The sequence below is a fragment of the Eublepharis macularius genome, chromosome 1, assembly GCF_028583425.1.
Source record: "Eublepharis macularius isolate TG4126 chromosome 1, MPM_Emac_v1.0, whole genome shotgun sequence".
Taxonomy (NCBI): Eukaryota; Metazoa; Chordata; class Lepidosauria; order Squamata; family Eublepharidae; genus Eublepharis; species Eublepharis macularius.
The window spans coordinates 118,943,906-119,088,084 of record NC_072790.1 but is presented as its reverse complement, the minus strand read 5'-3'; the positions used below and the strand labels follow the sequence as shown (position 1 = coordinate 119,088,084).

General features: G+C 42.4%; 2 protein-coding genes across 3 annotated transcripts; both read left to right on the top strand.

Moving 5' to 3' along the window:
• Nucleotides 1–23,924: 23,924 nt before the first annotated feature.
• IFNGR1 (interferon gamma receptor 1) lies at nt 23,925–47,231 on the top strand. The gene is made up of 7 exons (XM_054970366.1): nt 23,925–24,311; nt 34,060–34,174; nt 34,360–34,529; nt 38,468–38,622; nt 39,882–40,053; nt 41,117–41,235; nt 45,472–47,231. The coding sequence occupies exons 1-7, from the start codon at nt 24,224–24,226 to the stop codon at nt 45,895–45,897; spliced, it is 1,245 nt and encodes a 414-aa protein (XP_054826341.1). The 5' UTR covers nt 23,925–24,223; the 3' UTR covers nt 45,898–47,231.
• A 38,288-nt stretch (nt 47,232–85,519) lies between these two features.
• Nucleotides 85,520–119,395, top strand: LOC129341169 (interleukin-20 receptor subunit alpha-like). Of its 2 annotated transcripts, none has more exons than XM_054996197.1 (7): nt 85,520–85,785; nt 104,506–104,635; nt 107,376–107,554; nt 109,210–109,331; nt 111,065–111,206; nt 113,016–113,152; nt 116,598–119,395. In XM_054996197.1, the coding sequence occupies exons 1-7, from the start codon at nt 85,692–85,694 to the stop codon at nt 117,672–117,674; spliced, it is 1,881 nt and encodes a 626-aa protein (XP_054852172.1). In that variant the 5' UTR covers nt 85,520–85,691; the 3' UTR covers nt 117,675–119,395. The 2 variants fall into 2 exon arrangements, with proteins under 2 accessions (XP_054852172.1, XP_054852162.1); XM_054996187.1 differs by having other exon boundaries at nt 109,156–109,331.
• Nucleotides 119,396–144,179: the final 24,784 nt, after the last annotated feature.

The following is a 144,179-nucleotide window of genomic DNA, read 5'->3' as shown; positions in this document are numbered from 1 at the left end:
TTCTGGAGACATGCAGGAAGGACAGAAGAGAGGAGGAAAGAAGGATCCCAGTCGGCCAACTAGCTAACTGTCAGACCTGCTGCCCCTTGCAGGTATTCTGTGTCTTCTGCCTTCTCTGTACACAAGACATTGTATTTCCAACAATTATAAATGTAAAGTAGATAGGATAAAGGATGATGATGAGTACACTTTTTATTTCTAATTTCATTGACATATGTTAGAGTTCTTCGGGTCATTGTGATGGTTTTTTATGCAATCATTTCAAGAGAGATTAGACATTTAAATAAAAATCTTAAAAGATAACATTGAGTGATCTTTGGCTGGGATACAAAGTTTTCACGACACCTAGAATAAATAAACTTCTGAGTCTGACCTCTCTTCAGTCAGAAGGCTGATTATCTGTTAGAGATTTATTATTAGAGAAAGTAATAATAATACAGCTTGGTGGTTAACATGTTGCTTTGCAACAGTCACTCTTAGTTTTCATGTGCCTGTTTTAAGATTGATGCTTCCCCCTACACTCCATAACACCTTAATGTGAATACTGCACCACAGTGGATTGAGAAGCCCAAATTTTACTGGGAAGAGCATTGGCCTTGCCATCTCAGATGGAGAATGGGTTGGAAGGAAGAAGCATATCTATGGTGATGGCTGGACCTAGTGGGGGCAGTGCCCCAGGCCATTGGCCTGCTAGAACTTTTCCTGGTGGCCTTAATGGCTAATATGCCCCTGGCTGGGATTTCTGCCCCCACTATCAGTCCTGCCAGACCAGACAGGGGATTTATACAAATTGACATCTAGAGAATCCTTCTCCTCCAAGTTCTCACAACACCTATAAGACATCATAGGACTACATCGTCCAAGGTGCACTGAGGCAAGGCACCTTGGATGCATCAGAGACAGGTATAGTGAGGAGCAGAGACATACTCTTTCTCTGCTAACCCATGCTGGCCTTCCACCAGGCCTGGCTACACCAGCATATGTAGCCCCAGCCCAACCCCAACACAGGAAGTGGTGGAATGGAGGAAAACCTTAGTTACATTATTTCCTCTCCCCTCTCCTGCTCTCTCTGACTTCTGACAAACACTGACATAATGAAAAGATCTGAATATTACCAAATATTAACAGCTTCTATTAAATTGTAATCTGTTTTTACTGCAGCAACTTTAGTGTAAATGGCTTTTTTGGTTATTTGATTTGCAAATAAAACAGAATGCACATTCTGGAGCATACATCATCTGAGGTTGGGGTTGTAAAATTTACATGGTACAGCAACGTTGATGAAGCTAAATGGTTCTGGGTCTGGTCAGCTCCCAGATAGGGGACTTCCTTATAAATGACACTTTACATTCCATAAAGGTAAAGGTAGTCCCCTGTGCAAGCACTGAGTAATTACTGACCCATGGGGGGATGTTGCATCACAACATTTTCTTGGCAGACTTTTTACAGGGTGGCTTGCCATTGCCTTCCCCAGTCATCTACACTTTACCCCCAGGAAACTGGTTACTCATTTTACTGACCTCAGAAGGATGGAAGGCTGAGTCAACCTTGGCTACCTGAACCTGGCTTCCGCCAGGATTGAACTCAGGTCGTGAGCAGAGCTTGGACTGCAGTACTGCAGCTTACCACTCTGTGCCATGGGGCTCTTCCATAATGTATTCCATAATGAAATAAATACAAACAAATATTTTTGCTTGTGGAGCTCAGTGTACCTGATAATCAGTTGCAACATTCAGTGTTCTCATTCAGTTGTTACTTGGATTAGAGACTCTTTTGTTCTCACCTGAGTGGTTTAAGTCTTTTCTGCACTAGATGGGCGAGAGGGAAATTACAAGAAAACTGCTTTGCATGGATCACAGTCAACAGCTCCCAGCTATTCAATAACACAACAGGCATAAATAAAACAAGATAAAACAAATACATAAATAAAACAAGATAAAATCATGATCTATGATCTAGCAGCATAAAATATCCCTTTAAAACCACAGAAAAGCCAGCATAGGCAGTCAGGAATAAAAACTAGAGGTGGGCACGGTCCGCATAATGGACCTAATTTCGTCACGAACTTACCCAGCTCGTCCTTTGCGAACACGCGGGCTGTGGGCTTGTGTTTTTCTCACGAAAGCGCCGAACATTGGGGCTTTCTGTCCGTGTGTCCGTTGGCCCGTCATGCCAGGATTCCCGCTCAAACAATTTCCTAGGCAATGGTGGAGCCACCTTCCCCATTTGGAACACACCAATCTTAGCCCAGGAAACCTTGATTGGCAGCTCTGTCAGCCAAACAGAGATCACCAGCCTTTCTGCATAAAAGACAAAACGCGCGAAGCCCCGCTGCATTTTGCTGGCGTGGGGACGAGAGTAAGCTTCTAAGCTTAGCAACTGCTTGCTGTGGGGAAGGGTTTTTTTGTGTGTGAGAGCGCAGCTTGTGCCTTAGGACTTTGGGGCTTCTGGTGCAAGAAAGCTTTCTCTTTTCTCCATTCCTGTTTAATTTTTTTCTTTTCCTTTCTATTCTAGTTTTCTTGAGAGCACTTATAAAAAAATTCTTTTACCGCACTATCGGGTTACTCTGATTTCTTTCTGCGTTTTGAGTCCTTGGGTTCTCCTCGGGCTTAATCCCCCCTCCCCCCCAAAAAAATCTCTTCTTTTTTTCTGGGTTGCCGGTGGGTTCTATTGTGCTCTGACGCCACCCCACTCACAGACCCACAGTGGGTGCAAGGCAGCTTTGGGCGTTGTCTGCTTGAGTTCTTGCCTTCATTCCCCCACGTTCTTTTTTGGCTGCTGATGAGATGCAAGGGGAGGAAGACTGCTATTAGGCTCTGTGAAACATCCACTCTCTGATGACCAGCAACACGTTTTGGGGGGCTCTCTCTGCTTCACTCCTTTCAAAGCCTTTTTAGTGGGTTACTTGGGGGGGACATTTCCAGCCTGGCTTTTGAGGTGCAGGGGGAAGACTGCTACTGGCCTCTGTGAAACACCCACCCTAGGACCACTGGCAGCACGTTTTGGGGGGCTCTCTCTGCTTCATTCCTTTCAAAGCCTTTCACTCCCTAAATAGTGGGTGACTTGGGGGGACATTTACAGCCTGGCTTTTGAGGTGCAGGGGGAAGCCTGCTACTGGCCTCTGTGAAACACCCACCCTAGGACCACTGGCAGCACATTTTGGGGGGCTCTCTCTGCTTCACTCCTTTCAAAGCCTTTCACTCCCTAAATAGTGGGTGACTTGGGGGGACATTTCCAGCCTGGCTTTTGAGGTGCAGCGGGAAGACTGCTACTGGCCTCTGTGAAACACCCACCCTAGGACCACTGGCAGCACGTTTTGGGGCGCTCTCTCTGCTTCACTTCTTTCTAAGCCCTTTTCACTCCCTAAATAGTGGGTGACTTGGGGGGACATTTCTAGCCTGGCTTTTGAGGTGCAGGGGGAAGCCTGCTACTGGCCTCTGTGAAACACCCACCCTAGGACCACTGGCAGCACATTTTGGGGGGCTCTCTCTGCTTCACTCCTTTCAAAGCCTTTCACTCCCTAAATAGTGGGTGACTTGGGGGGACATTTCCAGCCTGGCTTTTGAGGTGCAGGGGGAAGACTGCTACTGGCCTCTGTGAAACACCTACTCTCTGGTGACCGGCAGCTCGCTTTGGGGGGGCTCTCTGCTTCACTCCTTTCAAATCCTTTTTAGTGGGTGACTTGAGGGGACATTTCCAGCCTGGCTTTTGAGGTGCAGGGGGAAGACTGCTACTGGTGTCTGTGAAACACCCACCCTAGGACCATTGGCAGCACGTTTGGGGGGGCTCACTCCGCTTCACTCCTTTCAAAGCCTTTTTCACTCCTTAAATAGTGGGTGACTTGGGGGGGGGCATTTCCAGCCATGTCCTGTCCCTGTTATCCTCCTCCTGATGACACATCCTGCCCCTGGTATCCGCCTCCTGATGACAAGCCCTGTCCCTGGTATCCTCCTCCTGACGACAAGCCCTGTCCCTGGCGTCCTCCTCCTGATGACAAGCCCTGTCCCTGGCATCCTCCTCCTGACAACACGTCCTGTCCTTGGTATCCTCCTCATGATGACAAGCCCTGTCCCTGGTATCCTCCTCCTGACGACAAGCCCTGTCCCTGGCGTCCTCCTCCTGACAACACGTCCTGTCCTTGGTATCCTCCTCATGATGACAAGCCCTGTCCCTGGCATCCTCCTCCTGACGACAAGCCCTGTCCCTCGTCTCCTCCTCCTGACGACAAGCCCTGTCCCTGGCACCTTCTAAGTACCTCCTCTTATTCTTTATAAACTCAACTACTTCCATTATAATTTGTATGTTGACAAAACATGACTGTTGTCCCTCCCATCCTTTCTGGCGAGGCAGGAAGGTGGGTGGGGTCAGCTGCCGCTGTAAGCACGCTAAGATGGCACTTCAGGTGCAGTCAACCAATAGCTGGGGGATCAGACCACCCATGGGGGAATGTGGCCTCCTCCCCCCCCACAAGAATACCAGCACGCTCGAATTTGGCCTGTAGGAAATGGGGGAAATCTCCCCCCCCACTCCTCATGACAACAAGGCCTGTCCCCAGTACCCTCCTCCCGATGACACATCCAGTCTCTGTATCCTCCCAAGGGTGACACGCCCTGCCCCTTTCTGGCGAGGCAGGAAGGTGGGTGAGGTCAGCTGCCACCGTAAGCATGCTAAGTCGGCAGTCAGCACTTCAGGTGCGGTCCCCCAATAGCGGGGGGGAATCAGGCTGCCCACCGGGCAAACGTCAACTCTACCCCAGTGACAGTACCGGCACACTCCCGTGGGGCCAGATCTCTCCGCCCCCTGAGGGGAGGCAGCTCAGCGCCACCTCCCCGAGCCTGCTGGGCCCGGCGGCCGCCAGCCTCACCCACCTCCCTTCCTTGGCGGGGATTCCACCCCACTCCCCTTTGGCCTGGCGGCTGAGCACATGGGGGATGCCGCCGGCGAGCAGCCAGACCCCCTGCCCCCTCAGGGGAGGCGGCTCAGCACCACCTCCCCGAGCCTGCTGGGACCGGCGGCCGCCGTCCTCACCCACCTCCCTTCTTTGGCAGGGATTCCGCCCCGCTCTCCTTTGGCCCGGTGGTCGGGCACATGGGGGTGCCACCGGCAAGCGGCCAGATCCCCGCCCCCTCAGGGGAGGCAGCTCAGTGCCACCTCCCCGGGCCTGCCGGGCCCGGCAGCCACCGTCCTCACCCACCTCCCTTCTTTGGCGGGGATTCCGCCCCGCTCCTCTTTGGACCGGCGGCCAGGCACATGGGGGGGTGCCGCCAGTGAGTGGCCAGACCCCCCGCCCCCTCAGGGGAGGTGGCTCGGTGCCACCTCCCTGGGCCTGCCGGACCCAGCCGCCACCGCCAGCAGACACCTTCCTTCCTGGCAGGGAATACCACCCTGCTCCCCTCTCACCAGCCACTCAAAGCCCAACTGGGCCAGTGAAGGGGTCCCCCGCAGGGAGGGGGTGGCCGCCGTCGAAACCCACCTCTCCTACATGGTGGCCACCCTCTCGCCAGCCACTTGAACCCCAACCAGCATATCCTTCCTTTGCCAACGCCGCCATGTTCGGTGAAGTGGGTTTCGTTGGTGACCAACCGTCCTGCTCCCGCGAGTGCAAGGGCCCCTCTGAGGGTCAATCCCCAAAGTCCGGTGAGAAGTAGGACAGTGGCCCAGGTCAGCTTGCTTGATAGCAAGCAAGCTGACACACCACGTCACTGAGATGGGACTCGTTGTCCACTGCCCAAAGAGGCTCCTTCTGAACAGGGTAGCATGAGTTTCCTTCCCTCCCTCCCGTGCCTTCCATTCCAGCAAGGGACCTTTGAATTGCTCCATGATCTCCTGTTGCGGAGTTGGCTTTCACTCAAGAACATCCATTCATTGCCCATCATAGAGAATTGGTCTCCCCGCCCCCGGGAAGGGCGTCTCTTGTTGATGCAGCCCCATGTAATTGGGTTTTGTGGGCAGCCACCTCTCCTGGACAGGAGCACAAGTCTCTCTCCTTCCCCCAAGGGTGGGTAAGGGTCAGTGAGAATAGGGGAGGGGAAGTTGTAGTTTGTCTCTTTGGAAAAGTGATAATAGAGGAGCATTACATGAGAACCTTTGGTGGGGAAAGTCGCCTGAAGTGAAAATGTGTAGGAAAAACAAGGCCTTTCTGAATCGAACCGGTTCTCGAACCAGTTCTCGAACCGGGCCGATCTGTTGAAAAGTTCATGGTCCGTGGTCCGTGGAAGCCTACAAACCCCGAACCGGCGGTCCGTAGGCGAATGCCGGTCCGTGTCCATCTCTAATAAAAACTAATCATTGGAGCAGCAAAGGAAAATAAAAGTAAGTTTAGTTAAACAAAACGTTTTTCAACTAAAGCAAAATAAGATAGGCACCATGCAAATAGTGTAGGCAAGGCATACCATAATTGAGGCACTAGGGATGTGCAGCAAAAAAAATTCAGTGTTATTTGGATCTAGTTATCTATAATACCATAAATATTTGATATTACAGATATTTGGGTCCAAATAAATTGGTGCCCTGACCTGAATAGCCCAGGGGAGCCCAAACTTGTTGGTTCTCAGAAGCTAAGCAGGGTCAGCCTTGGTTAGTTATTGATGAGAGACCTCCAACAAACAATAGGGTTGCAGATAATGGCAGCCTGCCCCGTTAGTCTCTTGCCATGAAAACCCTGTCAGCTATGACTTGAGGGCACTTTCCACTACTACAAATTGGTATGGTATCCAGATCCGGTTTTATTTGGGAATACTGAATGTAGGTTGTTGTGGGTTTTCCGGGCTGTATTGCCGTGGTCTTGGCATTGTAGTTCCTGACGTTTCGCCAGCAGCTGTGGCTGGTATCTTCAGAGGTGTAGCACCAAAAGACAGAGATCTCTCAGTGAAAGCCTTCGACAATACAGTACTGAATGTACTTGGTTATTATTCCCAATGGAGGAACCTATCTAGGGGGGATTGCGGAGCCTTTTTCAAGCCAACTCCACCAAAACTGCAGGGAACCTAGTCCTAACTATACACCAAAGACCCCCACCCCCAATTTTCAAGATTGGACCAAAGGGTCTAGTTCTAGGGGTCCCTGAAGAAGGTTCCCCAAGCAACTCTCCATTGTTTCCTATGGGAAAGAATTCCAGGCTGGTTTTCAGGCAAAAACACATAGGTACCAACTAGCACTGGCTGAAGACCCAGTCCCAGTGCAAGCTGAAACAAGAAAGCTCAACAGAACCAACATTAAACCAGAGAATCCCAACAGAACCAAAGTGAAACAAAAGACACTGTTGCAAGCCCAACAGAGCCAGTATCACTCACAGAAGCCAGGTAGAACCCAGGGCCAATGATACCAAAGAACAGAATCAAGTACCCAAACATCATTAAATCGCACAGCAGCAAAATCACCATCAACCCTGCACAAGCAGTCATCCCTGCCAATGGAAACCAAACACAGTTGTAACTTTATTATTATTTATGTCATTTATGGTCTGCCTTTCTTACTGAGACTCAAGGTGGATTACACAGTGTGAGATTAGTACAGTCAGTATCAAGGATAATTCCATAAACAATGCTGTAGAGTAAATAAACACATTCCCTCTTGGATACACACCTTAACGTGGTTTGAGTGTGTCAGTGAAGCTGAGAGCAGCATCGTCAGGAGCACAGGCTTGGTCAAGAGTCTAAACTGGAAGAGTCAATCAAGGCGGAAAGGTCAAAGCTGAAACACCAGACTAAGATGCATCCACCCCCTTCAGGAGTCAATGGTCACATCAGCAGAAGTGAACTGAATGTTCCAATGACAATGGGAGTGGAGGAATTCTTGAAGGTTGGCTACTGGGCAGCAGCAGTAATGGAAGGTGACACTGGTGGAGGATCTTTCACAGACAACGGCAGTGTCACTTCAACTAACCCTGGTTAGTACTGCGAAGTGGAAGAAGGCAATGGTAAACCACTTCTGCTTCTGTTTACCTTGAAAACCCTATGATGAGACAATCCAAAATGAAAAAAGATATAGTGCTGGAAGACAGGACCCCCAGGTCGGATGGCACTCAATTGGCTACTGGGGAAGAGCCTAGGACAGTGATGGCGAACCTTTTTGAGCCCGAGTGCCCAAACTGCAACACAAAACCAACTTATTTATTTCAAAGTGCCAGCACTGCAATTAAACCTGAATACTGAGGTTTTAGTTAAGAAAAAACAACTCATACAGTTGTCCCAACTAATTAACATCTCTCTCTCTCTCTCTCTCTCTCTCTCTCTCTCTCTCTCTCACTCACTCACTCACTCACTCACTCACTCACTCACTCACTCACTCAGGAGCCACGAATGAAAGTAAAGCAAGTTAAATCAAAGCAGTTTGCCCTTCTTTACACCAGCAGCCCGCTTGCAAGCACTCTCTCGCTCTCTCTCACTCACTCAAGAGCCATGACTGAAAGTAATGCAAATTAAATCAAAGCAGCTTACTCTTCTTTAGAAAGCCAGCCCCGGCAGCCCAGCTGCTGCCTCTGCTTCCTGCTGCAAAAGAGACGGGGCAGCAAGAAGGCAGCCTTGAGGAAAAGGAATCACGTGGGCAGGGCCAAAACCCATGTGATCTCTGCTCAGAGCTACTGGAACGCCGTTGCAGGCGTTCCCCCTCCAAATGAGCCCTGGACCTAGCGATCAGCGACTTGGCTCGCATGCCCACAGAGAGGGCTCTGCGTGCCAGCTGTGGCACGCGTGCCATAGGTTCGCCATCGTTGGCCCAGGACAAGTACAAATAGCGCTATGCTTAATGAAGGGACTGGATTAAAGCCGAAAGGATGTCCAGTTGTGGACATGAATAAATGCAAAAGAAATGTCCAAAACTGTGCGACACACATAATAGGAACATGGAACGTGAGCTACAAATCGTAAAACAAGAAATGGGACATTTAAACATTGCAGTCCGGGATGTGAGTGAACTAATGTGGACCGACTCAGGACATTTTCAGTCAGAAAATCACACAGTGTTTTACTGTGGAAATGAACTCAAAAGAAACGGTGTTGCTCTAATAGTGAGACGAGAAATAGCACAAGCAGTTAAGAGCTACAATGCAAAGTCTCACCAAGTAATATCAATCAGACTTCAGGGAAAACCTGTTGAAGTAACCATCATTCAAGTTTATGCTCCAACTACGGTTGCTGAGGAGGAGGAAGGAGAAAACTTTTACACAAGTGTCCAAGAAGAAATTGATCTTACACCTAAACAAGATATGCTGATGGTTGTTGTGGATTTTCCGGGCTGGATAGCCATGGTCTTGGCATTGTAGTTCCTGACGTTTCACCAGCAGCTGTGACGGGCATCTTCAGAGGTGTAGCACCAAAAGACAGAGATCTCTCAGTGTCACAGTGTGGAAAAGAAGTTGGCAGGTAATTTATATCTACTCAGGAAGGTAGGGATGGGCTGAGTCATCCTGTAAGAGTTTCCCAGGGTGTGGAATGCTAATGGAAGGAGGCTTCACTGTATGGTTCTTTTGCATGTGGATTGGTGCTTGATATGCTAATCTTCTCTGCGGGGCTATTGTCGCGTATAGAGTATTTTGTTAGCCTGGTGTTTTTCAGGACTGGAAACCATGCTCTATTCATTCTTAAGGTCTCTTCTTTCCTGTTGAAATTGTGCTTATGCTTATGAATTTCAATGGCTTCCCTGTGCAATCTGACAAAGTAGTTGGAAGTGTTATCCAGTATTTTAGTGTCCTGGAATAGGATACTGTGTCCTGTTTGAGTTAGGCTATGTTCAGCCACTGCTGATTTTTCCGGATGGCCAAGTCTGCAGTGTCTTTCATGTTCTTTTATTCTTGTCTGGATGCTACACTGTGTGGTCCCGATGTAAACTTTTCCACAGCTGCAGGGTATACAGTATACTCCTGCAGAGGTGAGGGGGTCTCTACTGTCTTTTGCTGATCGTAGCATCTGTTGTATTTTTCTGGTGGGTCTGAATACTGCTTGAAGGTTGTGCTTTTTCATAAGCTTTCCCATCTGATCAGTGATTCCTTTGATATATGGCAAAAACATTTTTCCTGTGGGAGACTGTTTTTCCTTGGTTGTTTGATTTATCCTTGGTTTAATTGCTCTTCTGATTTCATTTCTGGAGTAGCCATTTTCTTGAAGTGCGTGGTTTAGATGATTAGTTTCCTCATTGAGAAAGTGCGGTTCACATATCCGTCTTGCACGGTCTACTAATGTTTTTATTATGCCTCTTTTCTGTCAAGAGTGGTGATTGGAGTTTTGTGTAAGTACCTATCTGTGTGAGTTGGTTTCCTGTAGACCTTGTGACCTAACTGAAAGTTTGCTTTGCGGATGACCAAGGTATCTAGAAATGGAAGTTTCCCCGATTTCTTTCTCCATGGTGAATTGTATGTTCAGGTGGATATTGTTGAGGTGGTTTAAAAACTCCATCAATTCTTCCTCACCATGGTTCCAAATGATAAAGGTATCATCTACGAACCGGAACCAGACTGTAGGTTTGTGGGGTGCTGATTCTAGAGCTGTTTTTTTCAAAATGTTCCATGTAGAAGTTTGCTATAACTGGGCTTAGAGGGCTTCCCATGGCCACCCTGCAGTTGCCTTCAGCTCGGCCCACCCACCCACCTTGCAGTAGTACAGGCTTAGCCGGTCGCTGTTTACCAGGGCCAGGTAGGAATTTTTTCTCCTTTCTCCATTTTGGCTTTGGAGAAGGAAGTTTTTTGCCTACCTTGCACTTCCATGGGTTGTGGTAATTAGCTTATGGTGGAGCTGTAATTGGATGTCCCCTGGCAGGATTAGGGGGGGGGAGAAATGAGCGGGCCGGTGAGCACCCTTGGCACATCCCCATTTGGGGAGGAATTGGGGTCTGTCAGGATCACTGGTACTGCTTGACGGCTGCCAGATGAGAGGGCAGACTGCTGTGTGGATCCCCTAGACAAGTACGGCCCTCCTGCTATACGGCGAGGTGCTATAGGCTTCGAGTGGGGAACCATTTGCCTGGCCGGCCAGGTCCCAGCCATGCGTGTGGATGGCTCGCGCCCAGGGCAGCGGGGTTCACTCAGACAGGTCAAGGCAGAGGTCCAAGGTGACCCTAGGGCCTGACCTGTACTGCTAGTTAGGCCCTTGCCTTGTATATATGTTCAATGATACGTTGTCGCCAAATAAATATGACCCATTAGTTCCCAGCACTTGTGTCTGTCTCTTCTTACTGTCTGGGGCAGCAAAAGAGGAAGACCTAAAATGAGATGGCTTGACTCAATAAAAGAAGCAATGTCCTCCAGTTTGCAGGATCTGAGCAAGTCTGTTAAAGATAAGACGTTTTGGAGGTCTTTCATTCATAGGGTTGCCATAGGTCGGAGATGGCTTGACAGCACATAACACACACATACACACACACACACACACACACACACACACACACACACACAAATAAACACAAGTTTACAAAGACATAACATTAGCAAGAATCCAATAAAGAGTTGAAGAAATGCTGAAACAGAACGTAAGCAATTCTAGTAATACAGAGTTGAAGAGACGTTGAAACAGAACATAAGCAATTATGAAATAGGAGCGCATATTTAAAGCAACAGATAGTACATAAGGCTATCTGAGTGAAGTCTATGGCCCCTAACCCATTAGTGGAACATCTGAGACCCTCCCTACAATACAAAACCCTTTTTGAATAATTCAGTTTTGCATAGTTTGTGGAAAGCTAAGAGAGTGGGGGCTTTCCTGACCTCCTCAGGCAGGCTGTTCCACAAGGTAGGGGCCACCATAGAGAAAGCCTGTGTATGGGCTGCTGTTGATTTCACCCATGTGCAGGGTGGCATCTGTAGGAGACCCTGTTCAGATGAGCAAAGTCGCCATGGAGAAACATAGGGAGGGAGGTGGTCCCGTAGGTATGCCAGACCAAGGCTGTGAAGAGCTTTTTATGTGACAACCAATACCTTGAACTGAGCACGGTAACTGATAGGTAGCCAATGGAGTGACTGCAGAATGGGGGTGATGTTCATGCACCTGCTCACTCCTGATAACAGTCAGCCCACAGCATTTTGCACCAATTGGAGTCTTCTAGTTAACTTAGATGGGAGACCTATGTATTACAGTAGTCATGTCTTGATGTTACCATAGCATGGATCCAGGTGGCAAAGTCAGCCACATCAAGGTAAGAAGCCATTTTCCAAGCTAGAATGAGGTTGTAGAAAGTATTTTTTGTGGCTGCCTTAACTAGTCTTTCTAGTAGTAGCACTGGATCCAGTATAACCCCTAGACTCTTAACCCAGTCTACAAGGGTCAAACAAACTCCATCTAAAGTGGGGAATACAATGTCTTTTAAAATCTCTGCCTTCCCAACAAGCATCACTTCCATCTTGTTTAGGTTCAATTTCAATTTGTTCATTTTCAGCCATTTCACCACAGCTGTCAGGCAGCGATCCAAGATTTTTACTGCATCCTGTGGGGGGCTGGATAGTGAGATATAGAGTTGAGTGTCATCTGCATATTGATGACATCCCACTCCAGAGCTGCGAATGAGTTCTCCTAAAGGTTTTACATAGAGGTTGAATAACATGAGAGATCAGATTGGGCCCTCCGGAACCCCACAAGATATCTTCCCTTTCTGGAGATAGCTGATCTCCGACGGCAACCCTTTGAGACTGTTCCATGAAAAACTATTTAAACCAGTCCAGGGCACATCTTTTGATACTCACTTCTGTTTCTAAACACCTCAACAGGATGGCACGGTCTACTGTGTCAAAGGCTGCAGACAGATCCAGGAGGAGCAATAAGGAGGCATGGCCATTGTCTATATTCAGATGGAGATCATCCACTAACACCAGTCTAAGGTACATCATTTGATACCCACTTCTATCTCTAAACACCTCAACAGGATGGTATGGTCTACTGGGTCAGAGGCTGTAGATAGATTCCGGAGGAGCAATAAGGAGGCATGACCAACTAGGGTTGCCAGGGTACACAGGGATCCAAGCAGGGGTGGAGGGGGCTGGGGGTGGAGGGCAGCAGAGTACTTACCTCCTGTGCATGTGCTTTGTGTGCACATGCATGGCTGCGCTCCCCCATCCCGCTGAACTGGCTTCAGTGCACCTGGCATTTCCTCCCTTGTGCTGGAAAATGACACTATTTTCCAGCACAAAGGAAGAGCTGCGGAGCAAAATTGTCCGCAGCTGATGTCATTTTCCAGCACAAGGGAGGAAATGCAAGGCACACTGAAGCAAGTTCAGAGATGGAGCAGTATACACGCTTGTCCCCTGCATAACTCTGCTGGCCAGGTGAGCAAGCCTGGGGGAGTGGCAGGTGGGAGCAGGGGGTGGCAAGCCTAGATTGATCCCTCTTCCAAGGATGGCCTCAAAGTGAGAAAGGGGATAAGTTAAATGGTATGGGAACATAGATTAAATGGTTAACCTATGTCATAATGTGTTAAACTATGTTAATTTGTTTTAGGGGCGGGCTGTGCTAGACCTTTGTTGGGCAAACCCAATCTAGCTCCAGACTTGGCTAGTGATTCTGCCGGCCTTTTTATCCTCAGCTGCACATGCACTCACCCAACAGTTTTAACTGAAAGATGGTGGAATGGCCCAGGATGAGAACTCTGACTGGGTTTCAAGATATGCCTGCACCTGCAAAAACCACAAAGCTTGTTGAATCATCTAATATAATTTTTAGATGTGCTAGTTACTCTATGTATCCTCTTAACTGCTTGCCTGGGGAGGCCTAGCCATGCTGTGGTAGACACCTCTCTAATGCAAAACTGAATGAGTATCATACTCATGTGCTGACAGCCATGCCTCCACCAGGATCCAACAGGCCACTGCCCCCAACTGAAACTGGTTGACAACAAACCATTGTTGCACTGAAGAAAGCAGCCTATGTCATAACCCTGTGTTCCCAAAAACATGTTCAACACTTTGATGGGACGGAATCAGAGATCCAGTTTTGTGTAGTGGTTAAGAGGCGGGTCTCTAATCTGGAGAACCAGGTTTCATTCCCCACTCCTCCACTTGAAGCCAGCTGGGTGACCTTGAGTCAGTCACAGCTTCTAGGAGCTTTCTCAGCCCCACCCACCTTACGGGGTGTTTTGTTCTGGGGATAATAATGACATACTTTGTAAAACACACTGAGTGGGCATTAAGTTGTCCTGAAGGATGGTATATAAACTGAAGGTTGTTGTTGTTGTTAACATCACATGACACCTTCTGCCTTGTCAATCTGTTTGACACTGGCAAATCACTAACACTGCCTCCACGAGTGAAACTGTCAATCTGCCATTGTAGTGCCTCCCAGAACACATCCCAGAGCAACTGAGCTAATAGCTTACTATTATGTAACACAGTATAAAGGGGGATTTCACTGGGGCCAGAACACTGATTGCCATATCACTCCACCAACCCTCAAGATTTCCCTTTCTGTTGTTCCTGGTCCACTGTAAACCAGTAGCCATAATGGTGCCCTTCAGAATCTGCTTATGGAGTGACACGCTCCAAGCTCTGCTCCAAATGCATCTGAAGAAGAGAACTGTGATTCTCGAAAGCTTATGCTACAGTAAAGTTGTTTAGTCTTAAAGGTGCTACTGGACTCTTTTCTATTTTTGCTACTACAGACTAACAAGGCTAACTCCTCTGGATCTATATGATCATGGAAAGCACCGCATTCAGCCAAATGGAGAGGAAATCAATCAACCCCATGAAGAAACTGGCACACATGCATCTGAAGAAGAGAACTGTGATTCTCAAAAGCTTATGCTACAGTAAAGTTGGCTAGTCTTAAAGGTGCTACTGGACTCTTTCCAAATGTACAAGCTCTGATTTAACTGTATCACCAAATCTGCTTGGCTAAATCATTGGCTCAACCTAATAGTTAATACCAGAGATATGCAAAACAAAATAAACAAGCCAGAAATACGTCTGGAAACCACTGTTTCATTTTGTTTAAGCAGTTTCTGGTATGGAAAGCAAACCATAACAGCAAACCAGGAAAGCAAACTGTAACAGCACCTTCCCACCAAAAAGTTTGTGTGTTTCATTTTATTTTGGTTCTTACTTTGTAGCATCCAGCAGTCAGGCACTAGGCCTGCACAGTAACATCTTGTTTTTCTTAACAACATTCACCAATCAGATCCCGAGAGAGCCCTTACGATTAATTAACTCTGTTGGTGGGAAGGGGGAATATGTGTAATGTGTATGAGTGCCTCTTCTTTTTCCTGTCACTACCTGGACAATGGCATTGTCTCCCTGCCAAATGGGTCCTCACAAGGAGATACCCCTCCCTGCCTATCTGCTTTGGAAATGTATGGAAGGGGGAATGTGCAGACTTCAATCATAGGCTGCAGTTCTAAAGACACTTCACTGGGAGTAAGCATTAGTGAATAACATGGGATTTACATCTGAGTAGACTTGATTAGGATCACTCCCTCCCATTCTGTGAGTCATTTGTCCACTCTTCCCTTTCAAAAACAAACCTGCCTGCTCATAGCAAAAGGAAATCTTACAGAAAAAACACAGGTTGGTTTAGTTGGGTAAGGGTTCAGCCTTTTTCTTTCCTTTCGTTTCCTTTCTTTCAAGCTCCTTTGATCCACAGATCTTCAGCAGCAGATAAGGAGTCCTTATTTCTTTAAGGAAAATATGGTGGAGAGATACTTGGTCAAAGTCAACGTGATTCTTGGGTCTTGGATGGGGGTTCAAACAATCATGCTGGAGCACCCTAGGCTGTTGGTCTTGGGTGATTTCAATGTCCATGTCGATGATGCCACCTCTTCCCAGGCTGTGGACCTGGTGTCTTCCATGGCAGCACTGGGACTCTCCCAATTTGTTTCAGCTCCTATGCATCAAGCGGGCCACACGCTGGATCTGATCTTTGGGGCAGAGATTCAGATGGACCTGGGTGCTATTCAAGCAGTGCCGTGGTCGGACACCATGTCCTGAGGGCTCGTCTGGGTATGCCACCCCCTTCCTGCATAGGTGGTGAGCTAATTTATGCTCACCTGTGGAGACTTCTGTATCCAAATGGGACATTTCCAGAATGCTCTGCGGGAGCCAATGCCCCCTGGCGGTTTGTTAGATGAGCTGGTGGGGGATTGGCATGGCCATCTCTAAAAAGCCATCAACAATATCGCTCCCCGTTGCTCTCTCCGTCCCTGTGTCAGACTGGCTCCTTAGTACACAGAGGAGCTACGTCAGATGAAGCGGGAACTGAAACGGCTAGAGTGAGTGTGGTGGCAGAATCGGGGTGGAGAGGTGAGATCATCTTATAGTGTGTTTATGAAGGCCTATGAGGTGCTGTGAAGGCGACGAAGAAGGAGTACTTTGCCGCCTCCATAGCATCTGCAAGCTCACGCCCGGCAAAATTGTTTCATGTAGTTTGCTCCTTGGTCTCCCTTTCGCAGGGGAACTACCAAATTAGAAATTCGGCCATCAGCTGTGAGGCTTTTGGGAGCTTTTCTGCAGACAAAATCTTGTTTCTCCGCCGCAACCTGCCTGCCATGATTGATACAGTAAGGGAACTGGAGACCCCTTGGCCATCTTGCGGTCCAACTTTGGATCACTTCAACCTGGTCACCCAGAAGGAAGTGGACAGGATCCTGCGGCTGGTCAGGCCCACTACATGCTCCCTGGACCCCTGCCTATCATGGCTGGTGAAAGCCAGTGGTGACACATTGGGGGCCCAAATGGAGGATATTATGAATTCATCATTGAGCTCCAGGGGTTTTCCCAGTGCGTTGAAGGAAGCCATAGTGAGGTCTCATAGTGAAAAACCATCCTTGGACCCCACTAATCCATCCAGTTACCACCCAGTATCGAACCTCCCGTTTCTGGGAAAGGTGATTGAGTGGGCAGTGGTGGAACAGCTGCAGGTTTTCCTGGAAGAGACCTCTGTCCTGGACCCATACCAGTCCACTTTCCATCCAGGCCATGGGACGGAGACAGTGTTGGTTGCCCTCATGGACGACCTCGGTAGGCACCTGGATCTTGGCGGGTCAGCACTACTGATTTTGTTAGACCTTTCAATGATGTTTGACATGGTCGACCATGAGTTGTTGGCCCACCACCTTGCCAACGTGGGGATTCAAGGGACAGCCTTGCAGTGGCTTATTTCTTTTCTCCACAGTTGGGGACAGAGGGTGGTGCTGGGAGAGAGATTGTCCACACGCCAGTCTTTGGTGTGTGGTGTCCCTCAGGGGGCGATACTCTCTCCCCAGTTGTTCAATCTTTATATGCGCCCCCTCGCCCAGCCGGTGCTGAGGTTTGGACTGGGCTGTCATCAATATGCAGATGACACCCAGTTGTATCTGCTGATGGACGATCAACCTGACTCTGCCCCTGATGTCCTGTTGAGAGATTTGGAAGCCGTGTCTGGATGGGTGGCACAGAGCAGGCTGAAGTTGAATCCCGCAAAGACGGAGGTCCTGTACTTGGGGCATGGGCTGTTGGAGGAGGGGATCCATCTCCCAGCCTTTGGGGGGGCACCTCTTGTGCCCGTACCATCGGTCAGGAGTTTGGGCATGATCCTGGATTCCTCCTTATCAATGGAGGCCCAGATTGCGACGGTTGCCCGGGCTGCTTTTTTCCATCTTCGGCAGGCCAGGCGTCTAGCACCCTATCTCTCAGCCCAGGACCTAACGACAGTGATCCATGCAACGGTCACCTCCAGGTTGGATCACTGCAACTCGGTCTACGCAGGGTAGTCCTTGGGTTTGATCCAGAGACTACAGCGGGTCCAGAATTCTGCTGCACGTGTTTTGACAAGTGTTCCTTATAGGACACATATTACACCAATTCTGCAGCAGCTCCACTGGTTACCTGTAGAATTCCGGATTCGGTTCAAGGTGCTGGTTTTGACCTATAAAGCCCTAAATAGACTGGGACCAGCATACCTAAGGGACCGCCTCTCCCCGTATGTGCCCCGGAGAATGCGCCAATCAGCTGGAAAACATCTGCTGGTGGTCCCTGGCCCCAGGGAGGCTCGGTTGGCCTCAACCAGGGCCAGGACCTTTTTGGTCCTGGCCCCAACCTGGAGGAACTCTCTGTCTGAGGACACCTGGGCCCATCAGGATCTTCTATCTGTTTGTTGATTTTATGATGAACTTCTGTACCTCGCCCTGAGCCCACTTGTGGGAAGGGCGAGCTAGAAATGTAATAAATGATAATGATAATGATAATGATAATGATAATGATAATGATAATGATAATGATAATGATAATGATAATGATAATGATATCTGCCTGCACTTGGGTGATGGGGGTTGACAACCAAACACCTCCTCACGGTGGGGAAAAAGCAACAAAGCACAAGGATACATGGTACCAACAGGGCAGGATGCAAAGGCAATCATTTATTGGCACTATAGGAAAGTGAACATAAAGTAGGGTTGTTTTTAATGCCACCACTGCTCTGCTTCCCCTTTGCTAGCAAGTTCCCCACCATAGTGTGCACCCACTGATACTTGACTTTTTCAAGGTACGTTGTTGTTGTTGTTGTTGGTGTTGGTGGTGGTGGTGGTGGTGTGTGTGTGTGTAACAGAGGAAAAGCTCAGTAGATCAACAGTTTAGAAAGAGGCAATCTAGTTAACTAATACAATTATAGTAAGACTACCAGTTATAGTAAAGACTAAGGTCTTTCGCCTCAACCTAAATAGCTGTTCCACAAGTGCAATAGCTGGAAAAGCAGTTATAAATTCTAGTGAACTGGACTTCTAAAGGATAATAAACAAAAGAATTTTGCCCACAAAGACCAAATCAACGTGTGAAAGAATGCTGAACAAAATTAAAGGGAATGGGGGGGGGGGAGAAGGAACGCTCTAAAATGGAGACCCCTGTTAATACCCCCAACCTCACACTCACATAAGCACCACCAAAATCTTTTCCAATGAACCACTCCATCTTGAACACACCCATCCCAAATTGCTCACAGCACTCCACAGCCCTATTTATCACTCCACCAGATTCAAAAACTACAGAAGGCAAGGCATTAGCTCTTCTGAACAACACACAGCAAGTACCTGCTTGTGAGGGGGAGCACTTATTTAAGTAGCCACCTTCCCCCCCCCCCCGATCCTGCCTTATTTGGCAGAAGGGGCCAGGGCAAATGGATCCACAGCTGCAAATGCCAGGAAGGCCCCATATTATTGGTCTGTAGGCAACATGTGGTCATGTCACATGTAGAAACATACATCCGCAAATCATTAACTTCAACATAACTTTGGTAACACACCACCAAAAGATAGCTGTGCCTTCTCAATAGTATATTATTGGAATTGTGTTTCATAGAATTTTGAACATGTGCCTATATGTGTGGTGAACCCAGCATTCACCCTGAAATACACAGAGGAGAATGCAGGTTGAGACATGGTGAAGTGAATGCACAAATCACCCTTAGGCTTCAATCTTATGCATGCTTTCTGTCATATATGCCTCCTGCATATCTGCCATGAATGTATATGGGCTCTGCCTCTGGTCCCTGAGAGTATGGGAAGTTCTTTATTGCTGCAATGCCAGTAGGTTATCTCGCAAATGTTTACTTTCTCTTTCTTGCTCCGCTGAGCCAGTATCCTTGACTGCCAGCTGAAACTGGTTCGAAATGTATCCTTCTTGAGAACCAAAGATAAGTTCATCTTTCTCACTGTCTACTCTAAAACAATGTCTCACTCCAAACCGCCCCCCCCCCCGCTAATGGTCCTCTTTCCCAAAGGCAGGAATATCCCCAATAACTTACACTGCTAGTCCCACATACGTCACTTCTGCCAATTCCACTGTCTGAGCATGTTGAACTGAATGGATCTCTAATAAAGTTACTTCAACTGGAACACCTGTGTGTTAACTGTGGAGAACTTGGGGATCTAACTGCCAGGGACCGACATTTTCCTTGGAGCAAGCCTCGCTGAATACAGTAGAAGTCACTTGTAATTTATGCACCAAACTATCCAGGTACCAGCAAAGAGACTGATCCTATAGCAAAAATGTATAAGTATCACATTCATTTTCATAATCATATTATTTTATTATTGAAAAATAAGCCATCAGTGAACATTTGCCACTGAAAGATTACAAGAGGAATCAAGATTGAAGCAAGGGTGTTTTTACAAAGAAAAACATGCTACAGCATATATGCCATTCGTTGCATCCACATAACCCTGTGATACTTACTCAGTGGACTGGGAGCCAGATGTGGTTCTTTGACATGACACTTGTGGCTCTTCTGAGCACTGGTCCCCAATGTGGCACCTGCCCCATGTTTCAGGAAAGTGGCAAGGTCTTTGCCTGGTGGGGCTTGTGGTTGGTGTGGTTCACCATGAAACAGACACCGCAATATGCCTGAGCTGCAAGCCTCATGTCAGGGATGGAGATAAATGTGACTCTTTCAGTTTATGGCAATTACAAATGTTGCCCTCTACAAGCTGAGGCGTGAGTGCCACGTAACTCCTTGAAAAGTTCATGTACTACTAATTGATTTAATTTGACATTAGGATAAGCATTTATTTTAACTGTTAAAACCACTAAGCCAGTGAAAATAAATTAGGTTAACACTTTCATACTATACTTTCGCATTGAGGTAAATACTTCCTGTGTTGTGGTGAGTTCAAATAGAAATAAAGACAGTAGCGTGAAAAGGTCTACTCAGAAGTAACCATCATTGTATTCAATAGGGCTTACTCTCAGGAAAGTGTCTTTAGGATTACAGCCTCAATGAACCAGGGATAACTCCTTAGTTTGTACATTTGCATTTGAAAAGTGTGCATTAAAATTGTTATTTCATTGACCAAACAATACAAAAGTAATAATTGCTTCTGTGCCACACTTGTCCAACAGAGAAGTGTTTTAGTACAAGGAAAACAACTTCTACAAGCATTTTAAAAACACATACTTGGCTCTCTGGTTCAAATCATCTGCCTTTTGCCTAATTACACGGTTATCCATTGGCCTGCGTTGCCTTACGCAAGCTGAGACTTCAGAGGGTCTTCCTTTGAGAGGCAGAGCGCAGTGTAGAAATCCACGATTCAGCAATACTTGTTTCCCTTGATTTAGGGTTTTGCATAACTCTGGTGACCAAACATACATAACAATGGTTTTCACTACAAAATAAGAGCAGCCAGATGTGATGTAATTTTGAGACAGCATGTAGGAGTAAGCTACATTCAGTTTAGTAAGAATGACTTCCAAGTAAACATGCAAAATATGAAGCTGCACAGGATAGACTTGTAAAGTCTGTATTTAAATAAGTCAAGAACTATGATCGAGAAGCTCCTAAAGTACATTATCAGGCTCTTAAATTCAGGAGATCCAAGGTGACCTGTACTCCATTTGGATATGGAATTTACACCATAAAGTGCTTGATAGATCCTCAATATTTATGAGGTTGCCACTAAGGTCAGCTAAAATATAAGAATATAAGGCTAACTTATTTATTATGACTTAAGCTTTTGTGACTCTCCACTTGAACAGATGTACAGGTCAATGAAGTCAGCTGCATGCAGTTATTAGCGGTCAAGTTCCGGAGATCTAAATGGAAAAATCTCACAGATCTAAAATGGTTTTTGTTTTAACATATAAACTCTTCTGCCATTGCAGATCCACATGTTGGGCCCATTGGTGCAGGAAGATGTAAGGAGATTTTGGACATTGCTACACAAGATGTGTTCCATGCTGCTGACCTCTGCAGAATCAGGAAGTGCTACATCAGTATATTTTTAAAAAAATTATGCAGTCACAGCAGGCACAAGCAAGATATGCTTGGCTGGTAATTTTCTCTGTGTTTGTATTAAGAAGACAGCAGACTCCAGTATAATCTGTGCAGGGTTGCCAACTCCATGTTGGGAAATTTGGGGGTGGAAATTTGGGGGTGGAGCCTAGAAGGGCAGGGATTGGAGAAGGGCGAAATTTCAGCAAGTTCTAATGCCATCGAACCTACCCTCTAAAGCAGCCATTTTCTTCAGGGGAATTGATCTCTGTCATCTGGAGACTGGTTGTAATTTTGGGAAAGCTCCAGTCCCCACTTGGAGGTTGGCAACCCTAAATCTGTGCAGATCTAAAGTTTACTCCCTAGAAGCAAAGGTTTGCCAACCAAAAATAATGATTTCAATAAGAGTTGCTTCAGAGAATTTGCAATTCTCTCTGATATACAGAACCAGATGTTCTGTATATTTATGTGTCAGCTCTATAGCTGTATAAAGAGTGGGATGCAAAAACAATTTTCACATTAAAATAGGGCATTTTGGTGAAAGTTGCTGAGCCATTTTATCTTCATTTTTGCTCTGTTGCTGCAGGCATTTTTCTCCAACTCCTGTGCCAGTAGGATAACAGCTGGGTCTGGGGTGACAGAACACAAGCAGTATGGTGGGGAGGGCCCTTCCCTCCCAGCTCCCAGTCTTCATGCTGTACTAAGAGCCACTGCTTTATTGTTGTTGTTGTTGTCAGATTTATTTATAGTGCCACCCTAAGCAGAGTTACACTATTCTAATGTGTCGGGAGGGATTTGGGGGGTTGCTATTTTATTTAGTTTTGAATGTAAATGTTTTTAATCTAATTACAGGTAGGTAGCTGTGTTGGTCTGTGGTAGGACAGCAAGATTTGAGTCTAGCAGCACCTTAAAAGTCAAATCTTTGACTCAGGAAAGCTTATACCTTCTAAGTCTCTAAAGTACCACCGGGCTCAAATCCTGCTGTTTTTAACCTAAGCCCCTTCTGGACTGGGGACATAACTCCTCTTTCCCGGAAGTCAAGTGGAAAGGCATGGAATTGGCTTGTACCTGGCCATTCGCACCTCTCTAAAACTCAGTATCTTTATTTTTGATAACCAGATGTTTAGCCCCCTATACGATAGTCTTACCCAAGCCAAAGCAAAGAGAATAAAAAGAGAACTTCTCCCTGCAGTGACTCATCGATCCTGTGCTGGATTAAAAAAAAAATTAAAAGAGGAAAGAGGGGGAGTGGCTGGCTAGATAATCACAATACAGTGGGCTGGCAACCAACCGGGCGGGGAGTGGGGAGAAGCGGGTGGAACTCCAAAAACGGAAGAAAGAGTATGTATGGGGAAACAGCCTACCCCAAAGCGGATTTTTTTTTCAAAAGTCAGGAAAGCTGGGGAAAGCCACATAGTGGTCCACGACTAACTCATCGGGGCAAATCTGGTGAAGATGATCAGGGGGGAAAAAACGCTGTAGTATGGGAACTGAACCGGTGAAATTGACCACTGCAGACTTGGCTCCAGTAAGGAGTTTGGGCCACAAGGAAAGAGTAAAAATATTTTAATTAATAAATAAAATGAATGACTTCAATGGTGTGACTCTGCTTAGGATATCACTGTTGCAGTGCCGTCTATCAAAGGGGTGGGGGGAATGGCCTATTTAGGGTTTTTTTGTTTCGCTTTGGGGAAAAGGTGCCAGCAAAACCACAGGTAAGGACAGATGGACCTACACACAGATACAGAGATATTTTTGGTGCGATTACTATTTTTTGTTTGCCCCCATAAATCGCTTTTGTGCCGGACTCTACCGTCGAAGTCACCAAAAGCCACCACCTTCCTCCCCAAACCAACCCACCAAAAAGACAAGAAATCACGCTCGGCTTTTGCACATACTAAAACAGCGCGCCAGAGAGGCGTCTTCAGTCTACCCACTTCCCCCGGTACTTTCTCTGTTGCCGTGTTTTTGAGGCGGGGCGGAAAGGCGTGCAAGCCTCCCACCGCCTCTTGGAGCTGAAACAGGGCACAAGAAGAAAACGTGCCTCGCTTGTCATTGGCCTTTTCCTTTCCCCCGCCCCTCTTTGCTTTATTTCGGTTTTGCTGGCTTCATAAGGCTGGCATACGATTTGACTGGCAGGAGCAGCTGGCAAGGGAGGGGGACGAGAAAAAATGTACAAAGTATTAACGTAATACTAATGTATTCAAGGCTGACAAAGGTGCGCGACGCCCGTTCTGACGCTGGGGGCAGCCTGGCTGCTAACGCCGCCGCACAGCGCAGCGAATTGCGAAACCAAGTCGGCCTCCTGCACGCCCAATTCCCACAACCCCGCGCTGAGGGAGCCTCGGCGAGCGAAGTTCCTCTTCAGTCCAGTCCAGCCCTGCCCGCCTCTTGGCTACGCGGGTGGGGCCCTGAGGGAAGGGCTCTTTCTCCGGTCTACGGGAAACGAAGCCATAAGCGAGCGAAGCTGACGCCGGTTTTCTCCGCCCCGCCGCCCTCTCGCCTGCTTTTTGTTTTGCCCCTCCGGGCGCCACGAGGTCTCCCTTCCCCATTGAGACGGACGAGGGGTGGGGGGAGCGATGGGGCTCGCGCGGCCCTTGGTCTTGCTGGCGCTCTTGCCTTTGGCCTTTGGGGGCTGGCCTGGCGCGGAGCAACGGCAGGCCGAAGGTACGGAGCCAGGGGGTCGGCGGGGGGTGAGGAAGAAGAGCGTTTGGGCTAAACTTCATGTGAGGCTTCCAGGGGGGCGGGGATTTGATCTCTACGGAGAGTTCACGGGCAAGGCAAAACGCCGAGAAGAACGCGGCGGGCAGCTTCCTGGAATTATTGGATTTCTGTGGTGTTTGTTCCTAGGATTGTATATATGGTAGCCTTCGTTTGTTGGGTGGGGTTCTCCCCCGTTCTTTATCCGGCCTGTGCTTTTGGGGGAGTTTCCAGTATGGCTTGAAAAGGGTTATAAAATACAACAGAGCGTGAATCAGACAGCGTGTGTAATTCCTCTTGACAGGAGAGGTAGAGGCGAAGATTGTACTAAGGAGGTCTTTGGATCAGTTTTAAATCTCGTAAAATCAGTCATAGCAACAGCAAAAAGAAATATAAGGTAGCCCCTTGCCAGTTTCCTTTCTTTACTTTTCAGGTTCCTCCTCCATCTAAAGATGAGCTAATTTATTTATTTTTTTTGCATAGATCTGCCCATTTCTAATTGAGGCAATGATTTAAAAAAATAGTTAAGCAGTTTATTATTCCACTTTTCTCCCTGATAGCGATTTAAAGCAGTTTACAAACAAACATAATTTAAATAAACAATTTAAAAATACAATATACAATTCGCATAAAAATACTAAAGCAAAATCCTTGCAGGTCTTGAATCTAGTGGGCTGGCTTGCTCTGGGGCCATGGGCTAAAGCAGAAAGGGCCTTTTACCTCTCCTCCTTTGGCTGGTGCCTTTGGCCCTGCCAAGGGTTTATATATGAAGACTGGAAGGGAAAGAAAGCTTGGCCTTGTTATGCATCTGGTAGGCAGCCTTATTCCCAAATTCCCCTCCTGTCAGGAGTTTGATCAGGATCCCTCAATGAAATCATCAAAGTGGAGGATAGGCTTCCAGGACAGTTTAGCTGTTGTATATGACTACATGGAAATGTTGTGTTTTCAGTTGAGTTGTACTTTGTGCAGAACAAGGACTATCTCAATGCTCTGCACCATAGAACATTTGACAGAATAGACTATAATAGTAGGGTTTATGTGTTCAACATACAAGAATTTTGGAAAACAAGTCAATACTGATAGGGTTCCCTGATGATAGAAAATTTTAAAACACATGGGACATGCGTGATTTGGAATCGCCCAAAATCTTGTTTTGCAGAGTTATGCAAGCTTCATGTTTGAGAGAGCCAAATTCAGTTTGCATCTGCTGTTGATGGATGTTCTGTTTTAGAACATGAGATGCAGTGAACAGTAAGCAAGCCTCAAATCTTAATCCCTCCTAGAATTCTTCCAGCTTCTCTCTCATAAATATAATGTCTGCTGATTGTAAATGATGAAGGAGAGGATACGTATGATTTTAGATGCTGGAGACCGAGTCCTTATATTTCATGAGCCTCAGGAAAGATGATCACAATTCATCTCATAGGATCCTATAAGTAGGAGTCAGGCCATACCAAGTATCAGTGTTGTAGGCAGATTTTGTCCTAAGCGTAATGATGTACCCAAATGTGGTGTTAAGCGTATACAGAGAGAAGTGCATGGTAGCTCTTAACCTTTTGTGGGAGAATGTAAGGGGAAGCTCGCAGGAGAGGACTTTCCTCCAACATAAGTGTAATGCATACATTACACTCATTTCACCTGGCACTCCGTTTGCTAGTCTTTCAACTGCTGACCAGAGCCTTTTTATTTACACATGTTTTGAGGGTTTAGTTTGCTGGATGAACTTCTCAGGTTTTTATGCTTTTTTACTGGGTGATGATTTTATGCTTATGATTAGATTTATTAGTATAACATTTTATGATGTGAGTTATTAATTGCTGGTTGTAGGTTTTTTGGAATGGTTAACACTTTAGACACGTTTTTTATTGGAAAAAGCAGATAGAAGTGTCTTTAAATGCTATGACTATGCACACACTCTTGTGCTCTCATATATTTGTGCTTTTGTATGCATGCACACAATATTACACACAAATGCTCTGGATGAAGTGGACAGGATAGAATAGGGACCTCCCCACCCCATTCACTTGTGTTCCCATTACATGAGTCAGGGTGGCATAGTTGCTGAATTATGGAAGAAGTTCCAGGTTCATATTTTTGGTTTTTTGTTTGTTTTAATAAATGAAAAAATAGATAAAAGATCTATTTCTTTAGAATACGGTTTTCGTTGATGGAAGACTGAGGCATAGGGCTGATATTCAGTAGCTCATAGACTGAGATTTTGATTGAGTGCTCCTGGGCCATTTGCCAGAAGATGCTTGTAGAAATTGAAGTTGAAATGTAAGGAACATTGTGTAAGCAGTTGTGATTTCCTTCCTTGATGAAAGCTGAAGACGTCTAAAGTAGAAACCTTTTACTTCCCTTTGTCTAAGGCAGATGGAAGAAAGATGCAGAGACATATATCTTTCACAACTTTAAGGGCTACAAATAAAAACATAACTTGTGCCTGCTGTTGTGAGAGGAAGTCCTGGATTTTGTTTTAAAGCCCCAGAAATTTAGTCTTTGTGGACTGATGTGTTTGCACAGTCACAGTGACCCCCCCCCCCCTTTCACCATATCTTGGATGTTGCACCCATTCTTCCTTGCATATAGGTTCTCTTTCTAAAGTTGGTGGCTCCATCCTCTCTCCCTCCCGTGACTTCTTTTACTGGGTGGTCAGGTGGTTCTTTCTTCTGGAATATGTGTGGCTCATGTACCAATATCATCTGTTACCTTTAAGCTCAGTTGCTAGAGCCACATTCTAAATAATTAATCCAACCATGGCCGTCGTCACACGGGCTTAAAATTAGCGCGAAAATTGCGCAATCTACCGCAAAATTCCCACCTTATTCTGGCACTGTTGCGAGTCTGAGATTTCTCCTCTGGTCTCAATTTTCGCGCTATAATCTGCTTCCGTGTGACCATCCGGCATCGATTTCTATCCCATAATGACGGAATTTTCCCTTTCTTATCTTGACCCGTTATCCCAGATGCCCTTTCGCGCTCTCCTGCAGCGAGCTCCTTTTTTTTTTTAAAAAAAAAACGTCCTTATATCGCTATAACGTCATAATAATATAAAAATACAAAGCAATGAAAGAGTGTTCTTTCTATGCTGCTCGAGCAGCATAGACCGAAAAAGTCTTTCCACTGCCCTTCGCCTCCGATGGAGGGATCGCAGGTGTGCATGGCACAGAGTGAACGTGCTCTGAACCATCAAAACAACCAGTTGGGCCACCAGAACTACAAGTTCACTCGGTGGAGCCATGGTTGAGTCTTCGGCGATGGGGATCACGTCAGACAGGGGTTTTTCTCAGAACAAGAGTATATTTATGGATGTTCAAATTAGGAAGAAAAACAATCTTAGCCAATGTTCAAGCTGCTTCCAGGGCGGGAAAACTTGGCCAACCTATCCTGCTCTTTTGGGGTTGGGCTAACGTTTGGTTATAACGATGTAATATCGTTATAACGCAATAAAGCGGAAAAAAAAATTTTAAAAAGGGGGGAGGAGTTTTTTCTGTGCCCGTTCAAAATGACGGCACAGAGCGCTACGGTGTGAACAAATAAAAGCGGGAGGAGACGGTATTTGACAAAAGATTGCATCATGGCGCCGATAGGAACAATAGCGCCACATAATGGAAATTTGACGGAATAAACGCCCGTGTGACGACGGCCCATGTATTTGAAAACATGTCTGCTCTCTTCAGCATAGGTAGCAGTTAAGAGCGCGGGACTCTAATCTGGAGAACTGGGTTTGATTCCCCACTCCTCCCCTTGAAGCCAGTTGGGTGACCTTTGGTCAGGTACAGCTCTTCCAGAGCTCTCTCAGCCCCACCCACCTCACAGGGTGATTGGTGTGAGGATAATTATAACACACTGTGTAAACCGCTCTAAGTGGACGTTAAGTTGTCCTGAAGGGCAGTATATAAATTGAATGTTGTTGTTGTTGAGTAGGAGCTGCCCTAGAGAAAAAATCCAAGTGGCATACTCCACCCATCCATTATCATGCATTATGAAATTGTAGTGACATTTTGTCATGCAACAATAATGCTACTATACTAATCCAGCACTTGCTTTGTTAACTTGCACTGTGTTATTCTGGCTTTCAAGTCACTGCCATGGGTGCTGCTACTTGCAGGCAGTGCCCAAGTAGTCCCTTGTTCTTTGCTCCCCTGCCAGTCATTTGTGTGGCAGGCAGTGACTTAAAGGGCTCAAACCCATTCCCACCCTGCATGGCTGATCAACCCTATGAAGGGCTGCATGTTCTGGCCATGGGCACTGCCTGCACTGCTGGCCAGTGGACAATGCCTGTGGCCAAAAGCCCATCAGGACTCACTACCTACTCCTCTTCTGCCTGATCTCAGGCTGTGAGGGATCAGGGAGTGGATCCCCACTTGGTTAAGCATCATATTTGGTTATCTGGCAACCCCAGTTCTCCAAGGATGCTGGTTAACACAGATTTCACCATACTACTGCTAATGCCCCCCCCCCAAGGCTGGAGAGTGGGAGAATGTGCATGCCAGACTGCTGAAGTGGCACTGCTGCATTTTGTTAGCTAGGGAAAGACAGCAGAGCACCATGGTGGCTGCGTTCAGGCTTTCTCTATCCTCTGTTCAGTAAAGGCTGGAGGACTACAAGAACAGCTACCATAGTGCTATTTTTTGGCTGAAGAAATGTAGCAGCGCTATAGCAATGGCTGTGTTAACTAACAAAGAGACAGAGATTGGGGGAGCAGAGGGGAGGCTGAGCACACAACAGCTCTGTTCTACTTGCAGGCACTGATTTCTTTAGATCTCATTTCAGCATAACATTGGAGGAACTTAAGCATGCAACTGTGCAGATGCCCAGTACTTTTTCAAACTGGGTCACATATGCGAACTGGGTCACATATGCGAACACATAGTGTCGAACACTATGTGTTCGACACTAGCATGACAATGCAACACTTACTCAGATTGCATATCTCTGGTATACTAACACTGCACATATGACTAGGAGCTTTAATTTTAAATGTAATGTTGAATACATACAATGTTACATAGGTAATCACTTCTGTCACACCAGCATCATGTTTAAATCAGAACAGATTTTCAGCAGAGTAAATCAGCACACATTGATTACATTCGTAATATACCATGGTTTGATCAAACCCTAGTTTAGTTGTAATATCCAAATGCAGATAAGGGTGGGTTCATTGGAACCAGATAGAGATTTCAAACACATAATTGTGACTAGCATATTAACCACAATTTCTACAGATTGTTGTGGCACCGAAATGTGCTGTATTCATTAGAATGTTAGACCAGGAGATCTGGGTTCAAATCCCTAGTTGCCATGAAGTTTATTGGATGACCTTGAGCTACTAAGTTTGTTGTGAGGATATATTTGAGGGGGTGAGCTGTGCAGTCTGCCCTGAACTCCTTTGAGTTAGGGCAAGATAAAAACTCAGTAAAGAAACATAGTAATCGCTCAAATCCAGATTTGTTACTTGCATCTATTTTAGTGCACATATTAAACAAAACATGGTCAATCATCATGATACTTAAACGTTACCAGTGACTGTTGCCTCTGCCAGATTCTTTTGACAATTGGAAGAGCTTCTGAAAGGAAACTAAGAAAACTAAAATCATAAGCAACCAAAGGACTGGGTCCAGAAAACCTTTAAATATGTGCTATGCTCCAGAACCCAGCTGGCTGTTGAGGATATCCTCTCCCCTACTCCCCCACAGCCTAACTTCTCCAAGTGGGAAATCCTTTTCTTAGTAAACCACAATATGGCATTAAAACAGGCTGAGTATTTTCCACTGTACTGATAACAGTGAAAGTGTAGGTGTTGACAGGAGTATTTAGTTCTTGCCTATGCAATCATGCATGTGGTTTAAGAGAAGATTAATTTAAAGGAAGAATAGTATTAAGGGCCTGGGACTGTCTAGAACAGGCATGGGCAACCCCCGCCATGTGACTTGCCAGCCCACTCTATGCTTAGCACACAGGGCTGGTTTTCTGATTAAGCAACCAAGGCAATCCCGTGAGATGCTAGCAGTGTGGTCGAAGATGATGAGCATACCTTATGTCTCACTCAGCCACCAGGTGAGTCTGAGGAGAGCCCTTGAGGCAGTCAGCACCATTGGGTGCTCTCCTTTGTCCCATTTCTCTTGACAGTTACAACTCTAATCTTCTCTGTCCCTTCCTACCCATTTGCCAGCACACCAACATCTTTTTTTCAGCACTCAAGCAAAAAAAGGTTTCCTACACTAATTTAGAACTTTTTAACATTTGTGTGTCTTTCTGGTTCAAAAGCCAGAATAGCTTTAAAAAATTAAAATAGATTTGTTTACATTTATGAAAACATCTTTTAAAAGGGAGAGATGTCACCTTATAGTACAAGTTGTTTAACCCTGCTTTATGTACCATAAAGGTTTGTAGTGAGTGGGAAATGGGGACATGAAAAAAGATTATATGGAGAACATTAATGCAGTAAAGTAGGGAAAAGTTTTATATTTTTATATTATAAAAACATTAATTTGCATTAGGGGAAATGGTATGAAAATTCTCTGATTGGCTGTGCCTTGGAAAGTCCCTAACGGCAGTAAAATGCTTGTTCAGGGCGGGTAGCAATTCTTTCAGGGATGATTCAGGCAAATAGTGTCAAATGTTTGCCTTGCCTGATGTAAGTAGGCTGGTAAGATTTTGTGACCTGTCTGAACATACTTGAGGGCTACACTGTATTCATTTTAACTATTAGCTGATGAGTTGTCCTGGTTCTTAAATCTATTCATATGACCTGAGATCTTTAAACTGATTGGTGGAGGATCCACTTTGATCCTGACCTGCTTCCCTGCACTCGATGTGTATGTGTATCTATAGATTTAGACATCATTGCTGCAGTTTTCCGGTATAAAGACTGGACATTTGGGTGGCATGTGAGTGTAGGAATATTCATGTGTGAATTTCATTTAGATGTGATACAACTCAACCTGTTGAGTAAGTGGGACCACACAGACAGCAACTCTAGTGCCACCACCTCCATTTCTAAATGTTCAGCTTACATCATGATATTATTGGGGGCAATATGATCCCCCCAGAGGATGTTCTACAAATCTTGAGCGTTCAGAACTTTGGGAGACTAAACCAATCAAAACAGTAAAACAAATAGCATGATATAATAGCCAAATCTATAGAATAAATAAATAAAAATAGATAATTAAAACATACCAAGCCAGAGCATAAAAATACATATAACAAACAGAACATTCTGCAATGATATTAATAAAGCAAGCTACAGTCTTGGAGCAGACCATAAAATAGCAAAAAAGAAACCCGTAAGTTAAAAGCCTGGGTACAGAGAAATGTTTTGACCTGCCACATGAAAGAAAGTAAGATAGGCTTCAGATGGAAGTGGAAAGTCATTCCAAAAGCAAGACTGGAGGCTAGACAGTATACAAAGAGGCAATCCTTCAAGTGCCATGCCCCCAAGCTGTTTAGGGCCTTATAGATGAGAACTAGCACTTTAAATTGTTCCTGGAAACGGGTAGCCCGTGGAGGTTTCTTCACCACATCGGAATATGATCCCTGTATCTAGCACTGGACAGTGCTCTGGCTGCCATGTTCTGGACCAATTGAGGTTTCTAAACCATTTTCAAAGGCAACCCAGGTAGAGTATATTACAGTAATCTAACCTGAATGTGATGAGAGCGTGGATCTCTGCAGCCAGATCACACTTTTCGTGAAGAAGAGTTGTAGTTGGCATTATCAGCCGAAGCTGACAAAAAATGCTACGTGTTACAATGGAAAACAGAGTCTCCAACCATAGACCAAGATGTAACCGCACGCTCTGGCAACAAAGCTGTTTCTTCAGGTGGTGGTGGTGCAGTTGTTTCCAGGACAGGCTTACTCCTTGGTCTTCAAATGTCTTTGTCATTGACTAGAAGTACTTCAGTCTTGCCTGAATGGAGCTTCAGCCTGAAGACCATGTATTGCATATACAAAGTATTATTATATAAATAGAGTTGTCTGAAGTCTTTTAAAAAATTTATTTGTTTATTTAACTTGCATGTTAATTGGTACAAGTCACACAGATAAATAGAAGACAGAGGAAGATGGTTGGGGGGAGAGAAAGATGTTACAAATATTCTACCAAGTTTTGAATGATAAATGGTTAATAAAAGACGATCATATCTTTTCAGCCTGATTTATGTTTCTACTACGTTCTAAATTAGTAAGATTTACCATCAAACTTGTTTCTTTTACTTTTATTATCCAATTTTGGATATTAGGACATAACTCAGATTTCAGTAGCTGGCAAAATTAATTCTGGCTACTGAAGCAGCATATAACAAAATATCTTGAAACCTCCTCAGTACAGACTTGAAATTATTGAGTAAACATATATCTGGGAAGGTTGGTATATCAATGCCTAAACTTTGCTTCGAGAGATCAGTGATTCTTGATCATATTCCACAGCACGAGCATCCCACTACACATGTAAATTTTCACCAGCTTGTACAATACCACTGTCTGCTTGAATATGCCTTATATATTTTAGATAATCTTTTAAAGTGACATATAAGGATGAATAATGTTCAACAAATTTTCTTTATATTGGAGAGAAACTGAAAAGGAAAGGTCATATGAGAGAATATGTACTCAGGCCTGATCTGAAATAATATAGGCTACATTGTTGTTCATCTGCTCTGAAAACAACCATTGTCAGATTGTAGTTCAAGGATTATATCATATAGCCAAGCCAAGATATGATTACCTCCATTCATCAATAATAATTTAAAGGCAGTACAGTCCCTCAAGCCTCATCTTCTCAATTTGCTAATCAAGAAAACCTAAAGTTGAAGATTTTCAAATATAATCAGTCCATTGTTAGTAATTTTGCTTTCTTTCCCAAATGGAATTATTTTGTTATATACCACCAAAACGGTACGTGTCTAACCCATGTCTCTCTCATTTACTCAGAGCTCCAAATTGGTATATCTGTATTCTGTTCAAAGCTCTTACAGCAGAAAACAAAGGAAGGGGTCCTGATGAAGTTAATTTTTTTCTTATATATGCCCCAGCAACGTAACAAATTATTAACTGCATTGTTGAAATGCTTTTTCCTTTCTATCTTCTTAATCTGTATATGACTTTAAAGTCATCTGTATACTTTCTTGTTCAATAGTAATATGCTGTGAGTCAATACTAGATGGAAACCAGCTAGTAATCCATGCTACCTTTGCTGCATTGTCATAGCGTTAATTAAGCCTTAATTTTTTCATACATTTTTGTTTCTGTTCTTCTCTATTTTTTAAAAATCTTAGCCAACATACTTAACACAATTCCCCTAAAATGGCCTTTCTGACTTCCCAGACTAGTACAGGTGACATTTCAGGTCTTGAGTTAAACTGAAAGAAACAGGATAAATCCTTATATAACTTGGACCTTATCTCACAGATCTTTTGAAGGATCCTGTGTCAAAGAGCCAGCATCTTCTATGGTTTCCCCCAAACTTAAATTTCAAAGTTACAGGAGCGTGATCAGCATATGGTATAACTTCTGTTTTAGCTTCTGAACAAATCTTAGATTTGTCTTTTTTTAAGTTTGGGTTTGAGCATATTCTGTTGTAATGTTGCATCTTGAATGACAGGAGTGGTTTAAAGGTTCTGCCTAGTGGCATGCATATATGCCTCTTAGTGACTGTTCCAACTTTTGTTGAATTCTGTTAAAGCATTTATAACCTTTACCATTTCAGTGCCTCCACCTACAAATGTTACAATACAAACATATAATTTCAAGACCTCCTTACATTGGGATTATCAAAACATGTCACCAAAGCCTCTCTTTACTGTGAAAATCCTGTGCTATGGGTAAGATTATTTGATATTGACTGCAAATTTGCATTGTATTGCATGTTACATTTTTCCTGGATTTTTGTTTCCTTGAATTTAGTTGTTTCCTTATAAGTAATCAGTAACACTCACAATCTTGAGGAAATTTTGAAGTTTTGCCATATTGTATAATATGTTCTAACGTTTACCTTTTCCTTTTGTAGCAACTCTTATACAGAAGTAAGTTCTTGTGCAAACATATCTCAGCATTATTGTGACCTCACCCACAAGATCAATAAGGAATGTATTTCGTTGTGGGCAAAAGTTAAAGCTCTTGCTGGGTCACGTGAATCTGAATATAAGGAGAGTGAATCATTTGACCCAATAAGGGATGGTGAGTTGCCAAAATTTTCAGTCTTGAATCAGGAGTAGAATATTACAATACTTTTGTCTATGCAGTTTATGATATGTTGTTTGATGTGGTGGTGACTGATTAATAACATCAGATTTAGATTTTATTTTACATTATTTGTGATAGCAATTAAATCAGTCTTCTACAATAGCTTCCCAGTGAGAGAGGTACTAGGCAGGTAGGAACCTACACTTCATGTGCTCATTTAGGCACAGGTAATGTTGCTCTCTTATACCATAGAACTGCATACTAAGTCTTTCCTGTAGTATACTTAAAGTGTGAGGCGGGGGAGCCTGTGGAGAATGTCAGATATTTTGCCTGACCTAGCTGGGGTCTTTTTGGCAGGGCTGTAGAGATGGTAGCAGATTTTTACTTCCCCAGTTTTACATGGAAATACAGTTTATTTTTCTTAGGAAACTGTGGTTTTTGGAGAAAATATGCCAAAACAATTCCTTTCCCCACCATTTAAGATGGAGTCGATTTTAGAACTTCAAAGCATGGGATGTACAACTGGCTCTCAACTGCATTCCCCAGAGATTATAAGCTTTTCTCATTGAGGGTTAACTCATTAAAATTGAGCCTAGTTACCATTCCCAAACATTGAGGGGAGATTTGATTCCTTTTTCTCCAGATAGATTTCCTCAGCATTCAAGGTTCAATCTGTAACTTTTTTATCACAGCTGGCAGGCTTACTCCAGGCTGTTCCTTTAACTCACAGAGATCCTGGTCCTAGAACCTGTACCTAGAAAGGTACAGGCATGCATCTGATGAAGAGAGCTGTGGTTCTCAAAAGCTTATGCTACAATAAAGTTGTTTAGTCTTAAAGGTGCTACTAGACTCCTCATTATTTTGCAACTACAGACTAACATGGCTAACTCCTCTGGATCTATGTACCTAGAAAGTTAGATGTCACAGATTCTTCACAGGGGGCTTCTTTACTTCCTTAAAACAAGTTTTCTTTCCTAAACTGACTTCAGATCCTACCTAAAAGCCTGACTATGCTGATTGCCTCATCCAAGACTGCAATTTCCCTGTCTGAGGGAATAAGCATCTTTTTTCCTACCTTCTTAAACTGAGGCTGGTTCACCCCCTCCCAACCACTTGGATTTACATAAGGCCTAAATCACAAGGATTGGATCAGCCCTGGAAAATAGACTTTGGGGGTGATTGTCACAGGGCTAGTTAGAGAAAATGAAGATTTTTCTACAAACTTGGGGGACTTCCCAGGTTTACAGAAAAATACATGCATTTTTTTTTAAATAAAGAGGGATTCAAATACACTCCACACACAAAAACAGAGGTATATTCTCTGCACTTGTTCAGATAATGTAAATCTACTGTGAGTGGGGAGGGCAGATGGGCTGCTGTAGAGCCTGCCACTGACAACACCCCTGCTGTCAGTGGCAGGCAGGGGAGGAGAAGCAGGAGCCAGCAGGGAGGAGGGAGTGGCAGCAGCACTCGAGTGGCAGGCTGGTTGGTGAGTGGCTGGCCCAGCAAACAAGCAGGGAGAAGGATAGAATCCTCCCCCACTCACAAGACTTTTTACTCCAATGGATTACCATCTTGGAGAGAGAGAGAGAGAGAGAGAGGTCAGGCTGCTTTTACAAGCTGCCCTGTCTTCTTCTACCCAGGCCCATTAGCAGCGTGCAGCCTGTATTTTATTAAGGCTGATACTGTCTGAGGTAGGGATAATGCTAAAGAAGAAGAAAAAACAGTAGGTGGAAGACAAACCCAGAGTGCTTTCAGTCTGAATGCTAGCAGTGTAGCCCCTTCTTCTTTAGGGGCCTGCCTTGTGTCCTCCTGCCTTATGAGCCGGGACTAGGGTAAACTCTGTCCCTTACTAGCATTTCTCAGCTATGCCTTTGTAGAGGAGTTCATTGGCTCTACCTGCTTCCCACTCAATGCTGTTGTCATGGGCACTTCCCTGCCAAGAAAGGGGCATTGGCCAAAGGGGGAGAGACTTTACCCTTTTCTTCCTTAGGAGTTCTGCTGCTACCCCCACAGAGTTTATATGGGATGTAGTATAGTGGCTGCTCCAGGCAGAGTCTGCACATTGGCAAATGTTTCATCTCTTCCCAAATTTGTGTGAATTGTGGTAAGGGGTGCAAATTGCCTGCAAATATGTATATAGACATGTTTTTATCCCATCCTTTCTCCAAAGATCTTGGGGTGGCACACATGTTCCTTTTCCTTTATTCTCACAACAAGTCTGTGAAGTAGGCTGAGATTGATTGGCCAAGATCACTCAGTGAGCTTTATAGTTCGGTGAGGATTTGAACCCATATCTTTTTGCAACTAATCTAACATTTTGCAACTAATCTAACATACTATACCATACTAGCCTTGTGCTTTTCAGTCACTGTAGAGAAATGCTTTTATTTGTAGGTTTGAACTGTATCACCCCCAGTTTAAAAAGTGCCTCTTAGCTGAGGACAAGTAGGAAGGGGAGCAGAAAGCCAGTTGCCTTCCCAGCCACATCTGACTTGGGCTTTAGTTATGCAGATGTGGCCAGAAGGCTTTCTGGTAGAAGCTAACCCTTCCAGGTGTGTGGGGTGGGACAAACCTGAAGGACTAAAATGCCAGAAAAATTTCTTCCTGGAATCTCCAGGAAAAGCCTCTCTGACCTGCACCTCTGACCTGCCCGGGGAGGGGGGGGGAGAGAGAGAATAGAACCTCCTGGCTCAGGAGGAAAGGTGTCTGGCTGTCTTGAGCTGGAAGCTGAAGGAAGTGAGAACTGGCCCTTTCAGGTGGAAGCCATTAACTATGTGCAGGATGCCTGAACCATGAAAGGTATGAGGACATTTCAATGAGCTGGAACTTTCTAAGACAGAGAGCCTGCGTAAACAGAAGATCTTGAGGCATGTATGAAGTAGGGAGAGAGGAACTGTGTTTTTATTCATTTCTTTTTGAATCCCTTTGTCTGCTTTGGAGTTGTGCTTAAATGTGTATAAACATTTTTTTCCTCTTTAATAAATACTTTTTATTAAAGTACTCTTAAATGCTGGTAGATTTCCACTGCTCAACCACACTATCTAAAACAGGTGCCATGAGAAGGGGTGGTCTGTTGGCAATTGGCTGAACCCCAAGAGGTGCACAAATGCAGTAAGTCCCTGTGGTAACCAGGTGCTGGGTAGCAGGAGACTGGGCGCAAGCCAGGAATGTGGGGAATCCCTTGGCCCTCCCTATATGCAATTCGTACAAAGACCAAGTGGTGGCAGTGGGTGCAAGCGAGAAGGAGCAAAAGCTGCTCTGAGGGTTGGGGAGGCACTGCATAGGTGACACGTGCCAGGCAGAGACTTGGACTGCCACTGGTGAACCTGAGAAAGCAAGAAGGGGCAGTGCTCCTGGGTCATTGGGGCTGTTACAGCATAGTCACCGTAGAATACTTTTTCTGGATTCTATTCTGAGCTCTGGACATTCCGTGCTGTGCCGCAGAAATCTACATTTGGTTGCATTTCTGCCAACAAATTGGTTGCAGAAAAACTATCAAGCTGTACCTTTACTTTCCATATTGTTCATTTTTATGATTATCTTTAATTTGAAATTTTTCTGAAATTGCCTTTCTTAGTATAGCCCCGTGCCACAGAGTGGTAAGCTGCAGTAATGCAGCCCAAGCTCTGCTCGTGACATGAGTTTGATCCTGGCGGAAGCTGGGTTCAAGTAGCCAGCTCAAGGTTGACTCAGCCTTTCATCCTTCCAAGGTCGGTAAAATGAGTACCCAGTTTCCTGGGGGTAAAGTGTAGATGAGTGGGGAAGGCAATGGCAAACCACCCCGTAAAAAGTCTGCCAAGAAAACGTCGTGATGTGATGTTCCCCATGGGCCAGTAATGACTCGGTGCTTGCACAGGGACTACCTTTACCTTTTCCTTTAGTATAGTGCCTTCCACCTTCATATATTAATATAAGTTCTGTTGTTTCAGCTCGAATTGGACCAGCAAAGTTTAACCTCTCTGTTGAGGATGGTGAAATTGCAGTGGATATTGAGCATCCTCTCACTCCATATCATAATGTAAAGGAAAACCTCACTGATTTCTCCTATAAAGTATTTCTTTGGGAAAAGGAAAATCCACAAGAGGTATGCCTAAGACTGTTCTCTAATACAAAAAAAAAATCTTTGATGCAGCATTGCAAAAATAACTCCCTTGTAGTTTCATTGAGCATCAGTGAGGCAATCTGCACAATTTTTGTACAAAATTCCTTTTTGTCAGACAAGAAATTAGTAATTGCCAAATAGATTTCATGGATTACTTTGGAAATTTACTGTTATCATTGGTGAAAAGAGGAGATGTTCAGCTTCCTTGTAGCCAAGATGAAGTGTAGTGGCATGCATGAAAGGAAGACAGTTCAAAAATAACTGAAGTTTCCAGACAATAACAGTACAATTTAAAGGAAGGGCAGACAATTACAGTTCAATTTAAATTTAAAGGACGTACCGGTTTTGAGAGATTGTTTCAGGCAGTGAGAAAATAGTGATGATATAGAAGATAAATAGGAAGTTATGTTCTCTAAAGGCGAAAAAAGTCTGATCAATGAGAAAAAATCTAACGGCCATCAGCATATAAATAGCAGTTTGCATTATAAACAGATAATGAGAGCAAGGGGAAAGAGGAAAGGAATGGGGGAAAGGAAAGGAACAAAGACAGAGCCCTGGAATGTCTGCAGAAAGAGAAGAATCAGGAGAAGGGAATTGTTAGAAATTAAAAGATTTTCATCAAAACTATGGAAGAAAGAAGCTCAAAGAAAAAAATACAGTGTAGTTAGTGATATTGAAAAGTTGAAAATAAGCAGGAAAATGGAGTAATACACACAAGATTTATTTGAAAGAAAAAAGACAGACTTTAAGGGCACAGGAAAAGAAGCTGGAAAAAGAGATGAGGTTGAATATATAAAGAACAACAATGAGGCTTGAAGGATTGTTACCTTCCATATTGTTCAACCCACTAGTTTAAATGTGCTTCACAAGGCCTGCTTTCAATACCCCTGCCTTCAGAGGAGGTAGGCAGCAACCAGAGACAGAGCTTTTTCAAAAGTGGCACATCATTTATGGAATGCCTTCTTCGCTGAGGCTTGTTTTCCACCTACCATACTGTTACTTAGAGACTGGGTCAACAGAATTGCCTGAGCAAAATAGGAGATAAAAGAGGGCTAGGAAGCAGTAGGAGGCAGCCTTCACCATTCATAAAAAGGGTTTCTCAGTTAACAAACCTCAAGTGGGAAAACTAGACTGAACTGGTTATAGCAGGATGGAAAGCCACTAGCTTACCTTTCTTCTTTACTTCCAATGGTTGAAAGTAACTTAACCAAAAACAAAGTTCTGAATGTTTTTTCTTTCAGCGTGATGAGTTTGAAGCTGATATATGTAACATGGATATGTGTAGTGTCTCTCTACACGTTCATCTGGGTTTCACATACTGTGTTTCAGTTCAAGGAATTTCAGCAGACAATTCAGTGACTGGTGAAGAATCAAAAGCAGACTGTATTACTGTTCCTTCCAAACGCCCATTAGGTAAAACTATTTGATGACATACAGGGCCTCATAATGTCCACGTCAGTGACTGGCAGTGGAGTGGGGGGTGACATCCTAGTCCTGGTATCCAGCCTGATTTTTTCACCTTTCCATCCCATGGGCTTTCTTGAATGCCCACCATAAAATCTTGATGTGTTTTCAAGATCAGTTGTAGATGGTCATTCTTGTCTTTCCTGTTAGCAAGTATTCACAGTTCATATGACAGTAAACAGAGCTCAATATAGCAAGCAGAGTGAATCCTCCCTACCTCTCAATCTTAAGGAATCCCTAGGAGATCTGGTGACCCCTTGAATTTTTTGTGGCCAAGATCCTTCTAAGTAACAGGGTCACCCTATTTCCCAGTGTTTCAGGAATGATTTATGACAGGATATATTGGTGAAGTGCATTGTATGCTGTTATCATTTATATAGTACCTAATGTTGGCCAAAGAGGTCCCATGATTCCAGTTCCCAGGGCACAGACAACAGTGGGAGAATGTTTACCCATAAAATAAGTCCTATTCAGTTCAATGGAACTTCTTTCCCTGAAAGTGTACTCAGGATTTGCTTCAATCAGTAGTCTTCCACTGCAAAGCATCACTCTTCTTTCTGTATGGTTGCAATTATTTCTTTAATTGTTTCATTATCAGTTAATTTCCCATAAGTATCACTAGTTTGTGGTTTGTGTTTTCATGTAACGTCACTTTATCACAAAAATGGGAATAAACTTTTTATACACATTTCTAAGTTAAAGGGGGGGGGGTCAAACTTTTTTTAAAAAATGGGAGCTGGGCCTTCCCTGGGGAGGCTGAGTTAGCATGGCTGAGCCCAGCATACTTGCTCTGTTCTCCAGCTCCAACACACAGCCAGTATCTGTGATGGACAGTCAAGTCCTTGGCTGGCTCTTCCTCACTCATTTGGGAATTGTGAGTTTGTTAGTTTTGATAAACATAGGGTAGCTGTTTCACTGATTCCCTTCTGAGCCCTGGAATTCATAAGTCTACGAACAGTGCTGTGGTTTGTTGTTGTTGTTATTATGTCTCAAACTATTTTTTCTTTTTCAGATAAAACAGGACTTATCATTGGTGGAGTTGTTTCCTGTGTTGTTGTCGGTGTGGTTCTTGCAATATTTTTGGCATGCAAATGGGCTGAAAAGAGAAACATTCCACTGCCCAAATCTCTGGTAAGTTTAACAACCTCTACATCATCTTTTCCTCTATGTTTTACTATCTAAACAGGTTCAGTTTGCCATTTCTATTGTTGGTCTGCAGTACAACATTAGGATTTGAGTCCAGTGGCACCTTAGAGACCAACAAGCTTTTAAGAGCATAAGCTTTTGAGAGGCAGAGTTCCCTCCTTCAGACATGAACAGGAGTCTGAAGAAGGGAGCTCTGACTCGTAAAACCTTACACTCTGAAAATGTAGTTGGTCTCTAATGCGCCACTGGACTCAAATCTAACGTTCAACAGAACTCACCAAGTAAATGAAGAAGGCTTCTTCCCAAATACTTCTGGTATTGACTCAAACTTCATGTGCATATAAATAACATCAGTGTAACTGAACACAAGCAGTGTCTGATGGTTACAAATATGAACTGATCATAGCTATTAGATTAGAAGAATCACCAATAATACTAAAATACTGTTCATAATGTCATCTTTTTTTGGTCTCTATCAAATAATTCCGTGATGTTTCATTTCATGTTTTATTCACTGAAGACGCTAATAACAGTTTCACTCTGGATGTTTAAAAAAGCACTGGTTTCCTATGCACAGTCCATATATTAGTGGGTCATTATGTCACTGTCATTGTAATCCTAGTCGTGTCCATAGTGTCAATTAGTCAATTAATTGCTGGAAGAATGATCTTAAGTAGAATCTTTGCAGCCACCTTGAGCCAAGAAGAAAGGCAAGGTATAAATATTTGAATTAATTCATAATAAAATGTAAACCTTTTCTGTTAAAATAAACTTCCGTATTGCTCTCCAAATGATTCAGGCGTTCCTTATTTCCCATACATTGACACACACTGAAAGTCATTCATATTGAAATCGAGAAACCAGAGGTCAGATGATACTAGGTCCAAGCTTGTGGCATGTCCTTACGCCCCTATCTAACAAGAGATGAGAAATCTGGCTTCTGTGTACGATTCACTTGAATGTGTGTGTTAATGTGACACACATTTTGATACAAAGCTTCCAGAGGTATCTCAAATAGCATTTCAAGATGTGCATATGGTACCTGTTCTCACCAGTCTTGTAACACAGGCACGCACATGCATTCCCACTCACTGCCTCAGTAGGCATGTGTAACATAGCAATATGATTAAATCAAGGATGTTTATCTTGTAGTTGAAGGCCAGTGATTTCATTTGATGTCTAGGACGTAACAAGAGAAACCATAATTGTGAAGAAGCTTGTACTTTCCTGTGAAGAGTTTTATATGGCTATGATCCAAAGATGCATCTTTGGAGACAAAAGCATTCCCTCAATTGAAGAGACAAATAATTTATTTTTTAAAGCTTCTTGTCTCTTACCATATGTGCTGCAAGGAAAACTTCAATGGAAGTTGCTTCTGCATGCAGTTTTTCAGTCACATAACTGATTAAATTGCCATTAGGGATGTGCAGTTCGGTTTGGAATGTGGATAAATTCAGTAAAATTCAGCCACTGTTTTCTATGGGAAAATCAAAATGGGGGGGGAGGGGGTATCCAGTGCAATGGGGGGGGGGTCATTTTCAACCAAACTTCACCAAATTTGGAGGAAACTTACTCCTAAGTACTCTCTAAGACACCCCCAATTGGACCCTAGAGGCCAACTTTATGGGCCCCCAAAGAAAATGCTCCCACCCACTCTCCATTATTCTCTGTGGGGAATAATATCTTGGGGCTATCTGGTGCAATGGGGGGGGTGTAATTTTTCTACCAAACCACCAAATTTTCAGAGGACCACCTCCCGACTGTTCTGTAAAGCCTCCCCAAATTTCAGGAAGATTGGACCCCAGGGTCAAATTCTGTGGGCCCTTGAACAAAGTGCCCCCAGCTACTCCATTGTTTCCTATGGGACAAAAGCCAAAGCTGACTCCCACTGCAGAAACAGACTGGGCCAAGACTACCATAATCAAGGCACACTCCTAAATGCAAGCTGACCTCATCCCAGAGAAAGCCCAACAGAACCAATCTGAAGCACAGGAATGGAATCCCTCCCAGAACCAAAGTGAAACAAGTGGACCAACATCCCATCAGAGAATCATGTCCATTCCACCCAAACCAAACTGAAGCAAGGGTCCCTTTTGCAACTTAGCCCAGCTTCATTCATAGCAGCTAAGCACTGCACTGGGTTCAGTCAGTGGGAAAATGCCATAGGACAGAACCAAACAGTACCTAGTCACAAGGCATTCTCTTGCTTCAGTCTTTAAAGGACAGTCAGAAGTCTAATCTTCCTAAAATTTAGGTGGTCTGTAGAGGACAGTCAGGAGTAGATCCCCTGCAAATTTGGTAGTTTGCTTGAAAAGTGATGGAGAGTGGGTGGTGGGATCTTCTTTTGTGGCCCATAAAAATTGGCCCCTGGGGTCCAGTCTTCATGAGACCTGGGAGGTCTTCAGAGGACAGTGAGGAGAAAGTTCCTTCCAAATTTGGTGAAGTTTGGTTGAAAAATTACCCCCCCACCACCTTTGCTCATCGAATAACCCACAGAGTGATTGTCCCATAAAAAACAATGGTCAATTTTTTTGGAAATAGCCAAACTGAATTAAAGAATCAATTCAGAATTCAGGGGATTCCATTTTTTTCTCAGATTTCTTTGGGTGCACACCCCAATTGCTATCAAAGTCTCTAAGCCCAAAGTATTATATCAGTCTCTGAAGAAATATTTGATCATTTTCAATAACTGCCAGTGGAGTCCTATGCAGAGTTACTCCAGTCTAAGCCCATTGACTTCAGTGGACTTAGAATAAATCTGCATAGCATTGCAGTGAATCCTGTTGTGTACATAAGATCCTATCCTACTGTTCCTTGAATAGATATTTATTAGTGCAATCCTAAACAGAGTCAACCCATTGAAATCAGTGGGCTTAGACTGGAGTAACTGTTTAGGATTTAACTGTAAATATGGTCATAGATCCAGAGGAGTTAGCCGTGTTAGTCTGTAGTAGCAAAATAGTAAAGAGTCCAGTAGCACCTTTAAGACTGACCAGCTTTATTGTAGCATAAGCTGTCGAGAACCACAGTTCATGCATCTGACGAAGAGAACTGTGGTTCTCGAAAGCGTATGCTACAATAAAGTTGGTCTGTCTTAAAAGTGCTACTGGACTCTTTACTGTAAATACGTTAAAAGCAGAACTTAAAACCTCTCTCATTTGGTGTTTCTCCGGACTTTCTGGTCATATGAGAAAAGCAACATGAAATCAAATTAAGATGGACCTCACTGAGCTCTGCTTTCAACAGTGTCCAGACTGTTAGCTAATGGATTTTCTAGGACCTTTTCTATTGAGTAAGCACCATCAAGCCACTTCTTCATTCTCCCATAGAACTGGAGACCAGTTCACAAAATACGATAATGAACTACGGGAACTGGTCGTGTGGCATGTTGGATACTAATAAAAATTTTCACTTTTGAATATTAAGATACACCTTCTCATTGTCTGGTGATCTGTTATTTAGTAGCCATCAGAATTTGTTGCATTAGAATAAGATCCTTTTTGATCAAGAAATAATAACTGACAATTGATTCACTAAATACTGATGGAACACATGGAGAACCTTCTCTACCTGAACCCTTCCTTCAGTCTCACTCTGAAGTTCAGGTTTTCTGACATTAATGTGTAGTGGCCTAGTTCTTGCATTCATTTACAGGTTTTAAGAGTTGTTTTGTTTGTAATAGTCTTTAGCAGTATACATAAAGTAGAATAGACAGGATATAAAAACAATCTAGTAGAGATAGTGCAAAAGAAAGGATGGAGATTGCTGCCAACCCTTTGAAACCTTGCTCTTTTGAATTTTCTTTTAAACTGTATATTGATTCATATTTTATTTATTTATTCAATTTTTATACTGCTTCTCTTCGATTAACATCTCAAAGTGGTTCACAACAATTATAACAGTTAAAACCAATACAAAGATATACTATTCAAGAAAATCACAGTAAAACAATATTTTCCTCCGTGAACAGTTGGAGATGCCAAATTTGGCTGTCTGATAGAAGTTTTATGTGGAGGAATGCAAAAGGAGGAAAGAACAGGGCAGGAATAAAGATAAATACAATTAGCAAATATCTGTTATATAACGCAGATACATAAGTGATAGTCAGTGTACTTCCAAATACCACTCTTCCGTTTGATATGAAATAGTTCATGGGGGTGTCTTTATTTATCAAATGGTGTAGCTAGCAGCTAACTATTCCTTTTGCTTTACAATTTTAAGGTTTCTATAGTAAGAAGCATAAAACCTGTCAACACTTTTGAAACAAAAGCTGAAGGGAAATACTCTGCAATATCTCCTTTCACGTATAATTCAGATGAAAAGCCAATGGAAACAATAGATCACATAACAGAAGTTGAGACCATTGACCCCAATGACTCTGGCAAGATTGCTGTTGACTCCCAGACCATTCAGCAAGCCGCAGCTGAAGAAAGCTGTGAGAGTGAACAAAGCCCCGAAGCCAGTGATGCTTACTTTAAATCTGTCAGTGGCCAAGAAGAAATGTGTAACAGTCTTCTGAATGAGGATGACCCCAGAGTAGATGTACAGCAACCCACAGACTTAGGAGCCTGTAGAAAGGTGTCTGGATATGACAAGCCTCACTGGAAGTGCTCTGACACTGTTGGAGACGAATCAGCAGTTGCATAGATGCCCACTGATGAGATGTAAGCAAAGAAGTAAAATGTATCTGTTAGGATGAAGGACGGAGAAGCAGAAGTTCACAAAACTGAAGACTGAAGCAGTAGACATCATCAGCTAAAACTGAGCTGATGCTTAAAGTCTGAGATACAGAATGTATCTGCTGAATCAACTTTCCCTTAATAATCGGCATGACTTTGATGTGAGAGCACAAGTACAAAATGGAGAGAGTTCTGCTTTGTAATCTCTTGTGTGCATGGAGGTCTCTTTTCCACTGAAGTAAATTGATTAGTGCATAAGACTGTTAAGTATTGATCTGCTGCTGTCTGTAAGTAAGCACTTAGGACAAAATACACTCCTTTTTGTCTTTTCTCTAATTACATGTATGTTGTAGCAGGAATAACAAAGTATAAAATGGTGTCAGAAACTTTTTCAGTACTTAGTTCACTTTACAAATGTCTTATTATCCTGGGGTCATAGCCAATTCATCTGATTTTATGTAATTGACATTGCAACTTGGACACATTGCATGTTTTCATCAGTCTTATTTTGACATGGCTGCCCTCCAATGTTAAGGAGAGCGTTACTTGCAACACACATTTATTTCAATGTTGTGAATTAAGATATAAGATAGTGGCCCTTCATTTCTTGTTTCGTAACATTTTAAGACATTTTTCTAGCCAAATTTTTAATATTCTCTGTAGCTATTAGCCTAAAATGTTTGATTTCACAATGTAATATGAAGCTGAAATTTTCAGTTTCCTTTTCCATCCATTTTAATGTAAAATAAATTTTGAAGTTTGAAACTTCAGGGTCAGGAGGACCCAGAGATACAGCCCAAATTGGCTAGTAAGCAGAAAGATGCTGTGAAAGTCAGTAGCATTAATTTTAACTTATTAGACACAAAGAGCGTTTCCTGCCTTGGATTTCTTTTTTTCCTGTCATGTGTATACTACAGTGTCAGATAACATACATTGAGGACACAATAAATGTTTAAAATATACTTTATCTTGGTATTAGAAATTTTGGGCATGATTCAGCCCAAATGAAAACCCCTTTTCTACTTAGTTCAAAAGGAAGCGAGTAAATGCTAGTTTGTCCCTCCTGTCTAAAGCCAGTGAGACTCAGAAGGGCTTGTCTTCGGCTTGACCATGTTTTCAGTTTTCACAGCCATGTGAAATATTTTGTGTATCTTATTGTATATTGTGTCTTGTATATAGTTTGTACATATTTTTTTTACTGAAATCTTAATGCTTTCAAGTTTGTTGGCCTATCAGAACTTTGAGATAATGTGAAAGTTCCCTCTTTCCTGCATCTGACCTAATAAAAGTTATGTAAAACCATTTACTAATTCTCTGTAGGGGACAAGCTGGTAAAAAAATCACTGATGGTGTGGGGGAATTAGTGTTTTACATTTAAAAAGTTAAAACAAAACATTGTAAAATGTGAATAACAAAGCATTGGGATATGCTTTAGTAACAGAGTTTGATCATATAAGGATTTATCAAGGCTGCTTTTTGGATAATAATTGGATTCAAAATACTTTGAAAAGACAAGCTGTAGAACTGATCTTTAGCCCAATAAGTACATATGAAGAAGTGATCAAGCGTATACCTGTACGCTTTTTACAAGAAGGAACTGAAATCTAACTTTTAGTTGAGGTCACTGAGTTGCACTAGCATGTATCCAGTTATGTGGTCCTCCAATGGAACAGCATTTTTGTTTGCAGAAGAGGGAGCAGTGATTTCTGCATTTTCTCCCACTCCCACTACAGACCCCCCCCCCGCCCCCTATGCTGTTTGTGAGGGGCTGCTGACTAAGAAATAAATGGGGGGGGGGGATCAGTGGCCTGCATCAAGAAGAAACATGAGAAACTCCTGCTCGTTGAATTCAGTGGATGGTTAGATACACATCAGTGTGTTTAATGCAACTATCCAAATCAATTATTGCTGCAACAGCCCTTTGTCAATATTAGATTTGTTGAATCTGTGTATTTAAAATCTCTAGCTGAATCTTGCTTTGTTAAGTTGAACTAGTTGGCCTCCTAATTACTCAAACTATATTTTACTACTATATTCACAGATTCTGACTTTCAAAGGTTCCTATGTTTTCTCAACGTTCACATATGGTAAACATCATTAATATTTGTGCAATCTACGAAATATCCCAGTTTATACATTTTGTTATTTTGTGGATCCTTGTGACGTGTGTGTGGGGGGGAGCTGTGTGCATATGCGAGGGCACTCCCTAATGTCCTCCTTCTTGCCATACACATATTTAGGACCACCACCATCCAAGACTCACCTCTCTCATTTCACCAGTGGCTTTGGACAGTGGTTGGGCTCTGTGCACATGAAGTATGGATCCTTCTAGCTCCCCATTCTGTTTGCTATCCAACCCAGCCTAACCAGCAGATCATAGCATGTGCATGGAAGAACAGCTAGACACATTGGTGAGGCAATTTGAACACAAATCTGAGTCCCTGAAAGAGAAAAATTTATTCACTACAACCCAGCTTTATACTCTAGAACACAGGGAGAAGGTATATCACAGAACTAAAGGTCTATTACAGAATTAAGAAAGAAAATATATGAGGTGAATCTGAACTTAAGAGACACAGAAGTTATCTTGGCATTCCCTCCTTCGGATGGGCACAAGCCTGCTGGAACTTATGAAATAGAGGCTAGTGAGGGCAGACATCATTCTGCTTCCTCCCCCTCCCCTGCCCATTTCCTGTTCCCAGCTTGAGCTCTGCTGACAGAGTGTTCAGGTCTTTTAACTCTTCCAGCCCCAGTTGGGTAGGTTTCCCTTCACCCAATCCTGAGCCTGTTTGGTGTAGTAGTTAAAAGCAGCAGGACTTTAATCTGAAGAACTGGGTTTGATTCCCCACTCCTCCACTTGATTCTCCCCTCCGTTGTATGACCTTGGGTCAGTCACAGCTGCTTGGAGCTCTCTCAGCCCCACCCACCTCACAAGGTGATTGTCGTGAGGATAATAATAACACACTTTGTAAACTGCTCTGAATGGCCGTTAAATTGTCCTGAAGGGTGGTATATAAATCAAATGTTGTTTTGGGGGGGAATGATACCCCTTGTGGATCACTCAGCACTCTTCAATCAACTTGGAGCTCACATCTCCCTCCTTTATTGCCCCCCTCAGGTCATCCAAAAAGCCATCCATCTTGGCCCTTTCTTGCAGTAGGTCAAATGGTTATCTCCTTATAGGAAATTCATCTCTGCTTAGCTGTCAATTAAAGCAGTTTATTATATCCCTGGAAAAAAATGTTTTTCTCTGATCTTTGGATCCCTTGAGTTGGTTTGAAAGCAATGTGTCTAGTAAGTGTAACATTTAAATGTTAGACTGAGAACCCCATATTCAGAGATGGAATATTCTTCAAAATTTTTCCAAAAGATAAAAGTTACAGCCTAGAATATCAAATATGTGCCAATGCCCATATGATTTTCTTAATATTATCAGAGGATTGTATGACATACCACACCCCATGCAAAATTCCTTGGTCTTAATGTATCTTTCCTGTGCATTTTCTCCTATGATAGTGTCTTTATCTATTTCCTGATGCAATTTAAGGAGCACATTTGTTTGGTTCACCTTCTTTGGCTTATTCATTGGAAATGAGAAAACTCACCTCACTATATGGTTCAGTGCTATGGATTAATGACTTCCCTTGTGATGGCAAGCATCTTTGGAAAGACTAAGAGCAGAACCACAAGTGACAAAAGGCACAGATTGGACACTTGTCTGCTTCCCTCAAGTTTTGATGGGAAATGTAGGCAGCATGGCGGAATGTTGGACAAGTGACAGTTGAAAAGTCCATCGGACAGCAATCAGAGAGCGAAGCTGCGAGACCAGGATGCCTACATTTCCCATCAAAACTTGAGGGAAGCAGACAAGTGTCCAATCTGTGCCTTTTGTCACTTGTGGTTCTGCTCTAAGAGGAGCAACCACTTGACAAGGAGCCCTCTGTGAAATGAAGAGTAGGTAAATCAGGAAAGAAACTACCTGAGGCCTTCTCTAACTGTTCAGTACTGAAAGGTATTTTTGTTAACATTAAGGTTGCAATAATGAATCTACCAAATTTCATTTTTATTTCATTGACTGGCAAGGCAGTCTTTGATACTCAAAAGACAACTCAGGGAAAAATGATAAAATGACAGCAATGTACCAGATGCTCCAGCCTCATAAATTAGGAAAAGATTATGCACAGCCAGCTGCACCATATAAATGTCCAATTTTTTTATACCACACCATGACTCTTGGTATTTATCATATGGCCTAGCATCTGGTCAACCCTGTCTACCTTCTATATATATATATATGCTCTAATCAAGCATGGCTCTGGGGATTATTTATGTTTCGGACTTGTTCCCAGGTTAGATTGTTCCTTTAATCTGCTTTTCCTATAACTACACTGTGTATCCTTAGAAGAAAGCAGCGCCAGAATGGCTACGAAAGCAAACTTCAGGCAGGTGCTGTATGGAGAATGTATTAAACTGAGTGGACAAGGTCAAGGATTCTGTAAATTTCCTTATTTCAACAACGTGCTCTCACATAGTTGTAGCTCTCAAAAGGATTATTTTTATCTAGCTTGAGAGCTGATGTTATGCTTCATGGACATCATAGTGCTTTCTTACACCTTTACAATAAAAATAGCTGAACTTTGCAAATCTAAATTACTGTATGCATGTACTGATTTTACTTCAGAGTTATCTATATTGAGGTAAAATTCAACCCCTGAATTCACATGACCTTTCCCCTCTATGTTAAATAAAATATTTTTGAATTTACAAACGCCTCTAGTGTCATTTAATTGGTTTAAGTCAAAAGGGGGGAGACTTCATAATTGGTGGCAGAATCGTGATACAAAAATAAAAACCACAACTAGTTTGTCCCACCACAGATACGAACTAAAATAAGAAAATATTTTATAATTTTGTAAGGAATTACCACAGAATTCCTTTCAGAAATTGCACCACCATGTAGACTTAGATAGGCACATGGATGCAAGGGAGAAGAAACATCTGCTGAGCAGAATCCTAGTCAGGACATAGAAATATTAAAATTAAAATTGAACTGGCAAAAATAGAAGCAGACAAAAAGCCAGAATTGAAACAGAAAAAGAACAACAGATAAAGTTAGCCAATATTTAGGCAGCTAGAGAAAAAGAATTCTCTTCTGCTTTGAACAAACTTGTTGAGGTTTTGGGATCCCAGATGAGGACAGAATGATTTGTTTATGCCCACAGATTTATGGAGTGCTGAATGAAGTTTACTCAGAGATGAGGAAACCTCAGATTATTTGCTTTTTAAGAAAAGGGCTAGACTCAGATTTGGGCTGACCACTGGACAAAGTAGAAAAGCTTTCAGGGAGATTAAAAGGAAGCAGGGCGAAACGTATGCTCAGTTATATTGTCATTTGTACAGAGCCTTAAACAGAAGGGTTGAGGGAAGTAGAGACATTTCAAGAATTGAAGCAATTAATAGGCCTAGAACAGTTTTACAGACAAATTTTCACACAACTTACATGGTTTCTGAGGAATAAAAGGTTGATGAACCTGCCACTTTATTAGATGCGATAGAATGGGACTTGGGAGGATCTTTTTTCCCACCCACCCCCATTAAGAAAAATAAAGTTTGGGGCACCTCAGAGAAAGTGGAGCCATCTAAAACCAAACCTGCGAGGCAGAACACTCTTGAGCCAAATAGAAAGCGAGGAATAGTAGTTTAACTGCCAGGAAGAGGGAAACATGAAAGCCTGTTCTCCAAAGTTAGACAAAAGAAAACAGCAAACTTTAGCCAAGGCTTTCAAATTAGTTAAATGGACAGAAGTTGTCACAGAACTCCTACCAGACCCTATACCAGAAGAAGCCCCATCAGAGAGACCAGCTAGAGTCTTACATGTCTGGAAAGTGCAGGAGGATTTAAACAGGGAATATTTGAAGTCTTTAGACATAGACAACGAAAAAGTAATAGGCTGAAGAGATATAGAGGCAGAATCACCTTAATAAAGCCTAACTTAGTAAAGAAAAAACAATACCAGGAAGAACATACAGCATTAAGGGAATCAGTGGCCCAGAGTTTGAAGTGAACTTGTCAGAACTCCCAATTATAAAGAATTCCAGGGAAAACAGATCATGGGAGTGTGGGGAGAATTGGACATTCCAGTTTTATTGGGGAATGAACTGGCCTCACAAGCTAAGGTAGTTAAAGTAGTGACCAGGAGAAGGCAGCAGAGTCACGCTTCAAGGCAGCAGACTAGGCCTGAGATTCAAGTGGTTGCTATAGATACCAATTTCTAGACACCTAGAAGAAAATTTACAAACTGAGCCTAGAATGATAGATACATGCAGCTTGTTTCAGGGAATCCATGCTGAAGAATTACTTGAGCAAAGGCAAGATAAAACTGCAAGATTTGTGGCAAAGGGCAGAAACTTCTTTGGAAGTTGGACTTCAACATCTGTTATTTGGTTATTGTAAAGTGCCACAAGAAAGTTCCAGTTTTAGTCCCTTTGAGCTGAAGGGGGCAGTGTATAATATTTCATGTAAACATGTTTAAGCCTTACCATGATAGCAGTGTTATTGATTTGATTTGATTTGATTTGATTTGATTTGATTTGATTTGATTTGATTTGATTTGATTTGATTTGATTTGATTTGATTTGATTTGATTTGATTTGATTTGATTTGATTTGATTTGATTTGTACCCCGCCCTCCCCACAGATGGGCTCAGGGCGGCTAACAACATTTAAAAAATACATTAAAAGTCACAAAAACATAAAATCAATAAGAATTTTTTTTAAGTCATTAAAATAGTCCAGGAGCAGGCTACTTAAACAAATATTGGGAGTCCGTATACGGGCACAGCAGATGGCCGAGGGCAGCCCCAGAAAAAGTGGTGGTCTTAGATGGAAGAAGGACACCCGCTGGCACTTAGCCAAAGGCCCGACAGAACATGTCCATTTTACAGGCCCTGCGGAACTGTAACAGGGCCCACAGGGTGGGGATCTCCAGCGGGAGAGCGTTCCACCAGGCCCGGGCCAGGGCAGAAAAAGCTCTGGCCATGGCTGAGGTCAGACAGATGTCCTTCGGGCTGGGGACCACCAGGAGTTGCTTGTCTGCAGAGTGCAACACCCTACAGGGGACGTGATGGAAGAGGCGGTCCCGCAGGTATGCAGGTCCCAGTCCGTGAAGGGCTTTAAACACCAAGGTTAACACCTTGAACCAGACCCGGAACTCCACTGAGAACCAGTGTGGCTGGCACAGCACAGGATGAATGTGCGCTTGGATTGGCATTCCAGTAAGGTATCCGGTATCTTGGTCCTTATGGCCAGAAGAGGGCAAAAAGAGAAAATTGCATTGACAAGTTGGGGGAAGATAACCCAAGTTAGTATGATTAGTGAGGTAAACTTGACACCTTCCCTGACTAAAGACAAGCAATGGTACGTTAAGATTGTCTTAACAGAGTATCAGATTATTTTTTCCAATTTCCCAGGGAGAACAGTTAGCTCAGCACAAGATCGATACTGGAGATACCAGGCCTATTGCTCTCCCACCTTATAGAATAACTGGCCTAAATGCCATCAGTATCGAGAAGAAGATCAAAGAAATGCTGAACCTTGGACTTATTGTTCATTCTGAAAGTCTTTGGGCCTCACCGGTTATCTTAATCCCAAAACCAAATATCAGACAATAAGCTTTTGTCTTATTGAAGGTTAAACAAGGTGACAGTCCTAGATGTATACCCGATGCCGAGGGTGGATGAACTGATGTAAACCATTGGGGCTGCACATTTCATTTCCACCATTAATATAACAAAAGGATATTGGCAGTTGGCAATAGATCCTAAGGACCAACCCAAAACCACTTTTGTGACCAGAGGAGGATTCTTTGAGTTCACAGTCCTAGCGTTTGGTCTTAATAATGCCCCAGCCATGTTCCAGAGGCTGATTCATAAGATGTTAACAGGGCTAAAAGACTTTGCTCTTGCCTAAAAAGATGACATAGCCATCTTCAGCCAAACCTGGAACAAATACCTCCAACATCTGGCAATTGTGTTTCAGAGAATAAAGGTGGCAGGTTTAACTGTAAAAGCCTCAAAGTGTTAAATAGCAATGAGCCAAGTGAAATACCTAGGGCATTTGTTTCGAGGTGAAATGATACAACCTGACTAGAGTGATAAAAGAATGGCTTAGAACTGCAACCAAAAGGTAGATCAGCGCATTTATAGGGGTTGTGGGTTATTATACAAGGTTCATTCCCAAATTTAGTTCCATCACTGTTCCTTTGTGTGAATGCACAAACAAATCCTTTCCAAATAAGGTGACATGCACACAAGAATGCCAAACTATGGCTGACCTTCTAAAAAGGGTACTAACCACAGAGCCAGTATTAAAGGCTCCTAAATTCTTGAAACCCTTTACCCTTCACACCGATGCATCTAATATTAGGATAGGGGCCATGTTAAGTCAGACTGGGGAGGATGGAAATCACCATCCTATCCTTTACCTTAGTAGAAAGTTGGTAGATAGAGAGTAACAGCTCTCTATGATTGAGAGGGAATGTTTGGCAATAGTGTAAGCCATAGGTAAGTTAAAGCCATACCTTCGGGGAAGGAAGGAAATTCACTTTGTTCACTGACCATTCACTGTTGTGCTGATTAAACCAGGTGAGTACAAACAGTAAACTGATAAGATAGAATCTTCAGTTTCAGGATTACAATTTTAACATAGTGCACAAAAAAGGGAAAGAGAATATTACTATGGATGCACTCTCCAGATTCACCAAAGGATGGAGGTTGTTGAAACATGTTGTTGATGCATTTTGAACCACCTAAGGAGGGAGGTTGTTGACTTTAAATGTTGTGTATATGTTTTTATAAGATGTTTAACTATCAGTTAAACAAAAAATTAATATGCACCCACATGCTTCACCCATTGCACAGGAGAGGCTTGTGAAAACCTAACCTGAAGCAATGAACTTAAACAGAAGGAACATGTAATGGCCTGCACATTTTAAAAACTTAGCAGTGCTGTACAAACAACTGAAGGACTGTTAAGGGTTCATTCTTCACAGAAACGGAGAGCTTTGAGTGACCGGAATCTGATTGGGTAGCATGAGATGAACAGAGAAAGACTTCTGAATTGGATGCTGGGGAGAAGACAGTCTGATTTCAGCCCTAGCTGAGAGGAGTCGAGTACTAATATTTTGGAGATTCAGTCCTAACTGAGAGCAATTTAACACAGACAGGAGAACTGGGGAAAGTTGGCAAGGAAGTTTGGGAAGTAGGTGAAGACTCTCATTCAGGCTAAAGAAACAGGATAGATCTAGTGAGAGGAGAATTTTCCTAGCCAGTCAAACAGGGTTAGCTCTGAAGAGTGAAGAGATCCCTGGTCTGGTGTGGTTAGAAACGGCCTTTGGAGACCTTAAGAGTCAGTTAAAAACTGAAGACGAGGAGGTTTGGGTACTGGAGGTTTGGGTACTGGAAAGAAGGTACCAGCCATTTTAAAACCAAAAGAGTAAGAGAATACTCAGAGAAAATGTACTAAAGTGTTTGGGAAAACACTGGAACAAAAGCAAACATAAAGATTTAAATAACATGAAGCTTAAGATCCAGAGGAATTAGCCGTGTTAGTCTGTAGTAGCAAAATAGTAGAGTCCAGTAGCACTTTTAAGACTAACCAACTTTACTGTAGCATAAGTTTTCGAGAACCACAGTTCTCTTCACAGACGCATGCATCTGACGAAGAGAACTGTGGTTCTTGAAAGCTTATGCTACAGTAAAGTTGGTTAGTCTTAAAGGTGCTACTGGACTCTTTACTATGAAGAGCTTAGGAAACTCTCATTTTATTTCTATATTAATACTGCAGCTAGGTTGTTGTATGCACAGAAATGGAAAAAAACGGAACTACCTTCAATAGAGGACTGGACTATGAAAATGACAGAGTTAGCGGAGATGGCGAAACTTACAGCACTGATCAGCGACAAAACATTGTCTATCTTTTTGGCTTACTGGAAACCCTTTATTGACTTCCTGCATGAAATGAGGAATAGTGACTTGATGATTTGTGGTTTTGATCATTAAGAAGATAATGGGGGAATATAAAACAAGTAGAAGGGAGGTAGTAGTGGTATTTAGGGTTGTCTGAAAACACTACTACTTTCAAGACACATCAATATAATTTTTTTATACAAGGCTCACAATAGTTTGTTTTAGGCCCTTAATCATTTTTATATTAACCACCAATGACTGTGGGTAGATCTCTTCCTTGCAAGATGCTAAGCTTTTCTTACCTTGTTAAAAAAAATAATGTAATCAGTGAGCTGCAGGCAAGAAATCAATGTTATGTAGAGAGAGGTTTTCTCCCCTTACGCTTGGTGATTTCCACTACTGCAAACAACAATTTTGTGAAGCTTAATGTATCTTTTCCCTCCTGTGCATACTGTTTTTGGTTCACAATGCCATGTAGAAAGCAGGCAGAGTACTGTGCAATTAAAAAATAAAGTTCCAAGCTGGCTCATTGTTACTTAAAGCACTAACTTGCCATTTGATGTTAAATCTTCAAATGGGGTGTAGGATGTCTTCTACTATCAGCAGATGGCGGTCTTGCTTTATTTTCATCACAAGTTGCTAGAGTACCACCAGGATTGATCAGAGTTATAAGGCGGGGAAACTAGCCAGAGTTATAGTTCTTAGTAATAGCTATCTCATAAAACATGCTATTCAGCCAGCTGAACATCATACTTTGAATGTAACTATGCCAATAGTTATTGCAAACTATCAAAATTTATTCATTAAGCTCTGATAGAATGATCATATGACAGAGAAACGGGAACAAGCATAAACACCTGGAAATATTTAAAGAAAAGCAAATTAAAATGCCTTCACAAACAAACCCACACACACCCACGCACCATAGCCCACACGTAAAAAACATGAAAAAATATGGGCGGGGAAATAAAATCTGGAATATCAATTCCTATCACATCAGTAAAAAGGGAGACATCAAGGTGATCAGATGATGTACATACAAGTCCAAAGTAATGTATAAGCACAGAAATCACAGAAATGTATAGGACAGAAATCAGTATCCTCTGGCACAAAGTTCAGAGGGCTTCACTGCTGAATTACAGAGAACTCTTATGGCCTTTTTTTGTGAAATTGCAGTCCTCTCATATTATGCCACCTGAGAGCCAGCATGTCTGTAACACAATGTCAAAAGACTCGACCATGTGTGTTTCCACCCCCAAACTGTTATGTAATATTGATTCCCACAGATACACAACAAGATTGAATGAAGTAAGGTTGGGGCATTTTCAGAAACATGGGACTTGAGTGTACCTTCTCTTATTGTTTCAATAATAAACCAATTCCCCATCTCTTGTTCCAGTGGCTAAGGGCTTCCTTTCCTTGACTGATGTAGGTAGTCTATGTTCATATCTCCTTCAGGTCTTACATTCATATCTATCTCACTTTCACCATTGTTTGAATACAAGTATCTGTTGCAATAGCAATATGAGTAAAAAGAAAATGTGTAAAGGAACCCAGTAGAAGATTCTGAATAATCAGTAATATTATGCCAGTAATACTATACCAAGGAGAAAAAGGAAATGCAAATACAAATGCTTACAAAACGTATGGCATCAGGGTTCTGAAAATATGAGTCAAGTTTTCACAAACCTCTGTGTATGTACGTTGATTCAAATGTACAAGTTGATCCAAACTAAACTGCAATCCTATACATATTTACTTAGTACAAATAGCTCACAATGAAGTCATTTGCATTTGTTTCTGTGTTAGAATCAGGTTATAAAATTTGTGGGTCTTAACTAGATCTCCTTCCCTTTCTATTCCCTTAGTATAATAAAGGCAGTTATATGCCTCCCACTTCTGTTGAAGGATAGCATGGACATGTAGAAAAATTCTTTGGGAACCTTAATAAAGCACACATGTGGTCTGAGATGGAACCAGCCAATATGCCATATTTTGCACTGGTTATTTTTCTGAATTGCCATAATTCATTCACATGGTTACTACTAAGAAACCAGACAATGCTTCCAAATGATTGCTGTCCAGTGTTTTCCATGTTGCCCTCCCATCTTTTCCCAGACCTTCATAAAGGTGGTGATATTTTTGCTTTGAATGAAATTACAGACCTGGCCTTTTTATGTGAACTGTCAAGGCACTACTGATACAGTATGGAAAAAAAACTTGGTCAGCAGTGATATCATTGGTAACAGATTGACATTTTCTGTTTGCTCTGCCATTTTTAAATATTCTACAAGGGAGTCCCTTCTTCTACTATTTTTTAAAAAGTCTGATTGCAGAGAAAAAGTAAGATCCAGAAATAAACATGTTTTAATAAAACTACAGTAAAGGGAGAAACATGAAATTGAACCTTTTTTGGCTTATATGCATAGAATATTTTCATTTCTGTTGGTGTGCAGAAGTGAAACCAGGCCATTTTTTTAAAGTAAATAGTTTACTTCTTGCAAGTTTCAGTTCTGCTGTGGTACAGCACAACTGCTGATCCTTTAAAAAGATAAAAGGATGTGTGACCATGTGTATAATTGATTGAATGTAAGAGAAGCAAGCATCTTTGAGGTAAACTTGTCTAAAACAGAAAACAGAAGCAACAATTATGGCGAAACTGTCTCAAATGTTGCTTTTATCATATCTGGAGCACTGCTGAGAGAGTGGAAGAGAAGGGAAGCAGTCAGCCTTTTTGGTGACAAAACACAAAAAGATCAGACCCCTTACTTCTTTTGTAGGGATGCTCTATGGCAGGATTGTAATGGGAGTGGAGTTCTACATGGTCATGTGGAACCACAACTGTAATTCTGCTTCCAACAGAGATTAGGAGAAAAATGTTGGTAGTTTGCTAAAAGATCCTGGTGTGGAAAGGTCTCAGAAATGGCTCAGTGGAACAGCAATGAAACACAGTAATGTAGGAAATGTCTCTGAAATGTCAGTGCATGTCATCTCATTCATTCATTCATTCATTCATTCATTCATTGTTGCAGTCCTTAGACCAAGCATATAAAAAGGAAATACATACTTAAAATCCACATTTAGATATAATTATAAATTATATCTAAAAACAGTTCCATTACAATCCAAATACAGTAAAATTTCCTTAGCCTGAGTACTGCCAAACAGAAGCTGGCTACTTGGTAAGTAATCTTGGCATCTCTGTTGGAAAGAAGAAATTCAAGTCTAGTTTTTTCTGAGAGGTCCAGGTATTTTTGGAACAATGGGGTAATAATCTCACTGTGTGCCGCCTTATAGTACAGGCATGTAAAAAACATATGTTCCATGGTCTCTATTTCCCTTAAGTGACAGGTACAGAACATTTCGCTTAAAGAAATATTCTTGTACTTGCCTTCAAGTACAGTAGAAGGAAGGGCAGAGCATCTTGCCAGACAGAAGGCTCTTCTAAACCCTTTTACTTCAAGAGTTGTTAAATAATTTGCTGGTTCTGTGAAGTATTTTATGTTTACCCAAACATTGGTGTTTTGTAGGCTGGAACAGTCATATTGGTGTTCTATATCTTCGATTCTTTGCTTAACACCCTGACTCAAATCTCACCCTTGCATCGGACACACACCTAGGAACCTGTAAGCTTGGACTGTTTCTTGTGGTACAAAACATGTGTTAGGTGGCCCCATAAAGGAACCATATAACAGTTGGTCTAAAGTCTTGGCCTTAAATAGTTTAAGAGCTGCAAGGACAGACCAACCCCCTTGAGATCGATGAAATTTTACAATACTATTTGCCGATCTTTCTCCTTGGTCTGCAGCATAATTACTATGTTGGAGCCTAGAGCCTGAGGCCTGCAGAACTACCCCCAGATATTTAAAGTTGTTAGTTTGTTCAATGCGGTGGCCATTAATTGACCAAGGCCGGGTCTTCGGTCTACACCCAAAGGCAACTATCTTGGTTTTCTGATAGTTGATTGTTAGAGACTCACTTTCACAATATGCGGAGAGCTTCCCCAGGGCTCTCCAAAGCCTGACAGGAGTTCTAGAAAGTAAAACTGTGTCATCAGCATATAATAGGACTGATACTGTCCTATTAGCAAGTTTGCCAGTGAATTAAGCTAAATGACTAGATTGTTTATCTAAAAAAAAATAATGCCGGTGCTAACAGGCAACCTTGCCAAACGCCGCTAAGGGTTTGGATGGCTTCGGTGAGATGCCCTTGTCTACTGCATCTGACCCTCAAAAAGGGTCAATGTTTCTTTAGAGCAACATTTGAGTCCAGTAACAACAGTTATAAGCTTTCGAGAGTCAAAGCACCTCTCATCAGATAGCTTTGATTCTGGAAAGCTTATACCCTGAAAATCTTGTTGGACTTTAAGGTGCTACTAGACTCAAATCTTGTTCTTCTACTGCAGACCAACAGCTACCCACCTGAAACTTGTTTCTATTACTTACTATTTGAAAAATTGGAGCATACTTCTTGGTATTCTTGGAAAATATTCTTCTAATTGCTTGTAAAATGCTTTTAAATAAAAATTGCTTAGCTGTTGCCTTGTTCAATACTCTTGTCTGGAGATGCTACAGAGAATGCAGTTCTCTCCTTTTACAGATTTCACCATTGAACGTCCATCTCTGTTTATGCTGTCATCTGTTCCCTATGACACCAATGGGAGATTTTCCCATTAACCTTAATGGGAAATCAATAAGTTCCCTGGCTGGAGGAAAAATACAATAAAAATGGGTGCCAGAACTTAAATGTTCTGGAAAAAATATCAAACATAAAAGGGCATTTATACAATGGGAATCTCACCATGTGTTTATTGTTGAAAGAAGGTTATATCACAAATTCCTGTTTGCATCATCCTATTAAGCAACCATAACTATAAACGTATGTGATAAGAGCTAAAACTTGGTAAAAGGTGGTAAAAAAAAATTATACAAGCATGGAAAACATTCCTGTGTTAAGGCACTCACTGTTCAGCAGCCAATTTTCAAAGGAGGGATAGAGGTTTCTAATCTTATGAGGATGCCCAGGTTCCTTGGTTTAGTTAGCATTTCTCTTAAGACAGTCACAAGCCTGGTACAGATTTCTATTCCTTCAGATTTATTGTGTGAAGTAGATAAAAATAAATGGGATCTATCCCTTCAAAGAGAAGGATATTCCATCTCAAATACTGAAATCACTTGGGAAACAGGGGGCTAGATTAACAGTGCATTCCTAAGAGTTACTCCAGTCTAAGTCCATTGAAATCAATGGGCTTAGATTGGAGTAACTCTGCTTAGGATTGCACTGTAAGTCTTGAAAGCTGAATTTTAATATTTGTAAGAACAGATCATAAACTGAATTTGGAAGATAAACTGAGAAATGTCTGTCGCCAGAGGACAATAATGCTGTCATTAATAACAGTTTCATTACAAGGGAAGAGTGCAGGAGGCTGATTATACTTTCTCCACCTACCCCACAATGTACTCTCTACTTTCAGATATCACAGCATCCATGCCATTGTTCTGTTCTGTTCTGCATCTCATGCTGAGAGTGTGCTAGGTACTTATGCCATGCCATTGCTGTAAGCATCCATGCCATGTTATGCTCTGCATTTTACGCTGAGGGTAATGCTATTGTGTTCTGTATTTTACACTGCCTCCTATACTCATAATGCTATGTTGCCAACTTTAAATACTGTATTGTATGCATTTTGTATAAGTTATCTGAGACTGCTAATACTCATTTCCAGAGGGACAAGTGGCCCCCTGTTATCTCTAAGAAATATGCATTTCTACTCCTAAGCAACCTTGACTGAGCTGCAGCTGTGGACTACACTGTATCTTTTTCACAGCAAAGAATGATTTCACTTTGTACTCTGTCTAGACTAAACTGCTTTGTTCTCATGTAACTTTTAAAGTTTTCACGCCTGAATGCAAAGGGCGGGAACCTGTCCCCTATATCAGTAGCCCTATTGTTCTGAATAATTACTTCTGCCAACTTCCACCTATGAGTGAATACCTGAACTGAATAGATATCTAATAAAGCTTTCTTCAACCAATGCATCTTCTTGCTTGATGTGAGGAGCGTGGGGATCTACCTGCCAGGGGCTGCCACCCTAGGGACTGACAATACTGGAACTCGGAAGCAGAGAATAACTCCTATGAGATGTGTTATTATAATGCTCAGATCCATTAGATAGAACAGACCCCTATAGAAAATTTTGGATGTGAACTAGCAAAATTTTGAGCCTGAGGAAATGTGACATAAAAATTTGCTCTTCATTTAAACATCATTAAGAGAAAGTCAGTTTGATCTAGGATGTTGGTTGTTAGGTTATAGTTGACACAACTCTGGCTAAGTTAAAAGAAGAGCTTTCAGGTTGACATATATTGAAATGTCAATCAGATCATGCTAATTTCTTTCATTTGTGGTGGGAATGTTCATGTACGTAATTTTATTGGCAACAAGCAAGAGAAGCATTTGTAGAAAACAGATCTGGAAACGGAAACTGTGGAAATGTTCAAGGGTGGGAGGACAGTTTACCAGTAGTCTAACAGAGAAGAAAACTGGTTAAAACTCATGGCATTTTTTTCACTCAATGGCAGTGTATTTCCAGTCCAGCACCAAATGGGCAAGCAATTCATCTAGTTAATTTTCCCTTATAGCGGATGTGTGCAACATCTGAGAGTCAGATTATGAAGAAATCAACCTGATACCTGCAGGCACAACATGTCTCAGTGCTTTTGCCAGCTTCACAACAAAGTGAGTAAGAAAATGAGGAAGTTCTACTTTGACTGTTCTCATGTAGACATGCATTAGTGAGATGAGATGAAATACTTGAACAGCGTTTTCCAAAAATGTAGTAATTACATTATAGTTATAATTCTGCAGAATTCAGATTTTCCTGGTGTATAATTTGTGTGAAGAAGATAAGCTTGTAGTGCTGGCACTTGGGAGGATGTGATGCAATGAGCCAGCACTGATCCTGGTGCTTGGGCACAGTTGGTTCTCCAAAGACGGATAGATATGGTGAGGGATATCTTCCTGACAGAGAGATGATGGAGGAAGAAATGGAGCCAAACTGGTCTACTGAATCGCACCACTTTCCCAGCACCAAAGAAATAGTCCATCCGTTGTATGCTCTTGCCCCAATTGCTTTGCAGTTTATACTACTTCCACTCAACTGGCATATCTATGCTTGAATTGCTGAAGTTGAGTGCATAGGCTAAGGGTGAGTTTTTCAGGATTAAACTATACTTGTTTCTCAATAGGCTGTGTGGTTTAAGAATTGAGCTGTTATTACCTTACCGTCTTTAATCATACTCAACATCTCGTTTGATCTCGCAGATGTGTGCACCTAAGGAACAGGGTGGAGAAAATACACAACTGACATAGCAGAGATTATACTATACTGACTGCCTTGACAGGTAAACTAGGCCAATTGGTCAGCATCCAAAGTGAATACAGAGTACAGGACCAAGTTTTTCCCAAAAAGAGAGAAGTGAAGCAAGCCCTGGAGGAGGGAAATACAATTTGGGGGAGAGGGGAAGGTTTCCCCCAATGATTGTTTTAATTCAGATTTTACAACAGGGAAATTGGATCTTTGGGGGAGTGCTAAAAAATCTCCATGAAATATTATTATATTTCATACGCAAAATGCTTTTTAAGAAGTTTTACTTAGTCAAAATGTGTAGTATGAAGATGTTTATGAAAGATTCTATAGCATTAAAGAATATCTCCTGTGTATACTGTAGGCATATGTAATATCTTAAAGGAATAATTACTATTTAAAAGATACTAACCTTGGACACAATTTATATGCTATAAAGTTCATGAAAGTTAAACTTGTTCAAAGGTGGTTTTAGTCCTCTTATGACTGTATGAGTATTTCTATCCCGAAAACAGTTTTTCTTTTATTTACAACAAAATGTGAGTTTTCAACTTTTACTTTTTCCTGTCTCTCAGATAGCAAAATGTTGAGTGCAGGCATACAAAAGGAGCATAAGGTACAGCAGTTTACAGCTTGCTGTCTCTTTCTCTCTTGTATTTGGTATACTTGCATGGTATTTATGGTATCTATGTCAATTTATCTCCCAAATTTTCATTTTCATTTTACTTGCATGGTATTTATGGTATCTATGTCAATTTATCTCCCAAATTTTCATTTTCACAGAAAAATACTACCCTCCCCCCCCAAGTTTCTTCTGCTCAAGACTACATTGAGACTGATCAGGCACAACCTTCCGGTACACAAGCAGTAACTAAGAGGAAGGGTATTGCATTTACACACTTGCCAGAGTCACTTGTAGCTCAGAGAAAGAAAAGGCACAACTGTGGATACACTAATATCGCAATCCTGAGGGCTGCCATAATGGAGGCAGCTGGACACCAGTCTAACAACAAAGCTGCTGGTCCATTCCCTAAGAGGAATCCAGACAGACCAGGGACCAGATAAACACCCCTGTAGTGGCCATGATTGCACTGGCAGCCCCAGCCCGCAGCATCACACCTACAATAGGGGCACGAACACAAACAGAAGAACCAACCAATCACAGAGGCCAGCTCTGGGGACATATTGACAGGAAAGCCGTATCCACACTCTGCCTGCAGCCACGGCCCAAGTCCCTTAAAGGTACAGGCCTCCACTAAACAGGCCTCCACTAAACAGAGCTGAGACTGGTTGTTTGCCTGAGTGCCTTTGCACCCCCTTCCCCATGATTGCACTATAATAAAGTTATTATGCAATTTGACAACAATGCATTAATTATAGTATTTATTCCAATGCAAGTCTAGGCATGCCATAAAAAGAGGGGGTCATCTTACATTAACATACAAGTTATAGTTACATCCAGTAAAAAAAATTATTCTTGGTATATAAATACAGGCTGGTATGAACACAAGATGTACTCTGTTGGATCAGACCAAAGATGCACCTAGCCCAAGATTTTACTTCCTACAGTGCCTATTTAGATTATTTAAGTCTCAGTCCACAAGAAGACCAAGCACTTCTTTTCTTTCTTTCTGGGCTTTCTCCCTCCTTAACAGCAAGGCAACCAAGGCAACATATGCAATAAATGTCCCAAGTTGCATTTTCCTTCACAATATGAAAAAAGAGAAAACATAATTGTGAAATAAGATTGCTTATTTGGTCACTTCAACCTACCAAGCAGGGAGTGACTGTCAGTTTTACTCTTTGCCCAACTGCTGATTTGTCAAGAATAGGAGGGTAGGGTCAAGGAATACAGAAATGACAACTGTTCTCAACACAGGAACATGTTAGCATTTCTGGAAAGCAGAGCTGAGGGTCTCACAACACGAGACAAAATACACTTGAATTACAGGGGTAATTCGAGTGTATTTTGTAATTCAAGTGTATTTGAGTGTAATTCGTGTGTAATTCAATAGTATTTTGTCTCATGTGGTTTGACCCTGATTTCCACGAAAAGTGCCAGGAGTATATGCCATAGCGGAAAACTGTAAGTAGTAAAGTTCTATGAGCCTTCCCATCCCCAGATTTTTTTTCCCTTTTACAGATAGCAGCCGTAGGGGGCGAGTTCAACAGGGCAGCCCAGCACCTTTTCTTTACATACTGTGGATGCTTTTACACCCAATGAGGAACCAGATGTTTATAAATTTTCCCCAATGAAAAGAAAACCACTGGGGTGGTGGTTTGAGGTGGAAAATGGAGTGAGGGAAAGAGTGAAAAACCCTATACCAGGTATCCTATGAAGTTGCAGCCTTCACTGCTGCAATTTCTAAAACAATGAAACCTCAAAGGAAAGGATCATATGAAAACAAATTATATGTAGTTCTGCCCTAAGCTAGCATGACATGCACCTCAACACACCTTGGCATGCATAGCATTTAGGGTCAACTTTAATAGTACGCCCTAACCCAGACTATGATCACATGTTCCTAGAACCACACAACAGTGGTTTTTATGCTATTTTGATTTCTTTAAACTGGGCACACTCAGAATTAAAATTAAATATAATGCACTTCATAAACAGATATATTATATAGTGTGTGTCACATTTTTTAATTAAGCCCTTTAAAAATGTGAAAAAAGCCCTTGGTGTGATTGTGTTAACCATGGAGAAGGATAACCCTCAGTGGCAAGAAAGAAGTAGTGCGCTAGTTATCTAGAATCTCTTTTCATAAAAATAAGGAGAGCTTCTCAGTTTTGCTCCTTTGATTATAACTTTTTAGTGCTTTGTTTTACCATAGGTATAGGAGTAAAGCAATTACAACTTTAGAAGCTGTTATATGAGCAAGTTGTTTTCTTAACCCAGCTGTTAATCAGAAGAGACCTGGAAATGTTAAGGAATAGTTGATCAAATACAGTCATCATGGCATCTCTTTCTTACATATCTTTTAAATGCCCTAATTAAATTTTTGTAAAGGTATCATCTCACTTTCTCTGTGTTAATGTAAGTAATCCTGCCATTGTTCAGTGTGGAGGAACTTTGAAATGACTTCCAGCTCCATGGCATAGTTCTGACATAATGGCCAATGACTGGTTGCTGCTACCTCAACAAATCTGGGAGAGTATTAATCTGGTGTACTCCTTCAAATCATTAATGAAAGACTTCCATATTTGCAGTAATCCACAGTTTGTTGTTACATCCAAACCACAATGGGGGTGGGGGCAGGATCCATTGGTCTGCTCATGCAAGGATGGTGGATCTTCTCTTCTATTGTATCTTTTGTTTAAAGCACTTTCTATAATAGATAATGCCCCCATCTGTGGGATATTAGTATAAAAAGAAGCTACATGTTCTAGAGTGACCAAAGGGACATCTGTGTCACTGTATGATATTTCATCCAATCTACTAATGAAATCAGTAGTGTCCTTAATGTATGGTGGCACCCACCTATTTATAAATAGGTTCCAAGATGGAGTCATTGGGTAAAATATCATACTTAGGAATATCATATATTGTATGATATTCTTAAGTGTGATAATATACTGATCATCGCATTCAAAGAACACTGAATAAGTTTGAAAACTGTGTTCCTACTTCACAACTGGACCATATCTGCAGATATCTTGGCCAGTTGTGGGGCAAGACTTGAATGGCATCCTGTACCAGAAGTCCAGAGATGTATCACTACATTTATGCCTAGATACAAATTTACTACTATTAACAAGGAAAAGTATGAGGGCAGGCTGGCAAACAGAAGCAACAAATAGTGTAACAAATAGGAGTCAGAAAGATGAAATTAAGGATTGTTGCACGTTACTTAGAAAGGGCTGATTGGTAGGATTGCCAGTCCCCCACTGGGGGCAGGGGATCCCCTGCTCCCAACCTCCACCCCCCACCCCCGCTTACCTGGCCAGCAGGGGAAAAGGCATGGGAACGGCCTCCCGGGGCGCACTCCCTACTCTGCAGTGGGCTAATTTTGGCTCCAATCAGGCCCAGTTTGGCTCCAAATGGGCTGAAATCAGCCTGCTGAGGAACTCAGGAGTAGACATGGGCACGAACAGGGGAAAATGAACATGCTGTTCATTGTTCGTTGCTGACAACAAACATGAACAGAGGAATAGTAACGAACATGTCCCGTTAATGAACATGTTCGGTGTTCGTTGTTTGTGGGGGCTAGAATGGCCCCTGTTGGACTTAGAGAGCCCATATTCACAGGGAGTGTTCAGCAGGCTCTCCTCCAGCCACCACCCAAGTTTGGTCAAGATTGCAATACGGATCTTGGAGTTATAAATTCCCAAATCCAACGACCCCAGGAAATCCCATTCGACACAATGGGAGCCACCAGTTGACTTTTGCCCTGTGTACAAGTGGTGGACTTTAGGGGGTGGGGGCTTTGGCTGCTTGTTGGCAGCACCCCCCATGTGCCCGCCTGCCAGGCCTCCCAGAGGCTACTTTCCAGATGAAAGTAAGGTGGGTGACGTTGGTGGCCGCCGGGCCCGGCTGGCTAGGAGAGGCAGTGGTGGGCTGCCTCTCCTCTAGGGGGCAGGGGGTCTGGCCACTCACCGACGGCACCCCCATGTGCCCGCCCGCCAGGCCTCCCTAAGGCTACTTTCTGCCAAGGTATGACGGTGGGTGATGTCGGCAACTGCTGGGCCTGGTGGGCTAGCAACAGCTCTGTCCCACTGCACTGCCTGCTGAAACTGAAAATCCAGAGCTTGGTGCACGCTTCCTTTTATAACCAGAGGTCTCATAGATAAAAGCAGGAGGTCTGTGGTTGGCAGTCAGAACCACCTAACAGGGTTTGCAAGGATGAGATTGTAGTGCCCATGGGTACAGAACACCGCCCCTCCCTCCCCCGCTGGTCTCTGGTCCCATGTAACCAATTGTAACCAATTTGTAGCTCCACACTTGAAGGGAAGACCTGCCTATCAAGCTAAGTTGGGCTTTGATTGGGGTTTCCAGTGCAACAGGAGTGCAGACAGAGTTCAGGAAGTCCCGGCCTGCGTTGCCAAGGGAATTGATTGAAGATACTTGACTGTTTGGCTTCACGAACAGCAGACGAACACAACAAACAAGGCTTGCAACAACCACTTGTTTGTTTACAATGGCGCCTCACAAACGGCTTGTTCGTGAACAGACAAATGGGCTGTTCGTGGGTTTTTTTTAGTTTGTATTGCTGTTTGTGCCCATGTCTACTCAGGAGCATTCCAGGGCCCATCATACTGCCCTGGAAGTGCATCCCTGTGCTCCACAGTGGGCTGATTGTGGCCCCAAATGGGCTGAAATCAGCCCACTGCAGAGTGCCAGAGTGCTCCCAGAGGTGGCATGAGGCCCTGCATGATGGTATCACTTCCTGAAAGTGATGTCATTGTGTGGTCTGAAAGCACATGCAAAGTGTGCACTAGAAGACATCTAAAAAGGTGAGTGCTAGGTCTTCTGCCTCCCACCCTGAGAGTAAGAGGACCTGGCAATCATGCTGACTGGCAAGCTTTGACTCCCAAAATAAGAGTTCTGATCACATTAAAATGGCAGCGGCCAAGCAGACCAAGATCATTAGAGCTTCACACAGCCCAGGCGCTAGGGTTTCTGGCGCTGGAGGCCAGCCTCATCACGCAGTGCTGCCCACGGGTAGCTGGGGCGGTGCGCGGAGGCCGCCCGTGCACCACACGCCACCTGGGCCGCCTGTTGTCCCTGGTCCGTAGCTGCTGTGCCTGCCCGGGGGCGTGTGGCAGCGGCGGTGAGGGGCTGGCCAGCAGCGGCATGGGACATGTGCCTCCGCCCCTGGCACCCCCTCTGGCGCCCCCTCCAGCCCTGCGGCCTCTCCAGCCCCCACCTCACCACCTCAACGGTGGCGCCGGCCCTGGCTCCACATGGCTAGCTGATTGCCTGAAGTGATTTACCATATAGTTATGTGGTTTGCTTTGGGGTGGTTCAAATTACTACACTCATATGGGAAGCTGCTTCACATAAACCATTGCTTGCCAAATATACAGCCACCTTGTGTGGAAACACCTTACACATAAATTGTGTCTCCGCAAAAGTAAGGCTCAGGCTGTGCTGCAAATCAGCCATTGAGTGACCCCTACACATTATCAAAGTACTGCCATGCGCTGTGCTGGCAAATGCAAAATGGCATGCCATTCCTGTATGTTAAAAGATGCCTAATATCATTACAACATCATGTGTTTTACCAGAACTGTCACCATAATCCTAGAACGAACTGGAAGATTATATTACTTAAACAGACTTTCAGTGCCAAATTTCTCGTTGCTGCTGTGTATTCTGCCCTTGTTTTTCTCCAACAGTGTTATTTCCCAACAAATCAAGGAAACTACAAATGACATTCTCACTGTGAATGGACCAGTGATAAAACAATTCAGCATGATAGATTATTTTAGCTACTGCGTTTTAAAAAATAATCCTGCTACCAACCACACAGAAATGCTTGTTGGTGTACTCATATTTCTTTGTAAGATTTGAGTTTCTGACAATCAAATTCAGTGGGTCTGGAGTTTCTGTAGGTAGGCAGATGGTAAAGCAATGCTCAAAGAATTATAATAATCTGGAAAGAATGATGATGTGACATGAATTGATGCTTGCAAGTCATAAAGTCTTGGAGTTTGTGGAGATGAACCACATTATGGTCCACAAGCTTGTACTCAGCAAAATTGCTGGATCAGCACAGTTTCAGCGCTAGACCATCCAGAATGGGTTTATATCTGCAGAACAAATTATTTTTAAATGCACTATGAGTTTGTTTTGGGGAGAAATTTCCCATCCCTAAGCTCTGTGATATCCTCTTAAAATATCCTCAAAACCCCATGTATATAACATCTTATGGAATTAGATGCAACAAATACATCTACAGAATTAAAGAAATAATTCCATCTCAGCCCACTGAACTATGGAAAGTCAATCAAAGCTTGACAGTGTATGGCATTTTCTACTGTGATTGCCACTTAGGCTAACTCTAGGGGTTTGCCAGGAGCTCCCTTCCCAGCTTCTTTGTTGTTGTTTTAAAAATGTATTATTTTATTTTTTCTGATTAATGCTTCTTGGACTGAATTGTGTGTATGTTCATGTTGCAAAGCTACTTTTAGCATGTCAAACTCATAATCAAAACTCTAGCTGTGATAAAAAGATAAAGTGTAGTCCATGTGAAAGACTGCAGATGACCATTAACTACAATGCCCAAGGAAATTCAGTTGTATGGCTACACTGTGAATTTTTTAAATCATACCCTTCCTGTAGATTGGATATATGAGGAAGCAGGGTATAGTAAAATTTTCCTCAATACACAGTGTTATGCTACAATTGACCAAGTTCCCATGTGGTTACATGCATACTACAATATGTAGGAAAAGGCCATGTCTGCCCTCACAAGAAAAAATAGATGGAGGTTTTATCAACATATACAAACCATTTCCATTACTAACTAAAAGATTATTTTTTGCTAACACTGCTATAATGCCAGAGTCTAAACCTATAAGAACAAAGAAATATAGAGCTGAAAAAAACCCTTGTGAGCCATTGAGTTCAACTCCCTGTTCAGTTCAGGAAATCCAAAGTGGAGAATTCCCAACAGATGGATGTTCATCCAGCCTCTCAACGAAAGCCTCCGTCAAAGGAGAACAGCTTCAGTGGATCAGATGGATGGTTCATCTAGTCAAGCACTCTGTTCCCAACAACAGGTGTCTCAGAAGGTACACAGAAGTGCCCCGGGGGCCAAAACCTTCCTCTGCTGCTGTTGCCCAATACCTGGCTTTTGGAGATCTACTGCCTCCAACCCTGGATGTCCCATGCTGTCACCATGGTTAATACGGTGTATACCCAAAAGAAAGACAATTATTTTCCCAGGTGTGACATCAAGAAAAAGAGGGAGGTCATGTTACATTTGGGGGATCATCTTACATTCAGGGTTGTCTTCCTTTAAGGCAAATAGAATAGCTAGTGAAGGATCTTTCCTCTATGAATTTGTCTAATCTCCTTGTCCTGTGACACTGAGTTCCATATGCAAATTATTCATTATGTGAAACAAGTACATTCTTATGTCTGTCCTGAGTTTCCCAGTGATGTGGATAAAATGTTTTGCTGGAATTCTGTCTATTCTTGCTTACTTTTTTTCCAGCAAAAATAATAGTGTGATTCCTGGGAAGCTCACTGGTCCAATCACACTCTCTCAGCCTAATCAACCTCATAGGGTTATTGGGAGGATAAAATGGAGGAGAGGGGAATGATGTAAGCTGCTTTGGGTCTTCACTAGGAATAAAGGTGGAATATAAATAAATAAATAAATAAATGTCAGCAAAAATGTATGGGGAAAATAGTTGATTTTGGTCCCAATCCAAATGAACACCCTATCTGTGACTGATTTAAATATAATCAAAAATATCAGGAAATCCTGTTATGTTCTCACATCCCACCTAACTATACTGTTATTTAAGTTCTTTGCTTGCTCTTATGTAATACATAATGGGATGTAGTGTACTGAAAAGGAAGTTATTTTTTGTTGGAGCAATAGATAATAGATTTTTCTTTCTCCATCCACTAACTGTTCACACATGGTCTTCAAGCAATAACTGATTCACACATGTTCACCAACAGAGTATTTGAAAATCTGAATGAGCTGTCACAGAGTAACCACTTACAGATAGAACTTTCATATTACCTTATATTAATTCTGGCATTGACATTGGAAATGGTTAGAGTATTCCTTGAAACTGAGGAATAAACCTTTGGAGAATAAGAGATGACCATGATTTGTGAGTAATGAAATATTTTATTTTGAAATATTACATATTACATAAGGGTAATAGATATTACAGTTGTGCATTTGTACTTTAGGATATGAATGTTATTCTTTAAAAAAGAAATTAAGAAACAGGAAATAAACTAGCAGCCTGTTGGGACAACAGACAAGCTGAGATTTTCACACTCAGTCCTGCGGGGCGTGGATAGTGGTCCTTGTGAATATATCTGAAGATCAGTGTCTTGCTATTGTCAAAAGACCTGGAGTAAACAAAGAGATATAGTGAGGAACTGAGACTAATTGAACTTACTTTGCAAGAATTCAGCTCTTATCCACCTACATCACACTATTAGGAGCCCTTGGACCACTGTATCCATGACTTTACCAACACAATTCTACAGTACAACAGCTCATTTAATATTTATTATGTACTATTTATTGTAATATTTATAAAAATATTTATTATAGTATTTATAGTATTTATTGCATATTTATTCCTGTAATCATGGTCTATATTGTATCCGTGCATATTGATGAATGACCAGTCACTGCAGATTTATGAATGAAATTGCTCGTGAATACAATCTATTTTCTATGTACATTGGGGACTTAAACAGATGTGTCTCTTACATTAATTGTTTTATATTAATTGTTATTTATATTTGAGCACCTTGCACTTTAAAATTTAAAAAATTGTTTAAAAGACTTTTGATGTGGTAATTGTACTCCACGGGGACTATTTGTCTTTTGGTAAGTTGCCTTATACCCGTGTGAGCCCTATTTGGTGTTGTTAGTTCGAAACGGGGGCAGGGGATCTCCCACTCTCAGTCTTGGACCCCCCCCCCCATTCACCTGGTCAGCAGGGGTGAAAGGCACAGGGACAGGCCTCCTGGGGCACACTCCTGGCACTGTGTGACAATGTCACTCCCAGGAGTGACATCATTGAGCAGACCTGGGAGTGCTCCTAGGCTTCATGCCAGGCCAAATTGGCTCCATGTGAAGCCTGGGAGTGTGCATACACTTTGTGCATACACAACAACATCCTAGAGGTAAGTGCCCTTACCCTCCCAACCTCTGCTAAAAGGTTTGAGACTCTACAGAAAGATAGCTGGTTGTAAATCTATTCTGATATCTTGTACCTTTCCCTGTTTAACCGCAATTTATTTATGAGTTTTAAAAATCATTCACTTCAGTGTTTTATCTTGCAAATAAGTTATTTTTGTTTTGTTTTGTTTTAATCCTGGCTGACTTGAAGTTGTTGGCTGAAGGAAAACATCACGCACAAAAACCTTAAACACTCACAACTAATGGACCAATATATCAAAAGTAAATGTTGGCAGTGTATATAAGTGACAATAACTCTAGATTCCTTTCCCCAGTAGCTCTGGGCAGTAGCTGAGTGAGAGGAATAAAGGAAATGGGCAGCCTCTCTGGTAGAGCCTCTGGGAGAGAAGAGGGGGACCCTGTGGGGATTTGGGTCAGGGCTCTCTGCCTGCTAAATTGGAGGCTAGACAGGTGGCATATGATAACTGTCTAGGGTTGCCAGGCCCCCTCGATCTCCCAGCGGGAGACTGGGGCCTGGCTCTTACCTTGGAGGAGCTCGTGCGATGATGTCAGCCAACAACTTCAAGTCAGCCAGGATTAAAACAAAACAAAACAAAAAATAACTTATTTGCAAGATAAAACACTGAAGTGAATGATTTTTAAAACTCATAAATAAATTGTGGTTAAACAGAGAAGGGTGATGACATCACTTCTGGGAGTGATGTCATCACGCAGCCCCCGTTTGGGTGCTGATCGGGCCCGTTGTGGGCCCCTGAGGAGCGCAGGATCGCTCCCATGCCCCACAGGGGCCCACAACGGGCCCAATACGCGCCAAAATGGGCCCAATACGCGCCCGTTTTGGCATGGATCGAGTCCGTTTTGACACGGATTGGGCCCATTTTGGACCCCTGTGGAGCATGGGAGCGTTCCTCCACAGGGGCCCCAATCCAGGCCAAAACAGGCCTGATCCTGGGGCTGCTGTGCACGGGGGGGTGCAGCACCGCAGGGGGGCGCGCATGGAAGGTGCATGCCCCCCCGCTGGCCAGGTAAGTGGGGGCGAGGGTGGGGGCGGGGGATCCCCTGCCCCCACCAGGGGTCTGGCAGCCCTATAACTGTCCTCTATTGCCTGGGAAACCCTCAAACCTGTGAAAGGAGGTTTAGGGTGGATGGTGATATGGAAAAGGCGGGTCATCATAATATCTTATATAACTAACACTTCAAGATGAATTAAAGTCTATATTTCTATCTAGAATTTTGTTAAGGAAGGTAGATTTTAATGAAATATGGCTGTTCTTATTGTTGCTTTGTCTCATACTATATTACTGAACTGGGAATTCTCCACCTTATTTCAAAGATAACAAGATACACTCCACTTGATCAAATTGTGATTTAACCACACTAACAACTTTCAGAATAATGCAGGGAAGGGTTTGAATCCCTTCAATTAATGGATGGTTAAATAAGTCATGGCTTGGCCAAACCATATCTGAGTATCATTATGGTTTTGAAAACAAGATAAATTGATGGCCAGCTGGGCTCGTTCTCTGGAGCTTCTGCCTGTTTAGTATCCTGATTAATGGCAAGTGTTATAATTAGCCACATTCATACTCTGCAAGCCTTTATGTACCATTCGGAGCCCAAAATAATGCTTATGTGCAGGTGCACCTGCAAGGCAAAATGGCTCCATATGGAAAATTATTGCCGTTTTAAGTTCAGACAGAGTCCCAAGGAGCTCAATGCATATGGTCACAGCCACTCCAGTTTAGCATGGCTTAAAAACTCATATTACAGGTTTTTCCTAGTGGCTTACAAGATCATTACAATTTGTGGCAAAACCCATTGTGGCAAAACCATGGCCCAACAGTTAATTAAGTGAATTTCTGATTTCTCAAAGTAAAAAACAACCAAATATATAATAGAAATGAGAAATATGTGTATTCAAAAAGATGACAGGAATCTAGCATAAAGGGCTTTCCTGGACAGTACTGCATGATGTGGGTCTATATCTTTGAAAGAGGAGATAATAGCTCATTTGGTGCAAACAAGAAACCACAGGCAGCGTGAACATATCCAGAAAAGGGATCACTCCTATGACTACCTGGAACTGTTCTACTTATGCACTATAAACATTACTGTCAGTCAGAGATATCTAAATAATTTTTTAAAACATAGCCAAGAACCATGCATTCAAATACAGAACTTTAGGAAAATTTACTTTAATCACGGAGAAATGCACATTTTATAATGCTGGGCTTTTCAAATTGATACTAGTTTTTTTTTCTATAGAATTTTCTTTATTTAAACTATAAATTATAAAACATAACAATAACTATAACAATAAACAGAGAATAAGAAACACAACATTCTAAACAGAAGACACACTAACAATCCATAAACAAGTAAATATATATATTTACTCTTTTTTCTATGATTTATGTTTCTTAATTCATAAATCCAGATATCATCAAATCCTTGTTATCTATTTCATGTAAAAAGTCTATAAACGGTTTCCATTCAGTCAAGAAGTTAACTAATGTCCTTTCTCTAATCAATGAAGTACATTTCGCCATTGACGCAAACTCCAAAACTTTTGTCCACCATTCCTCCACTGTAGGCAATGTTGAAGTTTTCCACTTTTGTGCGTAAAGTACTCTTGCTGCCATAATAAAGTATAAAAACAAAGTTCCAAAGCTTTTTTCCAACCAGCTATCCATTATTCCCAACAGAAAAGTCTCTGGTTTCAACTGAATTTTAATCTTCAAAATCTTCTGAATCGATTATTGTATCTGCAACCAGAAACTCTGCTTTCTTACATGTCCACCACATATGAAAAAATGTCCTTGTTTAGCACATTTCGAACATACCTTTGAAACACCCTTATACATTCTAGCCAATTTTTCAGGAGTCATATGCCAACGATACATCATTTTGTAAAATTTTTCTTTAATACTAGAACTTAGTGTAAATGTCAACCCCCTTGTCCACATTTCAAAGTGATACTAGTTAATGCACATGTTCCTCCACATATGGCCCCTGATGTTGTTTATCTATGAACCAGAATCTTCTTGCAGTCAGCATTTCAGGGCAGCTGGGTTTACTGACCATGTTTATCAATCGCAGTGACCATCAGGACTGGCCTCAGCTCTGCCTCTCCTGAGAAATAACCAATGAGAGCAGGTGGAATGCTAGGCCAATCAGAGTTGGAATCTATTGGAGAGAGTGAGAGGAGAGACGAGACTTTTGGAGTTGCTGAGAGAATGCAGCAGAGACATAGCTGGCAGTTAAACCTGTTTCTGTTACATTGAAACATTCCCCGTTTAACCCCATTATATTTATGAGTTCAAAACCATTTACTCCTATGTTCCATTTTGTAAATACAGCTTAATCATGTTTTGTTTTAACTTTGGCTGACTTGGAATTGAGGGCTGAGGGAAAATATCACAAATAGAGACCTCAAATGCTCTGGTCACATTAAAAGGGCCAAGTTTCATCTACATAGTGGTAGCGCATATAGGGGAAATAACCTCTAAGTTCCCTTCCTCCAACAGTCCTGGACAATAGCTAAGTGAGGGAAAGTAAATACAGGAAATTGGCTGTCTGTATGGTGGAGCCTCTAGAAGAGGAGAGAGAAGACTCTGTGAGAATTTGGGTGAGGCTAGACAGTCAATGTGTGGTGACTAGCCCTTACCTGCCTGGGAAGCCCCAAACTTATGAGGGAGGTTTAGGGTGGGTGACAGGGTGTGTAAAAGGCATGGGTCTGCCATAATCACTATTCTGTTTGGTAAGGGGAGGAGGCTATTTCAGAGCCAGTATTTCAGGGAACATTTTGATCTCAACAAGAGCGGGAGGCAGGAAAGTTGTGCTTTACTGATAGAAAGCTTCCAATTATTTTCAGTATGATCCAAGCTGCTTTTCACACATCTGGGTCATAAGAGCATATATGTTGGCCATCTGGTCCAGTATATATAGATAGATGCCCCCAAGAAGAACATGGGGGCCAACTCCCCTATTGTAGCCTTGGTGCTGGACAGTGCCCTCAAGTCAGAGTTGATTTATGGCAATCCCTGGTGGGGTTTTCATGGCAAGAGACTAACAGAGGTGGTTTGCCATTGCCTATCTTGGCAACTCTGGTCTTTGTTGGAGGTTTCCCATCCAATTACTAACCAAGACCAACCCTGCTTAGCTTCTCTGATGAGATCAGGCTCACCTACTCACTCTATAACACTGCATTCAGAAAACCATACCGGACACCTCTTGCTTGACAGATGGTATCTTTTTTCTGATTGTTTCCAAGTGTTTGATTTCTAAGTGTTTGATTTCATTCTCTCTCTCCAGAAGTAAAACCACCACAAAGTCCTGTGCTATGCCAATATAGTGAACAGGACTATAGAAATCAAGCTTGGTCATCTGTCCTTCCTCAACAATGCCATAGAAGAATGTGGATTTTGCTTCCAAGTAAATATGGTTAAATCATACTGAATATTCTTGGATTTAGAAAATTTGTATGCTGCTTCTCCATGCCTGTTCAAGGTGGCTCTCACAACAATAAAAACAAAACTGAGCTATTTAAACTGAACTATAGTAAAAACAATTACTACAAATTGTGAAAGAAAAACAAAATAAAACAATCCAGTCAATAATAGGAAGAAACACACCAATAAAAGCCACAACTAAAAGCTAGCCATAGCATAAAAGCACATAAAATATTACTGGAGGGTACACTGATATGTAGAATTTTTCAGTGTTTACATGTGTTTTTTCCAAATAAAAATTCTGTATAATTACATTGTGACAGATGTATTAATCCCCTCATATACTAGGTGATTGATTATGGGGGAATTGATTATTAATACTTTAATGACTGGGAGCAGTTCAGGCTGTGACTAGAATATTCTTTTTCTAAAATACTTTTTCTGCCAAATATTTGTAATGTATCTATGGTAAACAAAAAACTGTCTTGTGGAACTGAATGATGATGAAGGTTCCTTTTCAATAGCATTGCTTTGTGAAATAAAGTTGAATCACTATTTTAAAATAAAATCTAATAGAATCTGATATTGAACCTATAAATCCATGTCTAACAAAATCTGAGTCATCAATTACATCTATTGGCCAAACTGAAGAACAATCTTGTTTTGACCTATTCAGCATTTCCCTCCAAAACCTCTGGAAAATTCAGGTTAGATGGTAGAACAGGAAGAGAAAGTAATTTAAACCCCTTGGTGCTCGTGGTCATATGTTTTCCAATGTGAAATCCATCACTAGGAAAAGTCATACCAGCAAACATCTGAAAGTACTGGTGTTGAGTGGAATTTTATTCACTTCTAACTATCTTTGGTATTTCTAAGCTTATTTGCTACAAAATACCATTATTACTATTCAGCATCTAATCACTCTTTTTAATTGTTTAATGTCTTCTGCCTTTTGAGGGCCCTAATTGAGCATAAAAGTGGAATATAAATTGCTATAAATAAATAAATCCAGGCTAGCCTTGCCATGTGTTACCAGTGATGTCTGGGGATACGGCCTTTACACATGCACTTTCAAACATGGCATGGAAGCTAAGTCTGTGTATAGACAAACACATATTTGAGGTGGTGTTAGAGGAAATATGGTGTGGGGGGGACCTTTAACTGAATGTATTGTCGAAGGCTTTCACGGCCGGAGAACGATGGTTGTTGTGGGTTTTCCGGGTTGTATCAGGAACTACAATGCCAAGATCACGGCAATACAGCCCAGAAAACCCACAACAACCACCTTTAACTGAATGATTTAAAAAATGCAGCGTAATAAAATCAAGGTTATACAAAAATCAGCAAATACAATGGAAAGCAATTAAATGGTTCCTAGTAAAAGCAGTCATATTTAGCTAAATGTATCCACCCCAGGATTGCCATGTGCCCACCAGCACTCAAGCAGGCAGCGGGAGAAAGAAAATTTTTAAAAATTGCCATCAGCAAACTCAGAAGTGACACCACACCTCTCCAGGTAATGTCAGAAACTCTGTAGTAAAACCAAAATGTAATGTCCGTCCTCTCTAGGAATTGCTAAAATGTCCCATTTTTCTGGTAATTTCTTGAGAGGCATGATGTCACTCTATTGCTGATGGCCACCCCCACGTCTCTTCCCCTTCAGGTTTCCCACCGGTTGCCAGGATGAGTCTGGTAACCCTAATTCACCCATAGCTAGTCCAGGGGGATCCCACCCATGAGTTCATGTACAGTGCCCTAAAGAATGGAAAAGGGAGAAAGAGCAGCACAGAAGATATTGCAGAGAAGTAGAGAGTAGGTCTGTTGTGGGGGTAGGATTCAGCCAATCATTTTGTCTGCCTGCCTGCCTGTATTGGGCAATGCAGATTGGCAGCATGAATGTCCCATTTTTCAGAAGAATGCTGAGCATCAAAAGGAAGGATCTGGATTCCTCCTCCGCGCCCCCCCCCCAATTGTGGGAACAAAGAATGGTAATAAGTTACTGGGACGATAGGGGGAAAAAAGCGAACACAAAGCAGGATAGTTTTTTGCACTTGTTGAGGCACTTCCTACTTGGTAATGCCCTACCCATAGACACTCGCTATCTACGGGTCTGTTGTTGTGGTGGTGGTGTGTGTTATTGTGCTTGTGGAAAAACTCAGTAGATCAGAAGACTAGGAGGGGATCTAATGGTTGGTGCTGGTTTTGGTTAAGAACAAAAACAGCTGCCCCAGAGCCTCATTTACCCACCCACCTCTGAAAAGAACAGTATGCATTTGTGCATGTGTGGCCAAAGTGAGCACAATAGACCGAAACAGAAAAAAACAAATAGATCAGTTCCAAGCCAGGACCAGCCCAGCCAGAACAAACTAGTAATGATTAGAGATGGGCACAAACAGTAATACGAACTAAAAAAAGCCACGAACAGCCCAACCAGCTGTTTGTGAACAAGCAGTTCATGAGGCCCCATTCTAAACAAACAGGTGGTGGTTGCAAGCCTCGTTCGTTGCTGTTTGTCAAGCCAGACAATCTGGCACCTGCAATCAATTCCCTTGGCAACCAGAGGAAGGGACTGCCTGAACTCTGTCCGAACTCCTGCTGTTGCCTGGAAACTCCAATCTAAGCCCAATTTAGCTTGATAGGCAGGTCTTCCTTTCAAGTGTGGAGCTCCAAATTTGTTACAAGGAAGCAAAGAGCAGGGGGGAGGGGGGCTCCCAGCTCTGGCTTAGTTTGCAGACAGTGGATAGGGAGAGACAGTTGCTGTTGGCATTTTGATAGAGTGCATTGGAGCTTGAATTTTCTTTGTGTGTGATGGGATAGGGATCTACCTCTTCAAGTTCCAGGCTGCTGCCAGGCTCTAGGCCAAGCTATTGTTTATTACTGGTACCTTTCCTGCTGCCTGCTCAGGTAAGGTTTCGGGGAGTGGTGCGGTAGGGATCTTGATGGCTGGAGGAGAGCCTGCTGGCCCCCACAATGAACAATGAACATGTTCGTGAACAGGTCATGTTCGTCAATGTTCATTGTTCATGGATGGCAACGAACATCATGTTCGGGTTTTTTTCTGTTCATGCCCATGTCTAGTAATGATACAGGATTGTTCTGGAACCCTCTAAACCAAAACTGAAAGGGAAACTTTCTAGATGTACACCCCTACTATCAGCTACACTTCCACCTAGTGGACCTGCTCAAGCAGCCTCAATGGGGCTCTTAGGTCAACTCTCACCTCTTGTAAACAAGTTTTTTTTTTTTGCTGTAAATTGAGAAGATTTCTACTGACAGGAATGATCTTGCTGTACTCAAAATATGTTTTCCAGAGTTCTGAACATAATCTAAACAAATACTGATCCAACCATACCTTAATTTAGATAGTGTATTAAATAACTTCAAAGAGTTTTTTTCTGCTTGTTTTTGTTGATTGTGTTTAAACCACCCACTGGACTACTTCCATCCAAACTTAATTGCATTCTTTTTCTTAAAAAAAAAAAAAGCTTAGCATATTTGGCTGTGATTTTTGAATGCCTCCCAGTACCATTTCCTCCCAGATTCTTGCATAGTCCTAGTTTAATCCATCTGGCAAAGTGTGATGTTATTTGGAATGAAGCTGAGAATGTTATTTACATTTCTAATTTAGAGGGTTTCCAGCAGTATGTGTGTAGTTTCATCTTCTGAATGCATCTTTGCAATTAATGCATTCTAGGCGGACTGGAGAGAAAAGTGTTACTAGATGAATGGCTGGAAGATCAGGAAGAAAGGAATTGCTTTAATTAACTGGACTACACATTCATAGGAGGCAAATGTTATCACACTTAACCACTTGGCTCACAGATATTTCTATACAGTTCCTAGCTGTATTAGTTCTTTGCTTTTGTTCACTATCTCATATTCACTCAGACAAGATATTGAAAAATGTTGCCATCTTTTTTGCACCTGGCTCTGCTTTTGCATCTTTAATGGCAGCCTGACATACAGGTAATTTGCAGGTACTGGGTATGGCCAGAAGTATTTCTGGCAGGGAAGGAAGTTGGGAAAAGCCTGCTAGCATCAACTGACTATCATCTGGGCTGACTTTGTTTTCTCCCGTTTGTAGGTATTTAAGCCTGGGCATGACCACAGGCATGAAATGAAGGGAAGGAACCAAGGAATGCTTGGCTTGCACTCTGGGGCTTATGACAGCCATCCCAGTGAAAGAGGCCCCACCTAGGATGTGTTTGTTTTCTTTGTTTGTCTTGTTCATTTAAACTGTATTGTTTAAAATGTTACTCTGTAAATTTCTATGAGCCACTCTGGGTCCCTTTGGGAGAAAAGCAACAAAGAAATGCCCTTCAAAATAAACAAACAAAATGATAGTTATTCATAGGCAAAGTTTTTCCCAAAATACATTTACATAATTAAAAAGGTTTCCCCTGTTAAAAACATAGCAGGAGGGCAAATGTAAAATGGTGGTAACTCTAAACAGAGATTCTGCTTCTGGAATGCTGCCTTACCAACCTTTTCAAGTAAATAAGCAAGTCGATATGGGTGATCCAGTAAGTATTATATACTTGGATGTTCAAAAAGCTTTGTAAAATCCAGCACCAGTAAACTTAACAGTCATGGGATAAAGGAGCAGGCCTTTTCATGGATTAGCAACTGGGTAAATAAAAGGAATCAGAGAATGGCAGCAAAAGAACTGTTCCCCCATGGTGGGAACCCCATGGGGTTCCACAGAGATCAGTGCTATTTAAATGATCTTCTATCATTATTGAGCAGTGAAGTGGCCAAGTTTGAGAATAACACCAAACTATATAGGATGGAGAAAAAATGGATAGATGAGGAGCTCTAAGATGACGTCTCTAACTGGGCATGTGGTTAACTATGCAGAAAATCAAATCCGATATAAGTGTAAGTGATGCATAGTGCAGCAAAAAACTACATACTGACAGGATCTGAACTGGCAGCACCTCACCAGAAAATGGAGCAGTGTGCACCAAAAGTTAAGAAAGCAAATTCTATGCTAGGGATTTTTAATATACACCCATCTGCCAACTGCATTCTTTGGACAGTCTTAAGGAAGGTGATGGTCAGTATTTTAATAAACTGATATAGATCTATCTTGCAGCTTTGTTTGGAATACTGTGTTCAGTTTCAGTTGTCCATCTCAAAAAGAATATGGTAGAGCTGGAAAAGGAGCAAAAAAGGACAATCAGAATAATCAAGGGATGGAACAGCTTCCCTACCAGAAAAAAAGTTGGGGGGTTTACTTGATAAATGACTAAAGGAGGACACCCAAAAGTTTATAAATTGTACACTCTGGAGAAACCGGATAGAAATAACTCCCCCCCCCCTCTTCCTTAATACTAGAACATGGAGTACTTGGGGCATGAAGGTTATGAGTAGCAGATTCAGGACAGACAAAAGGAAATGATTTTCACACAATGCATAATTAGCTTATGGAACTCACAGCCACATGATGTGGCACTAGACAGATTAATAGGTCTATGGCTCTCAGCCTTCATAGTTGAATGGAACCTGCATGGTTGGAGGCCAGTTGCTGAGAGAAAGCAGCAGGAAGAAGCTTTGACCTCCATCCCTTGCTTGTGGGTCTTCCAGGGCATACGACTGGCCACTGGTGAAAGAGGGTTCTGGGCTAGATGACCACTGAATCTAGAAACCCATACTACTATATATGTCAGCCAAATTCTCCCAAACTGAGCCACAAGCAAATGATTCCTTAACCTACTGCAATAGAAACTCTGAAACAGAATAGAGTTTTCCCCTTGCGTACCTCAAGCACACCTGTGCATAAGCCAATATCCTGGCAAATTGTAGTGAGCACCTGAAATGCCTCAAGGCAGGGCTCTGCCAAAGTGTGTCTCAGCTTGTGTGGAATATGTGCTGCTGGCCCTCCAGCTATTGCTCAATTCAAACTAGGTCCCCTGTTAAAGCTTAGCTGCTTAACCTTGTAGTCTAACATAAGCACAGCATCCAGTTCTGTCTGCCCCACCTAAACACAACTTAGATGACTTAAACCAATGGGATCTGGTGGCCTTTAGAACTAATGGGATGCACATCATGACTTTAGAAGTGGTGCAGTAGAGCTGCCAGAAAGCAGCATGTCCTTTTTTTGTCTTTGAACAGCCTAAGTTACCCTGTAAAGTTTAAACATATTTTGGGCATTGGAGACATCAAATGCTCATGATTTGCCAATGAAAGTAATTAGTATGGAGCTTCTCTTTTGTCCCAGAAGGTAGATGATAAGATACGGCCCGAACTTATCACATAAACTGACACAGTCAGGCCAGGCGAAAAATTAGCCCTTGCGCCCCTTTAAGGAACTCTAGTCACCTCTTTAATAAAGGTTCTGACGACTTCCCTTGCACTTGACTTCTCGTTTGGGATCTCTGCTTCTACCTCCATATCCTCCTCCCTGCCATTACCTATAGGCAGAACACTTCCCCTCTCTCATCATTTATCAAACCCATTTTTCTGTTCCTCTATTGGTATTTTCATATTAAACATTCCTCTCTGGCTTTCCCATGTCTGTGGGAAGAATTTAACACCCATAAGTGTATAGTCAGCTTTACCAGTGCAAGAGAATTGAGATCCCTTTGTCCTCTATAGTTTTCTGCACAGATATGAATTTCATGTTGGTAACTACATGTACATTGTTATTTTATTTACTTACTTAATTTATACCACACCTTTGTCCCCAGTGGAGATTCAATGTGTCTTACATAATCTTCCTCTCCTCCATTTTGTCTTCACAAAACCCCTGTGAGATAGATTGGGCTGTGTGATGGCCCAAGGTCACCCACCAAATTTCCATGGCAGGATGGGGATTTGAACCTGTTTCTTTCTGATACTAGTACAACACTCTAGGCACCACACCATGCTGGCTCTCTACAACGAAGTCACACCTGTTTCCGTTGTGGGTTAATTGGAATGTCTGATGGCCTATTGATGATCAATTTACTTGCTGGAAAGCTGAGGTGAAGTGCACGTTCCAAGCACTGGTGCACAAGAATTTAGATGTACACAGGAATCTATGCATGAGCTTCAAGATTTGTAACATTTTGTAGGAATTCTAATGTGTATGAAAAATTCTGGAGATATATATACATCCATATGCATATTTTTATTTGCTTCACTTATAAACAGACCCAGTAGATAGAGGGGGGAAATCTGTGAACAATTAGTAGGATGGAGACAGAATTCAGCATCCAGCTTTGTTGCAAGGCTTGGTCAGTGGACTTGAGTTGTTGTTGTATTTCAAATTGTGGAATGAACTGTGCATAAGGAAAATTAAGGCATGTGACAGAAAAGAATCATAGTTTAAGATATATGAAACTGTAAATAAAAAGTACCTCTGTGGATCAGCACAGTGCATACTGCCTTCTCACATCTTCCCCTGCTCCACAGGAGAATGAGGTGGTACATAGATGTCTGAAGTGGTGGAATAAACTGTATTACTTTAGAGTGGGTGTGGTAGCCATTTTTAAGGTAAAATATGCCCTACAAGTAAAAATCTGGCACAAAGGCAGGAAGGTTCCAGTAGAACCATTCTCTGTTGTGGTACCTTTCTGTATGCAGAAAGCTTTTAAAAAAATATATGGAAACATCGAGTAATTCCTTAGCTGCACTCTCAAGTGGAACAGTCCATTCTACACTGCACCTGCCCTAGAAATCCCCAGCCTGCTACTACTGACCCTTGACCAAAGGGTAGAGTTCCCTGGGCAGAGGGTGTGGCTTCTGCCTGCTGGAGTGAGGGCTTTACACACTGGAAGAGGGCTTTACACACACTTTCTCTCTCACATGACACGATTTACCTGTATGTTATCCAAGGCAGCAGTGCGGTGTGTGTGTGCGTGTTGCTATAGCTTGGCACCTGTGCCTCCCTCTTTCTCCCTTCAGGGTATTTTGTCTGCTCCACCTGCCGGGGCGGAGGAGGGACCAAAAGGCTGTATGAGAAAACAGCTCCTAGTATCGGTAGTAGATGCGAGCAGACAGGAGAGAGAAGCAAGCCGGACCTCCGCCTGGTCAGTTGCCGCAGCTGCTGCCTCGGTCTTCCGGTCGGCCTCCCAGGAGACACACACGGGCACGCAGCCCCCTTCGCTAGGCGACCATGTGATCCCCCCATATCCCATCCTTTCTCAATGTGCGTCTCCAAAGCCCGGACCTGGGTGTCGGCTCTGTGGCTCCTCCTCCTGCTGCGGCTGCTCTTTCCTCCTCCTCCTCCAGGGGCTTCAGGTAAGCCACCTCGCAGAGAAACAAACGGCCTGCCGGGCGCTGGCCAAAACTTTCTCCCGCGCTCCGGACTTTCTTTCCATCGCGCTCCACATGGCCGGCGTTGCCAGCATTTTGTTGAGGGTTGCCAGGTCAAGCTGAGGAATATCAGGACCACGGAGAGGCTCTGATTCCGAGGGACGGCTGTGCCAGAGGGGGAGCCGCGTCCGCAGCAGCGAAGTCAAGCAGGAGTCCGGGGGCACCTCAGAGACTAACGACGTGCATTCCCACATCAGCTGCCCTGAGTCAGAGCTCGCCTCAGCAGATGCAGCAGAGGAAGCGAGCGCTGACTCACGCAAGGTTGTGCTGGAAGAAGTTTTGTTAGTCTTCGAGGTGCCACCGGCATCTTGTTCTGGTTTTTAGATTGTTAGGTTTGAACGCTTTGGAATAAGTAAAGGCGCAGGGGCTGGATTCGAATTTGGCATCAGACCCTGCTGTGAATGCCAGACTTCAGATCAGATGAGGGGGCAATAAGCAAGTTTATCTCTTAGCATACGCAGACCGCTTTTGTCACCACAGAGAAAACCCAAGCCCACCTTTTTAAAGGTAACAGTTCACAGATAGTGAGCGGGGCTTTTAACTAGCCGAGTTCCGATCCTGCAGCAGAGTCACTTCTCTTCTGGGGCCGCGGAGGCATCTCTCCGCTGCGTTTCAAACCGTATCTGAGTTTGCCCCAGGATCATCTGTGTTGCTGGTTTTATTCACCAGCTATTATGACAAACAATGTCATGGGGCTTTAGTGCTAGGTACATACATCAAATACAGAAATCTCCCTTTTTATAATGGTACTGACTTGTATGTTTCAATAATTATTATAAATTGTTCAAGTAGAAAATAACCTTTAAAAGCAGTTTTAATATGAAAACCCTTCTCTAGAGCTGACATGGAAATTCTGGCCACAATTCTGACCTTTATTTTTAAAAAATCAACTATCAGAGCTGCATCCTCAAAATAATATGCATCTTGACACACCAAGCTAGAAAATCATGAAAAAGACTCTTTTGCTGAGATTTCCAGCATTAAGATGTTCAAAAAACACTACTCAAAACAATTTCCTGAACAGTGCTTAATTTCAGAATTCTGTAGATAATCATGTAGAATTTCAATCTGCATGGTATGATCCCTCAAAACTTGGTTTTAGTATAATTGTTTATTCTCCTGCCCCTTTCTTATTTGGGTTTTTTTTTCTTTATACATTGGGAAGTATGGACTTCTTTTCTAAAAATTGTGCGGCACCTATCATGATCTGGAACACCAGATACATAAACAGTTCCAAGAGAAGCTTATTCCTGCTTGAAGTCCATATCTTCATCACTCTCCTGGCTTTTCACAAACTATGCAAAACTGAATTGCACCAGGGGGCTTTTTTATGCAGGTAATAGGGTTGTACTGTAAGGAAATGGTTCAGAGAGGTAAAGGGATAGGAACTGTAGGCTATACTACTGTGTACTGTCTGCAAGTATGCTCCTGCTAGGTAATTTCTGTGTTTTTTTAATATGTCATGTTAAATTGTTTGTTTTATTTCAGCATTGTTTCAGCTCTGTATTAGATTTCTGCTTGTTTTCACATTTCTGCAACTTACTTCCTATTGCATTGTTTATTAAATGTCCCAGCTGCTGATCATATTGACTTACGTGTTGTAATCCACCTTGAGTCTCAGTGAGAAAGACAAACTGTAAATAATATAAATACATAAATATTCAATAGTGAGTCAAAGATGCTCTGTATATGCTCTCTTTACTTTTTTTCTTCATTATTTCCAGCACATAAGGGCAAAGCTGACTTTCTGAAGGACACATGGAGTTTCCAGTCTTGCACTTTGTTCCTAATACTACAGAAGGGTCTAGGGGGAGGCACTTATGGAACTGGAAGGTAGAAAGATGTTTAACTTGCCTTACACAGACACACAGTTCTCCATTGCAAATGCTGTTCCCCAGCTGGGCTCCAAAATCCAGAGGGAACTCAGCTGGGGAGGATAATGGGGTGGAGGGTGCATTTGCAGGCAGAGAATTGGCAGGTACAGGAAGGGTTAAGCAGCTCCTCCTCCTAACTGCTGATGATCTGTGAAAGTCCCTCCCCCTTTGTTTATTCCAGGGGGGAAGACCCCATCAGTGAGCTCCTTTAAAATATAAGAGACATCTGCACAGCATGAGGTAGGAGCAAGTGTTTCTTCTGTAGCGGCAGCTGCTCATTGCCACCTGTCACTGAGGAAGAGAGAAAGTGGGGCTGGCAGTGAGACAAGGAATAGCTGCTCACTCCCCTTCTTGGCAGTGGTGAGGCTTAGGCCCCCAAGGAAGAGAGTGGCAGCTGTCGGGGAGGCACAGGCAACAGAGAGCCCCATTGGTTGGCAGAGGGCAGTACTGACCCTGATGGGGCATGCACTTCAACTGGTGCTTGGCTGTGCCACTTGGATGTCAGGCTTGCCCACCAGGGTAGTCTGGTTTATTTACATGCCTATGAAAAATTTTCAGTTCTCTAATTCTTGAAAAAGAATGTTTACTAATTAGTTACTATAATAAATTAAAATGTATCAATTTGTAACTTTTATACTATCTCAGAGCATCTTCTAAAGCCTTTGATCATGCAGTTACATGCCTTTTGCTTTGCTGAATTCATACCTGCTTTGAGGCAGGGAATCAGTTGTGCAACTAAGTATTTTGGTTGGGCTATCTCTTTACCCATGTAAGGACACCAAGTGAAATCACTTACTTGAAGACTATAAGCCAAGCTCAGCATGATGGGAGGCAGGAAATTCATGAGTTTTTATACGTGTCATTTCATCCTCTGTAAAGCAAGCAATGTGAGGGAGCCTATTCTTTAATAAAAAACAGTCTGTGGGGAGGGCAGCACCATCGTGCCTCTTTTTCCTCTTTGCCCAGCTGCACTGCAGTGCACTCAGCATTTTTCTGCTAGCTTGGCTTCAACTGGACCAACCTGTATAGAAAAATCCTTAATGCAACAGAATACAGGAAGTCAAGAAGGGATGGGGTCAAGTTTCCCTCTCCTTTATGTTCTTTTTTTGGTCCATAGCCACTCCACTTTTATTTTATAGAGGTGGCCACACAAATTTCCCTGCACCATGCCCATCATTTTTCAAAAGCAAAACCTGGAAGATATTGAGACAAAAATGAAATCTCTGTGGAGATTTGCTTGAACAGTCACAATTTGTACAATGCTGAATACAATTCATGATCTGTTATGCCAATTTCCAACAGAGGTTTTTGTCTTTTTACATAGAAAGGTAGGCTTTGCATTTAGAAATCACAACTCACTGTCATTAAACTGAGGTTTTCTGGTGTAAGGCACAACCAAAACTTGCTGCTGTGCTCATACGCCCCCTTCACTTCTCCTGCCTCTTCCTCTCATACTAAGCAGAGTTTGATAGGCAAATGTCTTGGTTTGATCATGTTCTAAGTTGCCTGCAAGCAAGAAAAAATGACTATTAAAGCACAGTCATCTGGACATCACAGTTAGACTGAGGACTTCCTAAACAAGAAAGTCCTCAATCTTGGCATGGCCTACATGAGGAGGAAGGAGGGAGTGATTTCTAGATCATTCTAATGGTTTGTTTGCAGATACCTGAAAGCAGTGATTCCATAGGATCACTTGCCCAGTGTGAAAGATCCATGTATTATTGCATGATTTTGTATTCTGCATTGTGTTTCAATTCAGGTACTGCAATCAGGAGAAAATCAGTTATTTCATCTATTGTACTTGATAAGTTGGCACATGAACTGGGAGATCTTTCATCAGCTTTAAATTTCAGAAAGCTCATAAAACTCCCATGAGAAACATTGCTGCATACTAAAACTTGGCAAAAAGATCAAGTAGCATTCTTTGCTTAAAATTATCATTAATTATTCTGATTTTTCTTTTATGTCATAGAATGATTTTTTCTTAAAGGGTGGCAGTCTACCCATTTTAGAGAATGGTTTTTCCAGGCTCCTTCCTTTCCATTGTTTAAGTGAAGAGGCAGCAAAAGCCCCATGTAAATTAATAATCACTGGAAACGATGGCCATTTAAAAGACTAAATTTCTATTGTCAATCATGCTTGTTAGACTTTAAACTGGTCAAAGAGCAATGCTATTTCTACTGCAATCCTAAGGCAACTTTCCTGAGAGTAAGCCTCATTATATAATATGGAACTCACTTCAGAGTAGACCTGCTTAAGCTTGCTCCCATATTGTCATTTACAAATTCAGTTATCACATCAAGCAACAAATCATTCACTCTGGGACTAACAAACCAGCTTCAAACCCTAGTTTCAAATCCCAGTTGGATGTCATTCATTTTTGTTGGACCTTCAGAATTATGACACGACTGGATGTGCTCAAACCATGGCTGATGGTGATATCTGAATACAGACTGGCTGTTTTCTCTTGAAGTGATACCGTTTGCTTGTTCATTTGCCCAGGGTAATGCTCATCGCCACCTTGGGGTCAGGTAGCAATTTTCCACAGGCTAGTTTGGCTAGGGATCCTAACAGTGTTTTGCCATCTTCTGGGCATGGAGAAGGGGTCAATGGGGCAGTCGGGCAGGGGGGTAGTTGTTAATTTCCTGCATTGTGCAGGGAGTTGGACTAGATGACCCTAGAGACCCCTTCCAACCCTATGATTCTACGGTTTATTCCTCAATCTATCACTGAGAATCCAGGCAATATTCATCTACCCCCATGTACTCCTTGCTTATCCTCCCATATTTTCAACATGCTGATTTAAACATGCATCACAAGTGCATCACACTCTTTTCAAATGCAAAGGGACTGTGCCACTATTATCTCTCTTAAGGCATAGGAATGGTTTGTGAAGTTATTGGGGGTGTCTCTCCATTCCTAGCAGTAAGGGAGACCCAGGTTTGAATCTCCACTCTGCCACAGAAGCTTGCTGGATGAACTTGGACCAGTCACACACTCTCAGCCTAACCTACCTCACATAGTTGTTATGAGGATAAAATGGAGGAGAGAACAAGAATATAAGATGCCTTGGTTCCCCATTGGGGAGAAAGTGTATAAATGAAGTAAACAACTTCAAACAAGAATATTCACCAAAGCCCTATTGTCACTGCTGTCATTTTTTTATTTTTAAGCAGTGATGAAATGGACAAAGATTTTCCTCCATCCCAGCAGCCCATCTAGAGAAGACTTCTGCACATCCAGCTGGAGCTTCTTCAGTAATATTTACAAGTTTTAAAGTAGTGTCACTCTTCCTCCCCCGCCCTCCACCTTTGCCCTCCCTCCATGTCTGCTAGAAGCCTGATAACACTGACAGAACTTTCCTGGGCTTGCGGCTGGAATTGGGGAGGAGCCATGGGTCAGTTTCATCACTCAGGGCCAAGCTACACATGACGAATGACACTTGAACAGCAAGTGTATTTCTCCCTGTTCACTTGCCCTCCACTCAATCCACTTGCCGTTCAAGTGTCATTCGTCATGTGTAGCTTGGCCCTCAGTGTAGCAGGGAAGGGGCAGGGGCTGCCGGGGCTGAAATTTTTCAAAGAGCTGGTATCCCCTTTGCTCGGGGACCTAGCAGTGGTATAGCATTAAAAAAGAGAAGGTTTTGTCATTGGGAAGCACCCCTTTTCTGGAAAGGAAGGATCAGAGTTCAACTTTCCTTCCTTAGACAAAGCAATAACTCCATCAGGAAGCCAACAGTATGATCAGCATTGGGGTTTGATCATGGCATTGAGATAGCTTTGGTTAGAGTCATAGGTGATCTGTCTCTGTCAGAAACCTAGACAGTTATATCTGTGGGTGGGGATTTGCTGGTGTGTAGGTCATACTGTTTAAAAGCAGCTGGCTTGTTCCATCTACATGATCAGATGCAATAAAATAAATCAAAATAGCTACACTGCGTGTGTGGGCACAGTCCAAACCCATGCCTATGGGAGATTGAGACTCTGTGAGTCCTCTCAAAGAATTACATTATAGTGGGTCATATCATTCCATTACTCCCCCCTCCCCCAGCCTGCAGGATTTGGTAAAAGTAAATGAGATTGCATATGCTGGTTTCACTCCTTCCTTTACATGCTATCGCAACTGGTATGGTAATATTCAGCGCATAGTCTGCTCCTGTCCCTGAGGACTTGTGAGTCAGAACATTTGCGCTTGTGGTCCCAATGGTGGAAATAAAGTCAGGCTTCTAAATAATAATTGTAAGATTGCCCTAGATACCACGAGATCAGAGAACACAAAGCAATTAGGGTTATTCCTGTTTTCCTCGTTTGCTAAACCCATCTCCTTCCACACCCATCTCAAACTTGGTGCCCTTACTTTTGAAAATATGCATGCTAGTTTCTCCCATCAGTCCATCTTTAGCTCCTAAACTCTTGAGGCTGGGGCCTTCCTTCTCCTTCTTTGCCTATAAAACGTCCAGTATGTTGATAGCATTGCAGCAGTAATCATCATCATAATTTTTTATACTAACAGCCAAGTGGCCCTGATATGTGGATACTTAAAACCTGAGACTGGGGCCATGAATGGACAAGGCAGGTCTTCCTATGCATCTGAAAAATGCTCCAGGTTTGTAGAAAAATGTGGAAACTAAAAAAAAAATAAGGGGCAGGTTTTTAAAAATCCAAAATTACAAAAGGAGTGCCTCTAGCTTTAATCAGATGTCCTCAGCAGCTGTTGCTAGGCTATCATAACAGTTTAGCCATTGTTCTAGGCTTGGTTTCTGTCATGAAAAGGCAGGTAAGGCCTTTTCCGGGGCTTTTTGGCCTTTGAGGTAGGACTCATTGAAGCCAGGCCCAGAAGCGACTACTGGGCAACTTAATACCACATGACTTGCATGACTGACTCAGGGCCGGCTGCTTGTTACTGTTCAACATCAGCCCTGCCCCCTCCCAGCAAGTGTAGTATAGTGGTTAGAGTTTCAGAGTAGGATCTGGGAGACCCATGCTTGAATCACCACTCTGCTTTGGAAGCTCACTGGTGACTTTGACCCAGTCACACATTCTCAGAGTTGTTGTGAGGATAATACAGAGGCAAGGATAATTATGTTAACTGCTTTAAGCCCCCATGGAGAAAGATAGTATATAAATGAAGTAAATTAATAAATATAGATGAAGATTGGTGGCAGATAAAAGATAAGTTTTTTAGTGGATTTGAAAGAGAAGGATGTAAAGAACAGCGAGGAAGCTCCTAGGGAAAAGGAAATACTGTGGGGAAGAGGACACAGGGAAAAATGAAGTATCCCCAGCAAGTCCTTGCAGGTTCCCCACCATGCAACTGGGCCATAGGGGGGGGCTGCCGGAGGGGGGAGGGGGTAGAAAGGAGAGAAGGAAGCAAGAAAGAGGGGAGAAGCTTTGGTGGACAGGGAATGGAAAGAGGGCATGGCAGAGGAGGGGGAAATGAGATGCCACCTGCAAGTCCTTGTAGTGGTGGTGGTCATAGCATTTTACCATTATAGTTCAATAAGAACAACAAATAATAGACTTTTAAAAAGCAGCATTAGTGCTGGAATTTTTCAATTGAGACTCCAGATATTTCTATCTCATCATAAACAATCTATCCTTTATCATATCACTTTTTAAAGACTTTTTCATGTAAAATAATCATTCTTCCTTTTGTGTTAAAGTTTATTTGATCTTTAAAACTGATACAAAAGCCATTTACAGTATGTCTGTTAAATTAAAAGTAATATTATGAATTATGGTAAATGCATAGAGGATTGTTGAAGAGTAGAGTCTGGAATAAAGCATGATGCTGGCTTGGGATTGCAAACTTCAATACACCAATATTCAATTTCCCTGTAAGTGTTTCAGCCTTTAGCTTTATTCTCCATGGGTTTCTTCCATTATATAATTACTGTTTTTAATTTCACAAGAAGTTCAGTTTTAGAGGATTGAGGGGATTTAATTATAGTTGTTCTATGGATTTGCATTACATTAACTTTAGCTTGGCTGTTTTATTCTTATCTCCATAATACTGGATTGATTACCAGCATGCTGTGAGGGTTGTGATACTCCAGGAACAGGATTCCAAATTGACAGACTAGTAATCCTGACATGAAAAGGGGCAAAACCTGAATTTGCATGCAGAGTAACTACTCTGACATCATTTTCCTCTTTCTTTTGTCATCTGGAATGCCATGACTCCTATCAGGTGGTCAGATCACTCTGCAAATAGAATTTGAGTAATTTATTTGTAATTTATATAGGTACAAAAATAAAAGCAGAAGAAAATGAAACCTAGTTAACCAAACCTTTGGCACAGCATCAATGACGATTGCCAACACCAAGGCAGAGAGGTTTGTTTACTTTCTGTAGAAGCATTAGTCTCTCCCATCAATTAAAGGAGATTCTCCTAGCCAGAAGCAAAGCTGGGTCTCTGCCGTGCATTTCCAAAAATGTACCATACAAGAATGTGGTTACTGACATTCCAACCAAGTCAAAGACAGGAAACCTGAGCCAATTTTCCCTGTTTTTAAAGACAACAAGGCAAGAGGGAGGGATTGGTAACATAATTTCTAAACAGTCCATCGTTTTATTCCTTAGAGCACCCAGTATAGACAAGTATTTATATCACAAAACATAAGGCACAGAATATCTCCTGGAGAAGCTTACAAAGGTTACAGAATTTCACATCTAACAAACAGTAAATGGACAGAATTGTAGATGTCCCAAGATTTTTTTTAAAGAACAAACAGGAAACATTCAAGTGGCAGATGCTTCAGATGCTTGAGTTAGCTAACAGACTTAATGCATACAAAAGAAGACACTAGAATTGTACTGGTCATTGCTTTGTGAGAAGGAATGACTGTCCCATTCAGGATGAAACATTTATTTGACAAATATAGTTTATCATGGACAGATCATTGACAATAGAAGAAATTTCCTTGACCATTGCATCAGCCAGTTTATCATGACCATTCCATTATTTAAGGTATCTCAACATCTTCTGATTCCTAAATCTGAACCTTTACTGTTTCAGGAACAGACAATTAGCTATGACATCTCTGAAAGGTTTTTTGTTTGTTCGTTTTTTGTTTTGTTTTTGCTGATAAAATAGCACAAATGTGTTTTGATCTGGATGCCAGCTGTAATATAGGTGAGGCAGAATAAATGCTTAATAATACATCATCTGGTCCATTTATGGATCATTTTGACCCAGTTTCAGTGATGGATACTGTCAGGATTCTGGGCTCTGAGAAAGCCACCTACTTGTGCACTGGATCATGGCTGCTATAATCATTTAAGGCCACATAAATGAGCCCCTGATGTCTTTCATAAAACACTCACTAATTCAAGGCCCTTCCTTCAGCCAATCAAAGAGGTGTACATCCACTCACTACTTAAAAAACCATCCCTAGACAAAAATGATATGGCCAATTATCACCCAGTCTCTAATCTGCCCTTTCTAGGCAAAATGATTGAGAGAGTAGCAGCAGACCAACTCCAGGTCTTCCTGGAAAACTCTGGTGTTCTGGACCCTTTTCAGTCTGCTTTCAGGGCAGGCTATGGGACAAAGATGGCTCTGGTGGTTTTAGTTGGTGACATCCATCTGAATGCAGACAAAAGCCATTCCTGTCTGTTGCTCCTCCTGCATCTAACTGTACCCGTTGACATGGTAGATTATGTTGAGGTGTCTGGAGTCACAAGCAGGTATCAGACAATGTGCCTTGGACTGGTTTAAATCGTTCGTCATGGAATGAACATCAAGGGTTGCCATTGGATACCAGCTATCTTCAACATATGAATTATCTTGTGCCATTCCTCAGGGTGCAATCTTATCCCCCATGTTATTCAACCTCTATGTAAAGCCTTTAGGAGAGCTCATTCATAGCTTTGGAATTGAACGCCATCAATATGCAAATAACACTCAGCTCTATCTCACTATTCAAATCTCTTGGTAATGCAGTAGTAGTCTTGAGTCACTACTTGACTGCTGTGGTCAAATGGCTGCAAGTGAATAAATTGAAACTGAACCCAGAAAAGATGGAAGTGATGCTCGTTGGGAAGGTGGATATATTGAAGGATACTCTGTTCCCCACCTTTGATGGGGTTCAGTTGACCCTTGGAGACTCAGTTAAGAGCCTAGGAGTTATACTGGACCCAGTACTGCTGCTAGAGAAGTAAGTTAATGCAGTTGCAAAAAAGGCTTTCTATCAACTCATTCTAGACTGGAAGATGCTTCCCTACCTTGAAATGGCTGATCTCCACACCATGGTAACATTAAGACTAGACTACTGTAAGGCAGAGGTCTTCCCTCAAAGTCAGCTTGGAGACTCCAGTTGGTGCAGCTCAGTTATTATCAGGAGTCAGACAGATCATACATATTGCCCCATTCTGCAGTAACTCCACTGGCTACCCACCAGATACAATTCAAGATGTTGGCTATCACATACAACGCATTGGTTCTTCTTATCTCTAGAACTGTCTTTCTCGCCATGCTCTGCCAGAGCAGCTTTGCTCATCTGAATAGGCCTTCTGCAGGTGCCACCCTGCAGATGAGCAAAATCAATAATTGCCCATACGTGCATATTCTCTGTTGTAGCCCCCACCTTATATAATGACCAGCCTGATGAGGTTAGGAGGGTTCCCGCCTTCCTGGCTTTCTGCAAACTATACAAAATTGAACTGAATTATTCAGGAGGGCTTTTTAACACAGGTAGGAAGGCTGTAAGGAGGTTCAGAAAGACTCTCTGGTAAAGGACAGAGATTATGGATGATACTACTATATACTGTCTGTTGCTGTAAGTATGCTCCTACCAAGTAATTTCCACATCATTTAACATGGCATGTTTAATTGCTTATGCTTTGTTACAGCTCTGTATGAGATTTTTGCTTTTTCAGATTTTTATTTTTGCATTGTTTATTGGATGTCCCAACTGTTGATCCTATTGACTTACATTATGTAATCCACCTTGTCTCAGTGAGAAAGACAGACTATACATAACATAGACAGACAGACAGACAGACAAGAAAATTACGTGGATTCTCAAGTATATTTTTTTACAAGACAGATTGCTTCCTGTCAAATTGTGTGAACTGGGTAGAACCAAACAAATTTGTATAGTTTTAGAATACTCTAAAAATAATGGCAGGATAAAGCAGAAGCAGGAAGAAGTTGTTCCACAGGAAAACTTCATTGTGGGCACCCCAAAGAAAGGCCAATTCCGCATGGCTTACCTGAAGCCAGAACGTTGCGGAACATGCTGGGAAAAATGAGGAAGATCGCGTTTTCTCGCACTAGTTTTGCACGATGTTAGACATGCTACTGTTTCACACTTGAATTTTCTGCACAATTCTTGCTTGATCTTTGGAAATGGTGTGTACAAATGCTTGTGACAAATGCACACATCTGTTTCGTTGTGATGCTTACAGTAGGAAGCCCAACTTGGTAGCATTTCTCCATGGTTGGTATAGTAGTGAAATAAGCTGCATTATTCCCATGATTGTTTCAGGGAGGCCTCACACCTGGGCATTCTGGCCTGTTTTCTAATATATTGCCAGAAGGTGCATTGGAATGTGGTTTCTTTGGAAGTTTAGTGATTCACCTGGCACTGCATTATTCCCATGTATTCCTCTGGGGTGTGTCGTTCCTTGGAATCTGGCATTCCTAGTTGTTTATTTGATAGAACACTTTGTTACATGTGTTCTATCTTACAGTCTATACATAAAAGGAAAAGCATCCAATACCTGTGGCTCTAAAGATATAAATACACCAAGAGAATATGAGGGCTAGAGGTATATTAAACTTTGTTTTGATCCTTCACTAATCAGGAACAGAGCTTGATGTTTCATTATGAGCTACTGAAAATTTCAGGTAGTGCCACAGTATTCTTGAGTTAGTGGGGGAAGGGGTATCCTATGAAAATGAGTGACGTTGGACATCTCAGAGGCCTTTATTTTGCAACTTATTGCCAGAGAACAGTTGTGCAATGTGAGATTGCAATCGTCCGCTACTTGAAGTTTATGAGATGTTTCCAATTCTACCCACACAATTCCCTTTCACTGTTCCGCTGATTGGGACTTGTTCAGACAAACGAGGGGAAATATGGAGACAGTTGAAAGGCACTGGATTTGAGAGATGGGCCTGGCTTGCTAAATGTGATGGTGTTAACACTGTTTGTTTAAACAAAGTTTAAGTTTAAACAAAGGGAGAGGAAGGAGTTCTAATTTTGAACACTAAAAGAATATTTGGCTTGAATCTCCCTCAGTATCTTCAGTGACGCACGCCACCCCACCAGATCTACATTATACAATAAACCAAAGGATTTATAATGTGCAACCAGTAGGCTTGCCAGGTGCCCAGTATTCACCTGGAAAATCTGGTATTTCAGGGGACTGTCTGGAGGAAACGTAAACACATGGCTCCTCCCCTCCTTGCAGCTTCATCACCCAGCCTGGGCATCCAGCCCCCTTCTTGTACAGTGCTGGCTGGAGTGGGCTGCCCAAGTGGCCTCCTGCAGATGTGTGGTGCCAGCAGGAGTGACCAGCCAGCCCAGGTGCCCAGCCAGCTTCCTGCTGTTGCATGGTGCCACCTGGGATTGGCCAGCAGCCCAGGCCTGAGAGTGGCCAGCCATGGGACCTGGAAGTGGGTTGGCACAGTGATATCATTTCCTGTACTGACATCATCATGCTACCTAGGAGCAGACGCCCGTGCCACCCCTCCTCCCCAAGGTCCAGGATTGGTCCGGATTCCATCTGGCAACCCTAGTAACCAGACACAAACTGTGCAACCAGATACAAACTGTCTGGGGTGGTGGTGATTGCAAAACATGTATGAGGATAAGAAGCTGCCCTATACCACATCAGACTTTTAGTCCATCACGGTCAGTATAGACTATACTCAGACTGGAAGTTGTTCTAGAGAGTCTCAGGAGAAGGTCTTTCACATCACCTACTAGAAGATCCTTTAACTGGCAATCCCAGAGATTGAACCTGAGACCTTCTGCAGGTCACGTAGATGCTCTACCACTAAGCCACAGCCCCTACCCAACACATTTATAGAGTTCAAAAATTCAAGTCATGCAGAAGTTGCATTGGGTAGATGGTGTAAAAGATGACTGATTGATAGCAATACAATGTTTGAAATAAACTGAGTAGTCCAGGCTAGACATGGGCACGAACGGGGGGAAAATTCCAAACACCCTGTTCGTTGGTCATTGCCATCCACAAACAACGAACAACAAACAGAACTGAACATGACCCCTGAACGAACATGTTCAGAGTTTGTGTTCGTGGCCTGTTAAAGATCCCTTTAAACTATCAACTGGCAGGTGGCGGGGGGATTCCCCCTTGCCGCCTGCCAGCTGATAGTTTAAAGGGCCTTTTCTTGCCACGTGCAAGGGGCAGGGCCCTTTAAACACCCCACAACCCCCACCCCCGTGCCCCACCCCAGCGCCGCCGGGCTGCTGCTGCTGGGTGCAAGAATGCCCCACCCCAGCGCCGCCGGGCTGCTGCTGCTGGGTGCAAGAATCTCTCCGTCCCTCTGACAGTGGACAGAGCCGGCACCGTGGGCCGCTTCTGCCAGCTATCAGAGGGAAGGGAAGGCTCGCCTCGTCCCTCTGACAGTGGGCAGAGCCAGTGCCGCTGTGGGGCTGCTTCTGCCCGCTGTCAGAGAGATGAGGAGGATCTCCTCGTCCCTCTTACAGTGGGCAGAGCCAGCACCGCGGGGCTGCTCCTTCCTGGTGCCAGCAGGACAGAGAGATTCTCTCCATCCCTCTAGCACCGGGAGAGCTGGCGCTGCCCCCTTTGCTGTCAGTTTCTCTTCACAGTGGCAAAAACTGTACTGCCTGCTGGAAGCTACTTTGAGGGGTTACAAAACTGACCTTCCCAATGTCCAATACCCACCAAATTTGCAGGGGATATAGTCCTCACTGTCCTCTGAAGACCGCCCAAGTTTCAGAGAGATTGCAGCCCAGGAAAGGTATGATCCATGGGTCCCCTCCCTTTGCTGACTATTTCTCTTCTGAGTGGCAAAAAGAGGACTGTTTGCTGGAAGCTGAAGGGTTAAAGCAAGAAGCAAAGCCAGAAGGAGTTCAGACAGAGTTCAGTCCTCGCTGCTGCCAAGGGAATTGATTGAAGGCGCCTGAGTGTCCGGCTTCCCGAACAGCGTCCGAACGCAACAAACAAGGCTTGTGACGACCACCTGTTCATTTGGAACGGGGACTCACCAACGGCCCATTCACAAACAAACGAACGGGCTGTTCGTGGGTTTTTTTTTGTTCATATTGCTGTTTGTGCCCATGTCTAGTCCAGGCTCCTCTAGAACCTCAGACCCTGGTCAAGTGTACCTGCTTCTCCCCCTGCTGCTGAAGACAAAGGAGTGTTGTGGTGATACAGTTGATGCAGAAACACAATCACATACCACTCTAAAGTTTCAAATTTTTCTTTTCAAAAACTGAAGCAAAATTGTATGACTCCTGAATTTTAAAATACAACTTCATATTCAACCTATAAGCTGCTAATATTAACAGAGCTTTTTTTCTGGGAAAAGAGGTGTTAGAACTCTCAAGAGGGAAGTGATGGAGAAACATATGGAAGAAACTGTTGCTGCTTTCAAATGTCCCACTGCTTTTTTCAGCTGAAAAAGCTGCCTGCATTTTAAAACAGCTTTTTTCAGCTGATGAGAGGGGAATCCCCCATCCTGTCAGCTGAAAAAAACTGCCAACTTTGAAAGCAGCAACACTTTTCTTGTGAGGCAAGAAGTGTTGCTACTTTCAAATGCCCTGCTGCTTTTTTCAGCAGAGGGGAGGGGGAGGGGTCCCTCCTCCCCCTCCCCTCAGCTGAAAAAAGCAGTGGGGCATTGCAAGTGGCAAGAAAAATGTTGCTCTTTGCCCGAAGCTAAAGAGCTGAATGCCTTGGGCTGTGCACTGGAGGAAACTGGATCCGGGGGTGGGGCCACTGGACATGTGATTACTTTTGAGAGGTGCCAGAACTCCATTCCACTGCGTTCCTACTAAAAAAAAAGACCAATTAATAATAGATAGACTCTTGCTAACTAACTTCTGAAAGATTCTATTGATGATGAAGAAATTGCTGATGATTATCCCTGTTTAAAAGAAATAATTACCTAGAAATATGGTAACTCCACGTGGCACAGGAGCAACAAGGTTGCATATGTCTTTCCCATGGAATCAGCACTCACCTTTCTGGCAAGATACAAATTCTGTGGGAAAGGTCTGTGTGACTGGCCCTGACACATGTTACAGGCTTTTCGGTTTTCTAGCTGTACCACTGAACTAACCCATGGAAAAGCAATTCCCACTGTACTTGTGTGATGCTGAAAGAACAATTTATACTAACTGCTTTTAAGCTTGTGGAAAGTGCTGGATTTTGAAGTCATTCTGCTATAGCTATATGCATTACAGAGTACACCAGCTGGGCCTGGGGGCCCACCCAGTGTCCTGCATAACAGTCACCCATGATTTTTAGGTTCTTCTCAGTTCCTTCATGCATGATGGTCAATTCAGATCATGACAAAAGGGCTTCAGTCCCCCCCCCCCAAGTGTCATTTTCCTGACCTGAAACAGTTTAGCAGGACACTATTTGGCCCACTGGGGAAATTCATAAGTGTACACAGAAATAGACAGGAATAACATCCATATCTCCCCACTCCTGTTCCAGTCACTACTGTTGCTACCCCCAGCTCCCTGTCCTTTCCTTTTCCAAGGTTTGCCAACTCTGATTTGGGAATTTCCTGGAGATTTGGAGGTTAAATCTGGGAGGACAGGCTATGGAGAGGGGAAGGGTGTCAGCAGGATATAATGCCATAGCGTTCACCAAAGCAGCCATTTCTCCAGAGGAACTTATCTGAAGATCAAATGTAATGATAGAAGATCTCCAGGCCCCAACTGGAAGTTTGCAATCTTACCTTTTCCCCATGTGCAGGCACAATAGCATTCACACCAGGATCCCCTATAGCCATAAATAATCCCCCTTTCTTTTACTCACCCTTTTCGTGATGAATCATAGAATCATCCTTGTAAGGGGCCTTACACACCATCTAGTCCAACTCCCTGCCCAATGCAGGAACAGCCTAAAGCATCATAGCTCAGCAGGAAAATAGGGGGAAGGCCTTTAAAGAGCTAAGAAGGGGAACAGCACAAGGCAGCAAGCTCCCCTGTGCTGTTCTGAAAGCACAGCTTAGCTCTAGGCCATTCCTTCCATGGTGGAGGCTCCACCTGCAGCCATCCCCTATTAAAGCAGCAAAAAAAAGGTTTCATTTTTCTCCAGGTTAAAAGGGAAAGCCATGAAAATACCATGAGTCAGGCTCAGAATGAGAATGCGATCATTCCCCTTTAATCCAGGGCTTCCTCCTTTTTGTGCAGGGAGAAATCCCCACATGGAAGCTTCCTCTCTTTGGCAAGACTTAACTGGAATGATGTGAGGGGGCAAGGTCAGCAGGGCATGGGAAAACCATGTGGTAACATTTTGTAGGGATCAGATGAAATACATAGTCCATGACAGCCTGGCATTACCTCTGCTGGATGGAAGCCACACAACTTCCCCAAGCCCTTTTTCTATCCAAAACAAAAATTATTTTTTCCACTCTTACCTTGTCTCCGTATCTTGTTATATGCAGAAGGAACTTATTTCCTCCTCTTTAAGGAGCCCCTTCTCTCAATTCCAAAGGAAAGGAACTGCATCTGGAAAAACAGTACTTCAGACGATGTTGTTTTCAAGTTTGTCTGAGGACTGTGTTCCCTGTGGCTGAGGATTGTGATTTCCTTTGGAGACCCTGGAATAGGGCTGAACCAGCTAGGGTTGCCAGCCTCCAGGTAGTGGCTGGAGATCTCCCAGAATTACAACTGGTCTCCAGGCCACAGAAATCAGTTCACCTGGAGAAAATAGCTACTTTGGGGGGTGGACTCTATGGAATTATGCCATGCCAAGGTCCTTTCCCTCCCCAAACCCCACTTTCTCCAGGTTTCTCCAGGTTTCACCCACAAGACCTCCAGGAATTTCCCAAGTTGGAGCTGGCAACTCTAGAACCAGCCCTATAGGAGGATCCATGGCTTTAAGGGACTAAATCTGCCGGAAGTTATTTGATGTCTCAAAACCACCCATACAGCCTTGATTTTCCTACTAAGTTCAAATTCCCTGAGACTGACTAAGGTTACCAACCTCAAGGTGGGGCCTGGAGTTACAACTGATCTCCAGACTGAAAAAAAAAAGTCCCCCTGAGGAAGTAGCAGCTCCGGAGAGTGGATCCTATGTCATTGCTTCTCTACTGAGCTCCCTCCCCAAACTCTGCCTTTCCCAGGCACCATCACCAAATCTCCAGGAATTGCTCAAGCTGGAGCAGGCAATCCTATGACTAACTGGGGTGGGCTAAAAACACTTTCACAAGTCATTTTCAGTCCAATTGCTTGCTTTGGCAGGTGGGTAAGGCATCAGTTCTGCTATCAGAAATAATTTTCATTGATGATAGAGGATTACACATGAAAGGGAAAAGGAAATTATTGTATCTGGAACAGGAAGATGGATTTAAAGCCAGTGGCACAAGCCTAAAAAAAAATTAAGCATATCTAAGCCCTATTATACCAACATGTGCAATTTAAGCATTTGAGCCGTGCTGATTGCAGCTAGCTCCCTCTAGGTTGCACCTCCTGGCTAGAAGCTTGAACCAGTTTCAAACAAGTTGGTCAACATGAACTAGCTGTGAAGAAATTAAACAGAATTACACTAGAAGCAAATTCCTAGATAACACTTGTCACTAACACAGAAAACAAGGTTAGCAACGCCCTTCAGGCAATACAACTGAAATAATTCAGTTATAATTGGACTTTTGTTGCCTAATTCATAATTGCAAATTCTACCACCACTTCCTCCATCTTTTCTTTTGCCTTCTTGTTAGCATTTTTCCTTAACAACCTAAAGCTTGTACTATCTCATAATAAACAAGTACTTGATACAGGGAGTCTTCACAGAGGAGTAAGTCTGTTTTCTCTACTTCAGCTTGCACAGTGGAATTATCTTCCTGGGTTGTTCCCACCATTTTCAGCTGAGACACATAAGAACCCCTAAAGCTCTCTCATCTTTTCAAAGTATAGAAACATACATGTTAGCTTTGACTGTGATAGCCTATTTTGCGATCTCTTTCTGCTGAGCTGTGTTTATTGTCATGTCCCCAAAATCATATAGAATAAGGTATATGATCTATGGATAGTGTACACATGAAAAGAGTCTAGTATATGGACAGCAGGATTTGAGTCCAATGGCACCTTAGAGACCAACAAGATTTTCAGAGGCTAACATTCAAGAGTCAGAGTTCCTTTCTTCAGATTTCTTTGGAACAATGGAGCTTCAGATTTCTTTGGAACAATGGAGCTCTGACTCTCGAAATCTTACACCCTGAAAATCTTGTTGGTCTCTAAGGTGCCACTGGACTCAAATCTTGCTGTTTTACTGCAGACCAACACACTACCCACCTAAAACTACTATATGCATAATATGTTGCCAGCAAAAGAGCCCTCTTTCTGTCTTTTATATGCCTTGAAGACTAATCTTAGTTGACAAAAAGAAAAGAATCTTTTTGGAAAGGCAAAAATCTAGGAGAAGCTGAACAAAGATTCCAGTATTCAGAGAGGGAAATGTGATTGAGTTGTACAACTTTTTGTTACCCCAATAACAGCCATTTTCTCTGTTTCCCCACCTGACAGCTTTTCTGCATCTTATCAATGCAAATGTATTTTCTAGTTGTTCACATATACCAAACATTGTTGCTTTCCCGACAGCATCACACTGCACTTTGCCCAGCCCTATGAATGTCCATTTTGTCTCAAAAAATATGAAGAATGTCTTACACTGGTTGCCACCAGAAGGAATAGCAGAGGAAAAAGTAAACTATACAGTGAAGTATTTAATGTACGTTTGATTTTCTTATGCTACCATTATTATTATTTGTATTGATTTTAATTTGCAAAGTTTTTCATTGTGTTCCTTTTCACAACAATCCTGTAAGGCAGTCTGCTGTAAAGACAAGGGAAGCTGATGCTGGTATGGAAACACTCCATGGACTGGCTTCTTAAAAAATTCACTGCTCCCAGGCTCCTTTCATCACTGCGTGTCTGGTGTACTTTACTCAATCCCCACTCTTCAGTTCCAAGAAAAAGAAAGTCTTAATTGCCTGCTAAATGGCATCTCCTTAAAAGTATAAGTAATATTTCCTGCTTACAGTTGTCATTGCTAGTAGATCCAGACCTTACTTTAAATGCCCACATGATTTCTGTGACATAAAGTTCTTCATATAAGCTTATACAATGCTTAAACTTTCATATTAGTTGTGTTTCATCCACAGTTATCTATGTTTTGATAATTTGGGCAACTGCATCTTGTTTCTATGTACAATATAAGGTGCTGATTTCCTAATTTCAAAGTCCAAAAAAGTCTACCCAGCTCCCATATGATGAACCTGTCAATCTTTAAAGCAATTCTTAAAGTTCCTTCAAACATTTGGTGAAGGAAGGACATTTCCTGTGATGGTACCCAAGTTATGAAACACCCTTGCTAGAGAAGTTTGCCTGGCATGACCTATAGTGAGCTTTAGGCACAATGTTGGTGGTGGAAAGCAACATCATGTCATAGCTGACTTACATCAACCCCAATGGGGTTTTCAAGACAAGAGATTAAATGAGGTGGTTTGCCATTGTCTGCCTCTGCAACTCTGATTTTCTTTGGAGGTCTCCCATCCAATTATTAATCAATTACTAAGGCTGTCCCTGCTTAGTTTCTGAAATCTGATGAGATTGGGGTTGTTTCCACACATCCCGGCACAGCGCTACACTCACACAACGAGGGTATCTTCCTGGCGCGATTTCTGACGTCATCACACTACGATCCCGTTTTCATGGTGTGATGATGTCGGAAATCACGATAGGGAGGAGACCCCTTCATTACATGAGTTTAGCACTACGCTGGGATGTGTGGAAACAACCTGGGCTTCCCTGGGCTATCCAGGTCAGGGCTAGGGTCTGTGTTAAAACAATTTTATTTCCCAAGTTTTAATTAAGATCTCCACCTTGTTTTTATCTTCTGATTTACTATATGGTGTTTTTTTCTTCATCTTTATTTTATAATGTGTTGTTTATGTTTTCTGTTGACTTCTGAAAGCTTATTCATTGCTTTGGTTATTTGCCATGATTTTTTTTTATTTTACTGAAAGCAACCCTGAACATTTTTAATATAAGTTATTTATGTAAGTAAATACATTTGGAAGGTTCTGTTTCTTTCCTCTTGCTGCTCAGCAAGAGAGGAGGGGCATCTGCCAAACAACTTATGGGGGTTTCTTCTACAATCGATCCTGCTCTCATAACCATCTCAAGCTACCTCTGTTCAAAGATAAGGGTGTTATCCCTTTGTAAGCGATATTTACAAATTAGTCATAAAATGTTTTTGTATTCAATGTAAACATAGCATGGTACATTTTTTTAAAAAAAAATATGAAAATAAAGCCAGCAGCCCCATAGAAACACACCATAACTCTGCTGCAAAAGTAATTTGAAAACAAACCATCTAGCCAATCTTAGGGAAAGCTTTCTCCCAAACAACCAAGTTTTAATTCCGTGGCCAAAAAAAATGTTGTAAGTCAAGTCTCACTGGGCAGGGTATCCATGTTCCAAAGGTGGTTCAAATACCAAGAAGGCCCTACCCAAAGCTTCCATTAGTCTTACCACTAAACAGGATGGGATCTGGAGCAGAGCTTAGGGATAAATGGGTCATTCCTTGAGATACTCAGAAAAGTAATAATCAGCAGTTAACTAGTATCTAATATAGGTGGAAATAAATAGATACAATTATGCTCCTTGAAACCTGCTCTTGCTAAAATGTAAACCTAATAATGTTGCAGTCTTTGACCCACCCAAACACACACTGAAATAGGACTGCCAGTATTCCAGCAAGGAATCGTCCCCCACCTCCGCCTCTTGTTTCCCACCACTGCTCAGAGCGGGGGTGGAGGGAAAAAATGGCTATTGGTTGATGACATGATACTACTTCATGGAAAATCCATGGCATTATCTAGAAATCTGATGATTTCTAGATAGGCATAATGTCAATTCCAGATTTTTCCCAGAAGTGATGTCACAGTGTTGTCACCAGCTGCCTCCTCAGTCTCCTGCTAGTTGCCTGGTGAGACAGGCAACCCTACACTGAAACAATGAAACCTTTAGAGATCTCTGAGCAGCAATGTAAAATGGCAATTGCCAGCAAAATTTTTACAAGTCAAAGAGTAGCTCTCAATTAAAACATCATGAAGCTACTGATATGCCATGATATTCACTGGGAGACCTAGCACTTTCACTCAGCAACCTATTTCACAGGGTTGTTGTGAGAATAAAATGAAAAACAAAATATATATATTACCCTTCAAAGTGGAGAAGTTGCATACATATTTAATAAACAGGACAAATGGATAAGTTGTTTAGTGGATACTTGGCAACATGTTATTGACTACACTGTGCAATTTCTGTCACAGGGACCTCAATACAAAAGGTTATGGGAACATTCAAAAGAAACATTCAAGTAATTTTGGACTGATTTTTATGGGAAAGGATGAATTGCATGAGTGCTAACAGTTTCTGTCTCTTCTCTACTGTTTAAAATGCAGATATGGCACAAATAAATGGATTAAGAATTCAGAATGCAGAAATATCAGTCAAACTTGGTGTGACCTCTCACATGAAACTTATGACCATAAGGAACTCTATCATGCCAGAGTAAAAGCCTTTTTAAATGGAAACTGTTCCGACTGGGCAGAATCTGCACGATTTAATCCATTCACAGACAGTAAGAAAAGACCTAAACAATTTTATATATTCACAATTTGTATGGAAGCTTCTGGAGGACAGCCAAAACTAATATTGTACAATAGACTTGAAATGTACTGTATCTGATAAAATGTTTATATAGGAATTTGTTTGTAATGTGGCAGTAAGAGGTACCAAGATTTAAGCAATGGCATCCTTGGGCAGAGCATTCCAAAGGTATTTCAAACATGGTTTTAAGATGGGGCATGACCTGTGATATCACTACACCTCAGTTACCCTAGTGCTTGCAAGTCATTGACATTCCGTTTTTTATTTGCAGTATCACATTATATTTGAAGCCTTTGAAGCATTGTGCCTCTGTAGTCCACGTGGTGAAATAAATAGAGATAAATGAATAAGATTGGACAGGCTATTCATATTACACAGAGATTATGGGCAGGGAAATCCAATATGTTCCAGTACATATTGTGTTATAGTTGGGTTGAAATCATTGCTTTGTCATAACAAGCGATTGCCCTGGACAGTTACTTGTCCTTCCTTTTTTTCTTGGGCGTCTGCATAGGACTTCACAAATTCATATGACCAGAGCGCCAGCTTCTTGAACTGTGCTTCCGGGAAACTGGCTATGTGAACCGTTCATCATGAGAACAGGTCTCAGCTGGTCACAGTCTTATTCTCCCTGTTTCGTTCTCTCAGAAGTGCACTGGTCTGTACTTGTATGTAGCAGTTGCGCAAACTGATGCTTCATAGAGTACAGAAATGTAATTAAACCACCTTCTAACATCCTAGAATGCCACCCCTCTGATCAGTTCCTTGCAGGTGGCAATCCAACACAAGCATGGAGCTTACCCATCTGCAGTGGAGAAGTAAACAAGAGCTGGGGATATATCGCTTGTGACTCTTGTCTACTTTCACACACATTGGTTAATGCACTTTAGCAATTGTTTGTGACTGGACTTTTGTGTGAAACAGGAAAAGCCACCTGCAAACAATCACTAATGTGCATTGTAAGTGCATTATTCAATGTGCGTGAAAGCAGCTTATCAAGACTTCTGCATGCATCTTTTCTACTACTTTGTATCAAAACCTGTGCTGTATGCTGTTTGCTCCACTGAAAGTTCCATCTGATCTCATTTTACTGCGCTGCATTCTCATTATATGCACATTGTAAGCATAACATTCATATAATTTCTGAGGACTTTTAAATGAACTCATTGAAGTATAAGCCTGGGTGTTGCTTAGGCTCACCCAAAGGGGTTCTGCTAGTTCAACAGGATTTTTAAAAAAACCTTTGTCATTGTATGGGGACCCTCCCCCATGCCATACCACAAACTGCCTTTGAAAGCCTCAGTTTCAAAAGCAGTTGACTACACAGTGAGGGCATGAAGAATGTTTGTGAACAAGAAGCCTAATATCTTCACAGATTTGGGGATCCTAGTATTACTTTAAAAAGTGAAATAAATTTGTTTTTAAGGGTTCTGGGGAGTGCACAGGAGTTTTCAATTACACAAATCCATGTCCCTTGAAAGTTTCATAATAAAAACAGACTACAGAGACTCACAAAAAATAATCATATTTGTCTCGTTTGCTATGCATAAATATATGTGCTTCCTTTTCCAGCTAAAATTGATCCACCTGCATTTTCCTTGTCTTCTACTGAAACATCTATTTCAGTCATTGTGACTCCACCTAAAAAATGGCGGAGAGGCCCAGGAGAGGAACCTGAGTATTTGCATCAAATATATCCCAGCCTACAATATAACGTAACTGTGTTCAACAAAAAAATTAAGAAAAGGGTAAGATAAGGGTTTCTAGATCAGGACCTTAAAAAGGCTGCAAATGAGGTTGCAAGGGCAAGGCAGTGAGATTGTAAGGGAAATCAAAATGGTGCCTGATTTCGCAAAGGTTTGCGCACAACATTGGTTCCCTTAGCAACCTCATAATACAGTTGTCCACTGTGAGTTCTGCTGCAGGACCATCTTAATGAAGCCAGTTCACTCATCCTGTCACTGGGCAATCCATCTTGCACCTAGGGTAGGTGGTATATCTGGCACCCCTGTGTGAGTATTTGAGGATTGGGACAAGCTTTTCAGCATCACCAGCTAACCACAGAGTTTTGGGTGAATCCTAGGACATTGCACCAAACCATATAGTTTGGATTCTGTTGTTGGATCTACAGTTAAACCACAGAATTTTGGATGAATCCTAGAGCATCATGCTGACAGGATGACAGCACTTCCATTTTCATGCCAGAAGTGACATCATGTATCCATATGATGAAAAGAGGCCCCTCCTCCATTTCCCCCCTGCTGGCCTGTTGAGCAGCTGAAAGGAATGGGAGGCAGGCAAAGAGAACTCCCATCATAGTGGGAGACCTGGCTCCCCTATTGACACCCTGTGCTAGGGTGAGGAAACAGACTTCTTTGCCACCACAGTAAATGCAAGGCAGATGATTTGCCATCTGATCAGGGTGACCAACTTTCAGGTGGGGCCTGGAGTTTTCCTGTCATTCATTACTGATATTCAGACTCCAGTGCCCTGGACAAAATAGCAGCTTCAGAGGGTGGAATCTATGGTATCACATCACTGCTAAGTTCCCTCCCCTTGCCACACTCCACCCTCTCCAGGCACCATCGTCATATCTCCAGGGATTTCCCAAGCTGGACTTGAAACTCCTAGATCTGAAGTTATTCAGGCAACAAAAATAGAGGCTGAATTCTTTTGAGATTACTGAACTAATCCCTTGGCAGGGTGACTTGTCACCCAATAAGAAAGCCATGGGAACAAGTGATATTTTCTGAATACTGTAGGGCTCCAGAAGATATGTAAAACTCTCTTTTACCTTCCTGTTTGGCCCCAATGTGTTAATTTTGCAGTCTACTTTACAATTAGATATCAATATACAATTACATAGTATATAAAAATAGACCTTTTACCAGCAATCCTAAATTCAGCATTCACTGAAATACTGTAGTATCAGGATTTTAAAGGGTTTTTTTAACAAATAGTCGATATGTGTATATGGTAACAATGGACCAGATCACAGCCATTTTTAAAAATATGCTGTAAGTACGGTAGAGAGTGCCAACAAGTTATAGCTGACTTATGGGGACCCCAGTGAGGTTTTCAAAGCAAGAGAGTAATGGAGGTGGTTTCCATTGCCTGCCTCAGCAACCCTGGTCTTCATTAGAGGTCTCCCATCCAATTACTAACCCTGCTTAGTTTCTGAGATCTGATGAAATCCGGCTTGCCTGGGCTATCCAGGTCAGGGTACTATAAGTATATGAAATTATAAAACCTTTTAATACTTACCTGTCATTATATAGCTTAGTTTGTCCCCCGATATATGCCTTGTTATCTTCTTTCATATCATGTTAAGGGTAGTAATCTCACAGTAAGCAATATGAGTAGAAGTGGCATATTTTTAAAACTTTATGGATGTTTTCAAGGAACTCTAGTTTGAATGTTGTTGACTTTCTATGATTCTCCAGAATGTCGTTAATATGTGAAAATGCTATCTTTCTTCTAGTGGACCTTCTGTATTAAAAACAACAGCCTGGAAGTGCAGCAGTTAGAGCCAAACACAGGATACTGCGTCACAGTGCAAATATATATTACTCCACTCCTGCTTAGTGGATTTTCTGAAGAACGTTGCATTGATACACTGAAAGGTGAGTCAAAAACTACAAAATATATTGAGTTGCTTTTGTATCAGATGGACTTACTCCTAACAACAGACAAAAATGTGAGAAAAATACTAATGGACCCCTCCCTCCTTCTCTAGTATACATTGTGAGGGGAAGCCCCTGGCTTTATAAAGGCATATAACCAAGTAATAAGACACCTAATAACACAAGCAATTGAGCACACACTATATACAGAAATCTCCATATACTTCTGCAAGCATTCTAGCTAAGGTCAGTCCTACTGAGTGGCCCTCACCTAGTCATTCTGGCCCTCATAGTTGAGGACCGAGCAATTAAGTACCCACTCTGCTGAGGTAAGGATATATCCACTCCCACTCACATGGCCAATCAGGCAGAAGAAGCATATAATGTTCAGTGAAGAATGAATGTTGGGATACAATTATGTATCTGAACTGACAAAAGATTTATGAAGTTCCATTTGATCACTTTTGCATGCTGAGGGCATCATCATGGAACTATTCAGGTATGAGACTGTAGGGTTTATGTCATGCTTATGGTCTTGAGTTGCAGACATGGCTGAAAGACACAGGATTGCTAGCACACTCCAGGATATTCCAGGTCCCTGTCCTGAATTTCCAGCTTTCATATTTAAAACATCTGTTTCTAGTCTGTTCCTTTAAGGGGAAATTTGAAGGCAATATTCTACTGAACTACTAAGAAAGATATAAACCTGCTCTCATTTTCCGGTGTTCAGGGACAGGATAATAACTGTACCAGAAGGATTGACAATCATGATACCATATAATCAATATATAATTATAATGATTTAATAAATTCAATAGCTTTAAAAATATACTTGCATGTAGGTTTCTGCTCTTTCAAATAGACTTACAATGTCCCTCTAGTCTAATCGCAAAGCCTTCCTATAGCTCAAAATTTCTGGCTCCAGGTCTGCTTAAGAGTAGCACCCTTAGAACATCTGCATTTTCACAACCATCCCTTCTCTGCTTGTTAAGAGTCCAATGCACCTTCTTCCAAAGGAAGTCTGCCCTAAGTTTATCTCTATTCAAAGAAGGGGATTTTAAAAAACTCAGTATATTTTCCTCCCCTTCTTTGTTCTCTGCCACACCCATTCCAGGTTAAAAAGTTATTGAAATAGGCCTCCTTTCACAGCCTGCTGCTTTCAGCTTTGCTGTATTAAGTGGAGGCCTTTTTGGCTTTCGTTTTATTCTGAAGAGCATAATTTTGAATCTTTTCTTAGAAACAAGCAAGTCAGCCCTTTTTAGTCCTTATTAGCAGTCTATGTATCTCTAATAATTGGGGTAAATTAGGCAATGAAAGAATCTGCTGGCAAGAACTGTAGTAACTTGTTATGGAAGAACAGACTAAATATAGAATTTAAAAGAATCTAACCCAGCTGTAGAAGTAAGATGTTAAAGAAAGCAATTATTTAACTAAATACATACATATTCTGGAAGGGATATTTCACAAAATGCTGGATTATGTGTAGACATATTTGGGGGAAAGGATGATGTCAAAATGTCGAGCATTGTAGCTACAAGCAGTATAGTTCTGGCTAGTTTTCATGGTTTTCAAGGCTATTTGAAACTCCAATTTATACTGTAATTTAGAAAGATGAGCAGATTTTCTGAAATCTCAACCAGGTATAAACTACAGCTTTTTTAAAAATAAACAAAACTGCTAATCAATATTCTTTTTCAATCTCTTCAGTGGAGCCTATTTGGACTCCCACAAGCAACTGTCAATATAAAGGCTTATAGAAGCTGGTCTGGAGAATGAATTGTCATATAACACATTGTGTTTTCTCAACAGATCCTACTTTCAAACAAACAACAATAATATTTGGATATATTTTGCCTGTCTTTTTAACAGTCCTCATTATTTTGGTGCCAAGCTGCTGTATATACAGGTACATTCACAAAGCGAAGCAAACGTATCCTAAGAACTTGGTAAGGACTTTTCAGTATCCATTCACACTACAATTCTGTCACTTGAAATGACTCATATGCTTAAACTGTGGTCAGTGCTTTTAAAAATCCCTCATGTGAAACTGCTTCTTTGCTGCAGCCACATGGGGGAAGTAATGTATGAGCCAGAGTATCATCCCTGACACCAGATCCCTGGGAGAATGTATATAATTTCTCACCATCACTCCCTAACCCTTATTTGCAGCAAGGGCCTCAGGAGGACTGAGTGTAGGTGTCTATGATCTGTCTTATAAGTTACTTCCTCCCCATGGCTGTAGTAAATATCTGCTGTGAAGTGAGGCTTATCTGAGTTATGGAACCCCAGGAAGATCAGAAGCAACCCTGTCAAAGCAGTACATCTTTTGCACATGATGGTGCGTGGGAGGAAAGCTGCAGTCCTGTTTTCATCGAGAAGGCTCCTTCCATCAGTCTCTATCTTCCCATCATTGTCACTGCTTAGAAGAGCCTCAGGCACACACAGCTTCAGAGGACCATGAGCTACCCTGGAGCCAGGCTACAGATTACAGTGATTATAAGTGAAATAGCCTGGCTCTGCCTGTTTAGAATCCTGAAGGCTCTCTCTCTCATTGGCTGTCATAAGAGGCAAAGGAAACTGGAGGGACTGGAAGCACTCATTCACCTCTGCCTTTCCTGCAATATCTGGGAAGCCAAAGCCACAGCCAAGTCATACTCACAAACAAGGAAGAGCTTCTGGCCAAGCTTGGTTTTTTTTTTTTTAATTTCCACATTATCTCTCATGCAATAACCTTTGTTGTTGCAAGCAGTTTTCAGAGAGGAAGGGTAAGAGAGATTAGCCTTCCTATGGAAGGGGAAAGCCCAGACAGACACTCCTCTTGCTCTGCAGGCAGCCTGAACTGAGAATCTCTTCCCCAGAATCACAGGAAAGACTGGTCATGGTGGCTCTCCAAAATCTTGGGGAGATCCAGCCTTCTCTTTTCTATTGCTTGAGGTCCTCTTCAACTGGAGAAGCCAGGCACTGAACCCTCTCACTGAGATGCACTCCCCCATCTCGCAGAGTCTGCTGCATTTTTTTCTTTCACCTTGTAAGCTTCAGTCTTCCCCCAAACCAGTAGCTCAATTAATGAGTATCAAAACGAATGTCTCTGCAAAGGGGGCTTTGCCATGAGCAAGGACTAAAGTGTTCTCAGGCAAAAAATCCTGAAGAAGCCAAAGGACGGCTATATTTATGCACAAAGATTTGTAAAGGGAGGGGGGAGTAAGTGACCACAAATTATTAATGGATTCATCCATCGTTAAGGAAAAGAGATAATTAAAAAATACAAAAGCTCTAAACAGAACTGGATCAAAATTGTTCCCAACTCATGTCTGGTTCAGTGATGCTTCAAAAGGATTTACAACACACACTTCAGGCAAATTACTTGGCTTGACATTCTGCTGTTTTAAAAGTATTACAGTACTGAAATATTTTATGCAGCTAGCATCCAAATCTAGTAACCAATCTGTTCAGCTAAGTAGGCCACCCGAGGCTAAACAACCCATGTTTTAAAATATCTCATCTGCGACTTCAACTTGCTAATTTTAAAAAAAATCTTCCTATGGAAGTATTATTGGCAAAACAGGCTAGAACAATGAGCTGTGAGAACTGGTTTACAGTAAGCTATAGGTCTTCCTGTGATAGGGTTTCCTGTAGGGTTTGTCTAGCAGATATGTTCAGGCACTTATCCTGTCACCAAAGAAAATCTATAGCAGTAGAAAGGGTCAGTAAGCGGCAGAGATGTGAGCAGAACCAAAGGACAGCTAGATGGAGTGCTTTAAATGCAAGAACTGGATAGATATGGAAAGTAACAGGGAAATAATGAAGGACTGTGGAGCAGGGTAACATAATCATAACAGACAAAGGGAAAGAGACTCTAAGTAAACATGTTCTGATTGGGCTAAAGAGAAAAAAATGATGAGCATGCAACAAAGGTGGCAGAAGCCTGAAACAGATGCACAGGTTTTGAAAATGGCCATTTTGGCTCTTGAAAGCATCCCCGTGTCACATTTCTTAGCTGGATTGGGCCCCTGCAGCATTTTAAAAAGTAAAAATCCAGGGTCTAAAATGTTGCTGCATTCTCATGGTGGACTTGGGGGACAGTATCATCCAGTATGGCCCTCACAGTGCCATCCCAAGTAAAGTTACATCCTTCTAAACTTGTACAAGTAGGAGGGATAATTCTGCTTAAGATGCTACTGTAAATTCCTTTGAAATATATGAGACTGTAGATAATTGTAACTAATTGGAATGAAACTGGGGTCTCTTCTTGAATATTTGCCTGCTGCAACCCCTTTCCTTTTTGTTGGTTTTTTTTTACTCCCTTCCACACAGGAGTTAAAATACTTGTTTGTTGTGAAGGACTGGTGTTGGAGAAAAGAAAAGGGCATGGGTATCTGTTGCCAAAGCAACAAAACCAGTACTCCTCCTTTGCAACTCTGCAGTGGTTTGGTTTATTTACTGAACACTGTTTTTTTCAGGTGTCTGCATAGACATCCAATACTGCAGAAAAAAATTATTTTATGTCCCACAGAGTTTTGTGGCTGCAAAATTTAGGAACCCAGGAAAGTACACTCATGTATTGCAAAACCAAAATAACAAAACAAAAACCCCTTCAACCCCCATTTTTGTGCTAAAAAAGCATATTTGGTAGAGAGTTTTTTTGGCACTTAAAGGGATAATTTTGAAGGAGGTTTTGTTTCTGTTTTCCATAAATGTACAATTGCGCTCTTCTATATCATAGAAGTGAAAAAAATGTCAGAGACCTCTTCAAAATTAGCCCTTTTGTGGCAAAGGACATGTTGTTTTAATTTTGTAGTTTTTACCAACAAAGATCCACTTCTGGAGGGGTTTCTTTTGCTTTTTACTGTGTTGCAGAAGTATACAAATGTACACTTCCATATTACAGAAATAAAAAGATAGGACCAGCCCTTCAAAATCAGTCCTTTGTGTGCTGGAGATTTTATTTTCTTACCTTTGTTTTGGTTTTGATCTTTTGGCCCAGAAAAGACTAGATTTGAAACAGCTTCTTCTATTTATTGGTTTTATATCACAACACATGGGTACACTTTTTTAAAGGTCCTTGATTCGTCAGGTTTCATACTTTTAAACCCATGGAACTTAATCCCACCCCACCTTTTTTCCTTCAGACATCAGGGAAATGGGGGGGGGGGCGCATTCTCCCTTTCATCTTTAGGTTCTGCTCCTTGAAATTCTGCAAGATGTGACAGAATGTTGTTGAGGTGAAACCCTTGTATTAACAAAGGAATCCATTCATCCGTAATAACTATAAACATATGTAAGTTGGCCCATATTATCAACCTTAGTGTAGATGGATTATGAACTTGATTTACAGCAGAGGCTGATATTGAAAGCTTACTCAGTTTTTAATGTAATTCTGTTCTTTTTCAGGTTTTGAAGCCCAGTAATCAATTCGGGGGAGATGTTTTTGTGCCTTCTGAAAAAATAATAGTTAACTTTATCACTGTTACCATCGTTGATGAGTACAAGAATGAGTACAAGAATTCTCCAGAGAACACTCATTTTCTAGACCATGCCAGCAATTCTGATGGAAACAATGTTGAAGAAACCTTTTCAAAAGAATTAGAAGAAAAACATTCTCCAGATAGTTGCCTAATTGAGGGATCTGAAAATGAGCAAGATGGGAACAGACCATCAATGACAACTCTTGGATCTCAGTGCACTCCTGGCCAGAGGCACAATGATGAAGTTGTAGTATATGAGTTTGACATGAGGGCTGAAGATGGAATCCCAACTGAGAACACACAAGAAGAGTTTCACACAAAAGAAAACATTTCTGCACTAGAGGAATTGCTGCACAACTCCCCAAAAGCACTGTCACTAATTCCTGAAAAAGGACCATCCTACTATCTTCCATACAATGTGAGAGCACCGAATATTTTTTTAGTGCAAAATCTAAGTGAACTCTATTTGAATGAGATGGATCCCATCCCAGATAACTTATGTGATGATTTACAACCTCCTTTGATAAATCTCATGACTGAGAAGCTAGACCAGGCTTTTTGTCCTGAGTGTGGTATGGTTACAGACATTTGTTTGGTACATGATCAAAAGGAGCCCTTTTTGGATTCAGTGGGTTGTTTTCCCAAAGAACCACAGACTTTCAGAAACATGATGACTAGATATACAGCATCACCATACTGTCCCCAGTTTGTAACATGGGCCAGCAAAGACCAACAGGCAGCCAAGGAAGTAGAAGAACAGAGCTTAATAGTAGCCTGGGGTCCCCAGACAGGGAGACTTTATCTACCCTCATTGTCCAATTTCAGAAATGAAATACATGAACAAATAATTGAAAATAAGAAGTATGAAGACTCCCTGGGAAAGGGACTTTTTTCAAGACTTTACGAGAGACCATACTCAGATGAGCCACTGGAAGAAAAGAAGGAAGTGTATCTCCAGCAACTTAAAGAACAATGGGGACTGCATATACAAACACAAGCTTAAACACATTTCTCTTCTTTTCACAAATTTACGGTACTTAATTTTATGTAGAAAATAACTTTATAAATTAGCACAATTTGTTTATAGCATCTAAACCTGGTGACCAAGAACAGGTCACCAACTCTTATCTGCAGAAAACTGCAGCAAAGTGCATTTGATGCCATATTGCACCAGTGCAAGTATTTGAGAATCATGTTGATTCAAACCAGCATACCTTTTTCTAAAGTTTTGTAGTTTAAAACACATGAAAAATAGTGAGAGAGGACATTACATGCTGAATTTTATTCCAGATCGAAGATACATATATCAGTTATTTGCAAGAACATTAGACATCTGTGATGCCACATGTCTGTTCGGCCTGAACTGAATTTAATTATTAAATCTGAAAGTTACCAACTTCCGGATGACTTCTTTGGTAGAAGTATTATACTGTCTGAGCAGGGGGAAAGTAGTTAAACAGAGTAACAATGCATATTGGCTGTAAATCTGCTTAAATCAAAATATTTTTCTTATACGGAATTTGAAAAGCAAGATGATTGCCTGAAAAACACTGGTTATTGAGAACTGAAACTCTGATGTCTTACTTCGTAGCCTTTACACCCTAACTACTAATGGTTTCATGAAACTTTAACCAATCAGTAGAACTTGTTTCCCCATACTATGTGTAGGACTGAGGACCAGTCTATACAATATGGGTTACCATGTTCCCAATGCTGGTTGTGTAAATATTAAACTGAAGTGTATGGTGTAAAGAATTTTTTAAAAAAATTATTTTCCATTGCAATGTGTTCTTTCTTACCCACACTCAGAGTTCTGGAGGTTTCTTATCCCATAAGTCATCACTAGCTTTCTAAAGGAAATTATAGACGTTACTACTTGGAAAAAGAATCATAGACACACAGGTTGCTGGAACAGCAGGATTAGAGTCCAGCTGCACCTTCGAGACCAGAGAGTCAGAGCTCCCTTCTTCAGATCTTGTTGGTCTCTAAGGTGTTACTGAACTCAAAACTTGCTATTCTACTGCAGTTCAACATGGCTACCAACCTGAAACAGATGGCTAAGTAAGTCTTCGTTCTTTGTAGCCTTTACACCATGACTACTAATGGTTTCATGATACTACCAATCACTAGAACTTGTTTCCCCATACATGAAATCATCAAGGAATTTTTGAGGGGGATTCTTGTGGTGGCAAGATACCAATTCAACACAACAAATGCTTTGGTAACTCCTCTAAATGAACAAACATGACTAGTGAAAACAGCAATCTTTCTATGATGACTATATCATCTAGATTAGTTCTCAGTTTCTTGTGTATATATGATATAAAATATCACCAAGTGAGAAGCAAATATTTTGTACAGACTAAGAAAATACCATCTTAACCATTGCTTTGTAATGTATTATGGGGGAAATGTATTTTAGCACCCACATTTCTAATGCAAGATGTCTTCCTATCTTACTGGCATCATCGGTGTTCATGGTCGGTCTGGATTGTTCACTCTGTAAACACCAAACCTTGTCACTCTCTGTGATGGCAATCTTTGTTTTGCCACCAAATATACACTTACTAAGGCACTACAGCTAATCTCAGCTCCCCAACCTCTGTACCTGCATGATACACATGTCTGCATCTTTGTCATACTTACATTTTAGAGTATACACTAAGCTAGGTGTGGATGTACACCTAAAATGTAATATAATTTCAAATAAATGTTTGAGATAGATATATTAGTATGGATATGTGACTTGTCTTGCAGGACCCTGTTTTTCCTGTGAACTATTATCTATCACAACACATACAAGAAAAATGTAAAAGGATCCCACAGTTGCCTTCTATGATCTGTATTATCAGAAATAAGAAATTATTCCATCGCTTGTATTCTTGTATCAGTGACAAGGAATGTGACAAGGTAGGGTGGGATTTCAAAGTAATACTCTATGAATGAAGAATTTAACTCTTCCTCCTATGCTATTTCACTCATCAAAAATGCACCATCCCAAAAAAGCTGCTTAATGCCTAACACAATACTTGTACCTGTCTTTTTTTCCTTTTGGGAGTTTAAACCAGTCCTGAGAATGCATTTATAATGTGGGAAATGGCACAGGAAGACCATCCTCCAGCATCCTGACCTCAATTCAATCACCCCTCAATGGCTGCTTTTAGGGCATAGTTCTGTGTCTAGCATTCTACCAGCAGAACTCTAGCATCACATGAAGTTAAGCCCCGAAGCTGTGACCAAGGAAGGGATGACGAATCCTGCCCTCGCTGTTGGGTGATGTTTCTTGGCAACAGCAGATGTATGGAGCACATGTTTGGACAGCAACAAACACTAGTGCCCACCATAGGTCAATGACAACATTGGTCTTTGTCCCCACTAAGAGCTGTTAGCCACTCTAATGTACAGTGTGCAACTCAGTGCAGCTCCAACCTCCCACTGCTTCCACTGAGCTCTCCAGATCCTCAATTGCTACATAAGAGCCTGTAATAACTGCCAGGAGTTCTCTCCTGTTGTCTAGTTTGCCACTCACTGGTGGTTTCTTTCACATACGCATGACAAATACAAAGCCACTGGTCTGTATGCTGGAGGATAACATACAGTAGATCATTAGCAAAGCCCACAGAACATGTGGAGTATCTCAGAGAAGATAAAATCCACTGCAGTCTTGGGAAACTAGTGTCAGAAAAAATGTGGGATTCGCAGAGAATGGGCAAAAGTGAACAGGCAAAGTAACGTCAACATAGGAAATCAGTATTTTTTTCTTTCTTCCCAAATGGCCTTTTTCTAAGTGATGTAGCAAGTTAAAAAGTTTCTATGTATGACTGTTCTATTTTTCATCAATGCAGCAAAAGCAAATCAGTGTTGACACTTGTGACATCCTAAAGGAAGTCACCTCTATTAACCTAATGCATTCCGATCACCTTAGATTAATCCAATTATCAGGCATGACATTTTCGTCCAGCCTAAGGAGTTAGCAACAGCCGGAACCTCTCTCTAGGAACGCATAGTTACATCCAGTGTTAGGAACAATTTTGCATAATCAATTACATGGACAATTCAAGCCAACAGAAGAACTTGCTTGCCGAAACCTGAGAGTTTCATTACAGAATTGGAGTAAATTACACGTAATTGGCTTTTAATACAGCCAAATGTAATACTGTATACCAAGAAAAATGCATGCATGCGACTCATGCTGCCCAGTAAAGTCATTTTGAAATACTCTTGTGAGGACTTGCAACTGAGCTCTCTATTCACAGCTTCAGCTTTGTTTTTTTTCCTATTCACATTTTTAAATCGCAGACAGGGAGAAATGGCTCGGTATGACTATCCTTGTTAATGTATAGCAGCATTCAGGCTTGTGTCCGAGACACGAACCTGGGAAAGTAGCCTGAAACTTCTCAGCACGTGTTTCACAAATGTGAATGTTAATAATATGAGTAAAGAAAATGAATATGGGACAGGCAAGAGCTAGTTCATGCATGCACGTATATGACTTGATTAGTTATAGCTGGAAAGCTCATAACTGATCATTCTGTTGAAAAGTCTCACGTTGGAAATGATGGGAAAGTTCTCTCTGCAGCTTGTTTGCAGAACTCATCCCTTGGTGCTGCAGTTATCAAGCAACACATGAACCAGCCCTAAGATTCAAGGAATGCAGCCTAGAATAAAGATGAAACAATTTATGACTGGCACAGCATTGTGTCCATTTTTAATGTTGCCAAATATGGGAGAGGGGGGCAGGAGAGGAATAGTCACATTGAATTCACAAAATGAGAATATATTATGGGGGGCTGGGTCGGCACCATCTGCTTAGCATCAGTAAAAGACCGTTTAACTCAGTATGTCTCATCTGGCAAGTATAAATTGAAGACTGCAGTCTTATTTCATGATTCAAGAAAGCACTTCAGAAGATGTCCAACTCCATCCATCTCCTTAGAATTATTTAATCATTTATCGATATTCTATCATCAGTGTTTCTCATCATTAAACCCTGGCACAAGAGTATGCCTGATGGGATGTATCTTCAAAGACAGCACATCATCATCATTGGTTTGTGGTACTAAACTGCTGTCATTATTATTTATCACATTTTTACCTCATCTGCATGGCTCATGGCAACTGACAAAGGATGGTCTCCCACTCAGGTACTGATCTAATCCAGACTAACTTCGTTTCAGCAAGCTTTCTGCTTCAGGGTGCTTGAAAATCACCCTGGGATCCTACTCTTGCCTAAGGATTTGTTTGCAGTTGTAGTATGTCCTAAAACACATCTACAGCATGATTTTTTCCCCTATTGCTTTCATCAAAGGCACTAATTATCAAAATGATAAAATATTATACCAATTGGCTCTTAGACTCCATTATTGTGCTATACGTGTTTTCACTGGATGAAATACTGGAGGTATAAAGAATAAACACTGGACGTTAATGAAGAAAACAAATGTCTACCAATAACGTCAGCCTTGACAAGCATAGAGGAAATGCCCCCTAAGGCTTCTTCCTAGTCAATGGGCCCTTTAAGTCTGAAAAAAGAAGGAGTTTTCCAATGACATTCTTAAGCTCCAATATATTTCTTGGATTTTTTTGAGAAATGCAAAGAAAGTATTAGTACCCTTTTTTAGTTATTACATTTTGTGTGTTCTTTCCTTGTGTAGCAGGAGAGTTTGCTAACTGCTATCCTCTTGAGTATGCACATTTGCTCCTTTTGTGTATTTTCCAACTTCAATATACATGATCAAAAACAAGGTTTGTTGTGGATATGTGTTTGTGTTTACCAAAGCTTGAAAATATATACATTACCCTGTTTACCCAAAAGAGTGATTGTATGTATCAGGAGGATCAGGAGGATGCTATCCCAGGACACAAGGGAAGAGCACCAAAAATATAACACCAAAAAGGCTAGTGTGTGGTGTAATTATTAGCTAATCAGAATAGGCCTAGGGAAATCTAGATTCAAAACTCTTGTCAGCCATGAAAGTCACTTCTTACATCACAAGGGTAGTTGTGAATTCTGAGCTTCTTTCAGGAATGGTGAAATAAAAATGTAATAAACAGGTGTTGTAAAGTTGAAACGAGTTATTCTGAAACAATATGTTTACACTCACCACCAGCTTTGATGCCAACTCATTATAAAAGATTTCTAGTAAATCATGTCAGCAGCTGTCAAATGCCAACATTGCTTAAAACATCACAGGAAAAAGACAACAAGGTAGGAATTTGTTCCATTGATTTGGGTTGGGGGGGTGAGCGGGTTGGAAAGATATTTATCTTTAAAGATTTTCTCAGCTTAGGATCACTTGTCAGGACATGCGGGCTGTGTTTCTTAATATGTCCTGTGATTTATTTTGCATTGCACTTGGGTAAAATACAATCAGTTTTTGTCAATACTAAATTCATTAAAAGGGTAAAAGGCAATGCTTAGTCACAGATAAGGCTGACATCAAACTTCTTCATGTTGAGGGTTTTCCTCCTTGTGTATGAAGGAAACACCACTGTACATACTTTGGCCACACCCAAGGAAGCCAAGGAGGGGCCCAGCAAGGATGCTGGGAACTGGGACACCTGCAGACGCCAAGGCCTCTTTAAATGGGAGTGCCCACTTATGGAGTGTGATAGTAATGGTATGAGGAATGGTGGTATCAGTGACAGCCCCTGTGCCATACCCCCTCCTCTGGTGGTGATGGTGGATGTCACTAGACACCAGCTGGCAGCATTGCTGGATAGTGAAAGCTCTGTGTCAGTTAGGGTTACCAGGTCCAGGTTGGGAAATTCCTGGAGATTCTGGGGGTGGAGTCTTGAGAGGGTGGGGTATGGGGAGGGGCCTCAGCTGGATACACTGCCATAAAATTCACCCTTCATAGCAGCCATTTTCTCCAGGGGAACTGATTTCTGTCACCTGGAGATCAGTTGTAACTCTGGGAGATCTCCAGCTACCACCTGGAGGCTGGCAACCCTAGTGTCAGTTATTAGGACCCAGATCTTCCCTTCATTTACACCAACCATTTACACTTAGTGCTTCTTCTTTCCTCCACAGGGATGGTAAATCTATTCAGATGGTCCTGGTGATTTTCTGTAGGCGCTTGGAAATTTCCCCACCTCGGTTGCTGATGATTGTGTCAAGTCCCTGGCCACTTTCTGGAATGGCTTGGGCTGTTGACACAATTGCCCCTAAGTGCCCTCTCCACACGGACAGAGCCAAGTAGTCTCCCTGGTTTACAGAGGAATTGATGACAATGAAATGGGAGACATGATGACTCCAGGCCAGCGTTTAGAACAGAGACTGTTTAGTTGATGACCTCCACCAAGAACTGGACAGGGGAAATGTGACCCTGTTAGTACTGTTAGATCTCTCAGCAACTTTCACCACTACTGATCATCGTATCCTGTTGAGATGCCTCTTGGCATTGGGACTAGGGAGCACTGAGTTACTGTGATTTGAGTTCTATCTGAGAGGTAGGTCTCAGAAGGTGATGATGGGGGAATCCTGTTCTGCCCCCTGGCCATTGGTTTGTGGGGGTCTGCAAGGTTCAATGTTGTCTCCCATGCTATTTAATATCTATATGAAGCCACCGGGAGAGGTCATTAGGAGGTTTGGGCTGCAGTGTCACTGATATGTAGATGATACCCAGATCTACCTTTCTTTTCCACCTAATTCCAATGTTCTGAACTAGTACTTGGAGTCAGTAAAGGGCTGGATGAGGAAGAACATGCTGAAACTGAATCCTGACAAGACAAAGGTTCTCTGGGTTAGCAGAAAGGCAGACCTAGAACTTGAGATCTTGCCTGTCTTGGATGAGGATTACATTTCCCTTGAAAGCCAAATTTGTAACTTGGGAGTACTGCTCAATAAGCAGTCACTTTAGAAAACCAGGAGGCTGAAGTGGTTTGGAATGCTTTTGCCCAGTTTCAGTTGGTGCACCCACTGTGCCAATTCCTGGCTCATTCAAATCTAGCCATAGTGGTCCACGCCTTAGTTATATCATGATTGGACTATTGCAGTGCACTGTAATTGGGGATACCCTTTAAGAACATTCTAAAGCTGCAGCTAGTACAGAACACTGCTAGACTGCTGGTTGGGGGCAGCTATTGGAAATATGTGACCCCACTATTACAGCAATTGCACTGGCTATCAATTCACTCCCAAGCATCATTCAAGGCATTGGTTTTGGCCTTTAAAATCTTACATGGCTTGGGACCAGGGTATCGGAAGGACCATCTTCCTCCATATGTTGCTGCCCGGGAATTAAGATCACAGCCCTCCTGACTCAAATCAGCTAAAGAAGCTCACTTAGTGAGTACAAAAGAGAGGGTCTTTTCTGTGAAGTCCCACAATTATGAAACAGCATCCCCAAGGAGGTTCGTCTTGCCCCCTTAAAGTCGATCTTCAGGAGGCAGCTGAAGACATTTTTTATTTAGGACTGCTTTTTAGTTAACTTTGTTTTTATGTTTATTGGTGTGACTGAATGCACTTTAAAGAAGGTTTCCTAAGTGCAGCAATTAGAGAGCTGGAAGGGAAAGAGTAAACAATTGCCTGGAATGAGAGCTTGATTGACAGGCTGCTCCCTCCTCTCTGATTGGTCTGTGAGAACCAGCCTTCAGGTTGACAGTGGGTTTCTGACAGGATTTGAGAGAGATTAGTGTAACTGTAACATCACTGTCCTGAAGAAGAATTCTATTTAAGAATTCTTAGTTTAAGTGTCAGCATAAGCCAAAGTTCACTTGAAACAGACACCATAGAAATAGGAGTGTGTTTTAGTAAGAGTGATTAGGTAGTAGGTTTAGACTCCCTATCAAGCCAAAAGAGGGTTATATCTTCTTAGGAAAAGAAGATTAATTCCTGCCTAGTTTCTAACAGGGGTTTGGCTCTGAGGAGGACCCCAGGTCTGTTGTGAAGTGAAAACAATTTTAAATTGACTTTAGGAAATTTATTTATGTCATTTATAGTCCGCTTTTCTCACTGAAATTCATAGGAAACTCTGTGAAAAAACATTTTTGATGTAACTAAAGTATTAAATAAAACACCTCTCATCGCTAAGAACCAAGAATATAAGAAACTAAGCTTCAAGGAAACTACTTTGCCTATTATTAAAACTGTATTCTGTACTACCAACAATTTTTTACCTTAGCATTTTCATTCCCTGACTACACTTATTTCCTTTTGAAAATTATACAGTCTCTAGTGCTATTTCCAACCAAAAGGAAGAGGGCTCTTGCTTCTCCCCATCAAATTTCTGGGCTGGGCTCAAAAGCCCAGCTGACAGGGTAGGACAAACAGACTTTCAAACCACAAAGATTAACATGCTACTTGGGGCTGCTCAGCAAAGGCAGGCAAACAGAATTTTGACAGGAAAATTTGCCTCACAGTGGAGGAGTGAAGGGGGGGGGGTCTGTCATAATTTGTAGCTCTAGACTGTGTTTCTAAACTTTGTTTTATTCATTTTATGACTGTTTTTGAACTTTGTTTTATTCATTCTGACTTATTTTATTCATATTGTAACTATATTCCTGCAAGGTAGAAAAGTAGCTAATAAATGTTTTAAAAATAAATACACTAAATTGAAGGCAACTCATGGTATCCCAGCAATATAGGAGGGAGGTATTGGCCTTTTCCCACAACCACATATAGGCAGAGCATCAGCTGCCAAGAATATGCTGGCATGCATTCTGGCACACTTCTTTTGGCCTTTGGCGGCACAGGACATGAAGGATTTCTGTCTAACATGTGCTGTCTGCCAACAGACTTCCATCTATCCACCGCTTCATGTCCCCTTCTCACTGCTTCCTGTGATTCAAATGCCATTTGAGAGGATCACAATGAATTTTGTGGTAACCCTCTCCCAAATGTTGTAGTACCTCCATAGGGATTCTGTTATCTGTTGGTCCTGATGGACTATGCCACACAATATCTCTTTAGAACATGAAGATGGCTGGGGTGGGCCAAGCTTTACTCCATTTCTTTGTCAGGTAGGACTCCCCCATGAACTTCTGATGGACTGTGTGACATCTGTCATGGCCACACTGATGAAATAGTTGTGCCAGACACTAACCATCAGTCAAATTTTCACAACCATACATTCACCTACTCCCCAACTGACAGGTTGGTCAAAGGGTTTAACCAGACCTTGAAGTTGATGGTGCAGAAACTGGCTAATGACAAGTTAGGCCAGTGGGATTTATTCATGGGGGACCCCCTGTTTTTTGCCATGCAAGAGACCCCCAGGCCTCTACTATTTTTGCCCCCTTTGAGCTAGACTATGGCTGGAAGCCATGGGGAATCCTAGATATGGTGGAAGCCAGGTGGGGAACACCCAGTATAGAAGTAGGATTGCTGGCCTCTGAGTATGTGCAGCAAATGAGGATGCAGCTTGATTAAGCCCTGGAAGAGGCAGGCCAACTCCTGCACAAGATCAGCAAGTCCAGGGGGCCCATTATTACTATGGGTCACATGCATGATCTTTGAAGGAGGGGGACAAAGTGCTGGTTATCAAGAGGGTGCTGGGCCTGAGGCAGGGGGACCCATGGCAAGACCCTTTCTGCATTACCAGGGTATGGGGCCCACTGTCCTATGAGGAGAAGGGTGGGCCCACAAGAAACCAAAAGAAGCACCTGCACATAAATGATATCAAGTAGTGATGAGAAAGGGCACTCCAGGAATGTTGGCTGGCTGAAGACCTGCTCCAGCTGGTGGATGGTGAACTTCCCTGGAGATCAACTGAAGTGCTGGTTACCACACCCATGCTGGACACAGACCTGACCCAAGCATAGCGGACCCAGCTCCAGATACTATTCCACCAAGTACCAGAGGAGTTTTCCTGTCTCATGGCATACCCATCCCACTTGGGCAGGTTGCCTGATTCACTTGGAGGCCAATTCCCCAGAAGCAGTGGGAAGTGGTAGCAAAGGAAGTTTAGAATATGTTCCACCTGAACATATTAAAACCCATCATAGAGCGTATGTCATAGCCTTATAGTCTTAGTGCCAAAGCCAGGCGGCAGCATGTTCTTACATTGACTCTCAAGCACAAAGATTGCTCAATTTGAGCAATGCCCCAGGCTAACCATCCTCATTGACCAGCTGGTACCGCTCAGTACCTGTTGGCCTTAGACCTTACAAAGAGGAACTGATAATAGCCCATGGTCCTAGGAAAAGATGGCTTTTGTTACCTCTCAAGACCTCTTCCAATTTAAGGTGATGCCCTTTGGGCTCCATGGGGCTGGAGTCACCTTTCAATATCTGACAGACAAGGAGTTGGCACAATGTCAGGGCTTCACCCTCACATATATTAGTGACATAGTCTTCAAGCCAAATTGGTCCTCCCATAGCTGACACATGGAAGCAAAGCTGCAGGCACTGAGTGATGCCGACCTTCAGGCCAATCTGAGGAAAGGCAGGGTAGGCTTCTGTGAACTCATGTATCTTAGGTTTCTGGTGGGGCATGGCCAACTGAAATCCCTCCCAGAAAAGGTGGCCACGCTAAAGAGGAATCTGTTACCACTACCAAAAAGCAGATCTCGTACTTACTTGGTCTTGTTGGTTATTATAGTAATTCAAGCCCCACTTTGCAAGCCAGGCCAGTTCCCTCTCAGACCATCTCTGCAAATAACAGCTTACCAATGTCCAGCTTACCTACCAAATAACCAAATAACAGCTTACCTACTCACCACCAGGCATTTCAGGCAGTAAAATCCATGCTATCACAGCTCTTGTTTTGAAAAACCTGGACTTCCACCAATCATTTACCATCTCCACGGCATCTGACTCCAGCCTGGAGACTGTCCTGTCCCAGAAGTTGAAAAGGAAGGAACACCCAGTCCTCTTCATAAGCCACAAGCTGCAGCTGGCCAAAACAAAATATGCCAACAGTCGAAAAGGAGGCTTTTGCAGTGAAAAATTGTGTGATACTTTCACAGTATTCCTCCCAAGTTTATTGCTGTGGATCAAATTGTGACACAGTCCCCAGTGGCTGCCATTTTCTCCTATCTTGAGGACTTACAATGTCAACCAAGAGACATCCCCTTCTGAGGCTGGTCTTTTACCAAGATGGGGCTTCAGTTTATCCTCACAGAAACAAGCTTCCCGGGGCACATTCCCAGCACGGTGTGATGTCACTTCCGACAGTAACGTCATTGTGCAGGCCCTGAGATTGCTAATGGGCTTTGCAATGGGCCGATTCAGCCTGTTTGGGAGCCCAAGTCAGCCAGACATCCAGAAAAGTAAGTGCCAGATTCCCCCTTCTCACTGGGAGGGTAAAGGGACTTGGCAACCCTACTCAGCCTGCATTTTGGTCAGCCTCTCAGTCAAGCCTCAGCAGCCACTAATATACTACAGGAAGCCTGACGGGCCAAGACTGAAGAACACACAAAGCAGAAAGCTGTCCCCTAGAGGCTGCTTGTACACATTACAACAGAGGCATTGGCCATCAAATGGGCTGTTGAGGGCCTACAATATTATCTAACAATCCTTTCCCCTGGTTACCAATCTCATCCCCTCGTTACAGATGGCACGCACGAAGGATCACAACATGCATATTGTGAGATGGTATTTGTGTCTCTTTCCTTTCAGCACTGATCATGCCAATAACATACTAACATATAATATATGTTCCAGCTCTTTGAGGGGACAACAATGCTACTCTATACTTTCCTAAGGGGAATGGTGTTTCTGGCAACCAACTTGGACCTGAAGCCTGCTCCCCCCTCCACCCACAAACCCCGATGCCACAGCAGGTAAGTGAAAACTAGGCAACCCCCACTTACCTCCAGCATGGCTGGAGATCACAGTACATGGCCTGGCAGCAAGATGTCACAGACAACAATGAGAGGCTGCAGGCCTTCGCACCACTCTCTCCAGTTGCCAAGGGAACTGCAGCAGCCACAGACTTCATCATTCAGCGTCAGGGCCGGATTGAGGGGGGGAGGGGGGGTAGCCTGCCCCTGGTGCCGCCAAAGAGGGGGCACCAGGCACGGCTGCCAGCCGCCGGAGCACGCACGGGAGGCTGAGCGCAGGGTTGGGAGGCCCTCACCTACCCTGTTGATGGGGTGGCTGGCTTGCCTTGTGCGCAGGACCTCCCAGCCCCGCGCTCAGCCACCCACACAGCAAGCCGGCTGCCCCAGTGCACGGCCGCACCGCTACCACCACCAGCTGCACAGCGCACCATGCGCTGGGAGAGCAGGCTTGCCACACAGGCGGCACGGGGCAGCGAAGCAGGTGAACTGCGCAGAGGGCCTCCTACAGAAGTGACATCATCATGCAGTGCCAGGAGTGCACGCGCACTGCACGCGTGGAGGGCTGGACAAGGGTCGCACCGGGCACCAGCAACCCTAGATCTGGCCCTACTCAGCACTTCTGCAACCCCAGAAATTTCAGGACCTGATCCAGCAGCAAGCCAACCCAGAAGCTTCAACAGCAGCCAGCAGGTAGCAGGTCAAGATGAGACCGTCTCACCTGGAGTGAGGGAGGAGCCAGATACAGGATACCCCCTTGCACAGAACTCAGCTGTTGGCAGATGGAGGCCACAAAAGGGGCCCATGTGGGTAGAGCACAAGGCTGGGGCAGATGGTACTCCCTCCCCTGGCCCAGGTGGCAGTGCAGAACTTTGGGGCAAGGCCAAGAGAGTAGGGCTGAAGGTGATTATAGGTGATGGTTAGGGTTAAAATGGATGTTCTGAAACCAGGCTGGGGGTGGGTGGGAGAGACATTGGTAGTTCTCCAGGGCTGTGACAGGGGCAACACACTACAGAACTGAGGAGAGGATGTGTGACATACCCTTTTCATTTTATTTTATTTTATTTATTAGATTTATAGCCCACCGTCTCCACAAGCAGACTCAGGGCAGGTCACAACAATATTAAAACATACCGATATAATTTACATTAAAATAATAAAACCATATCAGTATCATTGAATCAGCACATACAAAGAGGTGTCTACTGTCAATTCTAGTTAAAAGGCTGAATAAAGCTGTGAAGTACAGCTAGCAAGATAAATTCATATCCAGGGCAGGGTTGGCGGGAAACGGGCAGTCAGGAGGGATGAATCGCCTCAGCCTTAGGCCAGGCGGAACAGTTCTGTCTTACAGGCACTTTGGAACTGCAACAGATCTCACAGGGCCTAGATCTCAAATGAAAAAGCATTCCACCGGGCCAGCACCAGGGCCAAGAAAGCCCCGCCCCTGATCAAGGCAAGGCAAATGTCCCTTGGCCTGGGGACTATCAGCAGCAGCTTATCCAGGGGACATAGGGAGAGACACCATCCCAGAGGTATACTGATGCCAGTCCATAAAGGGCTTCAAATGTCAAAACCAAAACCTTGAACCAGATCCGGAACTCAAATGGGAGCTGGTACAACTGGCACAGCACTGGATAGATATGTGCTGTAAGTGATGTCCCTGTAAGGAGTCATGCTGCTGCATTCTGGACCAGCTGCATTTTCTGGGTCAGGCCTAAGGGCAGCTCTGCATAGAGAAAGCTACAATAGGCCAGTATGGAGGTGACCATTGCATGGATCACCATAGCTAGGTTTTGGGAGGAGAGAGGGGGGGGCAAGTTGCCTCTCCTGCCAAAGATGAAAAATGCAGACCTGGCAACTGCTTCTACCTGGGCCTCCTTAGAAAGGGTGGCATCCAGGATCACACTTTAGCTCCTTACCACCGGCGTAGGCTTTAATTGCATTCTGACAAAGGGTGGGCGCTGGATCCCCATAGCCATTGTCCCACATGACCTAGATGCAGGACCTACATCTTCAGGGATTCAATTTCAAGTGACTCTGTCTCAACTACCTCAGCACAGCATCAAAACCCCTAGCTAGGGTGTCCTACATGATGTCTGGTTGGCCATCCATCAACAGATATAGCTGGGTGTCATCAGAATACTGGTGACAACCCAGCACAAAGCTACGGATCACCTGGGTGAGGGGGCGTATATAGATGATGAACATCAGGGAATCACCCCTGGAGGGACACCACATACCAGGGGATGGCAAGACAACATCTGCTCCCCAAGCACTACCTTTTGTCCCCGGTCATGAAGGAAGGAGATCAGCCACTGCAAGTCCATCACACATATCCCCACATCAGTGAGGTGGTGGGCCGGAAGGTCCTAGTTCACAGTGTCAAGCACTGTGAGATCCAATAATAACAGCAGCGTCGACCCATCTTGATCCAGGTGCCAATGAAGATCATCTGTGAGGGCAACCAGTGCCATCTCTGTCCCATGGCCTGAGTGGAAGCCAAACTGAAATAATAATAATAGCATTCAATTTATGTACCCCCCTTCAGAATAACTTAATGCCCACTGAGAGTGGTTAATAAAGTGTATAATTATTATCCTCTTGATAATTGCCATGTGAGGAGGGTGGGGCTGAAAGAGCTCCTAGAAGCTGTGACTGACCCAAGGTCATCCAGCTGGCTTCAAGTGGAGGAGTGGGGAATCAAACCCAGCTCTCTAGATTAGCGTCCTGCTGCGCTTAGCCACTATATCAAAATGGGTTCAGGATGGAGGAATCCTCCAAGAACACCTGGAGTAGTTCAGCCACTGCCCTGCCAATCACCTTACCCAAAAACAGAAGATTCAATACTGGGCAGTAATTGGCTGGATCAGTAGGACCCAGGGATGGCTTTTCAATAAGGGCCACACCACTGCCTCTTTCAATGAGCCTGTAAAAATCCTAGAGTTCAAGGACAAATCCCGGCAAATCCCAGCACGACTGGCTTTCACCAACCAGGACAGGCACGGATCCAATGAGCACATGGTGGGCTTCATAGCATCCAAGATCCTGTCCACCTCATCGCATGAGAGTCACTTTAATTGATCCAATGTCAACTCCTAAGGCGACCAAGGAGTCTCCGGTTCATATACTGTATCAACAGAGGCCAGCAGGTCCCGGTGGAGTGACAAGATTTTATCCACAAGGAAGCTCCCAAAAGCCTCATAGCCCATCACCAAATGTCTGACTTTCTGAGTCCTCTGCAATAGGGATGTCAATAATCAATTATCCTAAACAATTGGTCTGGATGCGAGCAATTTTGTCAGTGGCTTCAGAGAGACAGGTATACCAGTCCTCTAGCAGTTCATCCAATGAGTCGCCAGGGGACGTCAGATTCCACAGGCCTTCTAGTCTGAGGCCTGAAGAGACTCCTGTGGGTGGTGCAGCAAAAGGACTGGGATTCAGGAGGAATCTCTATAAATTCCTCTCTAGGAATCGCCAGAAACTCTATGATAAACCGTAGAGTTTTTGGTGATTCCTAGAGGAGTCTGATATCACTTTTGATGAAAACTTGGATGATTCTGGTAATTCCTAGGGAGCTGTGATGTCACTTACAGAATTTCCCACAAAATGATGTCATACCCCACCCATGTCTTTGTCCCTCTGGTCTCCACATGGCAATCCTATATATGCTGTATGTGTATCTGTCTCTGAAAACTGTACAAAGGGTCAAAATGCAGCTGCCAAGCAGTTGCTCGCCCTGGATACAGGGGTTGAATCACCTGAAAGCTCTGCATTGACTGCCTGTCAGTTTCTGGGGAGAATTCAAAATTTTGGTATTTACCTTTAAGTCCCTAAATGGCTTATAGCCAGGATACCTGAAGGACTACCCTTTCCCATACTATCTAGCCCACCAGCTAAGATTTTCCTCACAAACTGTGTACCTCTGCACAGCAACCAGAGACAGGTCTTTCCAGTGGTGGCAACTTGCATTTGGAATGTCCTCTCCTTGAGGCTTGCCTCCCGCCTGTCTTACTGTCGTTTAGACATTAAGACAAAACTTACAAAACTTAAACTTCCATCTCCTTAAGTTGTGTTTTGTGGTCTGCTTCTAGTCTGAGGACTGTTTTATGAATGTCATTTTAGGCTGCTGAATGTTTTTATGCTCCACATTTGTTTTTATGGCTTGTTTTTATTATCCGTACTTTCTTACATTGTTCTTTTAAATTGTTTTCTTATATTATTTTTACCTTGAGAGTTACCTTGAGCAAGTCCCCAGTGGTGGCATATAATTTTTTATAAATAAATAAATAATGTTAAGTCCGACTGATTTAAATGGGACAGAGTTAAATTAATCAGGGTATGCCTTCTAGGGCTTTTCTCTACACGAGAGTAGCCATTTCTCAATAATAGTGCATATGTTTTGCATGCAGAAAATCCAAGGTTCAGTCCTCAGAATCTACGATAAGAGTCCCAGGTAGCAGGAGACCTTCCTCAGTACCTCTGGATGCCAGAGAGCCATTTCCAGTAAGGTAGATTGACTCAAAGGTAACTCACAGTTATTTTCATAGTGTAAGGTCACGGTGTAATGATGAAAATCAGCACCTAGGAAGGCAAGAAATATAACCAATTATCCTCTGATTCTCTTTTCTATCTATCCACCAGTGTTGATGCAATTTTTTCTGCCCTAAGATTATTTACAAAGGTAGTAGGCGGTGGGAATGCATCTGACACTTTATTTTAGCCCTTTTCACACTAATAGTTTATTACCATCCAAGATCAAACTGGTTTTCCTGTTTTAAATAAACATAACTCATGTTCTTATATAGTTCTGCTTTAATTAAAATTAACTCACTGGCAACTGATGGAACTGCCAGTCCAAAAAATCCCACTGCTATGGCATGCTGAAGTTATTTAAGCTTTCTTTTTTCTATTAGCGGTCACATTTTTTATTATTGAGCATCAAAACCCCTATCATGTGTTTTGATTCTGTTTAGCTTGGGGCAGGATATGTACTTTGGATTTGGGATTCTGGCTAGGATCCATTTTGGTTGGAAAAATAATCTTTGTTCTTATCCTTGACACAAGTCGATGAATGGTGTTTGGTGGTAGGCCATCTGGAGTCCCTTGAACGAGAAGCAAAAGGTGGTGATCTGGGGTTCAGCAACACCTTCCCATTCATCCCCACCTAGCCAACAACCAAGGAGCTGAAATGGGCAAGAGATGGAAGTTGCTTCATTACATCAAAATTTCATCTCATAATGATAAGCAACTTGATTTTTTGCATGAAACCTTTTCCAACCTATGTATGTTTGCTGAAGGTGAGATTCTGATTGGGGGGGACTTTAATTGTATAGCTGATTTAAATCTGGATCGGTCCCAGAGGGATGGGAGACGTTGCAAGAAAATACCACGTCAACTGAAACTACAAATGTTGTTCGATAAATTTGCTTTTAAGGATGTCTGGCGAGCTCACCATGGAGTAGAGAAAGATTTCACTTATTTTTCAGCCCGGCATCAAGTTCATACCAGAATCGATTTTATTCTGGCCTCCAGTAAACTTTATCAAAATTTAATTTCTTCTAATATTGGGAGTAAAATCTGGTCAGATCATGCCTGGGTGGAAAGTCACTTGAATTTAGATGATAAAATAAAACAAGAAACTCATTGGCTATTAAATAAATCTCTTTTATTAAACCCATCTATACATAAAGAAATAGAGAAAGTACTTGAAAATTATTTTAAAGAGAACGTTGCAGGGGAGGTCTCCCAGGCAACAATTTGGGATGCTATGAAGGCAGTGGTCAGAGGGAAAATCATCTCAGTAGCCTCCTTCTACAAGAAAGAAAGAGAGAAATTCAGATTGGACATTTTAAGCAAAATCCAAGCACTAGAAATTAAGCATAAAAAATTTAATAATAAAAAAGTTTACAAACAACTTCTGCTTGAAAGAAAGAAGTTGGAATCTCTAGAGTCCTCTAAAATCAAGAAGAACTTACTTTTCTTAAAACAGAAATTTTGGCACAGAGGTCCTGGAACACTTCGCTTGCTTGCTTGGAAAGTGAAAAAAAAGATCTCAGCCCACCAAATTAATCTGATTAAAAAAGGCAATAAGGATTATACTTCCAATAACAGGGAAATGTTGGAAGTATTTTACAACTTCTACTCTAAGCTCTATAGAACCACAAACCCATTTATATCTGATATTGACAACTTCTTAGCATCCTGCACCTCCCTAAAAAGTCTTACGCCAGCGCATAGGGAATTCTTGGAGTCGCCCATTTCTCTCCAAGAAATCACAGAGATTATCAAGAAGCTTAAACTTAACAAAACTCCCGGCAGGGACGGTTTTCCTGCCGAATTTTATAAAAGCTTCACACATAGCTTAGCAGAACCACTCAGGCTGACTTGCAATGCAATTCTTACCCAGGGCATCTTCCCTCAGTCATGGAATGAAGCCTCGGTCATTGTGATCCCCAAAAAAGGTAAAGATGTCACCCTCCCATCATCCTATCGTCCGATTTCTTTGCTGAATCAGGATGCTAAAATCTTTACAGCTATATTGGCCAACAGATTAAACAAAATCATTAATCATTACGTTCACCCTGACCAAACCGGCTTCATTCCACACAGAAACATGGCAGACAATGTGCGTAAATCTCTTAATATAATCAATCATTGCATTACCTATCAAATGGAGGCTCTCTTGTCACTTGATGCAGAAAAAGCGTTTGACAGCTTGGAAACTAATTACCTTCTGAGACTCCTGTCAAAAATGGGTTTTGGCCAAACTTTTATACGATCAATCAGCTTACTTTATGCCAACCCTACGGCCCGGTTAAAAATAAATGGTATAAATTCAAAGGATATTAAACTTACAAGAGGGACCAGGCAGGGCTGCCCCTTGTCACCACTACTGTTCGCCCTTGCTATAGAACCTCTGGCGGAATCCATAAGACAATCAGCTGAGATCAAAGGCATTAGAATAAAAAGTCATGAATATAAAATTTCTCTCTTTGCTGATGATATGGTTCTGTATATCTCTCACCATTCTGCTTCATTACCTCCCTTGGAAGACAAGTTACATACCTTTGGTCAACTATCAGGTCTTAAAATTAATAAATCTAAATCTGAAATTTATCCTATTAATTTATCCCCAGACACACAAGCTCAGATAGCCTCCAATTATGAATACCAATGGATCAGCAAGAACTGGGTCTATTTAGGAATCACGATCCCTGTCAACCTAGCAAATTTAAAGGAATCTAATTTTAAAACCCTAGAACTCAAAGTTATAGGTGAATTTAAAGAATGGAGCAAGTTGACTTTATCCTGGGCTGAAAGAATACAACTGGTCAAAACCATGATTTTACCACTTTTCTTATTTAATTTTCGTATGCTGCCTATTAATCTCACTGATCAAGATATCCAAAAGTGGCAAACTCTTATAAATAAATTTATTTGGGCTAATAAACGTCCTAGACTTAATTTTTCAACCATGAAACGTTCAACCAAAAAGGGTGGCTTGGCTATTCCAGACCTAAAATGTTATTATATGGCAGCACAGCTAGCAAACATAGTGCTTCTTTTGCATTCCTCAGATAGTTCAGACTGGACATATGCTGAAACTGCACATCTTCTTCCCCATGATATAAAGGATATAATTTGGACAGACCCTAAACACAGGCCTACCCAAACTCTTGCCAATCCATTTTTGAAATCTACTATATCTGTATGGGACAGGGTAAGAAACTATCTAGCTCCTACACCGTCACCACTATCATCCTTCCTGGACCAATCGTGGTTTCCACCAGGTCAGGATTTAATTTCATTTCAGCAATGGAAGGTAATTAAGAAATCTAGGATCATTGACATCACCAAACATGGGGCCATCCTAACTAAGGAGCAAATAGAAGGGGATACAGAGGTTGTGGTCCCTTGGTATCAATACTTACAATTATCTCACCTTATAGGCAGCCAATTATTTGTCGACTCCTGGAAACGGGAGTTTACAGATTTTGAACGTTTATTAAAAAAAATAGAACCTCATCGTAAAGGCCTCATAGCTAGCATCTATTCTAATTTAAACTCACAGAATGATCAATCCTCATTAAGGTACCAATTGAAATGGAATACGGACTGCAGTACCCCCTTAACAGAGGAGCAATGGTCCACAATATGGTCTGGCAAGCCCCTAAATTCGAACGCAATCAATATCAAAATGTCTTCTTTTAAATTATTGTCGAGATGGTACATGACTCCTCAATTACTACACCAAATTAATCCCAATTTAACACCGCTCTGTTGGAAAAAGTGTGGTCAAATTGGTGACTATATCCATTTGTGGTGGTCTTGCCCCAAGATCCAATCATTCTGGGACTTAATTTCAAGGAAAATTAAGGAGATTACAGATTATGAACTGCTCATGACTCCAGAATCAATTTTGCTGGGTCTTTGGGAAGACCCTGTCATACCAAAGGTGCGGAAAAATTTAATATTTATGTTACTTGCTGCTGCAAAAATGCTTCTAGCAGCACACTGGAAATCAGACAAGCTTCCGAAGCTACAACAGTGGGTTCAGAAAGTATGGGATATTTTTATTATGGAAAAAATAGCAGACCACCTTCATTCTATTGATAAACCACAGTATCAGTCATCATTCTTTACGCAATGGTTGCCCTTTTTGAATTACTTATACAATACTAATCAACTGCCTAATGCTGACATCAATACTTTTAGCTTCTTAGCTATATTATGAGAATATCTCCTCACTGTTCCCCCTTGCACTGTTTTTGTAGTCTATTACATTGGCTTTGTTATTGTTATTGACCGTTCCAAGGTTTGTTTCTTGTATTATTGTTATATGTATTTATGAATATTGTAAATTGTAAAATGAAAAATAAATAGTTAAAAAAAAAATTCATCTCATAAATATGGACATGTATATTGACTGTCAGTAGCTGTCCATCATTGAAGGTACATGAAAAAACAGCAATGTGCTGTTCCCCCATGAAGACCATGCAGTAATATTTCCCCTCTTTAAAAAAAAAAAGACTCTTTTGAAAACCATCTAGAAAAAATTAAATGTTCTGATTTAGGGTTGCAGTCTATCAAGATTTACTTCTGTTCATGCTATGTGGATGGGAGAGGGGAGAGTTGCACGGGAAGAATGTGTGACAGCTTATGGCCTGAAGATATGGTCAGTTAAATAGACTGGTTCATCATTTTAAATCTCCTCTGCCCATCAGATGTTCTTTCCTGGCATGACAATGATATCTCTTCTTGCAAGCCAACTTATTCCTGTAAACAGAAAGGCTTAGTAATCAAAATCAATCGAGATGACACAGTAGTGGGTTGTTTTTTAAAAAAAATTCTCGCACTTGGTTCTCACTGCTGGGATTTTTGATATGGAAAACAAATCTGGTTTCTTAATGTTGTTAGCATGTATCTCCACATTATCTTTTGTTGCATTGACATCATAGTTCTGGAGAGATTTATTTAGGGAATCAAACAAGCAGCCTCGTTAACGATGCTTTTGTAAATTTAGCTTCTTCTCTAACTTCTGATCATAGCGATAATGCAGCAGATGGCTCTTCTGTTGTGTTCAGTTTGATTTGATTATTTATTGCTTCTGCATGGCCCACAATAGTGTACGTGAGAAGCTGCACAGAGCCAGGAGAAGATTCCACTCCGCCTTTGGTCAATGCTGTTACCTCCTTGGTTTGAAAACCACACTTTCAAGCTAGCTTCCTGTTCCCCAGAAGAAAGCCTTGCTCCCACCCACATGACAATTTCTTTGCTATTGAACTGCCAGGCCAGGTTACATGTAAGTTAAGGTTAATGCAACCAAAGGCCAATTTGGAAATGCATGTTGACCACATTAAGAAACCAGGTTTGTTTTCCATATCAAATATTCCATGCAAAATCAAAAACAACCCACTATTGGAATAATTCCTTAAACTACTTCTGATTACCAAGCTTTTATTTACAGCAGTATTTATCTTGCGGGACAACCAAATGTTTTTGTCATACTAGAAAAGAGCATCTGAGGGCCAGAAGAGGAGTGTATGATCACTTACAGTGCAATTGAGTTACACCTTCTAAGTATATTGGTCAAAGGGCTTAGAGGGATGCTACTTTGCTTAGGAATGCACTGTTCATGCCTTCTCTTCAGTGGGTTAGAGATGGATGCCGACAAGTTGCCATGCCAAACCAGCAATTTTATTCCAATATGCCAGGAACTGGTATATGGATATGGAGCAAGCAAAAACTATTTGATTATAGGTGTGTGGTAACCTGTCATCTGTACATAAGGGATACAGCAGGGTAGGACAGAAAATAATTATTAAAATTTATATTATTAGTACTTACATTCTCTCAAATCAGTGGATTCGGGGCAGGCGTGGGGACGACTAACTCATACATATTGGGTCCCGCAACAAAATATTGTGGATTGTGGAGACAGTTATCTCCACAGTTGTCCCAGCTACTCTTCCCTGTTACTGTCCCCCTTCCTTGTTGCCTGCTTCCCCAGGCACACTTCACTGTTACTTTTGTTACCTCTCGAAGACCCTTTCCCTTTATCGTCTTCCTTTCCAAAGCCCCTTACATTTATCCGCCCAGAGCCTGCTGATGTGGGGAGGGCGAAATATAAATTGAATATAAATAAATAAATTATCCCCCCTCCTTCAAAGACCATTGTCTTTTAACTCCTCTGTTCTAAACACCCTTACCCTTTCTCCTACTCCCCAAACCCTTTCTGTCTGAAACACCTCCTCCTGTTCCTTTTCCAAGAGCAGTCCTGTCGTGGGTTGTGCTGCTCAGGCCTCATCATGGGCTCGCCTTGCTTCACCACAGCACCAGCTGGCCCCAGGGTGGATTGCCTTGCCATGGCACTGCCCAGGACCAAGGTGCCTCAGCAAGCTGGGCAGCCATAGGGTGGCTTGACTCATCTCATCTCACTGCAGTACTGCCTAACCCAACCTTATTGGCCATGCTGTGGCACTGGGCAGGAAGGAAATGGTGTATTTTCTGTGGGAACACTGAAAATGCTTTAGTTGGGGCTATTTGTTTTGGTGGATTTAATATGATACCATTGGAAGCCACTCTGAGCCCACTTGCGGGAAGGGTGGGGTATAAGTCAAATAAAATAAATAAATAGATACATACATTCAAAAGTGCACATGTACTGTAGCCCTATGGCATAGTTACCAATATTATAGTATATATGGCTGAAAACATGATATTATTTAATATTGTTGATTTTATCAACTAATAATCATTCTTGATGGAGTTCTGGTGCAATTTTTAAATTATGCTATTGTTTCTTTCTCCTGAACCTGAATGGACCAGCAGCTGAGAATCGTGGACCATCACCAGTCTGCAGATACCACTTTCAGTAGCAGTGTTCTAGATGTTCTAGAAATTTCATATTCATTATATGAAATTAGTTCATTTCTTCACTTTTTTACTTACATGTGATTCTCACCTAGAAAACTAGGTTGCAATGCCATCTTTTACTCACCATATTTCAAGTCATTCAACAACTGTTATAGCACAATCCTAAACAGAGTTACCTCAGGGATTTCAGTGGGCTTAGGCTGGAGTAACTCTGCTTAGGAATGTGCTATTAGAGTCCAAAATAAAAAGAAGACTCCCAGAACGCTAATATTTTGAAATAAGGATTGCAATGGTGAACACAAATGTTTTTATTTACCTGTGTCTTTAAACTCATCCCCTTCACATAATGCCCAATTTAGCTAAATAATATAGCAGGCATCACTAGCATTATGCATATGTATACAATCAACACATGATTGTTTGAGTCTAGCTCACACACTGCATCATGGATCTTATAGTCCTAGCACTATATAAACAATTCACACCTAATAGCTTATTATTATTTTTTGCACCATTTTCACACTATATGATGTGTGACAGAGTAAGGGAGAAAGGTGGCTACAAAGTCAGCATGCAACCCAAAGAGACAAGGGAGTAACTTTTAATAGTTACAGCAGCCAACAAATTAAGAGGCGATTCATTTGCCAAAACACAGAATAATTTCTTCCAAGATGAAGCCATGGGAACTATGCTAATTAATTCTTGGAACCAAGCCACATTAATTGACTGCTGTACTGCCAACTGCAATGCTAAATAATATTTTTGCAAAATCTAACCGCTCTATAGAAACTCAGTAAGTGTATGCCACAATATTTCAGTCATCTTATCAGTGGGCAAAACTGCAAGCAAGGTAAGGAAAAAGGAAAGATCCCTTCCTTTATGAGCCACACTTTTAGAGATCTGTTGAGTGTGGAGTCAAGCTGGAGGAAGCGAAATGGATCCCATGTCTAGCATTTGCTTAGATCTAATGCTTGCAAGGGAGAGATGGCTCCTGACTTTCTTCAAAACCCTGTAAAAATAAAAACAACAAGCAGGGCAATCCTATGGTCAATCTGTGACAGCTGTCACTATCCACAGCTTACACCAGTGTAACCAATTGGTATCTTATGTTCTCCCATCATCAGCATCAGAACCACAATGATGTGGGGGTGGGGGCAGCTAACATAGCAACAACAAAGGCCACACCCACAAAGTCCTTAGCAACTCCATTGCCTCACCAGTCGTATGATTTCCAGTGATGGTCCTATATTAGTCCAGAATGGAAGGAACCCTGAAAACATGACTCAAAGGACAAAACATCATGAGGTCATCAGATAACTCCCTAGTCCACAAAGGGCACAAACATTGCCAGGAAGAACCTGGAACATGGCCTTCAGTGCATGACATAGGCTAGTTTTTAGAAGGGCAACAGCAGATGCCTGAAACAACAACAACCTCATTTATATCCCTTGTTAGCCCAAACAGCAGACATCTGCAAGAAATTTCCTGAGAAAGCACCACAACAGGAGAGAGAACCACTACCAGTCAAATCACAATGATCTGCTGGCCCCATTGCCAAAACCTGTGCACAAAAGGGATGTGAACCCAAAAAATAATGTTTTTTTTAATATTTGGATTTTGGGATGGGCCTAAATATCGGTATTCATGAGTGTTAGAGTCCCCTTACATCGTTTTGGGATTCAGGTTTGGGATTTTTCAGGATTCTGGAATTATTTGGGTTCCATTATTCTTTATGGGGGGTTGTGGAGGATCTGGAGTTACAGTTTCTCAACCAAATTACACCAACATTTTAGATCTAATGCTGTTGGTCCACTAAATACCTCCTAAGTTTCAAGACAATTTGACCAAGAGGTCCAGTTCCATGGGTGCCTGAACAAGCTGACCCCAATCATCCTACTTGCCTCTATTGTTTTCTGCCATGCTTTCTCCAGGGCAAAGAAGCCAAGAGCCAAATGTACAAGAGCAACTTCTGGCCCAAAACATCCAAATGTAAACAAAACCAGCAAGCCCCATAGAACCAATGTCAAACCAGAGAATCCCAGATGAACTCGCTTAAGCAAGGGGCACTGTGGCAAGCCCAACACAACCAATGTCAAACTGGAGAATCCAAGCAGAACCAACTTTAGCAAGGGAAACTGATGCAAGCCCAATAACAACCAACATCAATCCAAAGAATCCCATCAGAGTCCTGAGCCCATATGGCAAGCCCAACAGAGCCAACACCCTTCATCACTGATGCTGTTGTTCCCTCTCAACCTTGTAAAGGAGAAACACAACAGTAACATAGCACATATGAGTTTCATTTAGGAGCTTTGTGGGATCTGGAATTTTTCAGGAATAGCTATCCGGTTTTCCCAAGAATCCCAAGTATCACCAAGATACCCAAATGTACCCAAAAAATACTGATCAGGGTTTTTTTGTGGGGGGGGGGGAGTATTTATTCAGACCAGAAATATCTGGATGCACATCCCTATGCAAAATGTATAGGTGACAGACATTCAGAGAAATGGTTTGAGACAAATAGTGCTAATAACACATCTTTCAGTGTCTCTGTATATGTAGAACAGGGCTATTTCTTCTTTGCAGTGGAAGGGGAAAAGAGCCACTTGCAAGGGATGCTGCAGTACCAAGCACATGGCAGGCAGCCCTATGAAATGTCTGGCTGATCAGTAGGAAAAGGTCACTGCAATGAGAAACAGTATGGGGACTGAATCCTCTGCAAAGTGACCCATGTATAATTTTAGTCTGAAGGAGAAGAGAGCCTGCATCTCTGTAGTTATCCTATGACACCATAGTCACAGGAGCCGATGAAAGAAAAGCCTTTGATGAGGGTCTTTGCACACTCCCAGAATTTATCCCAAGATATACATCCTTTCCTTCCCAACAGTCTTTAGCCTTGTATTAAAAGGGTTTGTGGGGCTCAGTGGAACACTCAGTGCACACTTTCCCACAAAAGAGAGATGGGAAGAAACAAATATATACACTGTAGAAATGTAAAGTAGACTTGGTCTTGATTAATAATAGGACGAGAGACCTCCAAAGAAGACCAGGGTTGCAATGCAAAGGCAGGCAATGGCAAACCACCTCTGTGTTAGTCTCTTGTCTTGAAAACCCCATACAGCTACAACATGATGGCACTTTCCACCACTAATGTTGTACTGCTGAAACAAGGGCCAATGGCTTGAGGTTGTTATCTGTCTCACAGGTTACTTTCATTTTCCCCATCCACTCCCACATGCCATTCAACCATACTTTCTCCATGTGTTATCTTCCCCCCCCCCACCATCTCTCTCCTCCATTATTTTATTCAGTTTTACTGCATGATTAGCCAAAGATGGAGAAAATAAGAAGGACATTGAGCTGTTTGAGCAAGTCCCCACACTTTCAATAGAGGGGGCTTACCTGCT

Coding starts and splice junctions, on each gene's coding strand:
- IFNGR1 (XM_054970366.1), top strand. CDS start 24,224: ATGGGGCTCGCGCGGCCCTTGGTCTTGCTGGCGCTCTTGCCTTTGGCC. Junction 34,175..34,359: donor GTGAAAATCCTGTGCTATGG/GTAAGATTATTT, acceptor TTCCTTTTGTAG/CAACTCTTATACAGAAGTAA. Junction 34,530..38,467: donor ATTTGACCCAATAAGGGATG/GTGAGTTGCCAA, acceptor CTGTTGTTTCAG/CTCGAATTGGACCAGCAAAG.
- LOC129341169 (XM_054996187.1), top strand. CDS start 85,692: ATGTGCGTCTCCAAAGCCCGGACCTGGGTGTCGGCTCTGTGGCTCCTC. Junction 104,636..107,375: donor TATACAGTGAAGTATTTAAT/GTACGTTTGATT, acceptor TTTAAAATGCAG/ATATGGCACAAATAAATGGA. Junction 109,332..111,064: donor ACAAAAAAATTAAGAAAAGG/GTAAGATAAGGG, acceptor TCTTTCTTCTAG/TGGACCTTCTGTATTAAAAA.